The sequence below is a fragment of the Ceratotherium simum genome, chromosome 21 (assembly GCF_057802395.1).
Source record: "Ceratotherium simum simum isolate JZ-2026a chromosome 21, ASM5780239v1, whole genome shotgun sequence".
NCBI lineage: Eukaryota > Metazoa > Chordata > Mammalia > Perissodactyla > Rhinocerotidae > Ceratotherium > Ceratotherium simum.
This window is the reverse complement of record NC_141920.1, coordinates 16721670-16831437: the sequence shown is the minus strand read 5'-3', so window position 1 is coordinate 16831437 and position 109768 is coordinate 16721670. Positions and strand designations below refer to the sequence as shown.

The following is a 109768-nucleotide window of genomic DNA, read 5'->3' as shown; positions in this document are numbered from 1 at the left end:
GCTGTCGATGCAGAGAAAAGCGAGGGTGTGATAAAGTGCACCCAGAGGCCAGCTCCTCCATCACTCACCGGAAACCAGCCGCCACCTCAGCTCTGAGTGGGAGTTTCTTTCCATGTTGTTGCCTAAAAGTCATAACCAGCTTGCGAAGAACTTTTCATCAAGCAGAACAGAGCAGAGCAGAAGGGTTAGTGAGATTATCCAGTCCACTCCCCCACCATCTATCAGATAAGGAAATTGAGACCCAGAGAATTTGAGTGACTAATTCAAGGTCACACACAAAAGCAGGAAAAGTAGTGGCAGAACCCAACTCAAAGCCAGGTATTCTAACCTCTAGCTGAGCGCTCTTTATATTACAGCAGGGCGCATCCATGATCTCCTTGACAGTCCGTTAAATCCGCCTTTCTTCAATCTCTGCTGCTCCTGAAAACGATGGGAAAGTTAGGTTTCTTGAGAAGGAATATCTCAGTAAAAATCATGGTGATGTGCCTTTGTGCATGCTGTTCCCACTTCCTTGGATTCCCTTTTCTGCCTAACTGCTTGAATCCTCCTCATCCTTCAAAACCCAAAAGAACTGCTATGTTCTGTGAAAATATTCCCTATTTCCCCAGGCAGCTGGTGGTCCCCTGCTCCATGTTCCCAGGCCCTGACCTTGGCCCAGTACTCAGAACACTTTATGGTGATGCTGGTTCCTTGTGGGTCTTTGCTACAAGAGTGAAAATTCCTTGAACTCGCAGATATATCAAATTCACCTCCGCAACCCCAGCACACCCTTAAGCCCCAAAGGCATGGACCTCGGACCCAGACTCCATGACAGAGGGAGTTTTCCAGCCTACCCCAGCTCCTGGCTCACAGTATGAACTCAAGCAGGGTTTGCTGCTGCTGACAGAATCTGAACAAGGAGGTTGTGCAGCACCAGGAGATTCTAATCCCGGAGCCATGGAGCTTTCGACAGGCACTGCCGGGAGGTGCCAAGCATGTCAGGCTGACACATGAGTGGGCACTGAAGGCACAAAAAGTCCTCACCTGTGTACAGGCCTCCAGGGCTACAAGGTACTTTCAAAATGACCTCATTTGAGTGAATTTCGTAACTCTCTTCAGTGTTATTTCCACGGGGCTTATCTCTTCTCCTTCTGCCAAGAAAACTGCTCTCAAAGCTGGCTGATCCAGACCTCAGGATTCTAAGACACGGATATGGCACAGGGGGAAGGAGGAAATCAAGCTAAGAAATCTACGACTGAACATATATTCAGTTTACAGGATTTAGGAGAAAAAATAAGAGTGACTACAGCCATGAAGTACCCTCTACACAATGAGTAGCTCAAGAAGGAATTACCCTACTTTCACAAAGTGGGCTGAGCTTCAGTGGTCCTGGACTTTCTTCAGGGCTTTAGAAAGGAACACACGAAATGCTGGAATGTGGGATTTCGATATCTCCAGTTTACTTAATTTGCTTGTTTACAAACACGATCTGTGTGCATACAACAATGGCAAGAGCCATTCTCTAAACACAATCTGGTCCTCAGACGACGACAGATGCACGTGGAAAATGAGGCGTCAGTGAACGAATCTCTCAACCAAGCACCGCAGTATTCTGTGATCACAGACGCCCTCCAAAGCCTCTTGTTCAGCACCTGGGACAACAGACACTTTTCAAAAGACAAAACAAGGCTATTTCCACAGAAGACCCAGACCCCAAATGGCACTCAAAAGAAGACGGATGAGCCAAAAAGTTCTAAAGGCTTAGTCGAGAAAAAGGAGGCGGGGGATGATCCCCTGCTAAGCACACGTGCTGGGTATTTTACATGCATCATTTCCCTTCACCCTGACAGTGTCTCCATTTTATAGATGAGGAAAACGAAGCTTGCCCAGCTTGCCACAGCTCTCAGTCGCGGGGCCAACACTGGAGCCCACAGCTCACGTTTGTCTAAGCCCAAACTCTTTCCGCTCCGCCACGCTGTCTCACACGGGGATAAAGGGCGTGCTCTCAAGAAAAAGGCGAGGGTGCTAAGACTGAACAGGAAGTGGTGGCAGACTAGTCAATACACATGGCTCACTGACACTCCTCAGATTTCAGTTAATGCTGAGCCTGCCTCAGACCTGCACGACAGACATGTCTGGAGATTGAGGTGCGACAAATGAACTTGTGAAGCCACCCTGTGCCTGTTGCCTTCTGGTGCTGAACATGAGACTTAGGAGAGATTTCAATCCCTTCAATAGACCCCGCCACCTACCCCACCCCCACCTCCACCCCCAGTTTATGGATGTAACCTCCAGAGGACACAAATGTTCTCATGGGGCACACCTCACCAATGCTCCCAAAGCACCATGGTGACACCTCTGGAACCTCACTGCAGGTGTTTCTGCCACCTTTGGGTACAACATATCACACCTCACATTTTGAATGATACAAGGTAACCTACAGCCCGACAGGATACGAACGACGTATTTTAAATACATCTTTATATGAAATACAGTTTACCCTGAAGATTTTCCAGACCCCAAGCTCGTAACAACCTAAGCTTGCGTTAAGCCAGTCAAGTGTAGTGCTTATCAGTTAATGCTATTATCAGGCTTGAGTGGGGAGAGGGGCATCAAACAAGCTTCCAGGATGATTATCCAAAATGGAAAGGGCTGGTTTGAAAGGCTTAAGGAGACAGGTGGGAGGGGGAGGGGGATATCCTAACACAGAGCATGTCACTATGCCCTTGTAGAGGGCGGGGTTGGGAGACAATAGGATTTCTAACCCTTCCCAGCATTCTCACAGTGAAGGCCACAGAAGGACAAGGATGGGAATTGAGAAGTGCGGTGCCGGCCCAGTGGCGCAAGCAGTTAAGTATGTGCGCTCCGATGCAGCGGCCCAGGGTTCACACATTCGGATCCCGGGCGTGCACTGATACACCGCTTGTCAGGCCATGTTGTGGCAGCGTCCCATATAAAGTGGAGGAAGATGGGCACGGATGTTAGCCTAGGGCCAGTCTTCCTCAGCAAAAAAAGAGGAAGATTAGCAGATGTTAGCACAGGGCTGGTCTTCCTCACAAAAAAAAAAAAAGAAAGAAAGAAATTGAGAAGTGCTGCGAAAGGGAAAGAAAAGGTTGATTTCAAGGTCAGCTGAACAGGCCCAGGTCTGGTTTCACTTTGCTGGTGGTGTGAGTGAGGCCAAAGTCACGCCACCACTTAATAAGCACACTTTCGCAAACAGGTTGGCTTCTTGCCGTCAGAGGCAATGGAAGATACTTTCCTTCACTTCTGACTTACCACAATCTGTGCAAAAGGTAAAAATGCCCCGGGCCACAGCAGACCGAGCAACATACTTATCATACAGCTCTGAAGCACTGTTCAGTCTATATCACCGACATGTGGCTGGGAAAGTTTCAGTGCAAACATGTGTTTTGCAAAATTACTCTGACGCAGCTTAAAATTCATCAAGTTATTATTATTAAAATGTCTGCTTTCCAGTTTTATTCTTAACAGAGAATACAGCCCCATGAGGTGGAATTTAATACTATAAGCCAAGAGTTTGGTTTATAAAAAGTGAGTTAGTGTTCTAAAAAAAACTCAAAGCATTCTACACACATGCCAAAGTGCAGCACTGGAGTTGTGAGTTATTTTCAGTTTTGTCGACAAAGAACAAATGCCATAGTTGTTATTAAAAACTATAAAGCATTCACTCAGAATAGAAGAAAAAAAGGTAACCTTATCGCTCCAAAAACCAACATATAATAGACAACACGGACAGAAAATTATCAATTATGTTCCTTACATAAAAGTCATCCAATACTTAGTCACAGAGGCACTCCAGTTTAACTGTTTTGGGACCTAATCACAAGCCGGTCACAATATTTAACATTTCATGGATGAAACAAATACTACCACCAGCGAGTATCTTTCAGGTGGTTGGTTGTTTTATAAAGAACCCTGCTGGAAATAAGTGCTTACACAAAATTGACCAGAGAGAAATATTGTTCAATAACAGCATGAACGGCCGTTAAAATAGAAGACAACTAGGAATCAGGGAGAACGATGGCAGCAGGAGTCCTGAGGCCCTGGCCTCCCCTTTGGCCACACAATTGAGGCCTTCCTGATTCTGTCCTCTCGCTGAGCCTTGGCTCTGCCCTCTAGGGACAAAAGGGACGGTCCAGATTAAGGTCAAGTCTTGTCAGGGATGCTCAGTGCCTGACTGGAAATGGTGGTGCTTGTGACACAGGGTGACGCTGCTGGGACGTCTGGGGACTGAACTCCCTCCCCAGACTCCAACACCACTCACCAAAGCTGCCCGGTAAGTCTCCTCTCTGAAGTAGGATTGATAATTTAGTCAAATAATTAAGAAAAATAAATGAAAAATAGATTAGTCATTGTCCTGCTGTCGCTCCTTTTGTTTCTCTTTTATTCCTTGTAACTATCTTGCTTCAGATTCAAACTAGAGCTCTGGGGAGGAAGTCCTGGGGAAAAGGATTTCAGATACCAAAACCCATATGTCCCATACCAGCCCAGCAAACCAAACAAGGTGCCAAACACTTTCTGGGACAAGTTGTGGAAATAAACGGCTGTGCACAGAAACATCCACACCCAAATGAAAGTCAGGAAGCCCAGGGCGACCGCCAGGCTGGTGATGGCGGTGTGGAGGCAGTGGCTTCGGTCCGTCCTCACTTCATGCAGCACGGCCATCTCCTCCACAATCATGAGGGCACAGAAGGTCAGCAGGAAGGAGTGGCCGGAGATGTCAAAGCCGTGCCAAAAGCCCCCTTCCCCGTGGCACTGCTGCTTACTCTGGTGCTCGCTCCTGAGCCCCTCCAGGGCCGGCGACTGGAAGCAGCTGCCCGTGTAGTGCTCAATGTTGGAGAAGAGGGCTGTGCACACATACCAGATGGCCGTGCCCACGAGCAGGGTGCTCAGCCGCCGCAGGACCAGGCCAGCCTTGCCTGTCAGGTGGTAGTTGGTGAGGGCAATGAAAGGCAGGAGGAGGGAGAAGGTCCAGGCCCAGGCCATTTTGACAAAATACCTGGCAGAGGAGGAAAGTGGAAGTGAATAGAGGGGACATGGCGGAGAGGAAACAACGTCATGACCCAGTTCTAGACTCTCAACAGAGGGAAAAGGAGAAAAGTTGATAAAAGCTACAAATAACTTCACTTACTAAGTACTTTAAATGTATTAACTATTTAATCCTTAAAAAACTCTATGAGGTAGGTACTGTTATTATCCCCATTTTGCAGATAAGAAAACTGAGGCACAGAGAAGTATCAAGTCCAAAGTGGAGGACATAAGTGAAGGAGCAGGGATTCACATCCAGGGTCTGTGATCTTAAGCACTACGCTATCTGCTCAGGAAAGTAATAATACCTGAGCATCTACCAAATGCCAGGAGCTTTCACACACATTCACTTTCCCATAGAACACGCACAGTTAGGAAGGTATCATTTGCCCCATATAATAGAGAATCTGAGGCTCAGAAAAGTTCAATAACTTGCCCAGGGGCGCACTCACACAACCACAAGCACAGACTGAACCAAGGCTTGGCCAGCCCCGAAGCCCATGCCTTTTCTACCCTGTGGCTTTTTCCTCCATGGCAGAAATGATCTTGGAACAGAGCCTGACTTCAAGCCAGAAGACCCAGGTTCAAATCCTCATTCTGACTCGTTACCATACTTCCCGAGGCCTCAGTTTCCTCAGCTGTTATATATAGTCGAGGGGACCAAATGATTTTTAAAATCCCTTCCAGAGCCAATGATTCACTAGTTCCCTTCCACTAGTTAACACAGAGGCTTGAAACCAAACGCCAGAATCCCTGGCTACCAGCAAACAACAGGGACTTGTCTGCCAGGCTGCTTGGCTCTCAGCTCACCCAGGCCAGATAAAGCAGCAGCTGCCTTGTCTGCCCCGCCGTGCTCATCAAAGGTGGCTGACCTGGGGACCTGCTGCAGGAAACACGCATGCAACAGACTTGGGGCCACTACGACTCTCATCACCTATTCTCAGCGCAGCCTCCACGGGTGGGTGAGCATGGAAGGCAGGCCAAGGACACAATGATTCTTTCCTGGGTTCCAAAGGATTCTCGCACACATCTCAAGGCTCTGTCACTAACATCTTCCCTGGGACTGATAAGCAAAGATCTTGCCAGAGCCAAGACCCGTCAGGCATTTGACAGAGCTGCCCGGGACAGAAACCACGGTTTTAAGTAGACAACCAAAGCTGGGGGGACTTTTGGGAGATGCTGCTGACACCACAACTCTGCAGAAGAATCCAGGCTCACACCAAGGCAGAAGTTCTATCTTTCAGAGTCTCCCTTACTACTGCAACAGTGTTTTTATGCAATAAACTTAAAATTCAGGAGTTTAAAAAAAGAACAAGGAGCTAAGGAGATGTCTCAAAGAGCCCAGCTACGATTGCTTTCCTGGGCCACTGCCCTGAACTCCGAGTGACTGAGAAGGTCCAAGGAGATCCAGGGGAAAGGGCATGGACTGGGGGGTTCCACTCCTCCAGGACTACGTTGGAGAGGCGGCGCTGTCATAGGCTGGGACAAGGCTCTCAAAGGTGGGGGGGAGACGGCAGGTGTTTCACAGGTGGGGATGGGATTCTGTCACAAGCTGGGGGGATCGGGCTCAGGGTGGAGGCGCGGGGTCTGACACAGGCAGGCAGGAGGGAGGTGGCGTCGCCCCCAGGGCAGCGGCCAACTCCTGACTCCAAAGGGAGGTGGGGCGCAGCGACACAGGCTGGGCCGCTGCCCCCTCCCACCCGCACCCCTACAGACACACACACACCCCCGCTCGTCACCCCCCGCCCAGGCAAGCTCGGGCTGTCTTTTGGGTGTGCGAACACGAACTGCTAGTGACACTAGCTATCCCGGGGACCCTCAGTCGCGACACGCGTGCAGACGCTGCTGTCACGACTGGGAAGACGTCCCCTTCCAACGACTCGTCCACCGGGGCAGCTGGCCCCCGGCTCTGGACGAGGCGACGGCGGGCCGGCTACGGCGGGCACGGGAGAGGAGGCGGGGCGCACTCACACGTTGAGGACATTGCGCTTGTTGCTGAGGTAGCTCTCGGGCAGCGGGGAGAGCTCCTTGAGGAGGGAGCCCGCCAGCATGGAGGCCGCCAGCGCCCAGGGCAGGTAGCGCCGCACGGCCGCCCGCACCAGCGTCCCCCTGAGGAACCACGCGCAGCGCTCCAGATGCTCCATGCCCTTCGCAGGGACCTCCTCGGCCACCGTCCTGCCCTTCCCTCGGTCCGTCGCCTCCGCCTCCGTTCGGGCGCATGCGCGCCGTCCGCAGGCCCCACCCACGAGAAGCGCTCGCGCTGCGGAGCCCGCGTGCTCCCCCTCCTGGCCACTGGCTGTCTCTGCAGCGCCCTCGTCTCCGAGCTCTGAGCTCCCCTCCACTCCCTTCTCGAAGTCCCGCCGCCGCCGGCCGACGCTCTTCGCATACCGCAGGTTCAATCTCAGCCTCTCGTCGGGCAGGAAGCGCTTGTGGGAGTATTTGCTTGAGGCGGGGAAGAATAAATGTAGCACTGTAGGAATTGGAGCAGTGATCACAGCATCATTTAGTCAGAGACACCTCCTCCATCTGAGCCTTAGTCTTCTTATCTGTAAAATGGGAAGACAAGACAAGATCAACCTTTCCCGAGAGTTACTTTATGAACTTAAGGTTCTTTACGGTGGTCCAGCTATAGGGACATGAGAAAATAAATGCATAAAATAATTATTTAAATTTAAAATTATTAGACTTATTTTCACTTTAAAAACAACTATTTGTATTGAGTGAAAATGCTGGACGCTGGGGGTTAATGGAGATCAGATGAGGGTGTTGATGACTCAGTCGCTCAGTTTATCACAGAGGTAAACCCTCTCATCCCCTGTCATGGCTGGGTGTCTAATTCAGTGTTTCCCAACCTTTTTTTTTTTTTGGCTACTGTGTTAGTTTCCTAGGGCTCGCTATAACAAATGACCACAAACTTGGTGGTGTAAAACAACAGAAATGTATTCTCTGACAGTTCTGGAGGCCAGAAGTCTGAAATCAAGCTGTCGACAGGATTGCTTCCTTCCGGAGGCTCCGAGGGAGAATCCCTTCCATGGCTCGCTCCTAGCTTGTGGTGACTGCCAGCAGTCCTTGGCATTCCTTGCCTTGTGGCTGCATAACTCCCATCTCTGCCTCTGTGTTCATGTGGCCTTCTTCCCTCTGGGTATCTTCTCTCCTTTGGTCTCTTATAAAGACACTAGTCACTGGATTTAGGGTCCACTCTAAATCCAGGATAATCTCATTTTGAGATCCTTAATTTTATCTGCAAAGACCCTATTTTCAAATAATGTGACACTCTCAGGTACCAGGGGTTATGACTTCAACATATCTTTTTGGGGGTCACCATTCAACCCATTATAGCCACCTTAACTGCTTTTGCTGTGTCTGTATACCACCAATACTATTATTTACTTAACATGTTTCTTTAAACAATACACATTTAAAACTTGATATGTACTGAATAGCCTCTCAAGCAAAAATATCCACGGAATCATGGATTTTCTGTGCTAGTTAGGTTCCTTCTATTACAAATAAAACATTTCTATTGACATATTCATCATCTCTACCTGCCTAAAACAATCGCACATCCCTAAACCAATGAGAGCTACCACACTTTGGGAAACACTGGCCTGATTTATGCCTATAATAGACTAATGTTTAAAATCTCTTATGTAGAGAATCAATGAACTAATGAGAATAAAAATGTTAATTCCTTAAAACCATCTCAAGATGATCTTCATATCTGTAAGCTGCATTTATCTGATCAGAGTTCTTTTGTAGCAAGATCTCTCCAGGCCTTCAAAAAGCTAGGTTTAAAAAAGAAAATACAGTGATGATTATACCAATCTGGCTTTTCATGATTAGGAATAAAAACTACACAGCCAGAAAGATGTTATTTGTGAAGGCAGCTTGTAAATAGTATCTGAAACCATCTCCATCTCCTGAAGAGTGTTAGGTGCTGAATTATTGTTACTTTCCATAGCAAACTGCATAATGGTTAAAAACAGGGAGGCACATTGGATGTTATTAGCTAAGTGGTTCTCCCAAGGAAAATCCAGATGCTGATCCCCCACCGCAAGAAAAGGGGAAAGGGTGCTGGATGGCAGACATCACCCAGAGGAACTATCAAAAATGTACCTCCTGAGGGGCTGGCCAGGTGGCGCAAGTGGTTAAGTGCGTGTGCTCCACTTTGGTGGCCTGGGGTTCACAGGTTCTGATCCCGGGCGTGCACCGACATACTGCTTGTCAAGCCATGCTGTGGCAGCATCCCATATAAAGTAGAGGAAGATGGGCATGGATGTTAGCTCAGGGCCAATCTTCCTCACCAAAAAAAAAAAAAAAGTACCTCCTGAAAGTTTCAGGATCTGTATTTCTGTAGAAAGGAAATGGGTTTGTTCCATTTGAGACTGTACAGCTTCATCCCTGGAGATTTTTGAAGCTTGGGTTAAACCCAGAGCTGAAAAATTGTAAGTCTCTAGAGAAGTTTTCGTCTTTTTTTTTTTTTTTAACCCATATTAGGAAATACATATTTATGTTGTGAGCCCAACAGTGTGTAGGAGTCGACTCATACAAGCCTGTGAGAGCAGATTGTTAAATTTTCGGACTTTCTCAAGCTGATTGTTAAATATAGCCATTATTAAAAATTACACTACGAGCCAGCCCTGATGGCCTAATGGTTAAAGTTCAGCGTGCTCCACTTCAGTGGCCTGGGTTCATTTCCTGGTTGCAGAACTACACCACCCATCTGTCGGTTGCCATGCTGTGGCAGCGGCTCGCATAGAAGAACTAGAAGAACTTACAACTAGGATATACAACTGTGCACTGGGGCTTTGGGGAGGAAAAAAAAAAGAGGAAGATCAGCAACAGATCTTAGCTCAGGGCGAATCTTTCCCTGCCAAAAAAAATTACACTATATAAACTAACAACTAAAGTCCAAATAATTACCCCCAAATCATCATTTCCTAATTATTATGCTATATTTTATTGTTATCTATGCTCTTGGGGTTACTTACATCTATCATATCTGTAGAGTATGCTACTGTGCAACTCTTCCCAACTCATGTTCAGTGACATCGCATTGGTAGCTGTAAATCAGCCATGGTGGCAGTATTTACACTAAGAAAATAGTCAAGTGCTACCAATCAGGGCTTTATTTGGTTTGTTGATTGTCCAGATTGGGATGCAACTCCATTTGTCAAAACATGGTTGAATTCAAACTATAGGTAGACTTTGAATAGAAGCGTCCAGCAAAAATCAATGAAGGCATTCTGTGAGAATCATTTAGTTACATGGAATTTACAATAAAGAGTAATTGCATATATTATTATTTGTAAATTATGTGCTACATATTTTTTATATTAAGAAAAATTTATAACAAACTTAGGTACATATATACTTATACATTTTCCCATAGAGAGCTAGTTGTTAAACGTTTATCAACAAATCACTGTTGTGATCCAGTACATACGTAAAAATACATATGTGGCATATGAGTGAATTTATTGTTGTTAGTGCCTTGGAGTTGATTCTGACTCCTAGTGACCCTGTTGTACAGCAGAGCAGAACCCTGCCCAGTCTTTCTACGCCATCCTCTCACCTTCCAGCACTGTATCAGACAATGCTCTGCTGCTATTCACAGGGTTTTCATGGCCAGTTTTTTCAGAAGTTGGTGGCCAGGTCCTTCTTCCTAGTCTGTCCTAGTCTGGAAGCTCCGCTGAAACCTGTCCACCACAGGTGCCCCTGCTGGTATCTGAAATACACTGGCATGGCTTTCAGCATCACAGCAACATGCAGCCACCACAGTGTGACAGCCGACAGACAAGGGGTGTAGTTCCCCGACCCGGAAACAAACCCAGGCTGTGGCAGTGAGAGTGCAAAATCTTACCCACTAGACCACGAGGGGTAAATGAAAATGTACAATGCTAATAGATATACAGATAAAGCTAATATAGCTTTATGACAGTTCATGACAGAATTTGCCTCTACTGTGTGTGAGGCACTCTGATAATTTCTGTTCTATTATAAATTCAACTAAAAATGCTGGTGACGACTCACTGAATTCATTTTACAACTCACTAATGGGTGGGGATCTGTAGTTTGAAGATTTTAAGGTATTGGAGGACGAGGCCCTGCCCCTCCCCACCAGAGGGTGATAGAAGACCACAGTATCAGGGTTCCGCCTGCCTGAGACTTCACTGGCACCACCTAATTGTTGGCTTTCATTCCTTCATTTATCTGTTTAACACGTGTCAGAAGTATATGGTCTCTGGCTTCAAGGAACTTAAAATCTAGTGAAGGTGATAATCATTGATTTATTCAGCCAACCAACATTTATTAACTCTTTACTATGCACCAAGCTTTGGGCTAGATGTTAGGCCCTCCATTGTTTTGGATAAGTGAGTTTCCTTAATACCTACAGATTTATCCCCCTTTAAAAACACAATTTCCGAGTTTGAGGCAGAATGTTCAATGTGAGGTTGGACCATCTTGTCAAACCAGAAAGCAAGGAAGCCATAAGCTATCAAAGACTGCTAAGGTCATTTCAGGAGGAGACAGGAGCCAGTAGAAAGGCTCCCATAGGCCAAAGATAGGATAATTTGAGCATAAACAAGAATAATAATTGCAATGGACAGAAACACACATATGTTTAAATCCGTGGGTCCGTAATGGTACTTAGAAAGTAATGGCCACCTTTGGAGGAATCAACTCATTATTTTGAAAACTAGTAAATAAAGGGAAAGAATCAAGCATTTTTCCTGCCTCTCCTATGTGAGCTGAACCACTAATAACCAAAGAGTAGATGAGTTTCTTGATAAAGAAATATCTCAACAATAAATGAAGAAGGGCTGACAGAATTAGAATATCACCATATGTAAAATGGAAGTAAAAATGTTGGTTTGAAATATTGCTTAGTCATATTCATTAAAGAAAAGAATCAGTTTGCAGATATTCATAAAAAAGAAAAGTTTAATAAAGCAAATACTCAGTAGCACATCTAAATAAATCTCCAAAAATCCATCTGATAAGGTTTAAATTTTTAAAATCAGGTTATCATAATTTTGACCTTTGCTCAGAATTTTATATTTTAGATTTCTTAGAGTCAGATTTTACAGAAGCACATCATGTTTACTACAGAAATGGAGAACTATAACCACAAATGTGTCTGTTACAAAAACTAACCATTTCTTATTGAATGCTAAATGTATTTTCATAAGCAGGCCCCATATACATGTCTTTTTTGTTGCGAGAGTTTGGAATTTATAGAATTTATCTTGAAGTCTGAGTTTCTCTTGGACAAATAAGTTAGAGTTTTTTGAAAAATGTAAAATCACTCAATTTGTAGAATGGTTGCACAGAAATCATCTGAGGTTACAATTGTGCTTTGGCAGTTGGACATGAATCTAGATAAACTCAAGATTAAATAAAAGGAAATGTAAGTTTATGCTGCCTTCTCATAAAGAATTTTTCTTCTTTATAACCACATTACATTATAAGGCCACTGATTCATAAGGAGATTAAATTCTGCTGGGGTAGGATACAAAAAAATGTGACTATTTCCATTGGAAAAGAGATATTTATTTTGACAATGATCTTGGTCTGTTTTAAAGTGAATTGGCCTGCATCACTTGATTAACCGGCAAAAAGTAGGGGGTCTTTATGGATTAGGGCTATCATCAAAGATTCTATTTTAAATATACTTTATAATTTATTTATTCATTTGTTTATTTTCTGTCTCCTCTACTTGGGTGTCAGCCCTAGAAGGGAGAGAATGTTGCCTGATTTGCTCACTAATACATCCTAAGTGTCTAGAACGGTGTCTGGCATCTACTGGGCAGTCAAAAAAATTTGTTTTTGTTGTTAAATAAATTAAAGAATCATTATTAATATGCTGATGTAAAGGAAATTATTTTTAAATTTAAATTGCTTCTTTATAAACAGAAAAGAAACAACAGAAAATAATAATTGTAAAATTATTCATTTTTTAAATTTTAAGGGGTTCCCAAGATTATAAATCGCTGTGAAAGGGGTTTTCTGGCCCGTAAAGTCTGAAGGATGCAGTGGTAGAATGATAATGGTTTAAGCAGAGGATGCTGGGAGCCATGAGGAGAGGACCTCACAGGGCCAGGGACGTGTCAAGGAAGAGTTCTTGGAAGAGGTGACTTCAGTCTAAGCCGAGGTCTGAAGGATGGGCCAGGGGTTGGCCAAGGAACAGTGGGAAGCGGTCATTCCAGGAACAGCAACCAGCAGGTACCCTTTTGTTGGCTGGTGTGCGTGAAATAATTCACCCCCGGTTTTGGGGGGGGGGGGGCGTGTAGGCAGCCCAGTAATGCTCCCAGCGGGCAGCCCTCTTTGTCCACAGCTCCCGGCCAGAGAGCAGAAGTATTCATCCCCAGCACCAATGCCTTCCTTCTGAGCTCTCCTCTGCAACGCCTCCCCCATTCTTAACCTCCCGCCACCTCTCCTTCTGGCCGGAGGGGATGGCTAGCCACTCCCTGGGGTGAGGCAGCTGAGCAAAGCCGGTGTCTACCAGAGGCCAGGCTTCCCGACTGCCTAACTGGGAGGGGGTTGTATCCACCGGCTGTGCCTCCCAGCACACACAACCCCAGGCTGCCCATCATCTGGGTGCATCTGGGGACAGGGTCTGGTGTGGCAGGGCAGGAATCTGGCTTCACTCATCTGCAGGCCACAGGGCGAGTGGCAGGAGGGGCTGCCTGGGACCCTACACCACCCCCAGCAGCCTTGAGGACCCTCCTACCACCTCCTCTAGCCACTGCCTCCGGCAGACCCCAGACCCTCCTATCTCAGGCAGTCACAGAGCCGAGGCCTGGGAGGAGGGAGATCTGTTGCCTGAAAGAGCATTGGTAAAATTAAAAGGAAAAGCAAAGAACTGAGCATCCCAGCATCAGAGCGTCAGTACAGCAGTTTCCTACAGGGTGGAGGAGGGCATTGGGGTCAGAAGGTTTTGGGGGTGTAGGCAATGTACTGGGGGTAGTCACATTGATGTTCGCTTTGAAAATATTCATTAAACTATATATTTATATTTTACAAATCTTGTACATTTGTTAGATTTCACAGTTTATGAAATGGTATATATATAAAGGAACACCAAACTGGGAATAAAATGCCCAGGTTCTAAGAAAACCACTGTTTCATTGAGCCTTAACTAAGTGCCAGGCACTGTGCTAAGTGCTTTACTGTATGTCACTCTTTTTCTTCTCACAACAACCCCACAGGCAGGTACTGTTATTCCTCCATTCTACAAATGGAATCATTGAAGCACAGAGAGGCTAAGAAACTTAGCCGAGACCACACAGCTAGCAATCTAGCAAAGCTGGGATTCATACTAGGCTCAGTATGGCCCACCCAGCAAAGGGCTTCACCAGGAGCCCACACTGCCTCCTAGGTCTGGGGAGTGCCATTCTGACCTCACCTGCCTGCCCAAAAGAATGACTCACAGGGTCACAGCACTCTGCAAAGTTTTCCAGGCCACAGCTGATAGGGTTTAGCGGCCAGGTAGGATGTTGGTTCAGAACAGACAGACAAGGGTTCAAGTCTAGACTTGGGATTTATTACCTGTGTGACCTAGGGCGTCACTTCTCTCTCTCATTTCCCCGCCTGAAAAATGAGAACAGTAGAGTGCCCCGATAAGCAAGTGAAACCTTATTTTGCTGGGTGTGAGGCATACAGTAGGCGCACAATAAACGGTCACCTCTAAAATAAAGATGCTCATCTTTGGCTGCTCATCGTAGCTTGTGAGATAGGCCAGGCAAAGTGTCACCGTCCCCATTTAACAGATGGGGAATCTGGCTCAGTCGATGAGCGAGGAGGCCCGGAGGGTCCCACGGGTCCCCTCCCGCCCCGCCCTGTTGAATTCTTAGGGTCGCGCGCCGGGGTGTGGCCGCGGGGCGGGCTCCGCGCCCGGCGCAGGAATGTGGGGGCGCCTCGGCGGTGGCGGGGCGGGGGCCGCTGACGCCGGGGCTTTTCCGCTCGGGCTGCGCGGGCCGGCGACGCAGCAAATTCCGCGGCCACCCCTGGCCGTGCAGCTGTCCGAGCTGGACGAGACGAGGATGCCCCAGTCCGCCGCCGCCGGCCCCCGAGGGCATGGCCTTGACCCCCCGCGGCCTCGCGCCCCGGGACTGCTGGGCCAGGGTGCGGGAGCACCGGGCGCCCCACCATCTAGTGACCCTTCCCCACTGTTTGAGGGGGGCTCGTCCTCTCTGACACTCGGGAGGATGAGGGGCTCCCTGGCTCAGCCCTGCGAACACCCTGCTCAGAATCCTTCCTGGGCAGAGGAAGACAGGGAGGGACCCCTCAGGGGCACCCCCCTGGTTTCAGGGCTCTGAGGGTCCCTAGGAAATCAGCTCCTAGAAGGTTGGGCTGGGATGACGTGCCCCCTTCCCCTGGAGGGCTAAGCCCTGGTCTGCTCTCCCAGCCTCTCTCCCAACCCCCAGCCTCCACTCCCAGTAGGGCACCAGGATGGGGCACTGGGCAGAGCTCAAAGCAGAATCTCAGGTCCTCACCAGCCCTGCAGCTGGGTGACATTCAGGGCCTCCAGCCTGAGAAATGGCCTCTGCTCACCTCTGACCCCAACTCTCAACTGGCTCTTACACTCTCTGTACCCTCTGCCTCTTCCCTAGCCTGCCCTGTCTCAGTTCTTCAAATGAACCAAACTGCCTCCAGCCTCAGAGCCTTTGCCCGTGCTGTTTCCTCTCCTTGCACTGCTGTGCCCTCCTCGCCCCCTCACCCCTATGTTCCAGCTTCACCCTCCTCTCATTTTTCTGTTTTCTGCTTAGCCATAATATTACTGACATCATGACTAACGGAGTGTCTTGAAAATTCTCGGGCCGTGGCTCTTCTATGTGAAGTTTAGACTCGGCTTGCCAACTTCCTCCAGAAACCTTGTTGGAATTTTTATTGGGATCATATCGAATCTATAAATTAATCTGGTGAGAACTGACAACACACACAAGCTTACTTTACAACACATGCCAGTTTAACTAATAACGACCTGGTATGAGTCACTGAGGACACGGGGACGAGTCACACGGCTCCTTCCCACAGAGAGCTTGTTCGCTCTTGGTCTTCCTTCTTATTTTATTTCATGTTGTGAGAGAAGATCTTATTGGGCCCATTTTACAGGGGCTCAAAGAAATACCTGACTTGCCCCAGGTCCTATAGTGAGGAAGTGATGGGGCCAAGACCCCCACCCACATCTGTCTGACTCACGAATCTGCCCATCGAGTCAATTTGGTCTATGGGTTTGGTGTGTGTGTGTCTCTGCTTGTGTGTTTGCATGTGGGGTGTGTTTCCATGCACCCAGAGTGGAAAAGCATCTGTATCTGAGGATGGATGTGCTGTGGGGTTGAGTGGGGGTGCAGGTGTGTCTGCTCTGTTGCACGCTAGTTTCTATTTGTGTTGCTGTAGGGGTCTTGGGCTATGTGTGCACAGTGTTGGGGGTTTAGTGGGGGTACCGGGGAGGGTATTTATGTGTGTTGGGTAGCAAGTATGTGTTGGGGAGACAAGAGGGGATATTTCTGTTGGTGTGTGTGTTTTTTCTTATGTAGGATTTTAATTTTATACTTGTTGAAAGAACTCTTAAACAAAGATTTTTTTAAACCCTGTATAACTCTAATTTTTTTTTGTTAAGGTATAACTTAATTTTAAGTGCCAAAATCTTAAGTGTACAACTATGTGAATTTTTATATGTATCCACCCATGTAATCATCACCCAGATCAAAATATAAAACAGATACCACACTCTCAGTAGGGGTTCCCTCATGCCTTCTCAATCAGTACCCCCCAAAGGAGCCCCTGCGCTGGCTCCCATCACCCTAGTTAGTTTTGCCCGCTCTTGAGCAACTCATCAGTGGGATCACACAGTGTTTCTGTTTGGGGAGGTTAACAGCTAACGTTGAACAAACTTTGCTTTGTGGGCTAACAGTTTCCATGTCTCACTGAATTTCTCGTAATAGCCAAATAGGGTAGCATCTATTTATTGTTCCCATTTTATAGACGAGGAAACTGAGGCTCAGAGAGGGCTTATGACTTGCTGCAGGTCATTCAGAGCTATCTGACTCCACAGCTCTGGTCCTTGCCCACTGCTAGACCATCCTGCCTCCCTCTGGGTGACTCTGCTCCCTGGGCAGAGAGAGCAGAAGGCAGATGTGGGAGCCCAGAGGTGCTTCTGGATGTGCTTTATTTTCTGAGTAGCCGGTTTCTCTGAATCTGTCATGAGACCTCTCCAACTCTCTTTACTGGGTCAGGAACTACCACTGGCAGCCCGAGCAGCCCAAACACCGCTGTGCTGTGGAGACGCACCAAGCCACAGGGGTCGAGTCCTGGCTCTCAGACTTATTTGCTGTGCGACTGTGGGCAAGTTGTCTTCCTGTTTGAACTTTTGTGTCCTCAACTGCTGAAAGACGGTTAAAACCCTCCCATGTGGTTACGGCGGTAACAGATGGATGGTCTCACTGTATAAATCACAACCACTGTTATTTTTTTATATATATATACACTTTAATATATCTTTTATATAGCATTTTTATATATAATATAAAATATATTTTTTGTGTATTTTTATATAACATTTTTATGACAAAATAAAGCACAGATACAGAAAGTCACATAAAATACATGTGCGACCTAATAAGGTGAACCACTTGTAACCACCAGTCAGATTAAGAAATAGAAGCCCCTCAAATGTCCCACCCCAGTCACAGCCTGACTTTTATAGGATTTCTTTATGTTTCTTTATAGTTTATAGCCCAAGTGCACATCCTTAAACAGTAGAGTTTAGTCTTGTCCATGTAAAAAAGTGTGTATCTTCTAGGTCTACTGATTCTCTCTCCATCCCTTTCATTTTCTTACAGTTTATCTTTTGGAAGACCCTGGAGCATTTGACCTGAAGAGTTTTGAAGAGTCTGGATCACCGCTGTTATTTTTCATACGTGCTCCCCTCCCCCCAGCTCCCTCCTTCCAGCTCCTTCCCTCTTCCTGCTTGCATTTGGAGAGACAAGGACTGGGTTGCACAGTGACATAAGACTAGGTTGCAGTCCTAAGTCTGCCAGTTGCTGTGTGACCTTGGACAAGTCACTTAACCTCTCTGAACCTCTTTCCCCAACTGGCAAATGAGGGGGTGACCTAGAAGATCTCTAAGGGCCTTTTAGCTTTCTCAGTCTCTTCTTTAAAGCATCAGGTTCCTGTCTCACAGTCTCTTCTAAACATTTTTTGTGTGTGTGTGAGGAAGATCAGCCCTGAGCTAACATCCGTGCTAATCCTCCTCTTTTTGCTGAGGAATACCGGCTCTGAGCTAACATCTATTGCCAATCCTCCTCCTTTTTTTTTCCCCAAAGCCCCAGTAGATAGTTGTATGTCATAGTTGCACATCCTTCTAGTTGCTGTATGTGGGAAGCGGCCTCAGCATGGCCGGAGAAGCTGTGCGTTGGTGCGCGCCCGGGATCCGAACCTGGGCCACCAGTAGTGGAGTGCGCGCACTTAACTGCTAAGCCACGGGGCCGGCCCTCACAGTCTCTTCTTAAACGCAACTTTACTGAGTGAAAGGAACACTGGGATAAGAATCAGAGAGACCTGGCACTGGAATCCAGTTTCCACTGGGACTAGCTGTGTGAACTTGGGCAAGTTACTTAACCTCTCTGAGTTTCTATTTCCTTGTCTGTAGAATGCAGATGCTGATGCCTGACCCATGAAACTGGAGCAAGTCTTAACTGAGACCTTGTCCGTAAAGCATTTGGTGTCTGACACTAAATGGACATGCTAAATAAATGTTGACAGTTATTATTATTATTATGAGCTATTATTATAGCTAACATTGTTGACTGCTTGCCCTGTGCCAGACATTGTGTTAAGGGTCTTAACATGTACTAACTCATTTAATCCCCACAATGTCATGAGGCAGCCCCATTTTGTAAAGGAGGAAACTGAGGCACAGAAATGTTGAGTAACTTGCCCACAGTTACACAGCTAGTAAGCCACAGAGGTGGCCCAGGAACCTAGGCTGTCTGGATCCAGAGCGATAGCCACCGAGCTATACTGACTTGAATACTACGACTCTCCAGAATAATTTCTCCTTCGCTCCCTCAAGTCCAGAGAGAATTCCAGCAGGGGCGAGTATGAAGCAACAGCTGAATCCAGAGACATGAAATTCAGGGGTGAGAAAGTGTTCCTACCCTAAGTGAGATCCCAGCCCCGGCCACTAATCTGGGCCGTCCCCAATTATTTCCTGCCCTCCCAACATTTTTACCCACTAGGAACCTGCCGAAGTGAACCTGGGAACAGGCTTAGTCGAGCAGGACAGCAGAGAAGCTCCCACCTGGTGGAGCGGGCAGGGGTGTCGCTGTGTGCTCGCCGCCACTGGTTTCTGTGGCTGTGTGAACGTGTTGGGTAGGAGGGGGTGATTTTGTCTGCGTGGCTGGACTGGGGGGCTGTTCCTTTCTCCGCATCTGTCTCTGTGGAGAGGCGGCGTAACTAGCCCGCCTGGTGCTTCTCACCTCTGCCACCCACTGGCTGTGGGACCCCAGGCAAACGACTCACCTCTTCGTGCCTCAGTTTCCTCATATATATAAAAATGGATATGATGATAATAATAGTACCAGCCTGATAGGGTCGTTCTGAAGATTAACGAGCTTGTCCACATAAAGTGCTTAAAACAGTGCTGGCACTGAGATAGAGCAAACACCTAGGCTTATATGTGTTAGTGTGATTAGACGTGTAAAGAGTGGGTATCTGTATATGTGTGCAAGGGCACCTGAGGGTGTAAGTAGAAAGGATCTGAAGGGCTGGGAGAACGAGCTGTCTCTGTAATTTGTGGGAGGATGATGTGCTTGTGCGAGTGCGTGCACGTGTGTGTGCTGTGTGCAACGTGGATGTGTGTGCATTCTGTCTGTGTGCGAGAGCGTCCACTGCCAGAACCCCAGGTACTACACAGACAAGCTCCGTGCCCCAGGACAGGTCCCTGAGGCTCCGTGTACCCCCGTGTCCTCGTTTGTGCAGTGGGCGGGGCTCCTCCTTCACAGGCAGCTGTGAGGACCAAGTGAGTCATGGATGGGACGCTCTGAACCGTACAAGTGCCGGTCACACGGGAGAAGTTTGTGTCAAGCATTCTGAGAGAGCAGGGCATGATTGTTGACACTCCTGGGTTCCTAAGTGCCACAGTTGTCTGTGTCTGCCCTCTCGGGGCTGCAGAGCTCCCCCGGGTGTGTTGTGGATCCCAGCGCACCATAGGCAGAAGAGCCCTTAGTCCAGTTTCTCCAATGGGGCGTTTGAGGCCCAGAGAAAGAAAGGGACTTGCCCCAGGACACCCAGCACACTGGAGCAGAGATGGGGCTAGATTGGAGCCAGTCCCTCTTGACCTTCTGGCATGGTGGGAAAGCCCTGCAGAGGTCAGGTGCGGCAGCCTCCATCGCTCGCGGCCTCTGCCCGCCCCACCTCCCCCAGCATCCCGCCGGCAGCCGCCTGGGCAGGGGAGGCTGCTTCCAGGGGGAAGGTGTGTGCTCTGGCAGCCAGCACTGTCTGGGCCGCGGAGGTTGAGGCTGGGTGGCTGCCTGGGGCGGGAATTCCATGTGTCTGCGGAGGACCCCACTGGGGCAGCCCAGTTCCAGCCCCCAGCCCTGCACTGCCACCTGGGCCAGGGCTCAGCTTGGTGTCCTGGGACTGGGTTCTGCCTGGGGATGTTCAGAGGTCCCTGGAAGAGGAGGCTGGAGGGTTCCAAATGCTTCAACTTTGGTTTTTTTATATGACACCTTTCTTGTAAGTCTACCTCGTCCCGTGACAAAAGTGTTGCTTGTTATTTGTAAAGAATACAAGTAATCAGAGAGGAGAAAATTAAACTCTTTCTTAACCGGGAAGTTCAGCAACTCAGAGACCAACCAGGCTTTGATAACACACACACACACACACACACACACACACACACACAGATATCTGCATGCTCATGCACATATTTGTACACATATGTGACACACAAACCCTCATAGGCACATGCATGAACACACATGCTTGGACACACATAACATATATAAACACCCACATACTAGCCCAAGTACATGTATACACACAAGCACACGTGCAAACACACACACAGAGCATATACTGTTCTAAGTGCTCCACAAATGTGAACTCGTCTAATCCTCGCAACCGTGCTATAAGGTAGGCACCATTGTTACTCCTGTTTTACAGATGAGGCACAAAATGATTGAGTGACTTGCTTAAGGACACTCAGTGAGTGAAATAATAGGGATTTGAACCCAGACCCATGGGCTTAATTACTAATTAGGCTCCACAGTGCTATGTTTGAGCGGCATCATTGTGGACATCCCCCTAGGCTTTTTTCCTGTGCATCTATATTGGTTTGGTTACCAAAATGGCATCCTTTTTACCTACCTACAGGGCCCTGGGGTCAGACTTGGATGTGATCCTGGCTCTCTCGCGAACAGGCTGGCTTGACTTTGTGCTTGTTCCTTCACCTCTTCGCGTCTCGATTTCTTCGTCTATAAAGTGGGAACCTATCGTATCTGATTCTGAGGGTTGGCTGAGCTTGTGTGTGTAAAGCGCTCAGCCTGGGCCTGGCACGTAGTACACCTCATTAGATAGGGCCATATTAACCACCTTCTCTGAGGCTGGAGGGCTTTGTAGGGAAAGCAGTCAGAAAATAATCTCCAGATGCAAGGTGGCCTTAACATGTTGGGGTCTGGAACGCAGAGAGAAGCTTCTGGATCTGGGCTCTCCCGAGGACGGGGTGGTATTTCATCCTGGAATCCCTGCCATTGCCACATCCCTACCCTGACCAGCAGCCCAGCCCAGCCCTGCACACTCCAGGTGGACGCGGGAACAGCAGAGGCGCGAGAGGGCGGGAGAGGAAAGCCCACAAACGGGCAGGCGGAGCCTCCTGTCCGAGTCTGGCCTGGCTGGAAGGGGAGGGGGCTGTGGGCTGGGATGTCAGATGCCATCAGCTCCCAGGGGACCGTTAAAGTCGCTGTGCTGCCAGGCAGGCCGGGGTGTCTGCAGAGGTCCCCTGCCTCCTCGGCCGGCCGCCTCCTGCCATCTGCCCGGGCTGCCCGTCCTGGGTATGCGCCCCTGGGGAGCCTGCTGCCTGGTCTCCCGCACGCCTCTCTCTGGCTCTTCTCTTTAATTCTATTTCTCTCTCCGTCCTCTCTGTTCTTTTTTCGCTTTGTCTTTCTCTCTCTACCTCTATTTCTGTCTCCCCCATGTTCTTTCTGTTTTCCCCCATCATTGTCTCTCTTTTGCTCATTCTCTCTTATCTTTTCCGCATTTCTACATCATTCATCCCTTTCCTCTGTATCTCTTTTTTTCAGTCGCCTTTTTGGTGTCTTTTTCTTTTTCTCTGTTTCTTGTTTTTCTTTCTCTCTGCCTCTCTTTTTCTCGGCCTCTTTCATTCTCTGCCATCTGGTTCTTTCTGTGTCTGGCTTTCAATCCCAAAATTGCAGCCGCTCAGAGACAGGAGGGCCCTGCACTATGCCTGGGGGAAGGTTGGCCCTGCCCCCACCCCAGGACCTCGAAGAAGCCCTCTTGGAGCAGGGTTGGTGAAGAGGGTGTCCAGGCTGGAGAGGACTGGTGTCTTTCTCTGGGGCTGGTGGGATGGAGCCCTGGCTTTGAGGTGATAGCACCGTCTCACCCCAGGGTCTGGTCTGGATTAGCCACTGTCTGGGCAATTTCTTCCCAGTGCCCAATCCACTCAGTCCACTGCAGTGGGAAGGATGGAGTATTGGGCACCTGGACCAGAGGTGAGTCAGGAGGTCTTTGCCAAGCTCCCAGGGTTAGCATCCCCTGGGATGGCAATGCTGGAGGACACTCAGGGTTTGGTGCCCTCATGCCCGCCCCCTCCAGGCAGCCGGCTCTGACTGCACAAGGTAGACACGTGACCTGTCCAGCCAGCCATGCCCCTGCTGCCCGGCACCGTGGGTCTGGCGGGCCTGCTCTTCTGGGCGGGCCAGACAGTGAACACCTTGGTGCCCAATGCCACCTTGGCACTGGCCCGGACTGAGGGCACAGCTGTGCGGCCCCTGAGTGGCCTGGGGGTGCCCCGCTACCGGCGGACGCGCCACATCTCTGCCCGAGACATGAGTGCCTTGTTGGATTATCACAACAACATCCGGGCCAGCGTGCACCCACCTGCTGCCAACATGGAATACATGGTGAGTCCCCAGTTCCCCTTCCACCAAATGCCAGTCAACTCAGTGTGTCCTGGAAGGGCTGGACCATTCGCCATAGCAAGTATCTGGCTGTCTGGGTTCTGTGGAAAGGGCAGGAATTAGTCTGCCCATTTTACAGATGAGGAAATTAAGGTGGTTGCACGGGTCCTCCTGGGAGGTGGGGGCAGAGGCCTGCTATTTATGGAGCATCTGCCGTGTGCCAGGCACTACACATTCCTGAGGGTCTCCTCTTTCCTTCAAGGTGGGAATTGTCATCTCCACTTTTCAAATAAAGAAACTGAGATGCAAAGAATGAATTTTTCCCAAGGTCACCCAGCTGGGATTCCAACCCATGTCTTCCTGCTGCTAAAGGCTGAGGTATTAACCAACACAATACCCTGCCTAAGAATTCTGGCTCTCCAATGGGGACCTGCGGGGGTGGATGGCTGAAGCTTTCCATGCGATTATCTCTTTGCCCCCGGGGGTTTGATAGACACACCCAGACTGGACAGCCCTCAACAAGCCTGTGGATGTCGAGTTTGGAGCAGTGGGCACTGGTAGCTGGGAAAAACCAGCAGTTGACCAGTGGAGGAAGCTGGAGTGTCTTCCCTCAAAGAAACGAGCTGGTGCCTCTCACCCCAGCACCCCCTCAGAAGCCAGACTCCCAGAGTGGAGGAGGGAAAGTTTCTCTTTATCACAGCCCCTCCCCCGGACCATTGTGCCAAACCAGCCTGGAGAGATAGGCTTCCAGCCCACTGAGAGATTTCTTTAGGGAAAGGGATTGCCAGTCCGCCCCCTCCAAAACAAATGCATGCTACTCAACAGCCTGAAACTTCTTTTGCAACATGACCATCACTTATGGACTAGCTCCTGCTCAGAGCCAGGCACCACGTTAAGTCTCATGGATTCCGCGAAAACAGGATGGACAAGCTCTCCTCCCTCATGGAGCTTATATTTTAGCGGGGATGATAGAAAACAAATATTAACAACAAAATATAGAGAGAATACAGTGTCAGGTAGTGGTAAGATTTCGGGGAGGGGTGGGGATAGGAGCTGGAATGGCAGGCAGCTAGAGGCGAGGGAGTCATTTATTCGTCCGTTGACTGACTCATTCATTTATTAACACAGTGACTTGCACATGGAAGGTCTTCTATTTTTCAAACAATGACGAATTTATTGAGCACCAGTTGTGCGTGCAAGGCACTCACCCCAACAGGTGTTTAATTATTGCGTGTCGTATGGAACAGAGAGAGCTGGAAGTCTCACCAGGGACCCAGGGGAGGGCCAGTGAGTGTGGGTTTCATGTTAGCATGCCCCTTCCTTCAGTTTACCCCTCTGGAGCATGAAGGAAACATTCCTCTGCTTTCCTGGGAAGAGGATGAGCCGGATGGCCCTGGCGAGATGCATGGACCCCTCTGTTGGACCCCCGTTTCTTCTTCACTTGCTGGCTTCTGCCCCCAGGACAGGTATCTGACCAAACACCCCTTGTTCAAGAAGTCCTTTCTCTCCCACAGCCCCAAGAAAGTTCTGGTTCCCTGTTTCACATTCTCACACCCGCCAGGACGGTAATGATTGTTTAATGTCTCATTTTCCTGTTAGATGTGAGTCCCCGGTGCCTAGAAATATGGTTCAGTATTTGCTGAATAAACAAATGAAATGAATGAGCAAATAGCATCTCAGAGAGCCCCAGGAAGACAGAGTAGAAGGGAACTATTTTTTAAGTGATGATTTTCAGGTTATAAAACTTGGGGCATTCATACATTGGAAAATTATGAAGCTGGTAAGAAGGATGAGGAGGGTGTTCTCTACGTACTGATGTGGATTAATCACTAAGATAACCTATCTTGTTAAGTGAAAAGAGCGAGGTGCAGAACAGAGTGTCTGGCATGCTGCTATTTGTCAAAAAAATATATATATATAATTATTTTATATTTTATATATTTTTATATATAATTACATATATATATAACCATATATATATAGGCTTGTACATGTATAGAATATTTCTGGAAGAGGACAGAAGAAACAGTGATGGTGCCTCTAGGGGGCAGGGTGGCTGGAGGGACAATATAAGACAGAGATGAGAGACTTTCCACTTTTCCTCCTTTGGACTTCTTATGTATTAAATTTGTGCATGTTTTCACTACTCAAAAAAAAAAAACCTTTTGAATTAAAATTTTTAATGTTAAACACATTTTGAAAATACAACAACAAAAAAATCAGTCATCTTCCCATCACCCCAGGGCTCAGTCACTTCTAGGGACTGCTGAGGACTCCTGGCCAAATACCCTGGGACACTGCTCGGAACAGAGAGCCCCAAGCTTGAAGTCCGGTGAGGGGAAAAGGGCAGTAGACTAGGAGTCAGAGACCTGGGTGTGGATCTCGGCTCTGGTGTGGACTTGCTGTCAACCTGGAAGTCACAGGCCTCTCTGAGCCTCAGTTTTCTAACTTGTCGAGGGGATCTGTTGCAGGGTTCCGAGGAGATGGGGGAGTAGTGGCGCCATGTCTGTGTGCATCTCTACATGGTTGAGATGGTGGTGGTTGTTCCCCAGGGGATTTCATGACCTTTCTTTCCCCAGGTCTGGGACGAGCGGCTGGCCAGGTCTGCCGAGGCCTGGGCCACCCAGTGCATCTGGGCCCACGGGCCTTCACAGCTGATGAGATACGTGGGCCAGAACCTCTCCATCCATTCTGGCCGGTGAGTGATCCTCTGCCCTTCCTTCACTCAGTCATTCAACGAGGTCCCCGAGCAAGCTGGTGGCAGAGTGACTTTTCCCTTCTCCCGCCCAGCACCTTCCATCCTCTCTGCCTCCCCAGGTACCGCTCGGTGGTGGATCTCGTGAAGTCTTGGTCTGAGGAGAAGCGGCATTATTTGTTTCCGGCACCAAAAGACTGTAAGCCGCGCTGCCCCTGGCGCTGCGGTGGGCCTGTCTGCTCCCACTATACCCAGGTACCCCTTTGTCGGGACCGTGGGCCATTGGGAGAACAAATCGTGGTCCCTTAGAAGAAAAAGACTGTGGTGGAACAGACATTAGAAATAAAACAAGAGGCCCCTATGGACTTCCTTTTACGTAATAAGCCTCTTCCTGGAAAGTTGTGTGTATGTTGAATTGAGCTGAACTAGATCTTGTTTTGAGTGGCATAGGTGGGCTGACCAGGTTGTCTGACCCAGAATGGAGATGTGTGGTCTGACAAGTTCAAGAGTGATTTTCAATTCAATAGGCCCAAACACTTTCCGTTTTCTAAGGCTCCCACTATCTTAAAAAAAGAAATACCAAAATAAGGTTACAAAAAGTGTAGTATATTTTGAGTGCTAATATTGAACATTTTAACACTTATCACACATAAAAATATAATGCAATATAATGTTGCAAGGAACAGGACAGAAACTTCCAACTGTATGACAAACGTCTTCTTTCAGTCCTGTTGGTTTCTCTGTGACTCATTTGGAGGTAATGTCAAAAATCTAAATTTGAGACGCTCTAATTACCTCCATTTTAACAAAAAAGAAACAAAGGCACAGAGTGGTTAAGTGACTTGGTCAAAGTCACACAGCTGATGATATTGAGACTCTGATTCTAGGCTGTTTAACTCCAAAGTTTGTGTTTTAACCTCCAACACAATGATTTTCAAACATTAGTCACTACAAAAAAAAAAAAGAAAGAAATCTAATAGAATGGTATAGAAAATATTAGCATATATCACACTTGTAAAACTTTTGTTCCAATTGTGTGTGTGTGTGTGTGTGTGTTTGTACACTGGGTAACAATATAAAATTTATTCCTTACTGTTAGTTGTAGTAAAAAAAAGTTTGAGAAACATTGTAGTACAATATGCATCCAGCCCCCTCACCTTGAGACAGGTAGACTGCCTCCTCCAGGAAGACCTCATCTAATGCACCCACCCTGAACCAAGCCCAGGACCCTCCCAGCCCCGAGGAACCTGCGCCCTGCTGAGTCCTTCTCACATTGCCCCTGTCTGTCCTTCCTCAGATGGTGTGGGCGTCCTCCAATCGGCTGGGCTGTGCCATCCACACATGTGGCAGCATCAACGTCTGGGGCAGCACTTGGCGTCAGGCAGTGTACCTGGTCTGCAACTATGCCATTAAGTAAGTGCAGCACCGAGACAGAGAGGGTGCTGAGGAGGGAGGTGGACCCTGAGGTGGAGTGGGCGGAATTCAAAGAAAAGGAAGACACACAGGACACCTCGCCTTCCTCCATCCTAAGTAACCTCAATACCGTACAATCTGGTAGTTTTAGAGAGTCAATTATTAATACTTTTTCTTTACCCAAGTTTCACGATTGATTGGGAGATAGACAGAGGACTGAGGCAGGTGGATTGGCTGCCTCCCTGATGAAGTCGATAGTGGAAAATGGGGCTTAGATCTGCCCGCCAATGGGCTTGTAAATATCTCACTATTGAGTTAGACCTGCACCCATTGACGGGCAGCGGTGGACAACCACAGGCCTCTTCCTACAGGTGCAGAGTCAGCTCCTCTAAGCACAAGAAATAGAGTCCAAGAACACACGCTCCCTGCAGGCAGGCACATCCCATCAGAAAGACAGGAAGTGGGGCCGGCCCCGTGGCGTAGCGGTTAAGTGCGCACGCTCTGCTGCTGGCGGCCAGGGTTTGGATCCTGGGCACACACCGACGCACCGCTTGTCAGGCCATGCTGTGGCGGTGTCCCACATAAAGTGGAGGAAGATGGGCACAGATGTTAGCTCAGGGCCAGTCTTCCTCAGCAAAAAGAAGAGGATTGGCATGGATGTTAGCTCAGGGCTGATCTTCCTCACACACACACAAAAAAAGACAGGAAGGATGGAATGAGCATGCTCAGCTCCTTCTCTCAGACTCTCCAGTCAGCTTGGTGGGAGAGAGGTCACGAGGGGTCTTCATACACAGACTTTCAGAAACACGGAGAAAGGGGAATGACAGTTCCCTTCCAATGCAATATACAAACCTGCAAATATTACAGATTCTCAGACAAAAACAAGAACAAATTCTAAATAAACAGGATATTTAGAAAGTCAAAATTACATAATGATAGCCACCTTCTACTCTCACTTAGCCCTTGACCGTTTACAAAATACCTTCACCTTATTATCTGGTTGAAGAGATGACAGAGAGAAAGAAGGAAGGATAAAGGGAGGGACACTGGGAAAGTATTTTCCCTTTTTACATTAAGAAATTGAGGATCAGAGAGGTTAAGTAATTTACCAAAAGTCACAAAGCTGATAAGGGGCAGAGCTGTTTGAAACACAAGTCTGTTGATTCCAAGTCCCACGTTCTGTCTACTATACTATCCTGATGTTCTGGAAGTCATTGGAAGCCAGAACACAAATCCTCAAGCTAAAATATTTATTTATTAGATGGTGACATCTATTGACAATTGTCATATTGCAGCCCAGCTTTATTAGGAGCTGAAAGCAGCTCAAGGGGCTGTTCCAATTTGTTTGCTGATATATCTAGTTTATATAGTTAGTATAGTTGTTAAGATTTTTAGGCTCTGGAGTCAAGACTGCCAGGGTTCGAATTTGTGATTTAACTTAACTCTTCCATGCCTGTTTCTTCATCTGCAAAATGCAAATAAAATAGTACCTACTCATAGAATTGTTGAGAGAATTAAGTGAGCTGAGCCAGGTAATGCCCCCGAGCTCATAAGAATTTCAGAATACGTGTTGGTTCTTCTTATTACCAGACCTGGATTTGATTCCCAGGTCTACCATGCACACACTAAGGACTTTGGAGAAATCATTTTGTCTCTAGGCCCTCAGTCTGCTCTTTTAAAATAGGGCTAACACTGCCTGGCTCACAGAGGATCATAGTACATAGTTGCCCACAGTACATGCTCAATAAATGGTGCCCATGACTGTAACTAGGTTATAAACTCTTTGAGGGTGGGAAATAGATCCTATTCATTTCTTATCCTTCCACTACTGTGACTTCAACCCTTTATTTTTTTAAGCAGTAGAACTTTTTTCCAAGTGGTCAAATTAAACAAAAAAAAGAACCACTTTGATTCCATCAACGCAGATGTCCCCACCACCCACTCTCCCTGCCCCCAAATTTCTACCTTATGAGAACATCTGGCACAAATCCTGAAGGCCAGTGGGTGCTGTGGAAGTGCTGAATGAATGAATGAGTCCCATATGAAACCAGAAGTGTGTGTTTTTCTAAGCACTTTGGCTGACTTTACTCACATTCATTCAACAATCATTTTTGGAGAAAAAATATTCCATTTCTGCCCACAAAGAATGTTCTTTTTTTTTTTTTTTTTAATAATTTTATTTATTTATTTTTTTCCCCAAAGCCCCAGTGGATAGTTGTACGTCATAGTTGCACATCCCTCTAGTTGCTGTATGTGGGACGCAGCCTCAGCATGGCCCAACAAGCGGTGGTCGGTGCACGCCCGGGATCCGAACCCTGGCTGCCAGCAGCGGAGCGTGCGCACCTAACTGCTAAGCCACGGGGCTGGCCCAAGAATGTTCATTTGAAGTGGAAGAAATAAGGCTCTGGGACTTGCAGAGATAACTAATGCTACAGGCCAATTATGACATTATTAGGCAGCATGAGCAAGAGAGAGCTAGGGGAATGATTTTAGGCCTTGAGAGGAGAAAGACGGAAAAAAAGAGAACTCTGTGGGCTGGGATGGAGAAGAGAGTTGTGGGAAGATGAGTGCATAAGCTGGATCCACGTGCTGCTGGGGCAGTCTGGAATGCCTGACCAAAAACTGTAGATGTGATTCTTTATAAGCCAGGGGTTGGCAAAATCCAGCCCACAGCCAAAATCTGTCCTGCTGCCTGTTTTTATAAATAAAGTTTTATTGAAACACAGCTATGCCATTTGTTTACATATTACTTAATGGCTGGTTTCATGCAATAGAGACATTGGCCCTCAAAGCCTAAAATATTTACTATCTGGCCCTTTCCATGAAAAATTTGCCAGTCCCTGCAGAGGCAATGGGAAGCCACTAAAAGTTCTTAAGCAAGAGAATATGATGAAGGTTTCCTTCTTTTTAAAACAGCTTTATTGAGATATAATTCACATACCATACAATTCACCCATTTGAAGTGTACAATTCAATGGGTTTTACTATATTATAGTATTAATTTTTAAAAATTGTGGCAAAATACGTACAACACAAAATTTGCCATTTTAACCATTTTTAAGTGTACAACTCAGGGGCATAAAGTACATTCACAATATCGTGCAACCATCATCACTACCTATCTCCAAAACTTTTTCATTTCCCAAAAAGAAACTTGGTGACCATTCAGCAATAACTCCCCATCCCCCCAGCCACAAAAGGCCTTGGTCTGTTGAGAGGATTAACTCAAGAGCAGGCAGGATGGATCTGGGATAAGGTCACTGAAGAAACAAATGTACAGCAGTGGCCATGATGAGGCTTCATGGGCACATCCCCCAGTGACTGAATTATACTCATCATCTAATTATTCTAGCTCTCATTGGCACAGCACTCTTAAAAGTCACAAAGTGTTTTCTCATAGACCATTTGACATATTTTTTACAGACACCATTTCATTTGTTTATTTTACTCAGAGGATGAAATCAAGGCTTAGAAATGAGATGGTTTATTCTGTCACCAGCTGGCAGGTGGCAGAATCCAGGACCAGAACTCAGATCTGTCTGTTGGGGGTTGGGAGCGTGTGGGGGGGATGGAGGGAATAAGAAAATCCATACTTACTGGGGAGGCACTTATTTGCCAGGAACGTTGCTAGGTGCATGCACACCTGGCTCCATTATTTGATCTTCGCTGCATCCCTGTGAGAGAGGAAGCTCTTGGTTTTACAGATGAAGAAACCGAGGCTGCCAAAGTGACTCGCAAGGTCACTCAGCCAGTTGATTGCGGTGCTGAGGTTTGGAAACCCATGTGAAGGTAGCTCACGTTAAGTCTCCTCTGTCCCCTGATCCCGTCTCCCTGGGATCTTTTCTCTTCCAGAGGCAACTGGATTGGTGAGGCGCCGTACAAGATGGGGCGGCCGTGTTCTGCCTGCCCCCCCAATTACCAAGGCAGCTGCAACAGCAACATGTGCTTCTCTGGGCTCAAATCCAACAGGCTCCTGTGGTTCTGAATTTTCCCTGGGCTCTGGCGGGCCTCCAGCTGGGGCTGACCCTCCAAGGGTCCCTCCCCTAAGACAAGGTCAAGGAATAATTTTTTAAAAAAAGACATGAATTAGCCTCACTCCACCGATCTGGATTTTCCCTCCTGATTCCATTTCCTAAATGTCCACGTGCCAGAAGCAAACCTCCTTGCCTTCCTTCTCTCCTCAGTTACATCTTTCTCTTCTCTGGCCTCTGGGAAGGAGGCCTGCATCTTTAATTGACTCAGTTCTCAGAGAGCCAGGGCTGGAGGGAGCAGTGGCAGCAGCAGCTTTGTGACTCTCGGGCCTCAAACCCACAAGTCTTTGTCCATCCAATGAAAGTTATTTGTTAAATAGTCTTTGGCCTGAAACCTACCTTCATGCCTTCAATAACAGCCAACCAGCTTCTGGGCAGCCTTTGAGGACCTGTGGTTCCCTCCTTGAGTTGGGAACATTTCAGGTCCAAGCTTTTAAGAAATAATTGAAATTAGCTTGTGAACACCCACTCCACTTTGCATGTTACTGGAGCCACCACAAGGTCCAGGCCCCCCTTTTACAGATGGGTACACTGAGGCTCAAGGAAGGAGTGTGATTTACTGAGAGCTGCACAGCGTGTCTGCAATGGCATCTAGGTTGGAGCTCAGGCTCTCACATCCCCTTCAGGTGCTTCAGCACCTCTCTAAGCGCTCAAGACTGAGAGTCAAAAACCAAAGTTGGCCTGAAGGAACTTTCTCTTTCTGGGCCTTTTTCTCTTTCACTCTGTCTCTCTGCCTTGGTCTCTCTCTTTCATCTACTCGCTGCTGCTCTCGCGCACGCGCTCGCTCTCTCTCTCCCTCTCTCCCTCTCTCTCTCTCTCTTTCTTCTATAGAATCTCCTTCTCATTCCCATAAACCATTTCCCCTCTCCCCGCCCCACCCAGATATCATAACACACAAAAGTCCTTTTGTCTCCGAGATAGTAAAATCTCTCCTCAGACCTTGTCCTCCAGCTGGGGCCCCCTCCCTGCCTGGCTGGACAGAGCTCCATTCAAAGACCTGGATGGAAAACAGGCCCCTTTCCCCAGAGTCCCTATGTCGTCCTGGACGGAGTGAGTTTTCTCCCTCTTGGTCATTCCCACCTAGGCCATGACCTGTGTCAACATGTCAACATTCCCCCTTCCGCCCCCAATAAAGTCGTTTGAGATCTGACATAGTGGTTCTCTGGCGCCTTGCTCTCTCAGCTCCAGGAGGGTCAAAAGAGGAGAGAAGGGAACTGAGGAGGGGGAGTTGGAATGAGGGGAAACCAGCTCAAGAGGATGACCAGGGGAGGCAGCCAACAGCCCCTCAGCCCCTACTTTGTGCCAGACATGCCGGCTAGATCAGTGCACACGTCCATGTGTGTATATTATTACTTCATTTTACAGATGAGAAAAATGGGTGAGTGCCCATTTCCAAATGGGCTGGAAATGAGTGAAATAAGAGAAACAAGGACACCATTTTGAGTTCATTATTCTCGGATTATATCCTTCCTACTTTTGGGGGGAGGGGTATTAAAATATCCTTTCATTTATAAAATAATGATGACAATAAATATTAGATTTTTAAAAATTATTAATGTTTTTATATTGGGGGAAGAAAAGTCTTGCCAATCCTATGTCAATTTCCCAAACAGTTCTGGAAATTGAAATGGCACGTGACCCCTGGACGAAATGACATGCATAAGGTCACATAGCTAGTAAGGAGCAGACATGGGATTTGAATTCAGCTTCATCCGACCCCCAAATCTGTGTTGTTTTGATGCCCCACATTGCCCTCCTGTGTCCTGAGTACCAGGATAATGAGAATAACAACCACTGTCATCTATGAACTGCTTATACACTCAGTCTCATTGCATTATCACAGCTGTCTTCAGTGTTAGGTAACTTTAAGTCTTAGATAACTGTTCCTATCCCTATTTTACAGATGTAAAAACTGAGGCTAATGAACCTGAATTTGAATCTGCTTTATATGACTCAAAAGCCTGATGTCTTAACCCATTCACTCTCTCGTCTCTCAGTTAATAAGGGAGAAACTCAGGGGTCGGACAAAGGTAGAGATAATTAAGCAAAAAGTGTCATTTTAGGGTGGGAATTCCAGATGACCTCCTGGGTTCCTCGTTTCTGAAATTGCCTCTGAGAAGAACCCAGGCTGAAGGAGAAATGAGCCAGTTGGGCTTCCTCCCGCTGGCCATGCCTGGACGCTGCAGACCTGGGGGTGAGGGCTCTGGGTGGAGGGGGTTGCACGCAGTATCCCCAACTGAAAGGGACCTTTTGCCACAAGAAATCTGTAACAACTTTCAAACCTCTGTAGTGTTTTACACTTTTTGAAGGTTTTCATAAGCCAGTCTCATTTGATCACTCATTCGCTCATACGTTCAACAACAAAGAAGGTTAGGAGCATGGACCCTGGAGCCAGACTAAGTGCGAATTTAACTTCGTGGCTGGTTGCGCTTGGGTAAGTCACTGTGAGCTCTCAGACTCGTCTGCAGATGAGGACGCTAATAGCATCTGCCTCAGGAGGTCGTTCAAAACAGTAAATGAATGAATACTTGCAAAGCACTTAGAACAGTGTCTGGCACATAGTAAGTACCATAAAACTGTCAGCTCTGAGCACAGTCATTAATGTATAGATCAGGGTGGGCAAACTATGGCACACAAGCCAAATCGGGCCCACTGCCTGTTTTTTTAAATAAAGTTTTATTGGAACACAGCCATGCTCATTTGTTTATGTATCGTCCATGGCTACTTTCATGCTTCCACAGCACAGATGAGTAGTTGCAAGAGAATATATGTCTCATAGAGCCTAAAATATTAACTATCTGGCCTTTTACAGAAAACGTTTGTCAACCCTTGAGATCTATAATATTCCTGTATTCCTGAAGCTTATAATTCTAGTGGGACAGTCAGGCATTAAACAGAAGATGAATACAAATACTATATTATAGTGGAAGTAAGTGCCACCTGGAGAAGAACAGGGAATTACAAGAGCGCAGTCTAAACTAGAATGGGTAGTCACCTGGGTCTTCCTGCAGAGAGAGGTTTTTTGATGAAGAGGAGAAGCTAGTCAGGATCTGAGGCAGTGGTGACAATGTGGGTGGAAAGCTGGGAGAGAGAGTACATGGAAATAGCAGAGACTAAGAGAAGACCTGCTGGGTGTGGGGGGAAAGGGAGTGAGATGACCCTGGCAAGGGAGGCAGGGCCCAAATCATAAACACTCTTGGAGCGTCACTCGAGGCCAATGGTGAGGCACCACCAGAGTCTGATAGTGGAACACCGTGTCAGATTTACACCTGAAAAGATAGTCTGGCTGCGTTCATGGGGAATAGATTTGACAGGGCCAGAGTGGATGCTGAGATTTGGGGAAAAAGGCTAATTCAGTAATCCAGGTGAGAAATGAAGGATGGCTTGAACCAAGATGGTGGCACTGGAAACAGAGAGAAGTGGATACATTTTTGAGATGTTTAGGACGTGGAATTCAAGGGGACTTTGATTACTTTGGTTAGGCGTGGGTGTGAAGGAAATGGAGTAGATGAGGGTGCATTTTATCAAGATGGGGGGCACAGGGGAAGGAAGGTTGAGGGAAGCCAAGAGCAGGAGTGCAATTAGGGGCGTGTTATATTTGAGTTGTCTGTGAAACATGTAAGTGGGGAGAGCTAGGAGGCAGTTGGATACATGAATCTGGACTCCAGAGGAGAAATTTAGGTTGGAGATACACAATTGGGAATCACAGGTATATGGATGGCCCTTGAAGCCACGGTAATGAATGAGAAGAGAGATAACAGAGTGAAAAAGAGGTAAATCTAGAACTGAGCTCCAAGTAACTCTAATATTTAAGGACAGGTGAGGAAGCTGAACTGTCAAGAGACAGAAAAGAAAGGAACAGTCAAGAAGGAAGAAAACCAGAAGACTATAATAGTATGGATGCTAAGGGAAGAGGTCATTTAAAGGAAGAGGGGTCAACTGTCAAATGCCGTTGAGGATCTAGTAAAACGTCAATTGAATGTTTAGGCACCGAGTCATTCTAACTCGCCAGTGAAGACTCAGTGGTGTGTGGTGGGGAGGAAGACAGAAGCCAGATTGAAGGAGGTAGTGTGATAGGTAGGAGAGGGGAAAAATAGAGACAGGTAGTGTAGACAGCTGTTTTAAAAGTTCAGCAACAAGAGGGAGGAAGGAGGTAATGTAGTTAGCTGAGACGGGGAAGGAAGCTCTTGAGGGAGCTCTTTTTTTTTTTAATAAAAGAGATATTATAACATATTTAAATGTTGATAAGATTCTGTTTCTAGAAATTTGTGCTACTCCCTGCATGTGGGTCAAGACACGTGTACAAAGATGTTCACTGTTTGTAGCGGCAAAACCTGGAAACCACCTAACTGTCCAGCAATAGGACACTAATAAAATCACTTATGGGACCTTCACACAATGAACGTGACGTAGCTACTTGAGACAACAAGGTAGGTATGCTGGTACGGAGCTGGCCTTTGGATACTAAGGAGAAAAGAGCAGCAGAAGAGTGTTTAATGTGTTCCCAAAAATATATAGAGATATGTTTCCATGTATTTATATGCATTTACATTTTTGTGTGTATATTAGTCACATTTGGCTGCCATAACAAAATAATGTAAGTCGGGTGGCTTAAACAAAAGAAAATCATTTTTTCACAGTTCTGGAGGCTTGAAGTCTGAGATTAGGGTGCCAGCGTAGTTGGGTTCTGGTGAGGGCTCTTGTCCTGGATTGCAGACAGCTGCCTTCTTACTGTGACCTCATATGGCAGAGAGAGAGTGAGTGAGCTTTCTCATGTCTCTTCTTATAAGGACATTAATCCTATCAGATCAGGACTCCACTATTATGACCTCATTTAACCTTAATTACTTCTGTAAAGGCCCTATCTTCAAATACAGTCACATTGGAGAGTTAGGGTTTCAACATACGAATTTTGGGAGGACACGATTCAGTTGATAGCAGTATGTATATAATTTCTGGAAATATATACAAGAATTTGTTCAAAATTTCAATAGAGTGAGATGTGGAAACTAAACTAGAAGGAAGGCTTGTATTTCATTACATGCTGTTTGTACAATTGTCATTTTTAACACGTGTGTGCATTACTTTGTTCATTTACAGAACTAGTTTAAAACAAACAAAAGCAAAAGGAAAGATCACATCACACAGTTACAGTTAGAAAGACTGACAACAGCAGTGATGAGGATGTGGAGCAAATAGGAGATTTCTTACCCTGTTGGTAGGAAGGCAAAATGGCATGACCACTTTGGACTACAGTTTGGGAGATTCTTATGAGTTAAACATATATATACCATATCAACCAGAAATTCCTTTCCTAGAAATTTAACAAAGAGAAATGAAAACAGACGTCTACATGAAGACTTGTCCATGAATATACATAGCTGCTTAATTCATAATTGCTCCCAACTGGAGCCATCCCAAATGTCCATCACTAGGTGAGTGGGTGAACAAATTGCAGTATATCCATTCAATGGAATACTACTTAGCAAGAAAAAAGGACGTGGATACAGATGAATCTCACAAACACGCTGAGAAAGGGAGCCAGGCACAAAAGAGTAAATGCTGTCTGATTCTATTTATTTGACATTCTAGAAAAGACAAATCTAATCTAGAGCAATGGAAAGCAGATCAGTAGTCACCTGGAATGGGAAGTGCTGGGGGGATTGATGACAGAGGAATAAAGGGAACTTTTGGGGGCTATGGAAATGTTCTGTACCTTGATGAAGGGTGTCGTTACATGGGTGTATACATTTGTCAAAACTCATAAAACTGTACGCTTGAAAAGGGTACATTTTATTATATGTAAATTATACCTCAATAAAGTTGATTTTAAAAGTCTAAAGAGGGAGAGGTTGAATATATGGGAGAAATCAGGTGTGGTCACGTGGGGATCCTGAGCAGCGGGAAGAGGTAGAATGCAGACCCAGGTGGATCTGGATGGAAGGAGGGGAGAGCAAAGTGCAAATGCAGGTGAGTTTGTATGGTGGGGGGTGAGGCAGGTTCAGGTGTAAGGCTTGTATTTTCTCTGTGAAGAAGGCAAAGCCTCCCCCTGCTGAGGATGAGAATGGAAAAGTTCTGAGGGGAGAAAAGATTTGAAATAGAGGTAGAGAATAGAAGAGCAAAGAGAAGAGAAACAGGGTCGAAGTTCTGGCAGTGTGGAAGGATCCATCAAAGTCGGTGATCCTGAATCTACAGTGGCCCCATCTCTCCCTCTAAGTCATTTATTTTTCCAGCAGTGATTGGCTGCCGGCACGGAGGCAGGAAGAAAGCAAGATACTTAGGTTCATCCAGGCTTGGGCTTTTGTCAGGTGGTTAGAAGGAAAGGAACTGAGAGAGAAGCAAGAGACAAACTAAGATAATAGATTGTGAGCTTTATTTATTTATTTATTTATTTATTTATTTTTGTGAGGAGATCAGCCCTGTGCTAACATCTGCCAATCCTCCTCTCTTGGCTGAGGAAGACAGGCCCTGGGCTAACATCCATGCCCATCTTCCTCCACTTTATATGGGACGCCGCCGCAGCATGGCCTGACAAGCGGTGCGTTGGTGCGCGCCTGGGATCCGAACTGGTGAACCCCGGGCTGCCACAGTGGAGCGCACACACTTAACCGCTTGCGCCACCGGGCCGGCCCCAGATTGTGAGCTTTAAATGGGCAGGAGGAAAAGGAAGACAGGAAGGTGCAACAGGTAGGGAGAAAATAGAAGGAAGAGAGGACTGGAAACAAACCCATTGCCCATCAACAGGGGACAAGAGGTCCCCTTGATGTGGCTGAGCAAGCACACTGGAAAAAAGAGACTGTGGACAGAGAGGAATATATCGATTAGCTTTTTTAGAAGTGGAGCCATGTGTGAGGTAGGTGTTACTACAGGGAAATGACATAATTTACCAAAACCATACGCCAAGAAAATGGTGGAGCTGGGGTTCTCTGATTCTTCTGATTCCCATGTTTTACTGCTTCTCATTTGAGCTCTCTCTAATGTGATGGAGACGTTGGTTTCAGAATCCCAAATCAGGCCATGAGACCCAACACTGGGACAAAAGAAATGGGACCGTTCCCCAAAAGGCAGGCGGCAGGTGTCTAGTATGTAAGACTGTTAAAACTCAGGATGGCTCTGCATCCAGAGACCAGGATGCAGATGTCAGTAGTAGCTTGCATTTTGAATGGGGAAGAGGACCAATGGACCAGTGGAAGGAGCAGGCAAAGTGCCTTTGGCCCATGGGCCGGGAGTCAGACCTGTGTTTCTCCATCCCTCCTAGCACTCACTAGTTTGTAATCATATCTTTGAATGATTATCTGATTAACGTCCATTAGTCCTCCATTAGCCCACAAGTTCCATGGATGCAGGGATGATGTCTACTTTGCTCCTTTCTATATCACTGGAGCCTAGCACAGGGCATGGTATATAGTAGGTGCTCAATAAATATATGTTAGGTGAAGGGGAGATCACAGTTTGCAATTCCAACTCCTCTATGCACCAGCTGTGAGACTCCATGTGAGCGACTTCCCTCTGTGCCTCAATTTCCTCATCTCAAGGTTTAACTCAAGCATGGCAATGCCTGTATGCAACTTCCAGCATCCAGTAGGCGCTCAATAAATACAATCCTCCACCCTCCTCCTTTTCTCCTCTACCACTCCCTCCTGCCTTGTGCCACACCCATTGTTTGGAGCCATAAAACCCAACCCAGGTTGGACTCTTACCTCCCCATCCCCTCCTGGTCAGTCCCTTCCCTCAAGTGGAGAAGGGGAGCGGTGTCCCCTACATCTGGCTCCAGGTGCCCCCAACCCCAGAGTACAGGACTGGGGCCCAAGTGGACCTCGAGTCTGGCCAGGTCGCCGTTGCCATGGCAACAGTGACAGTCCCCAGCCACAGGTTCCCTAAGTGACTGGTTACTCTTTAACGTATCCACCCACCTTGGGTGATTAGAAGAATCAATAAGATAACCGGGCGGTGGCAGCTGGCTGCACTCACTGCCTTCCTGGTGGACTGGCTCTTGCTGCCACTGTGTGTGGGGCCCCGGCTCCTCCATGCCCCCGGGTCTCCGGCTGGGCGGGCTCGGCCATGGTCAGTATGAACGCGCCCCTCAGCGCTCCAGTGGAAAGTCCCTATGGTGAGTGGGGCCAGTGGTTAAGGCTGGGGCGGGACTGGACAGGGTGGGACCACGAAAGTTTGGGAGACCCTGGGGCACCCTTGTATTTTTTCCAAGGGGTCCAAAGGCCCTCTGAGGGCTCCTCTAGAATGGCGGGAATCCCAGGGGAGGCATGGGATTTGCTTCTCTAAGCTCCCAAACAGGCATGGCGAATCTGGTGTGGAAAGTGCTGGGAGGGGCCGCAGGAGTCCCCTGCGGGGACTTGGCTTATTTTGCCTGCCTAGAGAGACCACTTTCCTGGAAATGCATCCCAGGGGTCTTTCCAAAATTCCACAGAAGATGGGGCTGGAAGCATCATCCCCACTTTGCCGCGGGGCCAAGCTGACGCCCACAGAGAGCCTTGCTGGGCCTAGGATTGAAGTGGCTCATGGTCTACGTGGGATGGGAACCAGGGCAGAGCTGGCCGGCCCCTCTGATGAGGGCCATTAGCTCTGGGCAATTCAGCAAGGGGAAGCCGTATAGAGCAACGCAGGGTGCGGGGCGTTAGAAAATGAGAATGACCTCGTGCTAGAAGTGCGAAACTTAGACGCAAGGCTAGAGATGAGTGCGTTACTGATGGTGAAGGGCTCGGCTCTACTGCTCGGGGTGACTCCAAAATTGGAAGTAACCCAAATGTCCCACGGTAGAAGATGGGTGAATAAAGCATGATGCATCTTTAGGATGGAATGCTATCCTATTGTTGAAAGAAGAAAATGCAGATCTGTGTGCAGATAGGGAAAGACTTCTAAGTTACATTAAGTGAAAAAAGTAAGCTGAAGAAGGGTGTATAGCATCTTATAATCTGATAACAAAATGGATATACGCATACGTATGTACACACACATTTGTGTTTGCATAGAAAATTAGTGGAAGGACACAAAGAAACTGGCAACAGAGTTTTGGTTCTGAAGGGGAAGGTTCAAAAGAATGTTTTACTTTTTTTGCACATTTTGGATTTTTAAAAATTAGGTATATTTTATAGACTAATTTAAATCACACACATGCACAGATCTTGCTTCTGGAATCCAGTAGATCTCCGTTCTGGTTCTGTGACTTGAGACAAATTGCTCAACATTTCTGTGTCTCAGTTGCCTTCTCTCTGAAGGCAGATAGAGTGTCTCAGGGTCTTCTCAGAGGACTAAAGGAAAGCAAGGGTGTAAGCCCTTGGCACCATGCACAGTTTAAGGACTCAATAAACATTACTTAATATCATCATTAGCTGAGGACAGATTGCCTCAAGGAATCAGGGACTGGTCTCCTCACTGGTCCAGGAGATCTTCGTTCTTTGACCCACCATCAAGCAAGAGTATGTGATGCAGTGGAAATAGCAGAGGCTGAAGAACCAAAAACAGCCTGGAGACTCATCTCTCACTTGAGCTGTGCAACCTTGAGCAAGTCACTTCCCCTCTCTGAATCTATTTCCTCATCTGTAAAATAGAGAGAACAACAGGACCTATCTCACAGAGGGTGGTGTGATTAGAGGCGATAGCACAGCTAAAGGGCTGGGCATGCCTTAGGTGCTTCTTCCAAGGTTAAAACACAATTGTAAGACTTGGTTAACCCTGTGGCCAGAGAAGGACTCATTGTTTCTCAAAGGGGTCACACAGTCAGCTTCTGGGGAAGGAAAGCCCCAGGCCATAAGCCTAAGCTGGAGTGAACAGAAGACCACATAGAGCTCCTCCCAAAGGATAATATTATTATAATAATATAACCAGACAGCCTTTCACTGTATCCTAGGTCTACCCACTTTGTAGGATGTCCTCTCACATTCCTTCATCCCAGCCTCTATGCAGTGCTCATCATATAGCAAGTATTCAACAATTTTTGGATGGATGGATGGATGGATAGATGATGGTTGGATGGATGGATGGATGGTTGGATGGATGGATGATGGATGGATGGATGGATGATGGATAGATGGTTGGATGGATGACTGGATGAATGGATGTTCTATGCCTATTACTTCATTTAATTCCCACAATAGTTGTCACGATAAATAACATTATTATCTCCAAGGATGGAAAAGAAAACTTAAGTTCAGGATTGTTAAAAAAAAAATCATCTGACTCCAGACCAGACACAGTCCATCTGTGCTAACCCCCACCCCCCGCCTTGGCTAAGCTGCAGATATGGCTGGGCAGAGAAAGCAGGGCTGCCACGGCCAGATTCGCAGCGTGCATCAACAAAAAAGCACACTGTTATCCTGGGAGAGTGGGGCATCCGCTGGTGTGTGTGTGCATGTGTGTGTGTGTGAGAGAGAGATAGTGGCTAAAAGACCCTGCTTTTTGGATAAAATAAATCTAGGTTAGAATCCTGGATCTGCCCTTTTTTTTTTTTTTTTTTTTTTAGCTCTGTGGCCTATTCTTCTCTGAGCCTCAGATATTTCATCTGTAAAATGAACTAGGGAGGTCTGTTGGGAGGCTCTGAAAAAGATACACTTTCCAATCGAAGAAAGAAGTGCTTTGAGGAAAACCCTTTCTCCTGGGGGTCTCTAAGGGGGATAACAATGAATCTCCTAAGGTTGCAATCGCAGAGGTAAGTTGCTGGGTAGGGAACATGTACATAGCAGAGCCTCAGGAGAGGTGATGGAGGGCAAGGTTGTGGTTAGGACCACATGAATTATTACACAAGTGCTTAGAATAGTGCCTGACACAGAGTTAGCACAAAATACATCCCAGCAGCTGTCTCATGTACTTGAACCTTGGTAGGACAGTCTTTAATGAGCTGATCTTTGGTGTTGTGATACTGGGTGAACTTACCCTTTCCTGGACTTGCAATGCATTCGTGGCACCCTGGATTCTGCTTTGCAATTCTCATCAAATAGTTTACTCTGATCAAATCATATGTGCCTTGTGGTGTCTGTCTCCCCCACCAGACTATAAATTCCACGAGGTCAGGGACTTCAATGGTTTTTTCAGCCTCGCACATCTCACACGGTGACTGGCACAGAATAAATGCTCAATGAGCATTTGTTGGATGAATGAATTGAGGGAGGTTTTAAGAAACAGTCCCGTGACAATGGCGAGCAAGGTCAGCCAGATCCACGCTCTTCCCTTCCTTCCTCTGGCGGCCTCACTGTGTCGGCCTTTGGTTTTTGATCTGTCCCATTATAGACAGCATCAGACATCTTGTCTGCACTTGAGTGTCTGAAGCTAGAAGGGGTTTTCCTCGAAGCACTTGTTTCTTTTATCAAAAAGCAAAATTTTCCCAGAAACCTGCTGGCAGACTTCCTCAGTTCAAGGAAAGCTGGGAGGTCAAGTATCTGGTGGAAAGAAACGGAAAAGCAAGACTGGCTTAGGCCAACGATGTTCTTTTCTTAGGGTCTGGTGCAATGCTCCTCCGAACAAAATTGGGGTTCTCTTATAAGGGGTTTCTCAACTTCGGCGCTAATGACACTTTCCTTGGATAACTCTCTGTTGTAAGGCGACTGTCCTGTGCATTGTAGGATGTTGAACAGCTTTTCTGGCTTTGACTCACTGGATGCCGGCAGCATACTTCCTCTCAGCTGTGCCAACCAAAAATGTCTCCAGACATTTCCACAGGTGCCCTGGGCACATATAACATACTGTGTTATAAAGATGCAGGAATAGCTGCTGGGTCACGTCTGCTACAGTTGAGTGTGCTGTGACTCTCGTGCAGTAGTATTTGCTTTGGGTTCCAGGATCTAGCTCAGTGCCAAATTTGGGGCTGCCCTTAGCAACCGTGAGGATAAGATGTTATGGTGTGCATGTCTGTGTGCTAACCCGACTCCTGGCTTTGTTATTTTCCTACCCTTATTTTTCTTTCAACAAGCTTCCCTTGATTATTTCTTTTGGCCCTTTGGGAGTTTGTCATTTTTGTAAGCATCACAAATCTCCTTGAGGGCAAGGTCTGTATTTGTCTGATTCTTCTTGTTATACTCCAGGCTATCACAGGGTCTGGCCCCATGTAGACTTTGATGGAGGTTTATTTAATGAATGAATAAATGGGAAGATGGATGGATGAAAAAATGAATGGATATCTGGGTGAGTGGATAGGTAGGTGGTTTGATGAATGGTTGTGATGGGTTGGTGGGTGGATGGATGGATGGATGGATGGATGGGAATGGATGGTGAGCTAGATGGATTGATGGAACAAATGGATGAATGAGTAACTGGGAAGATGGGTAGGTGGATAGATGAGTGGATGGATTAATGAATAGATATGATGGGTATATGGGTGGGTATGGTGGATGGATGGATAAATAGGTGGATGGAATGGATGGAGAGATATGTGAATGGATGTGATAAGTGGAAGAATAAGTACATGGATAGATGGGTGGGTGTATGGATGGATGAATGGATGGATGAAAAGATGGATGGATGGATGGATGGATGGATGGATGGATGGATGGATGAATGGATGGATGGATGGATGGATGGATGGATGGATGGATGGATGGATGAGGTAGGTTGGGCTGGGCTGAGATAGCAGTACCTGCAGGTGCTCAGGACAGGACAAGTAAGGAGGCAGGGGGTGATTCGGCCACTGGTCGACAATCCTCCATCAGGGTAGTATATCTGTTGCTAAGTGACAGATAAGCCTGATTTCTCCTGGGTACATAGGCCTAGTTCCTTTGACCAATGGCATCAGCCTCAGGCCTGCTCAGAGGCTGTTGTCAGAGGCAGTTTGGTTAAGTGGCTCTCCCACTTAAAGCTGCACGATGGTGGACACTAGGCTTCAGCTCTCTAATCCCCAACGTTTTCATCCATCAAATAAACCTTGGCTGCTGTGAGGATTCCACGAGTTAATGAAGGAGAAAAGGTATCATGAAATGCTTTGTCTCCCTGAAGGGTTGATGGGCCCAAAGTTGGGTAGGACCTCAGATGCTGGCCAGCTATGGGACTGTGTTGGATATCAGGCATGGCTGTTCCCATCCTTCATTTCCAAAATATAGTCTCCCCGACCCCTTTCCCCTTTCTCCTCTGTCCACACCCTCTTCCCATCCCACCTTAATTTGATTTTAGCCCCTGTGGTTCAATGCTTCACAAACCTGGCTGCATATGGGAAACTTTCTTAACTTGACATATTTTGGGGCTCCACCCCAGACCTGGTGACTCAGAATCTCCTGAGATCCGTTCCAAGAATCTTTTATTTTTTTATTAAGTTCCTTTTGTGATTTTGGGTATCCAGGTTAGCTGGAGTACAGAAACCATTGACTTGTCTTGTCCCGTTTTATAAAAGGAGGAGGTGGATACCCAGATTGCATGCTGTCTCTGCCCAGAAGTCTCCCGCATTCACGAATTCATTGTTAGCTTGTTCATTTCTTCAACAAACGACCACTGGGGGCTTATGGTATGCAAGGCATTCACTAGGCACTGGGGGATTGTAGGAGAATAAAACTTGGCTTCAGATCTTGGAGAGCACCCAATCTGGTGGGGAAGACGGACAAACTAGCAATAATCAAAGACAGAGAGCCATGATATGGCCAGATAGGGCACTATGGGAACAAAAAGGGACTTAGGAGGAGGGGAAGGGGTCAGGGACCTCTTGATCCTGGAGGAGTGGACTGATATCTAAGCTGAAACCTGAAGGTTTAGCAGGAGTCAGCCAGGAGAAGAGAGGGAGGGGCAACAGCATATGCAAAGGCCCAGAGCCTCGCCATAAAATGCACTGCTTTTACTTACATTTCGCTGCAATTAATTCCATCTTTTATTAAAAGTATCTTAGGACTTTTCTGATTGTTTCATGAAGGATTTATTTTATTCCTAAGAAGATTATGAGATGCTGAAGTGCAGGAACTGTGCCTTCCATTTTTTCTGACTCACTGCCTCTAGCATGAGGGTGGGCCTGTGAAGAGGAAAGAAATTTGTTTCCCTTTAAGCCCCTTCTATGTAATGGGCAGGATGCTGACTACTTTATGTGTTTTCTCCCTTTTAGTCCTTGCAATAACGCGTCCAGGTGGGAAGTATTATGCCCATTTTATAAACAGGGAAATTGAGATTCAGAGTTGTTGTGTAAGTTGCCCTGCATCACACAGCAAATGCGTGATTAAAATCTAGTCTGTCGGACACCAACCCTTCATTTTTTTAGCTACACTTGTTACCCCTTATTATAGCATCTGAGGGGCTGTATAATTTTGTGGTTAGAAGCTTAGACTCAAGAGTCAGACTGCCTGGGCTCAAACTGCCACCTACTAGCTGTGTAAATTACTTAATTTTCTGTGCCTCAGTTTTTTCATCTGTCAAATGGGGTGATAATAATAGCATCTACCTCATATGGTTGTGACAATTAAATGAGGTTAATATCTCTAAAGTGCTGAGCATCTGGCACATAGAAAGTGCTATGTAAATTTTAACTATTGCTGTATTATACCTCAATTTTAACTATTATTATTATTGTACCTGTAGAGTGTGCACCTACTATGTGAAAGGGACTGAATGCTAAGTATGTGCTAGGCATTTTGTAGCTGTTGCAGAACAAACAGAAATGAATGAAGGATATGTAAGTGGTTGTTCCAGGCTGCAACTGTCTGGCTGGAGAGTCAGGACAAAGCTTCGTTCCAAGCCTTCAGAAGCCCTCTGATCCCTGGGGTCTGTTCTCTGGGGCCTGGTTCAAGAGTCTGGGCCTGGCTGGAGCAAATGGGAGGCATGGAAATAAAAGGAAGAGACCTGCCCTGGCCACAGACCTGGGAAAAGGCTCTGGCCCTGGGCGGCTATTGTGACTCACTCAAGTCCTTCTCCAGCTGGCTCTCTGCCTCCTCTTCTGAGAAATGGAGGCATGTCCCTGGCTCAGTGGCCATCACACAATATTCAGGGGAGCCCTAGGAGTCAGGAAAGATGCCCCAGGGTTCACTTTGAGGCCAATGGGGGTGTTCAGATAGACCAGGCTCTTAGCCTCCCCCACCCCACAACCTCTGGTTCAACCAGAGAAGCTCCATTTTGACTTTTGAAAGAAACACTTACTGAAAGGACTCCACGGTTCAAAAATGTTTGGAGAAGCAGAGGACCAGACCAGCGTGTTTCAAACTGCAATCTTGACCCATTAATGGGTCACACACTTTATTGGGTTGTATTAGTTAGGGCAATACTAGCTAATGTAACAAACAAGCTCAAAATGTAAGTTAGAAGTTTATTTACCTCTGTCACATAGTCATCCAGGGACCCCAGAAGTGTTCCTGGCCCAGAGTGACATTCGTCATTTCTACTCACATTCCACTGGTGAGAACTAGTCACGTGGCCTTGGCCAAATGCAAAGGAGTCTGGGATATGTGGTCCCTAGTGAGGCAGCTGTTTTCCAGAAATAATTCTAAACTATGGAAGGGGAAGCATGGATTTGTCACTACACAGTTGACCACCTCTGCCGTGGGGTCATGTGCTCACACATAGACACACACGAAGTCAATATGCATAGCAAATATGAATATAGAATTTTTTACATCACATATTTTAATTAAAAAGTGCAGATAGATACATAGTGATAAAGCAAATGTGACAGAATGTTACCAATTGGTGAATCTAGGTGAAGGATGTGTCACTGCTCACTGTACTATTCTTTCAACTTTAGTAGGTTTGAAATTTTTCAAGGTAAAGTGCAATTGTTAAAATTTGCTACACTTATGAATAGAATAAAATAAGATATAAACAGAATAAGATTTAATTTAAGGGTCCAGCCCAGTGGCATAGCGGTTAAGTGCGTGTGCTCCGCTTCAGCGGCCCGGGGTTCGCAGGTTTGGAACCCGGGCACTCACCGACGCTCTGCTTGTCAAGCCATGCTGTGGCGGCGTCCCATATAAAGTGCAGGAAGATGGGCACGGATGTTAGCCCAGGGCCAATCTGCCTCAGCAAAAAGAGGGGGATTGGCATCAGATGTTAGCTCAGGGCTGGTCCTCCTCACACACACACACAAAAAGATTTAATTTAAGCTTAAGGGTTTTGAATTGTAACTTTAATACAGGGCTTGGCAAACTTTTTCTGTAAAAGGCCAGACAGTAAATATTTTAGGCTTTGTAGGCCAGATGGGATCTGTGGCAACTACTCAGCTCTGCTCTTGTAGCACAAAAGCAGCCATAGACAATAAATATATGAATAAGTGTGGGCTGTGTTTCAATAAAACTTTATTTACAAAAACAGGCAGAGGTTGTAGTTTGCTGACTCTTGCTGTAATATATTGAATATTATTTTTAAAAAGCCTTTGAAGCACATATTTTTGGTTTTAAGCAGATATATTATTTCTAGAGTGCAGTTCAACAGCCTTCATTGGAAATTATAGATTGGCAGTGTCCAAGGTGTTAGCGACCCCAAATCTGTTAATGTACAACACCCCATAGCCTCGTGATGCTGGACAAAATAATTCTAGCACATTTGCTGTTCACATAATCAACTGATTTCTTTCATTGTCATTTCTTGCTTTTTCTTCGAATAAAAATGTTCTATTTTTTAAAATATTTTTATTGAATATAGTGTTCATATAGAAAAGAACATGAATTACAAATCACAAATCGATTAATGAAATTTCACAAAGATGACCACATATTTTTTTAATGAAGTAAAATAGAATAGAAAACATCCTAGTGCATCTCATGAAGAGTTAAGTTTGTATGTGTGAAATTTCTGTTCCATTTCTGTATGTTTATGGATGTGTGTGGGGGGAGTTGTGAATATAGCAAATATTTATAGAGCACTTGCTAGGGCTTTACACATGTTAACGCCTTGTCTTCACAGTGATCCTGTGAGGAGGTGCTATTATTGTCATTCTCATTTTATAGATGAGGAAATGGAGGCACAGAGAGGTTGAGTCACTCAGCAAAAGTGACATGGGCACTACAAGGGAATGCTGAGGTTACAACCCAGGCAGTCTGGCCCCAGAGTCTATGTTTTGACTGCCACCCTTTATTGCTACTGTGTATAAAGTATGGGATGTAAAATGTGTTTCTTACTGAGGGTCACGATCAAAAATTAAAAGCCACTGGATAGAATGTTCCCAAGGGTTCTTTATAGATCTAAAAACAGCATACTTTTCCTTAGATGTACCCACAGGGTACAGGGGCTGATTTAGATTGTACATGGACAAACACTTTTAAATTTTATTGAATTTATTTTACTGTGTGTTAGAAAAATTTATAACTAGCATATTAAAGCAGTAATATAAAATATCCTTTAATAAATTAATATATTCTTCAAAGCAAAGAAAAATATCAAGTAAATAATAACAGGTAAATGAAAGTACAGATAGATATGGTAAAAATTGTAAAGAGGAATACAAATGTCTGGGGCTTTGGGGCCAGACACTGAAATTGGCATCAGAAGGCCTAGATCTGAGTCCTGGCTCATTCATTTCCTAGCTCTGGTTTATTTGATCACTTATATAATACTTACTATGGGCCAGGCACTGTTCTAAACACTTTATTAAAAATTAGTTCTTTTAATCCTCACAGCTGACCATTGAGGTAGGTACTGTCATCACATTCATTTCTCAGAAGAGGTAACAAAGGCTCAGAGAGGTTAAATAATTTACCCAAAACCACAGCCTACGAGAGGCAGAGCTGATGCAACACTAGCTGATGCAGCAAACAAACCAAAAATGTAAGCTAGAAGAGTTAATCTCCTTCACATGAATCTCCTTCACACAGGGACCCCGGCTCCTTCCATCTCGGCTGGAAGATGGATTTTATTTTCACCACTGCACCCCACTGTGACAGGTAGAATTTTCTTTGTCATACCGGGCTCCATGTCCTTTTCTGAAAATGGGGTTAATAATGCCAGTTCTGCTTACCTCTCGGGATCGCTCTGCAGATCCAGGGGATGGGTGCAAGGGTCTTCTACAAACTGCAAATAGTCACACTGGATGTAAAGTGTTAGTATTATTGTTATGCTGATCAACACTTACCGTATGGAGTTACTGTGAAGACTAATTGAGATAATGCACGGAAAGGCCTTGGGTCATATACAGACTGCAGCAGCTGTGAGTAATAGTAATAAGGGTAACGTGCTTATGCAAATGAAAACATTGACTATCTCCAAATGGGGAGAGAGTTAAAAAGGATCTTTCCTATTAGCAAGTTAACACATAACAGCTAACACTGAAAACTCAAGAAGCAGCAGTACAACCATGATATTTAGAAATACAGAGGAAAACACCAGGCGGCGAAAACCACTCCACTGAAACAGTTATAAGTGGTCGCCGCTGAGTGGGAAGAATCAGGTTCAGAAGAGAGTGAGCCGTGACTACTGCTCTTTATTGTCAGATCTGTAAAAGTATTTGATGTTTTCTACTGTGTATCTACACAGCTTTGAAAAAATTTTAAATTGAAAAGGAAAAGGGAATAATTAAACACTATTTAATCACCCTCAAACGTACCTAAGAACAAAAGTCCTGGGACAGAAAAGCCATAGAGGGAAAGAGCAGAGCTAAAGTTGGAGGAGAAATTCGGGATACAATCGTGTTTAAAATCCCTGCTAAACATCTGCCCATCACTTTGTGTCACACTGAAAAGAAAACCTGAGCTCTTTTCCCTGATCTAAAAGACCCACGGGATGGACTCTCGTCCGCCCCTCTGTTGGCTCTCCTGTCTTTCCCCCTTTCGCTTGCTCCACTGCAGCCACACAGGCCTTTTTATTATCTTTCAATCAGGCCAAGCGTATTCCTTCCTCAGGGCCTTTGTACTTGCTGTTCCGTCTGCCAGGAACACTGTTTTCCCAGTTCTTCCCATAACTGATTTCTTCTCGTAGTTTGGGTCTTAGCTCGAATGCTGCCCACTCAAAGCAGCCTTCCTTGACCACCCAAATCTAAGACTGCCCTACCTCCGCCCATCACTAACAGTGCTGTTATCCTCTGCAGCTCTGGAATTGTGCATTCGTTGATCTGTTTATCGTCTGTCTCCTCCACTACAATGTGGGGTCCACTAGAGCAGGGAACCTCGCCATGTTGTTCCTGGTAGATCCTCAGCATGTAGCACAGTGCTTGGCACACAGTAGGTGCTCCACAAATATTTGTGGAATGAGCAAATACAGATGGAGACAGCTGAGTCAGTATGCTGAGGAGCTGGATGGGCCAGTGGCGTGGGGAGGAAGCTGCAGCCTCTGCCTGGGCCCTGCCCTGAGTAAACAGGCTTCCCTCCACCCAGACAGCCGCTGTTTGACAACCGTCTGCCGTGGGACCGGCCAAGCCTGGGCCACCACACTGCCGAGGCCCAGGATTCTCCGGGACAAGCAACAGAGGCAGCCACACCCCAGGGAGAGCTTGTGAAGGAACAGGTCAAAGAGTTATCCAAACAGGCGTGAGGAAGGGCGGAGCAGGTGGGGAGACACAGAGAGAGCGGTTGGTCCTTCCCTGGGCAGAGCCCGGAGGAGCTGGAGGGAGGCCCTGGCACACCCACTGGGCAGCTTCCCAGGCAGGGCCTGGCCCCCAGGACCCGGTTCTGGTCCTGGCTCTTGTCCTGACTTGCAGAGGGACCTCAGGCACTTGCCACCTCTGATCTGGGCCTCAGTTTCCTCGCCTGTGAATCAAGGGACCATAGGCAAATCAGCGGTTTTCAAACTTAAAAAACAAAGGCAGTGGCATTCTTCTTCAAACAAAATCTTACCCGGAAGCCAGTTCACAGGAACGATACAGTGGAGGTGCTCGGGTTAAAGCAAGTATGGGGGTGCAGGATGCTGCCCACCCCCCAGCCCCAGGCCCTTGGGAGTAGCCCCAGGGTAAAAACTAGCAGGACCCTTGGCCTCTGCGGTTCTCCAAGGTGTGTAAGGCGGGAGTGGAGCCAGAGAGAGCACGTAGAGTCTTGTAATCAAACACAGATCCAGGTTCAAGCCCCACAGTGTGATCTCAGGCAACTTACTCCACCTTTCTGAGCCTTGGTTTCCTCTCTCTAAATCTGCCATCATAAACAGTATCTCCTTCATGGTGCAGTACGTTCAGCACAGAACCTGGCACCCAGTAAATTCTCAATAAGAATAGTGAAAAAATCGGTGTTGGTTATTAGCAGAAGAGCAGAAATGGCCTGAAGAGCCAATTTTCCTTGCTGTGGATTGAGAAAATATTTAACCACTCTGAACCTCAGTTTCCTCCTCTGTAAAACACGGACAAGGGTTTAAAGGAGATCAGGGGTTGCAATCCAGCCCACCCAGTTTTGTTTTGTTTTTAAATAAAATTTGAATTGATTACTAACCTTTAAAAATCCCAATTTCCAGCTTCCTTTCAAAAAATGGGAAGCTGTAGCAATAGTGATTCACCATACCCATGAGGCAAAACTCCACTGGAGCTAATTTAGACTGGGTGTGCTTTCTCTAATTTGCCACAGTCCCCACCATTCCTTAATATCCTTACACTAAAGTTATACTAATGAACATAAACCATGATGTTTGCTGCGTTGTTTTTCTTACAGGAAAGTGTGAAATTTGCTTACACCTCATCTGCTCCATATGCCTCTCTGGGCATTGAGGACACTTGAGTTTGAGACCCCTGATTGCTAAGACCAAGGAGAAGCTCGTTATTTGTGAGAGCAATCTCCTGTTTCATAGATTCACTATTATTTAATGTGACTACTAGAACATTTAAAATTACCCGTGTGGCTCACATTATACTTCTGTCTGACAAGGCTGCTCTAGGCCCTTGGATTCCACAGCAGTGACCAAGTTCACGGCTAGTGAGGCAAACTCCTGCCTCCATTTCCCATTCTGAATAGACAAAAGTTCTTGCCAAACCTCTTGGCTTGTGTCCCTAGCTGGGTCTTCTTCCAACCCCGCAATTACCTCTGGGGTCCCCACCCTTGTTACCTACCTGCCTGTCTGTCTGTCAGGAGGACCCAGGGTCCAGAACTCCAGGCCTATCTTCTAGAATTCTCCACTTGGGAAATCTCACCTCCCAGCCCCCATCTGGCAGCCATTGTGTTTTCTTTATCAGACATTCACATAAAACAATAGTCAATTTGAAACTTAATTACACATCCATTCTTCTGTCTCTAGCCCTTCTAATTGACCCCAAATCCAGTGACTTGGGGGGTGGAGTTGGGGTGGGGAGAGGGTTATTTTTTCCCCTTTCTCCAGGCAAGTCATGGTTTTTCTAGAGATAAGGTAGACTGAGTTTCAGGGAGGGACACTGGTCCTTGTATGGTGGAGGCACTGACTTTGTTTCTGAAGGAGATTACGGAGCTTCTCTGGGGAGATGAGAGAATACTGAAGGACTATGGGAGCCAGGAGGAAAAGAAATCTCGGCAGTGATGAAGACCCCCTTTGAATGGTGAGGCCTTTATGGTAGCGGCTGAGAACTTGTGTTGCAGAGTCAGGAAGACTTGGGTTAGAGCCACGCAAGCTGAACAGGTGACTTACCTCTCTGACCCTCAGTCTCTTCATCTGTAAAATGAGGATAAGAATAGACCTTTACTAGCACAGCGCTTTGCACATAAGTACTCCATAAATGCTAGCTATCATCATACCTTCTGAAAAAGGGCCCACAGTGGAATGTGGAATAAATTTAGTTCTTTTTTATTTTGCCTCTGTGCATTTTTGTTATTATTCTACCATGAACACACTTTAGTTAAATAATAAAAAGTTACTTGAGAGAGGAGGAAAAAAGTTAAGTGAAAATGTGATCCTAACGCTGGGCTTCCACATGGGGTATTGGAGCTGGAAACAAGTGAGGGATCTCAGGTCTAAACTGCACACACCCATTTAATATCATAATAAACCGAGGCCCCAAGAGGAAAGGTGATTTGGCTAGCAGAGCCAAAACTAGAATGGTGACGGTGAGAATTGGAAGGGACCTTGGAGGTCACTAGGCCAGCCTTTCCCAAGGCAAGGGCACTCAGACAAAGATTCTATTGTTAGATGTTTGAAAAATGCTGGATTAAAGAAAGCTGTGCAAATTCCATTATCAGAGAACCTCTCAGAACCCTTACCTCAGGCACTCCAGGGGAGGCTGCCAGTGTGCCCACGTTAGTTCATCACAGAACCCCTCGAAAAACATTAGCACCCATTCAAGCTCTCCCTGCCCCCAAACAGAGAAATGCTATAGCTTACAGTCCTAGATTTAAAAAAAGTAAGCATTTTATAGATTTTTTTTTCCCCTTTTTCTCCCCAAAGCCCCAGTAGATAGTTGTATGTCATTGTTGCACATCCTTCTAGTTGCTGTATGTGGGATGCGGCCTCAGCATGGCCGGACAAGCGGTGCGTCGGTGCGCGCCCGGGATCCGAACCCGGGCCGCCAGTAGCAGAGCGCGCGCACTCAACCGCTAAGCCACAGAGCCGGCCCCCTATAGGTTTTTTAAATAGTTTGATTTTAAAATTACATTACAGAATTGTCTGTTGCTGGTATATAGAAAAACAGTTCAGGGGCCAGCCTGGTGGCACAAGCGGTTAAGTGCACGCGCTCCACTGCTGGCCGGCCTGGGGTTGGACGGTTGGGACACAGGTGCGCACCAACGCACTGCTTGGCTAGCCATGCTGCGGCGGCATCCCACATAAAGTGAAGGAAGATGGGCATGGATGTTAGCCCAGGGCCAGTCTTCCTCAGCAAAAAAAGAGGAGGACTGGCAGATGTTAGCTCAGGGCCAATCTTCCTCACAAAAAAAAAAAAAAGGAAAACTTCATTTTTCTCACAGTCTTTCTCCTTTTTTTTAAAAGTAGGAAATATTTCAAACATGCAGAAAAGTATAGAGACTAATATTGTGAACACTGATGTACCCACTACTCAATTTTGTCAAATCCTACCACATGACCCTATTTGGGTTCAATTTTTGTTTGTCTTAATGAGAAATGAAACATTACACTTAGAGTCGAAGCTCTCCTGTACCCCTCCCCAATCCCATCGCCCTGCCACCCTTCTCAGAGGTGACCACTGTCAACATTTGCCGTTTCTCATCAGCAGACATGTTTCTATACTTTTACTATATGTGGCTACATAAACAATATATAATATTATTTTGCATATCTGGAAAATTTATTCAAATGGTATGTTGTACGTATCCTTCAGTATCTTCCTCCTATTCACTCCTATAACAGCTTTTGGGATCCTCCTGGGCTAAGGGACGTGTCACTAGGTCAGTCATTTAAAATGCTGTGTATGAATATCCCAAGTACATCTATTCTGGTTTTTGACAATGGAGTTGCTGCCAGTTTTTCGCTATTTTAAACAATGCGGCAAAGAACATTCTTACACCCGCGGGTGAGGGTTTCTCTCGGATAACACATAGGAGTGGGGTTTCTGGATTCTCAGGCAATGGGCATCTTCACTTCAATGAGATATGGTAAATGGCCCCCTCCTAGCCACCAACTACCACTTCCATCAGTGGTGTCTAGGGGTTCTGCTTGCCCCACATGCTCACCAGCACTTGATTCTGAAAGATGATGAATGTCAAGTGAGCATGTGCATTTCCTCTTCTACCATGTTTGTTCATATCCTTTGCCCATTTTTCTACTGCATTATTTACCTCTTTTAATCTATTATTTGATAAGGAATTATTTACTCTTGATGCAAATCCTTTTTTCAGTTATATTAGTGGAAAATACCTTTGATCAGTCTGTAGCTGTCTCTTCACTCTCTCTGGAGCATCCTTTGTTGTAGAGACTTTTGTAATTGTGATGTAGTTAAATTTCGGTTAAATGATAAATAAGGCCATTAAATTTAATAATCTTTTCTTTTATGGTTTGCGCTTTTTGTATCTTGCCTATAAAATCTTGCAGTGCCCTGAGATTATAAAGATATTATGCTAAATATTTTCTGTAAGTTTTAAAGTTTTATTTTTCATGTTTAGGTCTTTATTTCATAGGAATTGATTTTCGTGGGTGGCATGAAATAGACATGCCATTATACTTTTCTTCATATGGGTAACCAATTGGCCCAGCACCATCTATTGACTGAAACATCCTTTTTTTAATTTATTTATTTATTTATTTATTTATTTTTCCCCCCAAAGCCCCAGTAGATAGTTGTATGTCATAGCTGCACATCCTTCCAGTTGCTGTATGTGGGACGCAGCCTCAGCATGGTCGGAGAAGTGGTGTGTCGGTGCGTACCCGGGATCCGAACCCGGGCCGCCATCAGCGGAGCACCCGTACTTAACCACTAAGCCACGGGGCCGGCCCAAGTGACACATCCTTTATTGACCGATATGCAATGCCATCACTTTTGTCTCCCATTTTCAAATACATATAGATATATTTCTAGGCTCTCTCCTCAGTCCCACTGAACCATCTCTAGTGGTCACATTTAAACAATTAAAAAGCAAAAACAAACCAGGTGAGTGAATCTACAATTATACCGAAATAAAAAGCTTAATTTTTAAAAAGTCCAAAAAAGAAACAGTAAAAATTATTTAATAATATATATTATTTAATTCAATACATCTAAAAATATTATCATTTCAATATCTAATCAATAAAAAATAATTGAGATATTTTTCATTCTTTTCTTCGTATTAGGTCTTCAAAGTTCAATGTGTGTTTTACGCTTACAGCACATCTCCATTTGAACTAGCCACACTTCAAATGCTCAGTGGCCACACGTGGCTAGTGGCTACCATACTGGACGGTGCATCTGTAGCTTTATATACTGTAGAGCATGTCCTCCTCATTGCTGTTCTTTAGAATCATCTTGTCTATTCTCTTTGCTCACTCATATAAGTTTTAGGATGAGGTTGAACAAGACAGAACAAAGGTTGGTGACCAATGGCATATTTATCTCCTCCACTGGAATTCAACAAAGACACCTACCATACTTGGAGTGCTTGCAATTTGCCAAGTATTGTGCTAAGTGGCTTTGTCTTGTTGAGCTTTTAATTGAGATTTCATTGAATTTATCAATTAATTTGGGAAGAACTGACATCTCTACATAATGGATCTTTCTGCCATGAACATGATACATTTACATAGGTCTATTTATATAGTTCTGCTTTTATGTTTTTCAATAAAGTTTGGTAATTTTATGCATAAAGGTCTTTTGTTGGATTAATTCCTAGATAAATTATTGTTTTTATTGCTATTGTAGTTTTTTTTTTAATTGAATCTTATCACTTGTTGATGTTAGTGTATACAAACCAAATGCTTTTTTTTTTTGTGAGGAAAATTGGCCCTGAGCTAACACCTTTTGCCAATCTTCTTCTTTCTGCTTGAGGAAGAGTGGCCCTGAGCTAACATCTGTGCCCATCTTCCTCTATTTTGTATGTAGGTCACTGCCACAGCATGGCTTGACAAGTGGTGTAGGTCCGCACCCAGGATCCGAACCCGCAAACCTGGACCGCCAAAGTGGAGTGTGCTGAACTCAACCGCTATGCCACTGAGCCAGCCCCCCAAATGCTTTTAATATACTGAAAATGTATCCACCAACCTTGCTAAATTCCCTTATTAGATCTGTTTTTAATTTCTTGTCTTATTGCATTGCTAGGGCCTCCGGTAAATATCAAATGGAAGCAGCAATAATGGGTATATCAGATAGGGTATATCATAGTTTGTCTATGAGTAGCTGAGACACAAAATAACAATAGCTTAGATGAGATAGAAGATATTCCTCAGTATGTAAAAATCCAGAGGCAGGCAGTCTAAGGTTAGCATGGCAGCTCTTATCCTCAGCAGCCCTCAGGACCCAGGCTCCTTCCAGCCACTTCTCTTCCGTCCCCATGAAGTCTTCGTCCTCATGGTCCAAGATGGCTGCCAGAGCTCTAGCCACACATCCATGTTACAGGGAGAAAGATGGAGCAAGACACAAAGAAGAAAAGGGAATAAAAGTCATACTCCAGCGGTCTTTTAAGAAAAGTTCCAAGAAGCTGCCACACTACATTTCTGAGGCTTGAGATAAGTCTTTTGGGGGGACATCCTTGCATCCTTGTGCCCAAATGAAAATTGAAGCTTCCATTACAGAGGAAGACAGGGAGACTAGATAATATAGGACAACTTTCAGCCTCTGCCGCAGTGGGCAACCTTGTTTTATTCTTAAATTTAAAGGGATCACTTTGACCTTTTTAAGTATAATATCTGCTTTAGATTTTTAGTGGGTAATGTTATTAAGTTTTTAAAAGTTTCTTCTAAGTAAGCTAGAAATTTTGTTTGTTTTTTAATCACAATTAATGTGAATTGTCTAAATTGCTTTTTGTGCATCCACTGAGACAATCACAACATTTTTTTCTCCTTTAGTTTCCTAATTTATTAATTGATTTTCTAATGTTAAACCACTCTTGCATTCCCGGAATAAACATAACTTGACCATGATGCAGTATATTTATTTTATACATGGCTGAAAAAATTTTAAATTGTAGTAAGATATACGTAACATAAAATTTACCATTTTAACCATTTTTAAGGGTACAATTCAGAGGCATTAAGTACAATTAAGTAAGGGTACAATTCAGAGGCATAATTCGTTGTTATACAACCGTCTCCACCATCCATCTCTTAAATTTTTTTCATCTTCCCGTACTGAATCTATGTACCATTATAAAATAACTCTCCATTCCTCCCTTCCTCCAGCCCCTGGCCACCACCATTTCACTTTCTGTCTCTATGAATCTGACTACTCTTGGTACTGCATATAAGTGGAATCATACAGTATTTGTCCTTTTGTGACTGGCTTATTTCACTTAGCATAAAGGTTCACTTAGCAAGGTTCATCTATGTTGTAGCATGTGTCAGAATTTCCTTCCTTTTTACGGCTGAATAGTATTCCATTGTATACACCACATTTTGTTTTTCTGTTCATCTGTCAATTGACACTTGGGTTGCTTCTACCTTTTGGCTACTGTGAATAATGTCACTATGAAAAGGGTATAAAAATATCTGTTTCAGACCCTGCTTTCAATTCTTTTAGGTATATACCCAAAAGTAGAATTGCTGGATCATACGGTAATTCTATTTTTAAATTTTTAGGGAACTGCCATACTGTTTTCCATAGTGGCTGCATTATTTTACCTTCTCACCACAGTGCAAATTTCCACGGTTCCAATTTCTCCATATCCTCGCCAACACTTGTTATTATCTGTTTGGTTTGATTTTTTAATAATAGCCATCCTAATGGGTGTGATGTGGTATCTCATTGTGGTTTTGATTTGCATTTCCCTGATGATTAGTGATGTTGAGCATCTTTTCATGTCCTTCTTGGTCATTTGTATATCTTCTTGGGAGAAATTTCTAGTCAAAACCCATTTAAAATTGGGTTGCTTTTTTTGGTTGTTGTTGAGTTGCAGTTCTTTATATATTCTAGATACTAACCCTTATCAGATATATGATTTTCAAATATTTTCTCCCATTCCATGGGTTATGTTTTCACTCTGTTGATAGTGTACTTTGGCACACAAAAATTTTTAACTTCAATGTAGTCCAATTTATCTTTTTTCCTTTTGTTGCCTGTGCTTTTAGTGTCATATCCAAGAAATCACTGCCAAATCCAAGTCATGAATATTTTCCCCTATGTTTTCTTCTAAGAGTTTTATAGTTTTAGCTCATGTTTTTCCGTCTTTAATCCATTTTGTGTTAAGTTTTGTATATGGTGTAAACTCAGAGTCCAGCTGCTTTCTTTGGCATGTGGATATCCAGTTTTCCCAGCATGAATTTGGTTTAGATCGTATTTTATTTAAGACTTTTGCACCTGGGAGATGCTACTTTGATTCAACCTCTGATCCTTTGCCGGAATCCTCTCACCATCCTCCCTGACTCTTAGCTTGCGCTTGATACTTCCAGTGACAGGACGCTCACTACTTAATAAAGCAGCTTTTTCCCTGGCAAAACCACTGTATCTGGTAGAAAAATTGTCTTCATTTTGGGCACAAACTTTTCTCCCTGTAGCCTCCATCTGTCGGTCCTGGTTTGTCCTCTGGTGCTATAAGAATGAGCGAGCACTCTTTTCCGAAGGAAAATACTTTGAATTCAGTAAATAACAACTACCTGCCTGGGTTTATAGGGCTTATCACATCTACTCCACAAAGCAATCTATGAAAAGGTCCTTTATTGATTCTTATTTTGCAGATGAAGCAAATAAGGCTCGAAGAGCTTATAATTTTCACAAGGTCAAATAGTTATGTAAATGGTACCCTTGATATTTCAAAGGCAGGGGCCTTGACCACTCTGCTATACTGCCCCTCCTCTCTTCCCCAGCAGCCAGCCTAGAACTCTTTTGGATCCTCAATTATTCTCCAAAGGGCATGGTGTTCTCACCCTGTCCCAACCTAGGAAAATTTTAAGCGTTCCTATTAAAATTGAAATAAAACAGTAATGTCCATGAATGGTCCCTTAAGGTGAGATTACAGAGGGCTCATCGGCTCCTGTGACCTGGGGGGAGCACTACGCCCTCGCTAATGGCACAGGAGACTGGGTTAGAGGCTCGGGCAGCTGCCACCGAGTAAAACTTCTAGAACGTGGTCAAGTCTCCTGCTGCTAAGGCAGCTCTCCCCATCCACACTGTCCAGGCAATTTATTTCTAACCAACGTGGAGGATTTTTCACTTCTCTCCATTGAATTGAAACCTCTCTCCAGATCCACCTGGAGCTTGATTCTGCCATAACTTTCTAGCCAACACCTGTATAACACTCTCTCTGTGCGAGCACAGTTCTAAGCCCTTCGTGTATATTAACAAAAATAATCCCCACAACCTCCCAGTGACATACACAACATCACCGGTCCCCTCTTGCAAATGAGAAAACAGTCACAGAGCAGTTAACTTGCCCAAGATCACACAGCTAGTCCACGGCAGAACCAGAATTCAAGCCCAGAAAGGCAGACTCCAGAATTTGTGCTCTCAGCCTCTATTGTGTGCCACCTTCAAACAGCTGACAGTCTCAGCCAGCTTTTTGGGGTCCAGAAGGTTGACACACACTTAGAGACCTCCTTTTTTTTTTTTTTTTTTTTTTGGTGAGCAAGATTAGCCCTGAGCTAACATCCATTGCCAATCCTCCTCTTTTTGCTGAGGAAGATTGGCCCTGGGCTAACAACTCTGCCCATCTTCCTCTACTTTGTATGGAATGCCGCCTGCCACAGCATGGCTTAACAAGCGGTGTGTAGGTCTGCACCCAGGATCCAAACCCGTGAACCCCAGGCTACTGAAATGGAGCACACAAACTTAACCACTACACCACCAGGCCAGCCCAGGGACCTCCGTTTTTAACAAAGAGAGAAGAGACCAAGGGCCAAGAGGCTTTGAAAGGCAGCAGTACTAAGTCAGGATATAAAATAATAGTTTATTTCATTCTGTTTATTTTCCCATTGCTTTCTACTTGTGACACTAGTGCTTCATTTGGTAGTCATAACATTTCCCTCTAAAGTAAACTTACGTAAAAATAAGTGAGTTGATGTAAGAAAAACATTCAGTAATAGCATAGGTGGTTTTCAGATATGACACAATCATAGCAGTCATGGGAACATCGGTGTAGCTTTGGAAAGATCGTATTCAGTCAAGTTAGGCGAGGCTCTGCTGCAGTGACAAAGCCCCCAGTCTCGTGCTCGACACGGCAACGTGTATCGCTCACTTACAGAACACGTGAGCCACGGTTGGCAGGGTGCCCTTCTCATCCCGGTGGCTCCACATCTGCACTGGCTTCCCTGACAACCCCAGCACTGGCCCTGAAAGCTTCTGCCCAGGTGTGATGCAGATGGTTTCTGCTCACATTTCATTGGCCAAGACAAGTCACATGGTCACATCTAACTTCAAAGGAGGCAAGAAAGTGTGATCCCGCCATGTGCCTGAAAGGAGAGAGGTGGAAGCGTTGAGAACAGCCCACAGACAGACTGTGAGGAAACGAGCCTGGAGATGGGTCTGGAAGGGTAGACTGAGGAAGACTTGTGGGGTTGGTCTGACTGTCTTCGACCACTATGACCAGTCCCACCAAGTGGCCTTCAGCACCTGCTCTCAGAGAAGGGACTCTGGTCTACCAAGGAGAAGACAGGCTGATGTCGCCTTCCTGTGAAGCTGACACTTCTCCCAGGCAGCAACTCAGGATTCCTTTTGGGGGCGGCAGTCGCGGGGGAGATGCTGTTATTTCCTAAGCAGCTTCAGCCAAACTCTGTGTCAGCTTTTGTTTATTCCCTGAAGGTAGATGCAGCAGTCGGGCTCTGGCTGAGCGGGGATTTGCTTCTGTCACTACTTTGAGAAGACATCCAGGGAAGCGGAATTGGAGAGAGAGCAATTCAAGGAGAGGGTCCAAGTGGGTAGTGAACCTCACACAGTGCCTGGTTATCTGGTTATCTATCTGGTTATCAGGGAGGCTTCCTGGAGGAGTTTTCACAGGGGGGTCTGGGCGCTCCATGCATCAGAAGCACCTGGAAGCTCATTAAACGTGTGATGTCAGGGCCCGCTGTTGACCCTGGACCCTGGAGGTAGAACCTGAGACATCTGAATTTTTAATAATGACTGCAGATGATTCTTATGGACACTGAAAATCAAGAAACACTGAATTATAGGGAGAAAATTTCCTGTAAGGCTAAAGGCCTAACACAGTGGTTCTCAATCAGGGATGATTTTGAAGCCCAAGGGACATTTGGGGATAATTTTGGAGATAATTTTGGCTGTCATACCTTGGGGTGGAGAGTGCTACTGGCATCTAGTGGGTAGAGACCAGAGATGCTGGCAAGAATTCTACAATGCACGGGACAGCCCAGCCCCCACAGCAAAGAATTATCCAGCCACGATGTCAGCAGTGCCAAGGTTGAGAAACCCTCATGAACAATTAAGAGTTTGAACCCTTCCAAATGTCAGAGCACATATGATTTTTAATCTGCTCTTTTTATTTTACTTTCCAAGTTTTCTCCTATAAGCGTAGAATCCTTTTCATTGAAATGCAGTATGTACCAAGCACTTCATGTACATTACATCAGTTTCTCCTCAAAAATCTTTTCAGTCGTTCATCCAATAAATATCTTTTAAGCACCTATTATGTGTTTAATTTTAAACTGTTCAAGATGTGGGATGTACCCTGGGGAATAAAACAGACAAGGATCATCTCCTTAATGAGGGTAGAGGAGATAGAAATAGATAATATAAAAGTAATTCAACATATGTGTAATTTCAAATTGTGATAAGCAGTAAGAAGAAAAACCAGGTAGAGAGACAGAGAATTAAGAGGTAAGGGATGGGGAGAACCTACATAAATATAGTCGGAGAGTCCTCCCAGACAAGGTGACAATTAACCTGAGATCTGGAAGATCTTTTTTTGCCAGCAAAGAACCAAGGAACCACTTTCCAGGCAAAGACAAAAGAATGTGCAAAGGCCCTGAGACAAGAAAGAAAAACTAAAAAGAAGGCCAGTAAGGCTGCAGCCCCTGGGGTGGGGTGAGTGAAATGAAAGGAGGCTGGAGATGCAGGAATATAGAAATGAGGTCATGCAGGCCTCACGGTCCACGGGAGTTTTGAATCTTATGAATTTTATTATAAATGCATAGAAAGCTGCAAAAGTTTAAGTAAGGGAGAGACCTGATCCAATCTGTTTGTACAAGATCATCCCTGGCCCCTGGGTGAAGAGTGGATGGTCCAGGAGCCAGCGCGGGAGAAGAAAAGTGAAAAAGACTTGCAGACCTCAAGAGATGATGATATGGACAAGGTTGTGATGGAGATGAAAAGATGATGAAAGTTTGAGATGCTGTTGGAGGTGGCAAGGACTTTCTGATGACTTGGGAGGGATGGGAGGAAGGACACAAAGATAGTGACTCCAAGGATTTTGGCTAGAATAACTGAGATGAAGGTAGGGTGATGGAATGTGACAATTAACGTAGGTATTATTATTATCATTCTCTTTTAAAGACTAAGGGAGGGGAAGCGAATTGTCCCACTTCACAAGGCGAGTAAGTGGACTCTAATTCAGGTGTGTCTAACTCCAAAGGTCATACTTTCCCACGCATTAATTTTTATAATGAGGGGAGGATACGTAATGATGTTATCATCATTAAATATTAAGATACGTAAACGCCCCTGAATGCAAACATAGGTTACTACATGCAGCCAGCACAAGGCCTGGGACCCTCTTCAAAGGCGCCTGCGCATTAGGACCGGGTGTTGGACTATAAATTTCTTAGACGGAGCAATGGGAGCGCGGTACCAGCCTCGGGGAGCCGGCTTGAAAATCTTGCGTTCTGATTGGTGCAGTGGCCACGTACTGGTGCGTGATTGGAGGGAAGTTAACTCGCCCGGCGACTAAACCCAGCGCGTGTGACAGGCGATCGCGCAGCGCTGTCTTCCTCTGGGTTTGGAGAGACGTAGGCCGTCTGGGCCTGTGATTGGCGAGATTGTAATACGACCTCCGCTGTGATTGGTGGAGCCCGTGCGGTTATTGAAAAGTTTCAGAGCGCCAGTTCCTGCCTTGGCCGCTAGGAGGAGCCCGGGATGCGCAAAGCGCGGCGCTCCGGCGGGTCTGGGCGGCTTCCTCCAGGACGCCCTCGGCCTCTGCGCGGCGCTGGTTCTGCCCTGCGCCCTAGGGCAACCACCGAACAGGGGTAGTGGTGGGGGAGGAACGGCGTCGGGCTCCCAGCCCCGGCCTGGGTGGCCACGCTTCTCTGCACAGCCGCTTTGGCCCCTTCTTCTGGCTCCCAGCCCCGCAGAGGACATTGGCTGGCCGAGGGGTGGGGCTGCGGGTTCGCAAAGGTTTGCGAAGGCGCAGATCAAAATTGCAAAATTGTGGAATCTTGTCAAGTGAGACTCAGCAGCCCCCCTCCCCCACTGCGCCTTCTGCCTGCCTCGGAGCCCTTCTCTCGAGTTTTACAGCCTCCACCGCGCCCTTTAAGATCCTCAAAGGACTTTTCCAAAGTAACATCTCGCTGGAGCTTAGACCTGTCCCATGCAGGTAAAGGCAACCAGCTCGGAGATCACCCTAGCCAAAGACGCCCCCTATCCCCAGGCGCTGTCACATCGTGCTGTTTCATTGTCTTCTCTGCACTTGACCCCTATTTGAAATTCGCTTCTTTTTCGTTTATTACTGTCTGTCTCCACTGTGCCTCCCCAACAAAATTAAGCTCTGAGGAAGGGAATAAGGGTGCCAGATCCGATACAGGACGCCCAGTTACATTTGAATTTGAGATAAACAACAACTTTTTTTAGAGTACAACTGTGTCCCATGAGTTCTTCGGTACATATACTAAAAAAAAAAAATTCATCGTTTATCTAAAATTCAAAGGTAACTGGAGTTCCTGTATTTTTATTTGCTAAAACTGCAACTCTGTAGAGGAAAGATCTGGCCTATTGTCTTCACTGCTGCATCTCCAGCACCCACGACAGTGCACATGGAAGGTGCTGGATAAATGTTGAATGATTGGATGGATGAGCTCCTTCATTCACTCGTTTATCCCTCCAACACGTTATATGAAGTGCCAGCCAGGTCCTGGGAATAGAAGGGTAAATCAGGACGCAGTCCAGTGGAGGAGGCAGACCAATACCCAGTCACCACCATCTGATTAAACTGCGATGATGTAAAGCATTGGGGATCTGGGAACCCCAGCCCTGCCTGAGCCACAGGACAGCCTGGGGGAAGATGACCAGGATGGGACTTGGAGGATGAGGAGGCAGAGAGAGAGGTGTGACAGCTGCTCTGGGCAGGAGGCCTGGCACGTGCAAAGGCCAGAGACAGGGAGAGGCTGTGGATTCTGAAAGCTGCACGTGGCTGGGAGGACAGTGCAGATGGGGCAGTCGAAAGAGGTGAGAGGGAGACTCATGTTCACTGAGCATCAGTACTCCCAGTCAGGCACAGTAGTGATGCCAGGTTGGTATTATTGTGCCCATTGTATAGATGAGAAAACGGAGGCTCAGAGAAGTGAACTGTCTGGCCTAGGTTTACAGTCCGAGTGGGAAAAGCTGAGCTTCAGACTCAGGTCTGGCAACTCTGAAGCCTGCACTCTTCTAGAAGAGCTCCTGGGTTAAGGATTATAACCCCAATGGGAGGATGAAGAAACTGAGGCTCAGAAAGGCGCTAGGGCTCTCCCTGTGAGTATGGCTCCATCCAGTTTAACAGGAGAACACCGAGGCAGCACAAGGGGTATGGTTTGTCACAGGCCCCTCGAGGAGATGACAGGAGGCCGGAGCAGGAGCCAGGAGTCCAGTCCCCCGTTCCTGTTTGGGTTGGGGCTCTAGGACCCCCTTGCTGAGCCCTGTGGCTAATTCCTCGCATGGGTCCTGGGCGGGTTTGCAGTTTCCGTGGAGACTGCCTCCCACCATCGTGAAATCTCATTGTGACCAGTATTAAGAGATTAGCTCTGCGCAGCAGCCCTCGCTGGGTCTCGGGTGCCAGGGTGGCGGCAGAGCTTCCTCAAGGATGAAGAGGTTGCCCACTGTGTGGGGCCCGGCAGCACCAAGAGGAGGATGTCAGACTGGGGCCAGGGCCTCCCTCGGGACCCCCCAGGTATGGTCCTGACTCCACATCTACCTGGAGAGGACGGGGTGGCGGAAGAGAGACACAGGACCGAGGGGAGGAGTCCAGATTTTGGAGCCGTGTAGAGACCGTGTAGCCCCCGCCCCCAACCCAGGGAGGCCCAGGGCCCCAACGGGCCGATGGCATTCTGATCAAGGCAGGATGCACATTCCCTCAACAAGGACAGGGGAGCCCCACAGTCTTTTAGGGGTGTTCCAAGGCTACCTAGAGATCAGCTCCCTGATCTCCTTCATTTTGCAGTTGGGGAAACTGAGGCACAGAGGGGGAAAGTGACTTGCCCAAGGTCAGTGAGTCGGTGAACTGAAGCAGATGAGAGTCTGGAGGGAGCCCTTGGGCTGCCTGAGCAGGACACATTTGGCTAAACTGTCGTTGCCAACTCTGCCTGGAATTCCAGATCCTCCTCCCTGACCTCCAGGAACGGAGTCCGCTCAGTCTTCCCTCCCTGGACCTGTCCCACCCACCCCGCTTCCCTTCCCTCCCTGCCTCTCCTCCTCCTGCCCTCCCTGCCGCCCGCACAGCCTGAGGCTGGCAGAGAGCTCCTGGCAGGCTCCCCTCCGCTGGAGGGCATGGCCACAGGCCCTGACTGTTCCATCCAGGGGACATCCTCTCACTGGGTCACTAGCGGGATGACTTTGGACATTTTTTGTTCCACACTTCAGCCCCTCTGTGACTTCGGGACCTGGACACAGCGGGCGCCCTGACAGCCACCCCCACCCCACCTCTGCCAGGCCTGTGCTGGAGAGGGTTAGGCCAGGCTCCAAAGCTCGTCGGGCCAGGCTTCCTGGAAGGCCACACTGGGGCAGAGGACAAACACCAGCTCTGGAACCAGGTCGAGGGACTTCAAACGCCATTGACTCAGCAATCTGAGCCTCAGTTTCCCCACCTGTGAAGGGGCAGTAACCCTTCCTTCCTCAAAGTTCTCAACTCAGTGGAAAAATCTGCAGGCTGTGCTATGAAATGGACAGACCCAGGTTCACAACAGTGGACGAGGTGGGGATGGTCAGATATGATCTCTGTGCTGCCTGGTCTGCAGAAAGGAACCTTGGCAGGCACACAAGCAAGCAAGAGAAGTGGTTTCCTGTGGTGGAGGGCGAAAGGACTGGAGCCAGGGGACAGGGTGGAAACAAGCCTTCTCGCAGGGCACCTTTTATATTGTTTTGATTTTTGAACCACGAGAATGTAGTACTGATTCAAAAAAATTTTTTTAGTTTAAAACAAATTAGGTAAAATATCAAATAATAATGATAATTACACATACCTCAATCATAGGACAGGTGTACAGCCAAGATTGGGACTCATGTACTAGACCTTGACTCAGGAGCAGAGAAAGCCTGACCCTGAGTCTGAATCCTTGACCTGGAAAGGCCTTTATTTTGAGCCCAGCTCACATTGCCAACAGCAAAATATCAGTCACCGTACCAAGACCCAGGAGCTGCCATCACGCTGGCTGCGGTGCTGAGCACCCTCCGAATACCGTCTCATTGAAAGGGCCTTCTGACTTCATGAGGAAGCAATCATTTCCCATTCTACAGATGGGGAAACTGACCCTCACTGAAGTTGTGACTAGTAAGTTACAGAACTTGGACACACATCTAGGCCTTTCCAGCTCCAAATTTCAAGCCCTCCTCTAGCGGGTCTCAATCTCAGCTGTACATCAGAATCACCAGGGAACTTTGAAAAATACCCATGCCCAGCACCCACCCACCCCAACCCCAAGATTTAATCGCTGGTCTGTGATGGGGCCTGGGCATCCATCTTTTTTAAAGGTCCCGTGTGATTCTAATTCACTCTCAGGGTTGGACCTCTGCTTTACGCTAGACGACTTTTTAAATGGGAAACCAAGGCCAGGGAGGGAGGTGACCTTGCCCAAGGTCACACAGTGGCAGGAAGCCGAGCTAGGGCAGGGCTCACATGAAGCTTTTGTGAAAAGAAGTAAAAGGCGCCCCTCTCCGGGCTGGCAAACCTCCGTGGGCTCTTGGCTTGGTAAGTGGAGCAAGGGTTGGATTTCCACCTCCACCTGCCCTCTTGACCAGAACACCTTTGTGCAGTGAGCCATGTGTACAACTGTAAGCAGCGACCCTGGCCTAAGTCTCAGAACTCCCAAACACTTCACCTCAGTGACCTGCAGACAAATCTCTGGGGCCCCTCAGAACAAGGGTGGTTCCTGGGATGTGGGTTCATCCCTCACCCCAAGACCAGGGCCTAGGGCGGGCAGGAGCTCTCTATCCTCCTTCAGGCCCCACGGGGCTGGGCAGGCCCCATCTAACTCCCAAGGTCACGTCTGCAGATAAAGTCAGGAACATAACCAGGAGAGGGAACATAAACAGGAGGACAGCAACAGCCTCAGCCCAGAAGTCACAAGCCACCTGGCAGGAGGCAGCTAGCGGGGAGGCCCCGCCCACACAGACCCAAGTCCTCCTGGCTTCCTTCCTGATCATTCTTCACACCATACTCTCTACCCTACCTCTTGAACCTTGTGGTCAGCATCTCCCACAATGCCCTGCTCTCTGGCCAGAGCGGCTTACATGCCCTTCCACCATTACCCACCATGTTCTCCACTTCTGGATGTTCCCTCTGCCTGGGATGCCTCCTCCTCCAGGAATCCCTCCGTGATCACTCCAGCTCAGAGACATGTCTTCCTTCTTGAGCCTTCTCCAGCCCTCACAGCCCATGCACAAAGCCCACGTGTGCCATGGGACGGAGCTCATTTTATCATCAGACTGAGCCAACTTTCATCAACCACTTACTGAGCGTCAGCCCTGGAAGGGCAGGGTAGCCTCGGGGTTAGGAGCACAGACTCTGAAGCCAGACTGCTTGGGTTTGAATCCCAGCTCTTGTTTCTTATAAGCTGTGTGAGCTTGGGCATACGACTCAATCTCTCTGTGCTTCAGGTCTGTAAAATGGTGAGAAAAACATTGCCTGCCTCCCAGAGTGGTGGTGAAGATTAACAAGTTAACACATGTAAGACCCCCAAAAGAGCTTTATAAACATTGGTCGTGGTTATCATGGTGCGTATCTTGCTCCATTTCATCCTCAACAACCCTATGAGTTAGGTATTGTTGTTCTCAATTTACAAGTGAGGAAACTGAGGCTCGGAGAGATCGAGAGAGTCGGGGCAGGGCTCTGCATCTTCCTCTATGGCCTGATGCCTCCAGAGAGAGGATGTGGCTGAGATGGGTTCTAATTGGAGCCTCTGGCTTGCAGCTCACGGCTGCTCCTCAGAGGGCCCACAGGACACGGCCGGGTGAATTCCCTTGGCTTGGCCTTCGGGTGGCTCTCAGGCGCCTCTCTGCTTCCAGCAGCCCGGGGAGGGAGGGTGAACGGTGGAGGAGCGTGTTCCAGTGTCAGCTTGTTCCCTAACGTCCAGAACACGTCTCTGAGTCCCAGAGACCTGGGTGACCTTCTGTCCCTGGACAAGTCACTCCCCGCCTCCAGCTTCTATCTCCCATCTGCACAGTGAGCCAGGGGATGAGGCTGGACTAACGGTTTTCCAGTTCTCATTGTCAGCTGCTGGCTCCACCTTTCAAATGAAGCATTAAGGAAGAGCGCGTCTAAGAGGCAGACCCTGGGTGAGGCGGGCCGTGCATTCGCTCCCTTGGCCCCTGGGATCCTCAGAACCCAGTTTGAGCGGCCGCAGGCCACATCCTCCTAAAGGCTCTCCCGGCTCTGACACTGCAGGATTCCAGAATCCCACACTCAAAGCTGCCGCTTCGCATCCCTGTTTGGAAAGCTCCCCCGCTGCCTTTATCTCTCTTTGGTAACAGAGCAAATTTGCTCAGGACCCGGAGCAGGGGGAACAAGCCGACTGTTGACTCTTGAGCAAAACCTCCCCTTTGGAGAGCAGCAGAGGCCTGATGCACGCGGGGAGGCCAGCGGCCTCTTGCATAACCTGGGCGGCCTCCTGCGCACCCGGGCCTTTTCGGGGTTAGGGGTGAGGCAAACCGCAAACTCATGCCCGGTTAATTTTTTAAGGCAAAATCAACAGGCTCAGCAATGATTAGCAGGCAGGTAAGTTCGTCTTAATCATGCTGAGGAGAGGGAGGAAGGAGGCTTCTGGGGGCCCAAGGATGGGGCTTAGTTATCAGTTAACCACACAAATGTTGTTTCCTTCCAAACCCACTGGCCTTCAGCCCCGAGCTCCCTCGTCTTCCTCTCGGAAGTACTTCCATGGCAACTCGCTGGTCATCAGTCATTGAAACAAACACTCCACCATCCGGGATCTGTAGGAGGCACTGCCGGGGCCCTTGAGGGCTGCGATGGAGCAAAGGGGTCCTCACAGAGCTGTAGTCTTCTTGTTAAAGCGAAGCTCCCCCCCACTGCTGCATGACCCTGAGCATGTCCCTTCCACCCTCTGGGGCTCAGTGACGGGCCCTGGGTCTATGCCCCAGGTTCAACCTGCAGCCAGCTGCCACTCCCCTGGGGGCCTCAGTGACTCTTCCAGCAAATGGGTGGGTTGGCTGAGACACCCTTTCCAGTCTTGAAGTTCTGTAAGGTCATGAGTGGATTAAGCCAACGTGGCCTGTCCCCAGGGTGAGGAGGGTGGTATGAGCAGTGTCTTAGGAGTTCCAGGGGGAGAAAAGATGCCCAGAACAGGGAGGGGGCCTACCTGCTATCTGCTGTCGGTACCAGCAAGCGTCAGATCCCAGCTTCAGGAAGAGGGCTGTCCTCTCCGATGGGAGGCAGGGTCCCTGTGGGGCGGGATGGGCTGCAGGGAGGGCCTGGCAGACCCTAGTTGGCCCAGGACCCTACCCCCCCGGGGAATTGAGAGCTGCCAAGAGAAGCAGCAAACCACGCCAGCCCCAGGCCTGCTGGCTGTCTGGACTGGAGTTTGGTCAGTGGTTAGGGACCTATATTGTGGGAAAGTTAGGACTTTGTCCACAAACTGGAATTTGAAATTTCAAAGGGGCGAAACTGAAGGGCCCTACCCCAGAGTGGAGATGGCTCTTGGCTTCTTTCCCCCACGACTTTTGTTCTTTGTCTTGATAAGTCCCGGGTGCCCTGCACTGCTCCCCGGGGGGTGGGGGTGGGGGGAGGAGAGAGAGTGGCTGGTGAGCACCCAGGGAAGTGAAGGCACCCGGCGGCCGGGGGAGCCGGTGTCTGGAGGATGCCTCTGAACTTGCACGTGCCCAGTGTCAGGCTCCTTCACTTCTCAGATCCCTGAGCTCCGCAGCAGGAAAGTGACGGTGAACCACCAGCCCAGTGCCCCAGAATTCTGAGGTTCCTTCTGGGATTCCAGAAAGGAGGCAGCCTGTAGGGGGTGAAGCCCTGAAGCTCTAGAGTCAGACTCGGGTTCAAATTACAGCCCATCCCGTTAGGATCTGTATGGCCTTAGGCAAGTCACTTCACCTCTCTGAGCCTCCGTTTTGTCTGCCCCCACTGAAAAGTGGGGCAGATAAACTGAGAAGAGTGGAAGGTTCTTAGCGTCGGGCCTCGCACAGACTCTCTCCAGAAACATTAGCCGTTGTTATAATTTAACAGAAAAATGACATGGTCCGGGGGGGCAGCTCCCTTCACTGCTGTCCACACTAGAGGCCTGAGCGCCCTGCCCATAGCTGGGTCTGCGGCAACCCCTCCCCAGCCCCTGGCTGCCCAGGACAGTGCTATCAAAACAAGCCCCCCTTCCCTTCTCAAGTCCTCTGCTTCTCCATCCACAACATGAAGGAGCTGAACCTCTAGGTGAGGTCCTCTGTTACCCCTGGGAGCTGTCAAATGTTGAGTCAGGACAAAGACAAAGAATGGCCACTGAGGGCCGGCCCCGTGGCTTAGCGGTGAAGTGCACGCACTCCGCTGCTGGCGGCCCGGGTTCGGATCCCGGGCGCGCACCAACGCACCACTTCTCTGGCCATGCTGAGGCCGCATCCCACATACAGCAACTAGCAGGATGTGCAGCTATGACATACAACTATCTACTGGGGCTTTGGGGGAAAAAAATAATTAAAAAAAAAGTATGGCCACTGAGTTGATGGCATTGAGGCCAACGTTTGTTCATGGCTGGGCAGGCCCTCCCTAGGAGCTCTCCCATGCAGAGATCCTGATTCCGACAGATTGTGTGGCCAGTGGCTCAAGGAGTCAACCACCAATGACAATAATCATTGCTGTTGCATGGTATGCCTATACTCCATCATTTAATGCCCACATTGTCCCTGTGAAGAAGGGATTAATCCGTTTATCTAATGCCAAAATGAAGGATGAGAGAGGTGGAACCTGAGGTCACAGAGTTTGGGAAGTTGGCAATGCCTGGATTTTGACCCAGGTCTTTCTGATTTCAAGGTCTGTGGTTTACCTTCTGAGGGTAGGAGGAGGACAACTGAGAACCTTATAGTATTGCCTCATTTAATCTTCACAACAAAGTACAGATTAGGCCCATTTTACAGAAGAAATTTGAAATAATAACTTGCCTGAGACCACAGGGCCAGAGGATCTTATAGATGATGAGTCATTTTTATATGAGGGATGTGTATCTAGAAGATAATGTCTGGGGATGGCTACGGGGGGGGTAATAGATCGTGTATGTAATAGATTATGCAAGTTATAGTTCATGAGAGGGTAGATTTATTTATGGGGTAGGTTGTGATGAGTGGGACATGGGTAGGATATGAAATTGGTTTCTGGAATGTGCCTCATGGGCAGTGGGTCAAGCATGTTGTGCATTTGGCAAAGCAAGTATGTCGTGGTTTGTGTATTTAGTAGCTCATTGTGTGCGGGCCATCTGCCTGGTAGTTCTTGTATGTAATGGGTTATGTATGTGGCATGGCCTGGCTGACTGTAGTTGATCATAGACCTTATCTGATTCTATCTAAGACGTCCTCTATAGAGATTGAAAAATTGTTGTTTTTATTACTGATTAAATGTTGACGTGCCAACAATCACACTCCACTTTTGGAAATGTGGAAGTGTGCCTCTGAGAATTGATGAGACGTGTAGGCCGTGCATTGCTGGATTGTGAGAGGAGTAACTGTGTGTGGCCTGTCACAGATGCTAGACAGGTGGCAGAACCTGGAGTCAGCCCCTCCTTCTCTGTGTTTTCCCCTTAGTCAGGTCTCCTGCCCAGCTCAGCATGGCCCCCAAGGCGCCTGGAGCCAGATCAAATGTCCCCGGGGTGGGCCACGGGAGGAACCCTGCCAGTAGTCGAAATCTTCTCCTTCAGGCCCTCATTGAATATCAAAGTGTGGGATGAGGGGGGTCTCTCTTTCTCCCTCCCTTGGGGTCTGGTCCTGAACAATGAACAACTGGGCCAGGATCTTCACCCCATTTTACAGATGGGGAGATTGAGGCCCTGAGAGGGATGTGATTTAAACAAAGTTATCCAAATAGTGACAAAGCTAGTTGCTACACCCCGGTCTCTTGGTGCCAAATCTAGCCTCTCTTCTCTCCTCCAGAACAATTGCTCCCCCCAACCCCCACCCCAGTTATCTCAGCTCCAGGGGGAAGATGGAGAACAAAGCTATGCAGGCGGAGAAAGGGCTTCGAATAATTGGAAGGATATGAGGAGGTTGCCTCCACTCACCCTTCAAACACACACTACCTCTCCTACTGATTTGCCCACTCATTAATTCACCCACCCATTCACTCGCTCACTCATTAATTCACTCTTTCGCCTATTCACCCACTCATTCATTCATTCACACATTAATTCATTCTGTCTCTAATCACTCACTCTTTAATTCACCCATTCATTAATTCCCCCATCCACTCACTCCTTAATTCACTGTTTCACTAATTCACCCACTCGCTACTCATTAATTGGCTCTCTCACTAATTCACCCACTCTTGCTCATGGGTGTTACCAAATCCCTCCACCCACCCCTTCCAGCTGGCAGAGGAGGACGGGCTCCCAGGCCTCAGAAGTCTCAGGTCCTCTGGCTCTGCCCTCGATTTCCACCTTCTACATTGCGACCTTACCTCCCCAGCTAGACTGGGAGCTCTTGAAAGTGTCTGCATAGAGGGCAATGAGGGCTAGAGGGTGCGAGAAGAAAAGGGTGAGCCATGAGCTGGAGCAGATGCATAGTTTTCAGGGCCCAGTCTAAAATGAAAATGCAGGGCCCCCTGTTCAGAAATCACTAAGAATTTCAGCAACTGCAGAGAATTAAACCAAGCAAGGGGCCCTAAGAGTGGGGCTGTGCGCCTGCTCAGGTGGCACGCCCATGGAGCCCACTCTGAAGGGAGCAGATGGGTGGAGAGAAACGAGGGGTTCAGAAAGGGACACAAGGGGTGTCAGAGAGAAGGGGTGACACTTGCTGGGCACTGCTTGATGTTTTACTCATGCCATCTCGTTTAATACTCAAACCACCCTTTGCAGTTGATTGTGCATTTTACAGAGGAGGAAACTGAGGCTCCAAGAGGAGAATCATTTACCCAAAGTCATGATTAGTAGGTGGTAGGCGCCTGGATGTAAATCCACGTCTGTGGGGCTGCAGCCTTGTCTCCGCCCGTCCTGGGGGGAGGGGAGAAGTAGGAGGATGTGACAGGGAAATGGGAGATGGCGTCTTCTGGGCCTGAGCAGCTGGGCACTGTAGGGGCTGGTAGTGGCCCTAGTGGGGTCATGGGGAGCAGGGGAGGGGAAGAGGAGGTGAATCTGGCCCTCCCAGTCCATTCTGCTCCCAAGGGAGGTGGGAAACTGGAAGGTTGCTCCCAGAAGGAGGATCCAGAAGATTGGCCTCTGGGGCCTGGGATTTAGGTTTGTAATTCATGAGCCATGAGGCAGCTTTATCTCTGCAAGAGCATTGAGGGTAGAAGTCAATGATTGGGGAAGTTATTGAATTAGGGCATCTCGGAGGCGGGCCGTCAGTGTCCGAGCGTACCAGTTAGAATGCCTGGCTTTGGGATGGCAATGACTGGGAGGGTGGCTGAGTCAGGGGTCCAGTGAGCGCTGGTGAGTTGGCGTGCCCGCCTCACAGAATCGATAACCGAACGTTGGGGAGTCAGGGCCTCAACAGTTGTAACAGCACCCCAGGTGTCAGCCAGAAACCAACAACAGCCAAATCCCTGTGGCCCCGCCCAGCCCGTCCTCCAGTGGGGGAGCCGATTAACCATTAACCCCCACCCCTCCCCGGCAGAGCCTCCACCCCTTCGCAGAGGCTAGGCCAAGACTCCCAGCACATCCTCCCAGAGGACGGTTTGAAACGCAAGAAGGCAGAGAGGGCACCTGGGAGGAGGCAGTGGGAGGGCGGAGGGCGGGGGCCGGGGCTCAGCCCAGAGCTTTCGGGGTGGGCATCCTGGGCAGGGCAAGCAGCTGAGGTGTGGAGGGGGGAGGATGCGACTCTCCAAAACCCTCGTCGACATGGACATGGCTGACTACAGCGCTGCGCTGGACCCCGCCTACACCACCCTGGAATTTGAGAATGTGCAGGTCTTGACCATGGGCAATGGTAGGTGGGGGCAGGTGCGCCAGCTGGGGACAGGTATGCCCAGGTACAGGAGCGGGTCTGTAGCACTCAATTTGGCTTGGGAGGAGAATGGTAGAAAATGGCAGGTTGGTCCTATAGGCTAGCACAGATGTTGCCAGGTGAAGTAAATGTGCCCAGGTACGGCGACCAGAGGCATTCTGGGTGAGGGGAGGCCTGCAAGGGCAAATCTCCATCAAAAGGTGGTCCCAGGTATTCCTGCCAGGCGCTTCCGGTCCTCAAAGCTGTTCCTGCTCAGCGTGGCACTGGGAGTGGGGACGTGATGGTGACCCTTCTTGGCATCCAACTCCAGTAATTGGGCCCAACATGGCCAACTGGGCCCCTTCCTGAACCCCTTGGGTCCAGAGTGATGGAAAGGTGTGTCCTGTCCCCGGAGACAGTGGATGGAGGCCCAGCTGTGTTTCAGGGTGTCTCTGGGACTTTTCTGGGGTGAATGCCCCACTTAGAGAAAATGCAGTTCTCAGAGAAGTTTTGCTAAATGGGACGCCAATCAGCAGTGCATGTTTTGTGTGTTGGTGTGTGGTCGTAACCTCGTCCTGGAGTGTACGCATGAGTTTCCGTGTAAGTATGTGGTTGGGTGGTGCACCGTGTTGGCAAACAGGACCATTTGCATGTCTGTGTTCATTTGTGTGTGCCCGTTCTGTGTCTGTTTCTGTTTGCATTTGTTCGTTGAGCGGGTCTGTTTGTTGTGTCTCTGGGGTGCGTGTGTTTGTCTTGCTTATGCACGTAAGTGGCAGGAAGTGCATGTGCGTGTGTCTGTGGATGTTTGCACACGTGTGCTGTGGATGTGCATTTTTTGGTGTGCCCTGGGCTTTCCGGACGTACGTCCATCCTGTACGGGCATTCTCTCTCGTGCTCCTGTTTGTACCTGCTTCTGTATGTGTGCACATCTCTACACTGGGGGTCAGTGCTCTCTGGTGTGCACGGTTATGCAGACACGATGTGCAGGTTTTTTCATGATGCCATTCGCCATCTGAGATTCCCAACAGCAACGCGTCCGCTTGTCTCTGAGCACATTTGTCACCCGTGTGTGTCTCTCTCTGGGTTTATACATCACCTAGAGCGCTTCTGAAGGGGAGGGCGGTTCTCCTCCACAGGGAGGTGGGGGAGCGAGAAGGTCTGGAAGCCAGGAAGCTTCTGGAGAGGAAGAGCCCTAACTGGTCACAGGCCAGCCACAGAGGAGAGGTGGGTGGCAGCCGGCCGAGGTCATCCTGCCACCTGCCTTCCTTCCATGGCTCTGTGGCTTCAGCCGAGGGCTGTAAAGCCTGAGTTCAGTTGGGCTCAGCCAGAAAGAGCTGAGTGCCCTGCGCATGGTCACTGGGCACCGCTCGTGGTCAGTTCACTGGCTGCTCGCCTGCCCCTGCCGTCCGCTCACTGTGTGACCTTGGGCACATCAGCTCCCCTTTCCTGGCCTCTGTATCCTCTACAAAACGGGCTTAATCCTCCCAGGCCTGCTGGCCGGCCGGCTTTTAGGAGTGTCCGGGAATCCCATGAGAGAACTAAGGAGAAAACACGCAGGAAACGGTAAACAAGGAGCTGCTGTACCAGGCGGGGTGTCGTGTGACCCCGCAGGGACACTGTGTGCTGTCACACTCGTGGCCACCGCCCAGCCTCAGACTGCTTCCGGGGCGCCCCATCACCCCTTCAGAGCCCGCGCCTCCAGCTTGGAGGAATCGTGTGAGTCTGAGGTGGAGGCCACAACTGGGTGTCCCAAAGACAGGACAGCCTCCAGCTCTGGGGCCAGAAAGATCTGGCCTCGAATTCTGCCTTAGATGCTTCCACCTGTGTGAACGCAGCAAGCCACCTTCCTCCCTGAGCTTCAGTTTCCTCAGCTGTAAAATGGGAATGAATAATAGTGCCTGCCTCCCAGGGCCAGCCAGAGCATTAAATAAGATAAGGTGGCTGAGGGCTCAGCACCGGTACCTGGTCCTGGCCCCTCACGGGTCAGCTCAAGAACTCTGAGCATCTGTGAGAAAGGTCTGCATTCCCCACTGGCGTTTGAAGTGGTCTGAGAGTCGGGGTTATATTTTGCATACCTCCTGGGCTGGTGGCTCGGTGGCCCCAAGGAGGGCTTCCCACTTGTCCCCTACTCCCGATTCAAAAGGAGCAATGGCAGCAGGGTCCTTGCTTATCAGAGGCCCCAGTAGACACCCCAACAAGGGCAGCACTGGCCAGACTCATCCCAAAAGCTGGCTCCTCTACTTAACAGCAGTGTGATGACCCTGGGCAAGTCCCTTGTCCTCTCTGAGCCTCGGTGTTCTCACCTGGAGAATGGGGCTGATCAGCTGACCCCAGGGGTGAGATGATACACTTGGCAACACCCAGCCCATCCTGCCCAGGGTGTAGGAGCCCCTTCCCCCCACCTCCACCTGAATGGCCCAGAGTTATGGGGTCAGCTCTCCCTGGGGGTCAAAGGAAGCGAGGCTGAGGGAGAAAGGGCACCAACGCAGCTTAACAATTATCCTCGTCTCCAGGAATAATTCACCAAGCAGAGGGGGCCGTGCTCCTGAGCACCCTGGGGAGTCTAGGAGATGTTCAGCCAGGTGATGGCAGAAATGAGATACGGTGGTGTCCGCACGCACGTGGAGGCTGGCAGTCATCTGCTTCAAGAGTTTTCTTCTGCAGAAAAGTTTTTATTTCACAAAGCTGATACAGTGCTTATTCTCTGCCGAGCACTTTCACATACATTGAGTCCCCAAATCCTCATAACAGTCCTAGGGAATTATTATGCTCCCTCTTCTACAAGTGAGGAAACAAAGGCGTGGAGAAGTAAACTAATGCAGCCAGTGTCACACGACGAGGAAGTGGACAAGCTAGGGTTTAAACTTGGCAGAAAGGCTGTAGACTGTGTGCTCTTAACTACAGCGCTAGCCCCTCTCCAGTTCTTAGCTGGATGTTCCCTAAGAATTCAAGGTCGGGTTCAGGGTTTCTATGAAAACACGGGTGAGTGGATGACTTTGTGTGGTGTGTATAGACATGTATTTTTCTGGGGAGATGGTCCAAAGGGTTTACCGTCTTCACCAAGAGGTCTATCCTTGGTGGAAGATTTGCTTACCAAAAAAGAGTTCAGCTGCCGAAATAAAAAAATTAAAAACAACCAGACCAGTCAAACTGCCCAGTTTTACAGTTAGGGAAACTGAGACCCAGGGGAAATTGAAGCAAGGAAAAGGAACTTGTGCCCAAGGTCACAGACGAGTGAGTGGCAGCATCAGCACTGGCAGCCAGGACCCCCAGCGCCCAGTCCAAGCTTCGCGCTGCCTCTTGTGCCTCCCCTCACATTCATATAGATGCGGTAGCATTTACCTCTGGGATGGGAAGTATTTGAGAGGTGCCCTTACCGTGACCCTCCCAGGAAGGCAAATGGCCACTGTCCTTGGTGCATGCCTTCGCATTCCCTGGGAGAGTTTGCAGGGCGCCTGGGTACCAAGCTGAGACCCATCCATCCCTGGCCACTCAGTGAGAAATGGGGGCAGGACCTGGTTCTGGGCAGACACCGGGGGAGTATTCGTCCCTTCCACAGCCCCCTCTGCCCAGTCAATCAGGGTCTAGAAGGGTCGGATGCATCCTAGGAGGTGGTCAGGTTTTCATTACTTCCCAGAGAAAGCTGGGGCTAGCAGTCTCCACCACGGGGAGAAGCAGACCCTCAGAAATGACTCTGTGAAGTCAGTATCACAACCATCCCTAAGTTATGGATGCAAAACGGGGGGTCCAAAATGCCAAGGGACTTGCCCAAGGTCACTGAGGGAGTGGGAACGGCACCCAGCTCTGGCTGAGGCTGAAGCCTTGGGGAGATCCCCAAAACACTCATATTGGTTTCTGAATCTAAACCACCAGAGGAGGGGGTCCCTGAGAGGTGACTGCCTGCCCCTCCTGAGTCCTCACTCCTTTCTCTTCTGGTGCAGACACATCCCCATCAGAAGGTACCAACCTCAATGCACCCAACAGCCTGGGTGTCAGCGCCCTGTGTGCCATCTGTGGGGATCGGGCCACAGGCAAACATTATGGTGCCTCAAGCTGTGACGGCTGCAAGGGCTTCTTCCGGAGAAGCGTGAGAAAGAACCACATGTACTCCTGCAGGTGAGGAGCCCCTGCTTGGGGCCTTGATTTCTCCAGCTGGGAAATGGGCCCACTTGGGCTGATGTTCCCCAGGGACTGTCTTCTCCCTGACTGGGTCCTGGAGGCATCTGCCCTTCAAGGCCTTCAAGCTCCTCTGGTTTCTTAGGCCTTGTGGATTCAGATGGGAGCATCTATTCTAGGAACCTCATTTACTGATTATAAAGCTATTGGCTGCTCTTTATTGAGCTCTTACTATATGCCTGGCACCATACTAAGTCTCTGCGCATATTTCCCTGTCCCTACAAGCCCATCATTATTTTTCCTGTTTAGCAAATGAGGATCCATGAGGTGTAGGATCAAGCCTCCTCTGCAGCCTCAGAGGACAGGGCCCACCCCCCAACCTGGTGCTTTTTCTGGGGCAAATAGGAGATTGGCCCCAGGCCTTTCCACCTACCCCAAGGGCTTCCCAAGGCCTTGAGATCCCTCCTTCAAAAGCATCTCCTATTCTGAGTAACAACAGTAATAAAATAACAACAGCTGTCAATTATGAAGACTTGCTGTGTGCAGATTCTGTGCCAAGGCCCATTGTGTGTTAGCTCATTTTCACCTGTCAACACCCCTCTGAGGTGGTTACTATTATTCCCATCTATAGATGAGGAAGCTGTGGCTTGGAGATGGCTAGGAATTTGCCCAAGGTCACCCAGCTTGAATCAATGGCAGAGCCTGGGTTGTCACTCAGGGCTCCACCCATAACCATTGAGGGGCACTGCCTCTACTTATAGCCCCCTCTAGAGAGTGGCTTATGTGGACCAAGTACTGACTCTGAGCCATAACCAGGAGCTCACTGTGGGCTCTGGGCTTTTATAGGATGTGGTAGAAATAGTAGGGCCCTGGGACTCAAGGGGCAAGGATTCCCAACTTGGCTCTACCCCCAGGCAGAGTGATCTGGGGCTGCGTGTTGCCTCTCCAAGCCTGTTTAGCAGGACAGAGTTGGACTCCTGGAGAGTCCATGGGGCCTTTCTCATGGTTAGCATGAAAACTCCTGGGATGAAGAGTTAGAGCAAGGAGGCTGGGGACCAGCCAGATGGCGGGGGTTCTAGTCCAGTCTCGGGAGGGGTGGGCTGTCCCTTCCCCATCCAACCATCCCGAGCCCTCCGCAGATTTAGCCGGCAGTGCGTGGTGGACAAAGACAAGAGGAACCAGTGCCGCTACTGCAGGCTCAAGAAGTGCTTCCGGGCTGGCATGAAGAAGGAAGGTAAGCCTCCACCCCTGCGCCCCGGCCGCCCCACGGCCCCACCTGCGCCCCGCCCCCACCTGCGCCCGCAGCTCCCCGACAGTCATTTACAACTGCAGCCACAGCTTTATGACTCGGCGACAGGCCCCAGGGTGACTGGCTAATGGCTGAGAGGAGGGAGGGCCTGGAAATCTGACCATAGGGAGGGGCTGGGCTTGGTCTTGAGAAAGATTCGAAGAGATAAGCTCCCTCTCTCAGCTCCTCGGGTTCCCAGCACACACCACCTCCACCTGCCTTCGCCACTACAAGGCAGCCAAGAAGGGGTTTTTTTCTTAATATATATTTCAAACCTTAGGAAAAGTATAGAAAATGACGTTACAAATGTCCACGTGCCCACCACCCAGACTCAGCAAATGCAGATGGAGACAGGGAGGGGTTCCTATTCCCCAGCTTCCTGTCCCAGGGACAAGTACCCGGTTCCTTAGTCTTCACTCTGGAGTATCAGGTGATCCGAAGTGTCCACATTCTAGGAAGCAGGAACGAGGCACCAGACTCATCCTGAGTGGAGGAGGAGGGGAAGGCTGGAGCACAACAGACGTTAAGGTCTGGCCAGGCCTCCTACAGACACCCGTCACTGGGCTGGGCTGTTGCACCATTGATAGCTCCTTTCATTCCCATGACAACCCTATGTGGCTGGCACTATTATTATTCCCCCTTTTCATGGATGAGGGAACTGAGGCCCAGAATGGTTCAGCAACTTGCCTAAGGCCCCACAGCTGGTCAATGCAAATCTGAGGTTTGAACCCAGAGCTTCAGACTCAAGTTCAGTGCTGTTTAGATGACACCCCAATGCTGCCTACATTATGCCTTCCAGACCCCAGGAATGTTTAAAATTTTTTCAGCCCAAGCTCAGGAAGCCAAGAACCTTTAACTGCTTCTCAAAGTCACTTGAGTTCATTTTCAAATCTCTTCATCTCCTTCTCCCCTCAACTCAGCTTTTCCAGCTCTGGGAAGGCCTAGCCGCCAGACCTACTCTTCTAGCCCGCAACTGCGGCACACCAGCCAAGCCCTTTCTCTAGTACTGTACAAACACACACATACTCCCTACCCCACCCCACGGCAGGAACATGGGACCCAGCCTCCCGAGCTGCCTGGGAAGGAGGGGAACTCGGCTTTGGCAGCCTCCGCTCCCCTGTCTCTGCCTTTGAGGCCCTGTTTTCTCTGCCCCTCTCTAGGACATATCTTCTGTGTCTGATCCCTACAGGGCCTTGGTTTGAGCTCATGAGTCCTGTCGGGAAACCTGGGCCTGCTGACCCTAACGAAGGAGTGGGTGTTCTCCAAGGCCCCCTCCTGCTCTCAACTCCACGATTCTAGCATCCAGACCTCAGTGGTTCTCAAAGTAGGGGAGGTGCTTTCTCAAAGGGCAAATGCCCCCGCCTCCTTCACCCAGTTTTCAATGGGGTGGGGCTTCTCTCACCCACTCTCACCACCAAGTTGGGAGCCACTTTGTGGAATGAGAAATGTTAGGAATGGGAATGTGACACATGTATGAATAGCTGGAGGCAAGAAAAAGATTGAGAACTACAGTCCAAGGGCCTCACAATTGATGGTTCTAAGAGTCAGTGACTCTGTTACCCCAACAGCCTAAGATTTTAGGTTCGAGAGAATGAATCTCTCATGTTAAAATTGCAGGCCTTGTGACAAGCAGGTGGGAGAGGGTTGGCAGCCCACCTGAGCCGATGGCTACCTTCCTAGGCTGTATGTGGCCTGGTCCTGCATCTGGTCAGTCTTTGTAATGTTTCTTGTTAAACATCCAGAGTCGTTTTCACGTGTGTCACTTCAGGGAAGTTTCTGTTCCTTCTGGGCTCCAGTTTTCTCATCTATAAAGTGAGGGGGTTCATAATGACCTTCAGCTCTATGGGTCTAGCTATGCGCTGATCTCCCCTCACAAGTACACACTGCACACCGGGACATGTGTGTCTGTTCCCTGGTCTCTCCCCGGAGCTGCCAGGGAGGCAGGAGGCCCGGATCCAGGCTCCTGGAAGGGGAGTGAGAGCCCCAGGCCATTCTGCCTTAGCTCAGCCTTGAAAATAGCCATTGCCCCTTGGCTCAGGGAAGGTGGCATTATGCTGGGAGGATAGGAGACCCGGCTGATGGCAGGTGAGTGTGGGCTGGTAAATGTTGGTGTTTATTTACATGCCTGGGTTAACCGGAAGTTCGTGACCCGTGCAGTCTCGCAGTTGCTTTGAGAGCAGACCAGGGGAGCAAAGTGTTCACTTGCCACTGTGGTTGATGTCTGGGAAGCACGAGTATTAATAGTTCTTCCTGAGTCTTACAGCCCCAGCACCCCTTCTCAGCCTGGTGGGAAGTTCCCAAAGCCAAGAGAGATTCCCAGCGGAAGCCACAGTGATCAGGAGAGTTGGGACAAGTTTTCATTTCTCTTCCTTAATGGCCTTAGGAGGCTTTGGGAATTGAAACCCAAAAGTAGCCCCTGCAGATAGAAAGTCATGGGCTGCAAATGTAGGATTTATAGACCAGCCGGGTGCATACAAGGTCTTCAAATCTACCCCCTCCCCACTTCATAGATGGAGAAATTGAGGCCAGAGAGGGCACATGATTGGGTCAAGGGTGGAGTCAGGACTAGAACTCAGGCTCCCCAGAGCTGAGCAGACACCAGCCTCCCTGGATTGAAACTGGAAGTGATCAGCTTGGGAGGCATCGTCTCTGTTCTAGATTCCTGAAACTTCCTCTTGACCACAGGCAAGGGCTCTGAATTTCATAGGCCTGTAAGTCTAGGCCGGAGGATATTCCACGGTGGCCAGAAGTGTGTTCCCTGAAGGGACAAAGACTCTGGGGAGAAAGCCGGGGGTCAGCGGGCTGACTAACAGCAGGTTGCCAATTCCTTCCTATAACCCGAGGCTAGGAAGACAGCACCTACCTGGGCCTCAGCTGGCAGACCCAGGACCAATGTCCGGTTCCTGCCGTCAGAAACCCAGCCAGGAAGCAAGGCCAGGGGTGCAGGAGGTGTGGGTTGGTGGTGGGTCAGGGGCCGCCTGATGGCCCTTCCACAGAACCCTAGCCCAGCCCCCTCCGTGCCCCCATCCTGGGGTTCTCTGGTCCCCAGGCTCATCCTCCTCTCCGCCTCTGCCCAGGTCGGTTAATATTCAATAGAAGTTACATTAGGTCCCCGACCCTGCTAATACTGAGCAAACATTTGGAAAACATCATTCCGTGACTGAGCTCGCGCCGGGCGCTGATAACGCCGTCCTAACCTTGAGGAGCCCAATCCGCAGCTGCTGACAGCAGCCCTTTTATTCGGCCCGCCTCCACCGGCGCCCTGGTGGGTGCGGGCGGTGGCGGTGGCCATGGGAGGGGTGTCGGCGGGCGGGCGGGGCGGGACACGGGCAGGGGAGTGGTGCTGGGAGCAGGCCTGTCCAGGGTGGTGGGTCTCGGGAGAGGAGATTTCTCACCTGGGACTTCTACTGTATCCCACCAACTCCGGGGCTCTGTTTAGATGATTGCCTTTCATTCTCTGATTTTAACAATGTGTGAAACCAAGAGAAAGTTGAACAGCTGGGATGTCAATGTTCCACTGAGACACAGAGCATCGGGTGCTCGTAAGAATTAGAGCTCACCTCACCCAGCACCTTCTTTCATTCACTCAACAAGTATTTCTTGAGCACCCATTGTGCGCAGGCTCTGTTCTAGTCTCAGGGGCTTCGGCAGTGAACAAGAGGAATGAAGTTCTGGCTGTCTGGAGCTTTCCTTCCCATAGAGAGACAGAGAGTTAAGGAAAGAACAAAGAATTCTACAATAAGTGCCAAGGAGAAAAATAAAGCAGGCTAAAGGGCAGAGCATGAGGGAGGAAATGCCACATCAGACAGGTGGGCAGAGAGGGGGTGTCTGAGAAGAGGACATTTGCGCAGAGACATGAGTGAGGTGAAGAAGAGGCTAAGCCGTTTGAGAAAGAGAATTCCAGGCAGTAGGAAAAGTGGCAGCCAAGGCCCTGCGGGAGAATGGCCGGCTGTGCCCGAGGGACACTGGTTTGGGGCAGCGGAGGGATATGACTTGAGTTCACTTTTAGCGAATCCTTTTGTCTTTTGAGAGGTGCACAGACTGTAGGGGCAAGGCCAGAGGAAGGAGACGAGTGAGGAGGGCCCAAACTACTCCAGGGCGGAGACAGCAGGGCCCAGACCAGAGTGGGAGGCACGGATGGTTAGTCAGGGTTCCTGACAGCATCTGGGGAGTGAGCAGAGGTGGTGTGTGAGAGAAAGAGAAGGATAGCAGACTCCAGGCTGGGGGTGGGAGAATAAACTTCCCTGTTCCTGAGATGGGAGAGACTGCAGAGAAGCAGGTTAGGGAGGGAAAAGCTTAGAGACTGGGAAACCGAGGCCCAGAGAGTGGACGTAATTCCTACCAGCCCACAGAGAGTGAGTAGCAAATTCCGGGCAGGAACCCAGGTCTCCTGCCACCTCGTCCTCCCTCCTTCCAGCTTCAGCAAAGCCTCATTCCACAGTGAGGTCTCTTGGACCCCAAGGGATGAGGCCAGGGTTGAGGAAGGTCCATCTTACATTGTAGGCTGGGACTGACCCCGATGGGGACACACAGTGGGGTGTGGGGCCCTGGTGGACAAAGGTCCTGGATCTCTGCATTCCTGGGAGAGAGCCCAGCGGTGGGGCAGAGGGAGACAGAGCTTTCCCTTGCTGTCCTGAGAAGGTTAGTCTGGAGCACATGCGGCTCCTGCTGTTGGACGAGACCACCAGGGCAGGTGGGGGCCTCTAGATCCTCTTGTCCAGGTCTCTGCCTCGGTGTTCCGGAATCCCTGAGCCATCTCCACGTCACCCAGAGCAATTCATTTTGCTTATTTTACACACTTTCATCTGGAAAGAAAGGGACCCTTTTCCAGAACAGGGCTTGAAAATCTGTCATCTAGACAGATCCCCTCTTCAACACTCAAGACCCACCTTAAGCCCTCTGCCAAGTCATTACCGCTTTGCACGCCTCCAGAGATGGGTGGATCACCCCTGCAGCCACCCCATTGTGTTGGGGGCAGTTCTGTTGCTTGGAAAATTCTTCCACAAGCTGGGTTAGAATCTGTCTCCCCTCGTTCCCACATGCTGATCTGGGCTCTGCCCCTGGATACCCCCCTCTTGCTCCCACCTCCAACTGTGTTTCCTTTGCTCCAGGACAGCCCTGCAGGGTCTCTTTCTGGGTTGAGTTCTCTTCCCTTGCAGCTTACCCACTCCTCATCCATCATGGGACAGCCCTGCCCCCGCCCCATCCCTGCCCTGTCTCCTCACCTCTCTCTGCCTCCTCATAGCCGTCCAAAATGAGCGGGACCGGATCAGCACTCGCAGGTCAAGCTATGAGGACAGCAGCCTGCCCTCCATCAACGCGCTCCTGCAGGCCGAGGTCCTGTCCCAGCAGGTACCGGGGGGGACCCTCCCCCACACCGAATAGGAGTCTCACCTCCACCCCTGTCCTCCCCAGCCAGGCCCTGGAGCAGCAGCTGGAAGGGCCCTTGAGTATCACAGAAGGGAAACTGATTCCAGTGTCACACAGCCAGTGTAGTAACAAAGGCAGAACTTGAACCCAGGTCTGGCACTCTGGGGCACATTGTAGTTCATCCCACTGCCTGCATTCTGCAGGCCAAGCAGAGTCTTGGCTCTCACTGAGGGCCTGAGATCAGCTTAGCTCCAAGAGAACAGACTAGTGGACAGAGTAGCAAACTGGGCCTCAGCCAACCCCCTGCTGTGTGACCTTGGGCAAGTCACAACACCTCGCTGGGCTGTGGTTTCTTCACCCAGCAGATGAGGATGATGATTTTTGCCCTGCTTCTCCTTGAGGGCCGAAGGGTTCCTTGGGGTTCTAAGGAGCTGGTGGAGGATGAGGCAGGGGACAGGCAGCAGGTTAACGCCCAGAGGAAGCCCTCTTCCCTCACTTCTGCCTCCTTCAGGATCCTCCCGTCTGTCTGTTTTCCCCCGAGCTTCCTCCAGAGCTGAGAAGGCACCCGCAGTCCATCTCCCATTTTCCCAACAGGGAAACTGTCTCGGGAGGGGGGTCTGTGCGGTGGGCAGAGAGTGTATGGAGGTCCCGGCCATCCCCAGCATTTCCTTCGTCTCCCCCAGATCACCTCCCCCGTCTCCGGGATCAACGGAGACATTCGGGCAAAGAAGATTGCCAGTATTGCAGACGTGTGCGAGTCCATGAAGGAGCAGCTGCTGGTGCTCGTTGAGTGGGCCAAGTACATCCCGGCTTTCTGCGAGCTCCCCCTGGACGACCAGGTGAGGGCAGTGCGGGCACTGGGCAGGTGGGTCCTGCTGGCTCCCCTGGGATGTAGCCTTGGACTGGTTTGATTTTATTTAACAAAACACACATAGTGCTCATGTGTGCCTGGAGCTGTTTAAATCCCTTTACAAATATTAACTCATTTAATCCCTCCAACAACCCTATGAGGTAGGTACTATTATTACTCCCATCTTATAGGTGAGGAATCTGGGGCACAGAGAGGTTAAGTAACTTGCTCAAGGTCACACAGCTAGTATCCAGCACAGCTAGGATTAGAACCAGGCAGGCATGCTCCAAAGTCCAGGCTCCTGGGCTCTGCACCATGGCACCAGGCAGCTCTCCTGGGGGGATGTTGACGGGGGCCAGGGCCAGGGATCAGGAGACCTGGGCTTGAGCCCTGGCTCTAAGACTTGTTCTTGGTGTGATGTTGGACAAATTCCTTCCTCTCACTGAGCCTCGGTTTTCTTCTTTGTAAAGTGAGAATTATAATATCAGCTTCAGAAAGTTGTTGGGAGGACTGAGGACATTACCATTTGGAAAGTGTAAATCATGTGACAGAGCACCTACAGAGCGCCGGCCACAGCTGCTGCCCTAAATGTCGTTTCTTCCTTGTATCCCACCAAGATGGTTTACTCCAGCATTTTATTTCCTAAAATCCATTCTTTGGAATACCAAAAGTGTCCTGGGGGCAAAAAGGGACTGGGTGGAGGGGTCTGAAGACAGAAGAGTTTCTGAGATGCTGCAAATGATACCTCCTGCGCAAGGCACCCCTAGGCCTCCACAGACATTTCCCTGTCTGGGAAAGGAGAACTGGACTGGGTCCCCTTCTCAGCTCTGCGGGAAGCTCGGGGCCACCAATGGACAGTGCCCCAGACATCAGCTCCTGGTGCATTTGCTTCCCTGCATTGCACATTTGCACAGAAGATTGGTAATGCGTGTCAGTCTGTTAAAGTTTCTGAGAGGTCCTGCAGGCAAGGCAGCTGTCGAACTTTGTGGAACCCAGGGCTTCTCAAACTCCTTTGATGCCTAGACTCTCCTGGAACACCTATCAGTATCCCACGGTAGGACATGCTGTGAAGACCCTGGATTGGCTGGTCCTCACCCTCACACCAGGGGCTGGATCGGACACCCTCTCACGTGGCTTCCTCCCTGCTTTGGGAGGGATGACAGGGCAGGGATCTTGGCCAAGCTGCACCTGCTTTCTCCCCTGCTCCTTGTGCTCTGGCCCTGGTCCCCTCTGCTGGAGAGTCTACATTAATGTTTAATCCCTCCTGTTCCTTCCCAGGGGCTCAGCAGGGCAACAAGATACCCCCAAGCCGAACAATTGTTAACTGCAATCTCCCACCCAAACCTCCCTGGCTGGGGCTCAGAGCATTCTCAGAGAGCAGTGATGGGTGGCCAATAACACAGGACAATCATTAACACCCCCCCGCCTGCCCACCCCCAGAACAGCCGCCACGTCAGGGGGCTGGACCCAGGGCCAGGAGGGTTCCTGCTCCCCATTCACGGTGTATAAGGAGCCCATCTTGCCCAAGATGGGTGGGGCATACCTGGGAGAATTGGGGGGCATTGTCCACCAAAGGACACCCCAAATCTGTTGACATTGCCCAAGCAACCACCTTCCAAGATCGTTTGCTTCATGATTCGTTTTGGACATCAAATCATTGAAACCTAGAAGGCTGAGTAGCATTGGCTAAGGGGACTGAGGCCTAGAGAGGGAAGGTGATTTGCCCAAGGTCACAGAGCAAGGCAGCCACAGAGCTGGGATTTGAGTCCAGGTCTTCTGCCTCTCGATCTGAGAGCCACTGGGGTAAATGACGAAAGCCCCGCACAGTGCCTGGCATATCGGAAGTGCTTAGTAACAAACATCCTTGGCCTCCGTTGTCCTGGTCATGGAAAGTGGACTCTTGCCTCCAAGGCTGTTTGCCATCTCTCCTCTTTTCTGGTCATCCTCATAAGGTCTAACCATGGGGGAACAGACGAGGTAAGGACGGGGGGCTGCCCAGGAGGGGCTAGATCTGGAGAGGACGTTAAGTAGTTTGCTCATTCATTCATTCACCCATTCCTTCCTTCCTTCATTCAAACAAATATTTACTGAGTGCCTACTATGTGCTAGGTGTCTTCCATGCCTTAGAACAAGTTCACCTCCTTGGAGAGGCCTTCTCTGACCCCCCTCACTCCCCAGCTAATATAGTCACTCTGGCCCCATTGCTCTTTATCATAAAACCCTCACTTTCCTTTCTTCTTCCCTCCCTTCCTTCCCTCCTTCCCTCCCTCCTTTCTTTCTTCCTCACTCCCCTTGCCTCTTTCTCTCTCACTTGCTCTCTTTCTTTCCCTTCCTCTCTCCCTTCTTTCCTTTTCTTTCACCATTGTGTCCCCGTTGTCTAAAATGTATCTGTCACTTAGTAGGCACTTATCATTTGATGACTGAAGGAAAGAACAATCAAATGAATTAACGAACAAAAGCATTTTTACTTCCTAGTTTAGCCTGCTAAAAAACCTCCAAACTCCCTAACCCGACCTTGCAGATAAGACCCTTGAGGCCACCAGCCTGCTGCTATTTTTCCCAGCCCATCCTTTGGTCCTCATGCCAGCACTACAGCAGACGGTTCTGAAAGGACAGGTCATGTCCCCCTGTGAGCTGGCTGGGTCCCTGCCTTGGACTTCAGCCTTCAAAGGCTGCTTTGTCATCTCCGCAGGGAAGGGGGTCTGTCATGCTCATCCCCTGCCAAGGCCCAGTGCTCACACCTTTGCCTTGGGAACCAACATCCACATCCCAATTCTTGTCACTCCCTCTCAGAGTCCTAGAATCTTACAATGTCAAGGGGGCTTGTTGAATACAGACCCTTTGCCCACCCCATACATACAGAATCAGAATCTCTGGTCAGAGGGCCTAAGAATCTGCGTTTTTATAAAACACTCTTCACAATCTTCTGTAGCTGGTCCATGGGTAGGAATTTGGGACTCACAGTTTTAGAACTTTTTGGGTCGTAGACCCTCTTGGCAGTTCGATGAAAGCCTTTGAGCCTCTGCTGAAAAAACACACCCGAATATTGTTATAGTTTCGCCAGGCACACAAACGAGGCCCCGAGGGGAGCGGCAACTTGCCCAAGGACACAGCAGTTCAAGGACAGTCAGTGTTTGGTTTCCAGCTCTGAACACATGTTCTTGCCCCTTCCAGGTTCCTGCCGAATCTTTTCCAGGTCCCTGGTTTTATCAGTTATGGGAGGAAGGCAGCAGTTCTCTGACGCCCATTTTATAATTCGGGCAGGTAAAGGCAAGGGAAGCATTAAGCTGACTTGCCCGGGGTCATTGAGTTGGCTAGAGCAGCCTTACCAGGGCTGCAGACACCCTCGCAGGGATGCAGACCCCAGACGCCATCCCCTCTCTCTTCCAGGTGGCCCTGCTCCGAGCCCACGCCGGCGAGCACCTGCTGCTCGGAGCCACCAAGCGGTCCATGGTGTTCAAGGACGTTCTGCTTCTAGGTGAGGAGGCTGCCTGCCCAGCCAGGGCTCTGTGGAGGGTGTGCCTGGTGCGGAACGCACCGAGGCACAGGTTTCCATGGTGGTGTGCAGGGATGCGGGAGACGGAGCAAGAATGGCCCTGTCCTCAGTGTTCTCAACTGGGTCCTCCACTCAGATGCAGGGAAATATCGACACGTGGAAGTTAGAGAACAGTCAGGGTTATCCCCGGGATTGTCTGTGCCTTCCGTGCTTCCTGGGGTAGGAGCTAGAGGCGGCCAGGAGGGGCACACACCCCCAGCCTCTGTCACCTATGCCTTCACCCGTGTTTGTTTATTATGTAAATGCTTATATAGATCACACTATGGGCCAGATGCTAGTCTGAGTACTTTGCAAACATGAACTCCTTTAACACAACAACCCCATGAGGTAAGCTCTATTGTTTATCTCCATTTTACAGATGAAAAAACTGAGGCACAGAAAGCAATTTATCCAAATCTATCTGGCTAGTTAGTGGTGGAGCCAGAATTCAACCCAAGCAGTCTAGTTCCAGAATCTGGGCCCTTAACCTTGCTGTTGTGGCTTCCCAAGTGGCCCTTGAGGGTCATGAGTCTTGTGGGTCTTGTTGGAGAATGGAGCTTGGGTGACATGAAAGGGTCCTAGAACGCCAGGCTCCAGGCCCTGTCCAATGACTGTGAGCAACTCATTCCTTTAATCTGGGCCTCAGCTTCCTCATCTGTAAAACGGGCGTGACAAGCCCCATGGGGCCCTCCTCCCATGAGCACCAGCTGCATTGCAACTGCAAAGGGCAGGGCCTGTCCAAAGCGAGAGGAGAGGGGTACACCCTGGGTGGCTTCCCCATCCCCTTTCCTTCCCAACCCGTCCAGGCAATGACTACATCGTGCCTCGGCATTGCCCGGAGTTGGCAGAGATGAGCCGGGTGTCCATGCGCATCCTCGACGAGCTGGTGCTACCCTTCCAGGAGCTGCAGATAGATGACAATGAGTACGCCTGCCTCAAAGCCATTATCTTCTTTGACCCAGGTACAGTGCAAGCCTCCCACCCACCCCTGATGCTCCAGACCCCCCATCGAACTTCTCCTCCTGGGTGACGTACCCTGAGTTCACAACCTCATCTCTTTAGTACAACCTGGAGAGGTCATTTTGTTTTTTTTTTTTGTGAGGAAGATCAGCCCTGAGCTAACATCCATGCTAATCCTCCTCATTTTTTGCTGAGGAAGACCGGCTCTGAGCTAACATCTATTGCCAATCCTCCTCCTTTTTTTTTTTCCCCAAGCCCCAGTAGATAGTTGTATGTCATAGTTGCACATCCTTCTAGTTGCTGTATGTGGGACGAGGCCTCAGCATGGCCGGAGAAGCGGTGCGTCGGTGCGCGCCCGGGATCTGAACCCCGGGCCGCCAGTAGCGGAGCGCGCGCACTCAACCGCTAAGCCACGGGGCCGGCCCTGGAGAGGTCATTTTTATTAGCTCCATTTAACAGATAAGGAAAATCAAGGTTCAAGGGGAGGATGTAACTTAACAGAGCACACTGACTGCAGAGGCTTGGCGTTTTTCTTTCCTTCCTTTTCCTTCTTTCCCTTCCTCCCTCCTTCCTTCTCTCTCCTTACCTCCTATCTTCCGTCTTTTCTTTCCTTTCATCTTTTTGCCTTGTTCTCAAAAAATTTTATTAAAATAATATCTGCACATACTTAAAATGCAAATAGTCTTCCCCACCCCACCTCTCCTGCTGAAGCCTACTCCCCAGGGCACAATTTCTGGTTCTTTTAACTGTTTCTTCTGATAGTTTCCTCTACAGCTCTAAATAAAATGCTAAGCCTCCTCTTTCTTGATTTATCCACCTTAGATAATATTTTCCTCCTACGCTAGTTGAGGACTTCACCCTTCCCTGTCACCCTCCCCATCCTTTCTCCCCCATCCTCTTAATATATTCTTATTGCTATTTTAGTGTCTCTGTGGATTGCCTTTATAACATTAGTTATGTGCCGTGCCTTTATTTCTTGTCCTGTCAGCTGTAGACAGTATCTCCTAACCCTTCATTAGAAGGATGAAGACACTGCATCCCCAGCTTTTCCTTCAGCTCTCAACTCCCCTCTCCCCATTCCATCTACTGACTCCCTGTTACACAGTGTCTTTGTAGTTATGTCTTTGCGTAAAGCCTGATTGCATTTCACGATGTCAAGATGCCTGGATTCCAAAGGCTTGCTTGCTCCCTTTCCCCCTTACGTGTTAGGGAGGACCTACTGTGTGCCAGGCACTGTCCTTAGTGCTAGGCTCCACCTGCATAGAGATCACCTCTAGTAATAATAGTAATGAAGAGGAAGATGACCGCTGTTTATGGAGCTGAGCGCTCCACTAAGGCACCATTTTAAACACTTTATGTGGATTATCTCACTTATTACTTGAAATGTGGTACCTGTCAGGTAGGAATTGTTATTATCCCCATTTAGCAGATAAGAAAACCGAGGCACAGGGAGATTGATTAACTGGCCCAAGGTCACAGAACCAGGAAACGGCAGAGCTTGGATTTGAACTTCAGACAATCCAGTTCTCGGGCCCACGTCCTTACCCACCACACTCATGTCTTGAAGGGTAAGATTTCCAGTTCTGGATTCCTTGAGAGCCTGGCCTGGGCTGTATCCCCTGCAGTGCTCGGCCCGGGGCTGGACAGATAGTAGCTGCTTGGTAAAATGAGTGGGATTACTGATGCTGAGTCAGGGTCAGCAACCTGGCTTGGAGGGGCAGGCGACCTGGTACAGCACCTGGCGTGTCGGCGGTGCTCAATAAATGTTTGTTGACTGAATGAAAAAATGCACAAACATGGCTCAGTAGAGAGAGCCCTGGAATGGAAGTGTGGGTGAAATTCTCTTTCTGCCACTTACTCTATCCGTAAAAGAGGAAATATATGCATTACCTCCGTAAAGGTTGAGATTAACTCTTGGATGAACACTTGAGTTCCCTTCTAGGTTAAGGATCTAGAATTTATCCACTGACTTTTTTTTCATTCATTCATCCTTCCACCTATCTACCCATCCCTTCATCTAGTTATCTATTCAACAAATATTAACTATGCTTCATGCTAGTTGGTGGCCTTAAAACGACAAGCAGGACGTATACCTGCCCGCACAGAGCTCACAGTCTAGTAGAAGAGAGAGTTACCTCCTGTGTGGTCACTAGTGATGAAAGAGCCAGAAATTTGGGGATATGATGGCCACTCATAATACAGACTTGGGAGGGTGCAAGGGAGAAGGCTTCCTGGAGGGGGTGAAGCCTAAGCCAAGACCCTAAGATAACCCAGGCAGGGGAGCAGGGAAGTGCAGAGACTCTATTCTAAGGCAGCAGAAGCAGCCTGTGCTGAGGTCTGGAGCGTGGGACCACAGCTGTGAGTTGAGAGCCCCAAGTCCCCATCATGGATCTGCCAACAACTGGATGTGTGACAGGGCCAAGTCCTTTCCCTACTCTGTGCCTCAGTTTCCCCATGTGTAACGAGGAGGTTGCTAGATATCCTCTGGGGTATGTTCCTGAAGTCCTGCCCTCTGTCACCCACTCCACTCTCCGAGTTCTGCATCTTAGGAACTGTGACAGAAACACTTTTCTGCCTGAGTCCAGGAAACTACAATTTGCACAAGTGTACCCCAGTTCTTGAGGACCCTGAATCCTCGTCCCAGCACTGCTAAGAACTCCCTTTGTGAACTTGAGCCAGTAGGCCCCCCTGTCAGGGCCCCATGAGTCGGGGCGGATCTGGGTCCTGCCTCCCCAGAAGCTCCAGCTGGGCCCTCCCTTGCCCGCCCCGTCCCATTGCAGATGCCAAGGGGCTGAGCGACCCGGGCAAGATCAAGCGGCTGCGTTCCCAGGTGCAGGTGAGCCTGGAGGACTACATCAACGACCGCCAGTACGACTCACGTGGCCGCTTCGGCGAGCTCCTGCTGCTGCTGCCCACCCTGCAGAGCATCACCTGGCAGATGATCGAGCAGATCCAGTTCATCAAGCTCTTCGGCATGGCCAAGATCGACAACCTGCTGCAGGAGATGCTGCTGGGAGGTCCGTGCCGGGCCCAGGAGGGACTGCGAGGTGGGCGGGGGCTGGGGGCGCCCCTCTTCAAGAGGCAAGCCTCACGCAGACCTAGGCTCACCTCTCAGCTCCATCACTTCCTCACTCTGTGGCTTTGGGCAAATCCCTTAATCTACCTGAGCCTCAGTTTCTTCATCAGGAAAATGGGGACAATGGTCCATTGGTGCAAGAGCCTCGCACGGACCAGTCACTGTTATAAGTGCTGGAGATTCAGCAGACAACAAGATCTCTGCCCTCCTGGAGGTTGTGTGTGAGTGTGTGTGCACGTGCATGTGTGTATTAGGGCTCATGGGAACAGACAGTAATCAAGTATATAATAAAGAGGGTAACTACAGATTTTGAAATAACCAGGTAATAGATAGAGTGTATAGGTTGGCCAAGGAAGACTTCTCTGAAGTGGTGACCTTTGTGCTCAGATCTGATGGTTGAAAGGAAATAGAACATTTAAAAGCCAAGAGAAATACATTCCAGGCAGGAGTTACTAATGCAAAAGCCCTGGGGCAGGAGAGGTTTGTGTGTTTGAGAAAGAAGGATAAGGTTGTGAGATGGGGGAGCTGTATGAGTTGAGGGTGGGGATTGAGCAGAAACCAAATCGTAAACATTCGCTCTTGGAGGCCATGGTCAGAAATTTGGATTTTCTTCTCATTGCAACTATGGTGAGAAGAGTGAAAATCAGATTAATGTTTTAAACAAACTACTCTGATTGTTGGTCAGAAAGTGAATTTCAGGGGGGCAAAGTGGAGGCAGGAGACCCCTGAGAATGTTATCGTCTCCAAACAGGGAAAGGGTGATGGAGGCTTGGACCACGGCATGACTGGAAATTTAGCAGCATAGAAAAACTTGATCACCTATTTGAAGGAGGAACCTCCAGGGTTTGCTGATTGACCAGTTGTGGGGAATGAGGGGGAGGGGATGAGTCAAGGATGAAACCTACATTTTTGCTTTGAGTAACAGAAATGAGGATGGAGTACAGCATGCACCACATAACAACATTTCAGTCAACGACAGACCACATATACAACAATGGTCCCATAAGATCAATACTATATAGCCTAGGTGTGTAGTAGGCTATACCATCCAGGTTTGTGTAAGTACACTCTATGACGTTTGCACAATGGCGGAATCACCTAACATCACATTTCTCAGAATATATCCTTGTCGTTAAGCAACACATGACTGTAATTTACTGAGATGGGAAAGACTGAGAAAAAACAGTTTGAGGCTGGGTATTGTGATGTTGGTGAGGGATGAACAAAGAGATCCATTTTAGACTTCAGTTAAGCTTGAGATGACTATTAGATATCCGAGTTGAGTTACCAAGGAGGCAGCTGGATGTTTGAGTCCCTTGCTGAACCACAAGCCCAAAGCTCTGGATGAAAGGCAGCTCTGTATGTTCTGGTGATTAGGTACCATGGAAGGAGATGAAGGAAGACTAACCAAGGGGATAGGAGAAAAGCCAGAGAAGTTCCAGAATCCAAGAGAAGAGCATGTTTTAAGGACAGAGCATTTAATGGTGTTAAATTCTAAAGGAGGACCAGGGAGGTGTTCATTGGATTGGCAACATGGAGGCTCTTGGCGATTGTGTTGAGGGCAGCGTCAGAGGACCTGGGAAAAGAAACCATATTGGGGAGGGGGTGTGTCACACAGTGAGTGAGTGGAAAAGTGAAGGAGTGGAGGTGATGAGAGTAGACAACCCTTTGAAAATGTTTGACTACAAAGGGGAGCCATGAGGGAGTTGAGGATAATTGCAAGGGAGTGATTATAATGATGGACAATGGAATCTTGGCTGGACTAAAAGAGAAATAAATATGGGGTGGGGCTTAGTGAATTGGCAGGCTTGGTAGGGTTGAAGAATTTTTGCAGTGATGGTGCTAGATGAAGTGACCTGGAAGGATAGGAGGCAGGATCTAAATGAGGAAGCTTGGACTCAAGATTTTGGAGGTGATGCAGTTACTGGTGATGATATGGCCAAGGGCAAGGTTTCTCAAGCTCAGCACTCTTGATATTTGGGACTGGATAATTCTTTGTTGTGGGGCTGCTGTGCGCATTGTTTAGCCACATCCCTAGCCTCTACTCATGAGATGCCAGTAGCACTCTTCCAGTGGTGACAAACAAAAATGTCTTCAGATATTGTCAAAAGTCCCCTGAAGGACCCAAATCACCCCTAGTTGAGAACCACTGCCATATGGTAGCTCATTTCATTCTCACTTTGACTCTGTGAATATGGGGTTATTATGAAGCAGGTGTCATTAAGATCAGGATCAGGAAGGAGCTTGTGCTCGGTTGCCAGATAAACTTGAGTAAAAAAATTAGTCTCTCTGGACCCTGTAATTTCATCTGTAGACTGGGATAATAATGATACCCAACCTATAGGATTGTTGTGAGGATTAAATTATGTCAAACATGAAAAGTGCTATAAACCAGTACTTGACACACAATAGGTGCTCAATAATCGATAGCTATTATTGAAACAGGTGTACCTTAGAGGCCTCTTGCAAGCCCTAAAATTCCATCATTGTCATATTAGTGACCATATCCTATCACAAAGCCATACCCAAATGGTATTATCACCCCCTGACATGTTTTTTGAAGCAGTTACTGTGTTCCTAGGCCCTCTTTGCTAGCCCCTCAAAGAGAGAAGAAAAATATACCTGTAATTGTTAGGCTCACCGACAGAAGTGGTTGTTTCTGAAAGATGGGTTACAGATAACTTACCATGGGAATTCCAAGGAAGGAGAAGTTTACTTCTTACTGGAATGGGGAGAATCAGGAGAGGCTTCCCAAAGGAGAAAACATGGCTAAGCTGGAATTTGGACTTGTGGACATGGGGAGGGTGGAGAAGGCATCGCTAGTGGAAGCAGCATGTGAGCAAAAGTATAGAGACAGGAAAGTACAGGGTACACATAGATGATATAAGTAGGTCAGTTTGGCTGAAGCTGCCATGTAGGAGATGAGACTGAAAGGTGAGTTGGGACCAAATGGTTGAAGGACTTGTGTGCCAAGGAGCTTTGAGAGCCATTGATGAAATCCATTATATTAACATGCAGTCAGTAAATTACTGATTATAATATTTAAATAATCTCAGAGCTTCCTTACACGCATCTTGTTTCTTTCAAATCACTTTTGTTCTCTTAGTTTGTTGAGTCCTCTCAATACCCTCATAAAGCCTATGGCTAGGAATGGTAAGCCCAGTTTATTAACCCAGGAATCCGTACCCAATGGGAGCTGTCAATATTGCATGGGCAGTTTGATTGGCCGCACCTAAGGAAGATGTTTCCTCGAGACCCTGTGGTCCTTATCCCAGACTCTCTGTCCTGACTGAGTTCCCTCTCTACCTGCAGGGTCCTCCAGTGATGCACCTCATGCCCATCACCCCCTTCACCCTCACCTGATGCAGGAACACATGGGCACCAACGTCATTGTTGCCAACACAATGCCCGCTCACCTCAGCAACGGACAGATGTGTGAGTGGCCCCGGCCCAGGGGGCAGGCAGGTGGGCAACTTGGGCTCTACCCAGGAAGGGGTGAGGTTGGGACCTAAGAGGGGAGTGAGGAGAACGTTGGGTCTGGAAGATGGGAACTGGGATACAACAGTTTTCTGTGCTCCAGGGTAGGGAATAAGGGGTGAGATTGTCCATTTATTAAGGCTGTTTAGTCAGTGAGTGATTAACAGCCTCTCCTGAATGAAGCTGTCCTCGAGATGAGGCAATCCACTGGATGAGGTTGCCCATTGGGTGAGGATGTCCACTGGGGTAAGAATTCCATTAGGTGATGTTGTCCATTAGGTAAAATTGTTCATTGAAGTAAGATGCCCATTGGGTAAGGCTACCCATTAGCCAATTGAATGAGACTATTCATTGGGGTGGGGATGTCCATGGGGCTAGACTGTCCTCTGAGGTGAAATCTCACAAGAATGAGTTTGTCATTGGGCAAAGTTCTTCAAAGGGTAAGATTATCATTGGGCTGAGGTGGCCCACTAAAATAAGATCGCATTTCATTGAGATCATTCTTTGGGAAAGTTGGCCATTGAATAAAGTTGGCTAAGTGGGTCATGTTCAAAATTACTTTCCAAACCTGTGATGGAAATGGGGCCAATGAGTTTCCATTACTCATCTACCTAAATGTGAAAGAAATGGTATTTTTTGAGCCAGTTAGCCAGACTCTTGGGTCTCATCAATTGCTTCTCTTTCTCTGCAAGAAAGGGTATTCCTGTCACATGTCTCATTGTCACTGGGGAGAGTCAGACTTGGACTCTGGTTTGGGAGAAGCAGCTCAAGTCTCCACATCAAATGGCGGAGGAGATGGGGGTTGGTAGGACCTGGGCAAAAGGCTCTGACCACAGAACTTGGCCCAGCCACAACCTTCCAGACCTCATGGAACTTAGGCTTCATGATCAGGGACTCAGAAGGTTTGAGCTGTAAGAGACCTTAGAGATTATCTAGTTTAATTCTCTCATTTTATAGTAGACGAAACTAAGTCTCAGAGAGGGGGAAGAACATTCCCAGGGCTCTTTGTTTACTCCCCAAAGAGCTGGAATTCTGAGCAGCCCCTGTCTGTCTCTCTGTCCCTCCAGCCACCCCTGAGACGCCACAGCCCTCACCGCCAGGTGGCTCGGGGTCTGAGCCCTACAAGCTCCTGCCAGGAGCCATCGCCACAATTGTCAAGCCCCCGTCCGCCATTCCCCAGCCGACCATCACCAAGCAGGAAGTCATCTAGCAAGCCGCTGGGGGTCGGGGGCTCTGCTGGCCCCCCAGCCCCCTCAGAGAGCCCCGGTGGTCACTTGGTCACAATGAAGGAAGCTGTGACAACAGGGCAGTCCCAGAGCAGTAATGGAAAGGGCAAAGAGCCCAAGAACTTGGGCTGTGGGTCACATCCCATTGCCACCCTTGACCCCCTGCTCTGGGTGACGGGGCTTTGACTTGGGGAGACCTCAGCTGGAAAATCCTCTGCTGCCTTGGACAACTTTCTCTTGCCGAAGCCACTGCCTTCCCCTTCATCCATATCTACCCCCAACTTCGTCACCCCCAAAGGACAGCTGCCTGGAGATGACATGGGACCTTGCTTAAACATATCTCCCTTCCCCTCAGACTGGTCATAGTGTCCAGACACAGAGCTCTTTGAGGCTGGGTCAGATCACGGCACCTTACACCTCCCCGTTCTGCTACCCCAACCTCCAATGCTCCCCTCCTCCCACAACTGTCACCTTCCTCAGCAGTCCTAATTTCTCCAAAGCTACCCACCAGAGGCTGAGGAAGACTTGGAAACAATTTCCCCAGTCATTCCGGGACCATTGTTAAAGCACTGATTGGGGCTAGGTACAGTGTAGGATACAGTTCAGAAGGAAAATGCATAGCTCTTCCCTTCTTCAGGTATTGGGGTGGGTCCCACCAAGGGTGGGACCCTTGAGTGATCCCTTGGGTTGGAGTGATGATCTCTACAGGCTTTCATCAATGCAAGAACAATCCAAGGTGGACAAGAGGAACTTGGAGGGGGGCTGGCGTGGTCAGAGAAAGCATCCGGAAAGGGGCAGACTAGGTACCAGGCCTTTAAGGAAAGGTTGGATTCCAGCTGATGGAGCAGGTGAGACGGGACATTCCAAGGAGGGCAGACAGCCCGGGCCAGGCCTAGAGGTCAGAAGAAGGGCATGGGAGGGAGGCGATGAAAGACAGGCCTCTCTGGAGCAGAGCGGGCACACTGGACAGCATGGGGGTCTTAAATGCCAGACCGAGACATTGAGATTTGGGTTCCTAGACCGCGAGAAGCTGAGGAGGGATATGCAGTGAGCTGAACTTTCAGAAGCTGAAGCCAGCAGCCCTACAGAGGTTGGAAGGTTGGGAGGGAGCAGGGAGATCAGATGGGGGCCAATGATGTACTCCAGGTGAAAGTGAGGAGGCTTAGAGATGGAGACGATGGATGGGTGAATCCTCAGGGCAGAGTGATATCAAGGAGGAATTATCCCCCAGGGCCTGTCTCAACTCTTCCTTATTCCCGGCACTGTCTTAAGGCACTTGACATGCATCATCTCCTTTCATCCTCCCTATTACCCTGAGATCCTTACAGAAGGTGAAATTGAGATCTAAGAGGTTAAGTGATTTTTCTGTTCACACAGCTAGTAAGTGACAGAGTCAGGACTTGATCTCAGGTCTGCCTGGATCAGAACAGGAGCTCTTAACTGTGGTAGCTGAACATCTTCTCTGAAAGGGCACCTCTGTCTTCACTGTGATCAAGTTGAGGGACTTCTTGCCCCCTTCATCAGCCTCAGAAGCCAAAGCCTCATTCTTCCCAGGCGCCCTGCCCACGCCTGGGACTAAGAGGGGCCTGAGACTGCACTGAAGTCCAGTTAGGGTCCAGAATCCTGTTTGCTGAGAAACGAGGAGAATTCATAATTCTTGGACCCCTTTTCTCTCTTCTTTCCCCAAGTCTGAGGGAAGGGGCCTCAGGGGTCTGGTTCTTGGGGGACAAGCCAATGTGGCCTGGCATTCTGGGGATGAGACAGTTTGAGTGGGGGTAGGGGAGAGGTAAGAAGGCCTGGGTTTCGGACCTGCTCTGGGGAGCACCACTCAAAGTACATTCTGGAACCATTAAACCCCAGGATGGAACAACCAGCGCCTCAGCCATGCAGAATCTTGGTGGCTTTGGGGAAATTCTGGAAAATGCCACTTGCCAGTGGGAATTAAAGGGATGTGTTCTGGGACTAGAGCTGTGCTACATAGGATGGTGAACAGTTAGACAGGCTAGGTACCCCCACCCAGGGCTGACCCTTCTGAGTGGATGAGGGCAGTACCCCAGTGCCCCCAAATTCCATCATTAGTGATTGTTCCTTTGTTCAAAAGAGGCATGAAGGGTATTGGGGCAGTATGTCCAAGAGAAATCTCTACATCTCCAGTGCTGTCAGGATTGGCTTTCCCTGTCTACCAAGCCAAGTCCTCAATCCAAGGAAAGATTGTCCCCTGCTCAGAGCTCTCAGGCCTTCCTCAGCCACCCTTCATTCCAGTTCCCCAGAAATCCCAGCCGGGGGGCTCAAACTGGTCTGGAGCAAGGTAGGGAACCTGGAATCATTCGATCATTATGGTCATTCCCACTCTTTGCAACTCCATGCCCCAATGTTACTCAGGCGTCTGTCAGGGGAGCAAAGTTGAGATAAGAATTTCCCATGTGGTGGAGTGCGGTAACAGTGGCTTTTAACAATAGGGATCTTCTGGGTCAAGGGGTCAGTCCTCTGCCCAAATCAACCCTTCCCGGAGGAGAAATCCATTCCACTTTAATAATTTTGTTGCAATGCAGAGAACAAAACAAAGAGAAGTTGACTTTTTTGATTCTAAACTGAGGACACCACATTGGAAAATCTTTGTCTTTTTTGTTTTGCTACCTGAGTTGGGGTCCTAAAACACAAAATCTGATGGACTTGAAAAGGGTTGGGAGGGAGAGCATGGGCCCTATAATTCCTCCACTGAGACAATCCCCTCTCTAGGCAGCTCTCAGGAGCTTCCAGAATCTACGTGGCTCTTCTGAGAGTGGACAGAGGAGACAAGAGGGTTGGAAATGGATGCTCCTAGATTTCTTGTGATGACCAAGCCAATTACTTTTGCCAAATTGCTCTGTGATTTGCCCTGATTGGGATGAATTGTGAAATTCACATCAAGCAAATCCGGAAGTGGGCTGCGTCCCGTCAGGCTGTCAGCCTCTTCCTGTTGGTATGAATGTCATTAGGTCCTGTGCTGACCCCTGAGCCCCCGTCACTGCCGCCCAATGGGGCAAAGAAGCAAAAAACGTTACTTACTCTTATGTGTTTTAACAAAAATTTATGAAGCAAAATAAATGGCGCCTATGTTTTCTAAGTCCTTGGATGAGTGTCTTTTCTTCCTTTCAAGTGTTAGAAATAAGAATGAGAATAGTCGGATAGTCCTTTACAGTGGAAAAATGCTTTCATATCTGTTATTGTGTGTTAATCTTCACAATAAGAGATAAGCAGGTTAGACATTATTATTACCACCCCCCCACTTTACAGATGGGGAAACTGAGGCTCAGTGGAGGTGATTTTTCCTTGAGAGGCAGAGGTGAGAATCTAACTCTGAGCTCTTGATTACAAGTACTCAGTGTATAGAGAAAGTGAAAGTCAATCCTCCTTCTTGAAGTGGGGAGGGATAAGAGAGGGGGTGACGGAAAAATCCGGCAAGAGGGTCTAAAGGTCTGTCATCTACCATCAGGGTCCAAGAGCCCTGTTCTAGGTCACTTCCAGGGACCTGGGTCAACCTGCCAGCAATAGGGGATAAGAGGCATGGGGAAATTTCATAAAAGCAAGTATTGTTTAAAAACAGAATAAAAGCAAGGGATATACTTGAGAATTTCCAGCCAGGTCCATAGCTACCTTGGTCTTTTCCCCTGATAAACCAGGTGGGTGGCCTTGTGCCTTGGCCACCACAGACCACAGCCTCACATTCACTCAGGGGTGTGTAGGAGCTGGCTTGTGAGAGCTGATTGTTAGCTTCTCTTCCCAACTCTCTGTTGGCAATGTGACATTGATAGTGGCGGTGGGAGCATTTACACCACAAGAACTGGCAAACGCTACAAATCAAGCCTTTTCCCCTGGAGAGCCAGTTGTTAAACATTCACCAGCACACCATGGCATTCAGTGATCAGTGGATGGGGGCAGGCTGATGGCGGGATGTGGGATGCTTAGGTGTGGTGACACTCAAGGATGGGGGTGGAGCAGGGTGACCTTTTCAGCTTCCCAAAGGGAAGAGACAACAGTTCTGGTCTGGGAATCACAGATCTTGGTGGTCAATGTAACCTTGGTCAGATCACTCCATGTCTCTGAGCCTCATCTGTAAAACGGGAAGGATACCTCCCTCCAGGGGTGTTGTCAGAATTAAATTGAATGAGCTCTTAGTAAGTATAAGAGCTGCCACGTATATGAAGTGTCCAAAGTGCTCACTACTGGGGGCTTGGTGCGTGTGAACTCTTCAGCCAGTCCCTTTCCAGTGAGTGATTAACCATTAAGTTCTCCAGCCTCTAGAGCACCCATTAGCTACCTGCCTGATCCCTGAGGCCACTCCCCCTTTCCCCTGTCCCTCCCTTCCACTCGTGAGCACCAGGAAATGTTTTCCATAATGTTGCAACAGAAGCCTTGTCCATGCCGCTGCCAGCATGGACACGGGGGTGGGGGCCAGAGGAGGCTCTTGCAGTCCTAGAGTGTGCTTAATAAATCCATATCAAAACCATAAACCCTGGGCTGCCATAAATTCCTCTGGCCTTGGCTCCTCCGCCTCATCAGCCCTTTGCCCCAGTCAATCTCAGATCTCAGCGTGGGCGGCCAGAGCTTCAAGTTTGATTTCCGTTTCAGTTGCAAAACAACATCAGCTTGGGTGACAAGTAGCAGATCCCATTCTCCCCATTTTAGAGATGATGAAACCGAGGTTCAGAGAGGCGAAGGAACTTGTCCAAGGCACACAGCTAGTGAGCAGTTGAGCCAGGACATGAACCCATTCTTCTTCTACCAACCCATGTGGCCTCACTGAGAATTGAGAGTTTGGCTCCCCCTACAAAGGTTGCTTCCCCAGCCATGATACTAGAGGCTTTTATCCCATTATCCTAAATGGAGCCCCATTGCTCAAAGAGTGGGGATGAGAAGTGGAAAGGACTCTGGATAACAGGCTGCTTGAGGATCCAAAGGAAGCTGCATGCAATGTGAATGATCTGTCATCCCAATTCGGTGGGGTTGCCCTACTTCCTCTTTTGTAGAACCCAGATCACCTTTAATCTACATTTCTCAAATTGGTGTGTCATACGTAAATTCCAAGATGTGATCTAAGGGACCTAAGTCACAGGATCCCATGCAGCTGTTTGATGATGGTGGAGCTAAAAACCAAATCCTGATGCCAAGAATAACATTTATTGACCTCTTCTTCTTCACCAAACACTGCCGGACATAATTTAATCCCCACAACAACCCCCCGAGTCAGGTATTCTTGTTGTTCTATTTTACAAATGAGGAAGGAACTTGCCCAAGGTCCGTAGCTGGTGCGACAGCTATGATTCAAACACCCGTGTCTGACTCCAGGGGCCACCATGATGGACCTGAGGAGGACACTGATGACTCAGTCACGGCGTGGTGGGCACAGAAGTAGTGTGAACCGCGGACAGTTACTCCTTTGACAAACGCCAATGGGCGAAGTCCTGAGCCAAAGCTCCCAGGGGGTGATGAAGACCCAATACCACAAGGTGCCTCCCTCTTGGGGCTTACGATTTTTACTTGTAGAGGGAAAAATAACAAGCAGTTGAATATTAAGAGCCAATGGAGTGAGAGTGGTGGCTGGTGAGATGGTAGGGTGAGGGAGGAAGAGATACTGTGGTCTGGGAAAGGGAATGGTGTGGACTCACAGCAGAAGGAGGCAGAGGCAACAGAATGGCAGAGAAAAGACAGAAGTGCATTTGAGGTCGAGGCAAGAGAAGGAGCAGCAAGTTGGACAGGCAGCAGGAGGCACAGCCTCCCGGATGGGAGGGAGGATGGGGACCAGTCTCCTGCAGTCACTGCACACACCACCTTGATCTCCTCCATACCCCAGTACCACTGTATCTTTCCTTCCTTCATATTTGTTTTTAAATCAATTTGTAATCATTCTCTTTACACGGATCACTGACATAAATGGGAAACCAGTATCACTTGCGGTAAATAAGAGGTGATTGCAGAATTAAAATGAAAAGAAAACAATATTCTTAAGGTGGAGCAAGATAGGATTGTCCAGGAAAGGCTCTGCTCTGTCTTTTTCAATTGGGAAATTGACAAGCTTTAGAGAGATGTTAAAGGCATACGCTATCCAAGGGAGACTTTCTCCTTAAAGTTTTCAGAGGGAAGTAAGACCTGTAAAGAGACAGACTTTGGGAACAATGTCACTTAATGCCATCGCTTTGTATCTCTAAAATCATTGAGCCAGCCACTGGAAGTCCTCGTCCCACACCTGGAAGCATGCTATGGTGGCTGGCTGGGGCCAAGTGATGGGGGCCTCAACACCCTGGGCCACTGGAATTTCTTCTGGGGAAACAGGAACCTGCTGGCAATTTGAGATCGGGGGAAGGCTGAGGCCAGATCTGTATTTTTAAAGGATCATTCTGGCAGCCTTGTGGAGGACAGATTGGCGAGGGTGTGACTGTAAGCAGGGAGACCAGTGAAAACGCTTATGTGCTGGACCGGGTGAGAGACGGTGAGCTCTGCACTGAGATGGTGGCAGCAGAGATGCAGAGGAGGGAGCTGATCCAAAAGACGTACGTGCGTTTGTTCACTCGCTCAACAACTATTTAGAGGGTGCCCACTATGCACCTTCCTAGGCACGAGGGTGCACAGGTGAGCAAGACAAAGTCCCTGACTTCATGAACTTCACCTTCTAGAGGGAGCAGCAGACAATGTTTGAGTAAGTAAATAAAGGTAATTTCAGATAGTCAAGTGCTGTCAAGCTGTCAAACAAACTGTCGAGTGCTTTAAAAACAGAACAAGTTACCATGAAAGTGTGAGTGAAATAAAAATAAGAAAAGAGGGTAATTTGAGAAGACTGGGGATGGGATAACATCAGACTGGGGAGTCAAGGAGGGCCTCCGGGAGATGTGGATCCGGGCTGAGATCTGGAGGATGAGAGGGGGCCAGCCACACCAAGCCCTGTGGGGAAGGCATGCCAGGTGGAGGGACCTGCAAGGGTAAAGGTCCAGAGGGGGCAACAAGCTGGGCACATGGGAGGAAGAGTAGAGTGGAAGGAGATGAAGACTGAGAGGTGGGCAGGGGCAGGACTAGGTGGGGCCTTCTAGGCCATGAGCAAGACCTTGGATTTTATTTTAGGTGCAATGGGAAGTTTTTAGACAGGGGACTCTAAAAGGCCACTCTCTGCTGTGTAGAGACCAGATTACATGGAAGACGAGTGGAAGCAGAGAAGCCCAGAGGTGGCCGGTGCGTGGTCCAGGGGAGAGATAACGGCAGCTTGGACTACAGTGGTGTGGTGGGCAGAATTCTCAGGCGGCCCCAAGATTCCTGCCCCCTGGTCTATACACACCTTCTCTCAATTATTCAGACACTAATTTAGGTGCTACTGGGAAGGGGTTTTGCAGATGTAATGAAGTCCCCAAACCAGCTGACTTGGTGGTAGGGAGATGATCCCTGGTGGGCCTGACCTAATCAGTGAGCCCTGAAAGGGGGCTGGGCTCTTTCTGGCAAATGAAATTAGAAGCGTGAGAGGGATTCGATGTGAGGGAGATTCTCCGTGGCTGGCTTTGAAGATGAGGGGGCCACATGGCAAGGAATGCAGGCAGTCTCCGAGATCGACCCCCAGCTGACAGCCAGCTAGGAAACTGTGACCTCAATCTTACAGCCATGAGGAATTGAATTCAGGCAACGACCTGAACAAGCTTGGAAGTGGATCCTTCCCCAGAGCCTTCAGGTAGGAAAGCAGCCCAGCCAGCACCTTGACTTCAGCTATGTAAGACTCTGGGCAGAGAACCCCATCACGCCGTGCCCAGACTTCCAACCGGCCACTGCGATAACAGATGGATGTTGTTTTAAGCCACTAAACTTGGGGTAATTTGTTAAGCAGCATTGAAAACAAATACAGGTGGTGGGGGGAGAGGTGGTGAGATGGGCACGTTTTGGAAGCAGCGCTGCCGAGGACTTGCTAATGGACTGACTATGGGAAGGAAAGAAGAGAAGTACCCGTGGGGCTGGCGGTGCTGATTATTGAAATGAGGACGACGGGGGGGCTGTAATCTGGGTTAGAAATCAGAGTTCCACTGGGCTGTTTGGTTTGAGATGCCAATTAAACATCCACGGAATCATTGGATACACATGCCTAGAGCTCAGGGAAAAGGCGGGCTGGAGAGAAAAAGTCCAAGTCATAGCACAGACGTGAGTTAAAAGGCAAATGGGAACACCACTCAACAAGAAAAAGGAGCGAACTACCGATATGAGCCACCTGGATCTCAAATGCATCATTCTGATCTCAAAAGTCAGACCTCAAAGGCCACATACGATTTGATTCCATCTATACGATATTCTGGAAAAGGCAAAACTCTAGGGACAGATACTCTGGTTGCCAGGGGCTAGGGCTGGGAAGGGGGGATGAACACAAAGGGGCAGGGGAGGAGGGGGCTTGGGGTGATGGAAATGTGCTGTGTCCTGAGTGCAGTGGTGGTTACCTGGCTGTATACATTTGCCCAAACCTGCAGAACTATACACTAAATAAGGTGAGTTTTAGTGGATGGAAATTATACCTTAATAAAAAAAAAATATGAAAGAAAAAAAAGCCAAATAGCTGTGAGAGCTCGTTTACAGAGGGAGTGTAGCCAGCAGAAAGACGCAGGCGAGGACTTCACACTGGGCCTCTCCACCACCCAGGTTGGAAAGAGAGAGAGGAGCAAAGAGCAGGTAAGATGGATGTCGACGGTGAGGGCAAGGGATTCAAACAACGTTGGTTGCCGTCCTACTGTGTGCTGAGCGTGCTAGCACACTCATTGTCTTGCGTAGCTCCTCAATGAGGCTGTGAAGCAGGTTAAATGAACTGCCCTTGTTCTACAGATGACAGGAAATGCATTGCCCTGGGTCCACACAGACCACAATAGCGGCCAAGTGAGAAGATCCGTACCGTGCCCTGCACTCTAGTCCCGGTCTGTCGAAGGAATGAATGAACAAATGAATTTCACTGTGCTTTGAGTGCTGAGGTTGCAGCAGCAGATTCGAGCTGAGGATACGAGAACGTGGTACTTTAGAGAAGTTGGGGCCATAAAACTTGTTCTATTTTCCGACTTGTGCCACGCCCAGGCCCTCCCCCTGCGGCTCTGAAATTGCTCCCCGGCCTTGGGAAGGGCTCCCCAGGCTTATCTCAGGGGGAGAGTGAAACTGTAAAAGCCTTTATAGCTTTGAGATCATGTCTGGCAGGGGCAGCGATTGTCGCCATAAACCCGAGTGGGCCCTGCGAGGGCGATGCCCCAGGCCAGGAGAGTCAGGAGACAGTTGAGCAATGCCAAGGGGCGGCCACTGCTGAGTTGAGCACTTTGAGGCCTGTGGTCAGGGACCGTCACAGATTTATATCATTTCATCTTCGTATAAACCCAAGAGGCAGCAGTTATTTTGATATTTTAAAAATTCAGTGATGTACCTTTTTCCACAATATGTCGTCTCTGAAGTTAGGATGTGTCTTTAAATCAATGGCATCTTACGACGCTGCTGGTCAGATCGGGTGGCGGTCGTGACCTGGTTGGTTCTGGTCATTGCTTCCGGTGGCCTAACTGGACAACTGCACCCCTGTGTGTTTCATCACAAATGGCTTAAGGATCAATTGAGGGAGGGACATGAGTCCTGGTTGTTTCCTGAAAACCCTCTTGACACCTTCTGATAAAAGCAAGAAAACACCAGAGTCAAACTTGAGGAATAAGAGTAAGCGGTCGGAAGAAAATTCCAGAGACCATAGGGGAGCATTCTCCCAAGAAATGCTGTGTGATCAAAGCTTTTACAGTATGGAGGACGATATGGTGTGAAAAAATATGGACAAGGAAGATTCTGAGTGGAAAAGTGATCTAGATGAGCTGGATGCTGACTGTGAAGAAGTTTTAGAAGCTCCTTAACTAACTTATTTCACTTACATTTTCCTTTATATTTATGCGCAAGAGTGATGTGCGATTTTTAAAAGTATCTGAGTAAGTCTCAGAGCTCTTTAATTAACACAAAATAAAAATTCAAAGTGCTAAGAAAGCATTATGTCATGATTGAATAGTCAGTGTGTTTTCTTTCTTAGTGGGACACAAAGGCTAGTGTCTCTTAAAATTGAAGCATCTTAGATTCTACCCATTTCATAGATGAGAAAACTGAGGACACAGAGGGCATAGGACAAATAAGTGGTGGAGCCAGGGTTCTCTCTGACAACAGATCCTGTGCTCTTTCTAATACCCAAGGCTGGCTTGGAGATGGACACTGACTTTCCCATCTACCTCAAAGGTCTTGCACCCAGCCAAACAACTCTAGTCTGCCATCCCAAGGGGTTCTGGGAGGCAGTGAGCTGCCTTGCTCAAAATTCAAGCGGGAGAGGGTTGGAAGGATGCTTTCTGCCCAATAGACCAGCCACCCCTGTTTCACATCACCAAAGTCAGCCACACCAGCCTGGCCAAGCCACTCCAACCTGTGCCGTCACACGTCCTTCGGGCTCTCCCTAGGACTGTGGTGTATGTGTCTAGCACGACCCCACGTTTAATCACCTGGTCTTGGACCAAGCAGACTGGACTCTCACCTCATTTGACAGATGAGGAAACTGAGGCCCAGAGAGGTTGCCTGACTCTCTCAAGGTCACAGGTGAGTCAGTGTCAGTCAGGGAAGAGTTTGGAATCCAGGGCTCAAAATCCAGTGCTCTTCCCAACTTCACAGAGTTCCTAGATCTAGAAGAGGCAAGCTGGGAAGGGAGAGCAAAGGACTCAAAGTGGGTCAAAACAAAGGACTTTCTGGCAAGAGGGATTGCTGAGTCCTGAACACGTGGTCAAGGGGTGATGCC

General features: G+C 48.4%; 3 protein-coding genes across 8 annotated transcripts; 2 read left to right on the top strand and 1 right to left on the bottom strand.

Moving 5' to 3' along the window:
• Positions 1-1189: 1189 nt before the first annotated feature.
• Positions 1190-7206, bottom strand: FITM2 (fat storage inducing transmembrane protein 2). Of its 2 annotated transcripts, XR_015555578.1 has the most exons (3): positions 7000-7206; positions 4265-4999; positions 1190-1631 (listed from the first exon to the last, which is right to left on the bottom strand). XR_015555578.1 is itself a non-coding variant. In XM_004430377.3 (2 exons), exons 1-2 carry the CDS (start codon positions 7170-7172, stop codon positions 4384-4386), a joined length of 789 nt encoding a protein of 262 aa, XP_004430434.1. In that variant the 5' UTR covers positions 7173-7206; the 3' UTR covers positions 2249-4383. The 2 variants fall into 2 exon arrangements, 1 of the variants encoding a protein (XP_004430434.1); XM_004430377.3 differs by lacking the exon at positions 1190-1631 and having other exon boundaries at positions 2249-4999.
• A 15552-nt stretch (positions 7207-22758) lies between these two features.
• Positions 22759-31686, top strand: R3HDML (R3H domain containing like). Its single transcript, XM_004430376.3, has 5 exons — positions 22759-23177; positions 25754-25872; positions 25992-26124; positions 27167-27282; positions 31135-31686. The coding sequence occupies exons 1-5, from the start codon at positions 22920-22922 to the stop codon at positions 31265-31267; spliced, it is 759 nt and encodes a 252-aa protein (XP_004430433.1). The 5' UTR covers positions 22759-22919; the 3' UTR covers positions 31268-31686.
• Positions 31687-39308: 7622 nt separating this feature from the next.
• Positions 39309-102076, top strand: HNF4A (hepatocyte nuclear factor 4 alpha). 5 transcript variants are annotated; one of them, XM_087445239.1, is made up of 10 exons: positions 39309-39423; positions 79029-79203; positions 80343-80437; positions 85737-85843; positions 86545-86700; positions 90102-90189; positions 91053-91208; positions 93987-94253; positions 97595-97747; positions 98827-102076. In XM_087445239.1, exons 1-10 carry the CDS (start codon positions 39375-39377, stop codon positions 98967-98969), a joined length of 1389 nt encoding a protein of 462 aa, XP_087301365.1. In that variant the 5' UTR covers positions 39309-39374; the 3' UTR covers positions 98970-102076. The 5 variants fall into 5 exon arrangements, with proteins under 5 accessions (XP_087301365.1, XP_004430432.1, XP_004430431.1 ...); XM_004430375.3 differs by lacking the exon at positions 39309-39423 and adding an exon at positions 74976-75090 and having other exon boundaries at positions 93987-94223; positions 97595-97717; XM_004430374.3 differs by lacking the exon at positions 39309-39423 and adding an exon at positions 74976-75090 and having other exon boundaries at positions 93987-94223.
• The last annotated feature ends 7692 nt before the right edge of the window (positions 102077-109768 follow it).

Excerpts from the sequence above, each read along its gene's own strand:
- R3HDML (XM_004430376.3), top strand. The coding sequence starts at position 22,920 with ATGCCCCTGCTGCCCGGCACCGTGGGTCTGGCGGGCCTGCTCTTCTGG. Across the intron at positions 23,178-25,753 it reads CTGCCAACATGGAATACATG|GTCTGGGACGAGCGGCTGGC; the intron begins GTGAGTCCCCAG and ends TTCTTTCCCCAG. Across the intron at positions 25,873-25,991 it reads CTCTCCATCCATTCTGGCCG|GTACCGCTCGGTGGTGGATC; the intron begins GTGAGTGATCCT and ends CTGCCTCCCCAG.
- HNF4A (XM_087445237.1), top strand. The coding sequence starts at position 74,976 with ATGCGACTCTCCAAAACCCTCGTCGACATGGACATGGCTGACTACAGC. Across the intron at positions 85,844-86,544 it reads CCGAGGTCCTGTCCCAGCAG|ATCACCTCCCCCGTCTCCGG; the intron begins GTACCGGGGGGG and ends CGTCTCCCCCAG. Across the intron at positions 86,701-90,101 it reads AGCTCCCCCTGGACGACCAG|GTGGCCCTGCTCCGAGCCCA; the intron begins GTGAGGGCAGTG and ends TCTCTCTTCCAG.
- FITM2 (XM_004430377.3), bottom strand. The coding sequence starts at position 7,172 with ATGGAGCATCTGGAGCGCTGCGCGTGGTTCCTCAGGGGGACGCTGGTG. Across the intron at positions 5,000-6,999 it reads AAGCGCAATGTCCTCAACGT|GTATTTTGTCAAAATGGCCT; the intron begins GTGAGTGCGCCC and ends CTCCTCTGCCAG.